Below are 111544 nucleotides of genomic sequence, written 5' to 3'. Positions count from 1 at the left end.
TTTAGAAAGCAGTGGCCTGTTCTAGAGAGTGCTGTTCACTTCCCATGGGAACAGGACCCTGGAGCTGCAGTGCCTTTGAGGCTGTGTTTTTGGGGTACAGATGCTTTGCGGGGAGGCCCAGGGCCATGTGGGATCCCTCTTCTCAGGCCCGCGTCCTGGGCAGGTGGATTCCCTGGCCTTTCTCGCTGGCCTCATGGATGAGTGTGGACTGCAGTGTTGCCCACTCCACCCTTGCTGGGGAGCATGGATGTTACTGGTGCCCACTTTGCCGCCCCCCCCACCGCCCCCCCCCGCACCCCTCCGCCTGGTGCCCTCAGAGCCTGAGCTTCTCACCCACACCTGCCATGTAATTCCGGTCATCCTCTGGCTGTCTCACAGGTGAGGGAAACATTCTGCCCTCTCTCACTGCCCCAATTTAGTTTTAGCCATTAATTTGCTTTAGGTTTTTTTGGTCATTCTTCAGTTGATATTTGCTTGATCAACCAAAAGACCAGCCAGCAGGGCACTCTTGAGTCAGCTCTGAAGAGATCAGCTGGCTAAGATGATTTTTCCAGTGCTCAACATTAACTTGATCATTTTCCCAAAAAAAAAAAAGCTCAACTGCAGAGTGCACTCTACTCTGGGTGACAGAGTGAGGCCCTGTTAAAAAAAAAAAAAAAAATTTGCTCATAGTAGTCCAAAGGTTGTTTAAACAGTACTGAATGACTGAGAGAGCTTGCTGCTATTTTTTTTCCTTCTGGTAGAAAAACAGTTATAGCCCAGCTGATGAGGTAGAAATGCACTGAGCAGGCCTCAGCCCCAGCGGAAACAGAGTAGCCCTCCTCATCCAGGTGCTGTGTTGCTTGGTAAAAGTGTGTCTGCGACTTGCTATGTGAACTCTCTGACCCAGCACCAGCCAGAATCAACATTTGGGGATTCAGACTGCAGCAACAAGTGATTCCCCTCTTGGCCTGCAGTTCTGTAATCCCAAAATTGTTTCTAATTGTGGATATGAGACATCAAAATGAGGGCTGAATCAGATGAAATGATGCTCAATTCAGCCTCAGATTTAAGTGATTTATTGTTTTCTAGTTCTTCAGACCTAACAGAGCTGCTGTGGTGGCTTTGTCAGTGGTTGGCAGTGGCCATCAGCCCTCACCCTGCCATTGGGGGCCTTGCGCGTTGGCATCTGGTTGTTGCTGGCAGCCCTGAGGGGGATGGGGCAGGCCACCGCCACCTCTCACTGGCTGCTGGGCTCAGGACTGGTCTGCTATTAGGGAAGCTGCAAGTCCAGCCAGTTGACTGCACCTATTTAAGAAAAAGCACTACTCTGTTACCTGAGAACTTTTGAGATTCCTATTGTGAAGGAACAATCATATGGAAATGAAAACTTAAGCTTTTAGCTAATAACAGAAAAGTGAACTAGCTTTTGTCAGTTGTTCAAAAGTGTAAAATTGTACTGAAAGAAGACAGCTCAATATTTCAAACATTGGAGCTGTGTTATTTGGTAACCAAGTAGAGACGGCGCCCAGAAGTACTCTGCGGCTGCTCAGTGTGGCCCTTTCACTGAGGCCTTGGTCCGCAGCACCAGCCCCGAGAGGGGTCCCGGCTGCTGAACTTCAGGCTTGCTTTTCTGTTGATAAAGTGAGGGTATTCTCAGAGGGCTTTGAGGAGAAAATAGTGAAGCTTGAAGGATATTGGGGAAGCTGTGAAATATTGAACACTTCCTAATCTTAGATTAGGTTTTCTGCATCTTAGATGAGTCTTGAATAGCTATAACCAAAGGCTCTTGTTTATTTAAACACTTTAATTATAAAGAGCTAAAGGCAGGAGGCACAGTGTTTGGGTGGGTGAGGGGCCTTGCAGAATACAGCTGGTGCTCATCAGCCCCTGCTAGGAATTTAGGACTCACTGGTGTAGTTGCTATAAAAGCTGCCACCTCCAGGAAGACAACTCTGGGTGTTTATGGTGGTGGTGGTGTAGACAGCGACATTTCCAGTGAGCTTTAGGCAGGAATGCAGGGCCTTGGGAGCGAGGCAGCAGGCGGGCAGGTGTGGATGGGTCCATGCTCAGAGCCATATCATAACCTCCAGGCAGCATCCTGAAGCCCGCTGAGAATTTGGGCTGAGTGATGTGCCCCAGAGTGGGAGGCAACTGGCACCACACGTTTCTCCGGTAGCTTCTTGGGCTGTGGAAGTCTCCAGGTTAGGGGCCGATCACCACCAGTTTGTCCATGACCCTTTCTCTCCTGTCTTTAGAGGTCAGCAGAACGGTTCCGTGGAGCCGCCCTCCCTTAAGCCCAGATGCTCACACCGAGCTTCTTGATTGTCCTTCTTGTCATGGCTGTGTTCAAGATGTTCTTTCTGTGGGGCGTCTCTTCCTTGCTGGGCTGACAGCCCTGGGACAGCAGGGACGCCACACCCCGGGGCACACTGCCTAGGGTCCCTTGTGTGGTGAGGGGCCAAGAGCGACTGCTATGGATGGTGTTGACTGGGATTACCAGTACAGGTCCTGACAACTGGAAGGTCACAATTAGTATCCAGCATGCCTGCCTGCTGTGCATCCCTCTGCCCATCCTGAGGTGGTGATGATGCCAGATGTGAGGCCCTGTCCTGGACTCACCACCATGTGGGTGTTTGCAGCTCTGCCTGAGAGACCCTGTTCCTCATGCACAGTAGGAAGCAGCAGGCCTGTCTCTTAGGGCTGCTGTGAATCATTGTGATGGCCCAGGAGCCTGCCACGTTCTGAGGTCGTCAGCACAGCACCCGTTGTTGTTACTGGGAGTTAACATGCGGGGGGGACTCCCTCTAACGGCAGCATGCTGAGTACTGGCAGCCTCACTGACCCAGTCCTGCAGCCTGGGGAGCCGCACAGGCTTCATGGGGTTTTTTTGGTTTTAAGGACTGTGAGGGTTGGCTGAATTATATGCACTCACTTGTCATGTTTCTGGGCTTTCTGTGCCCTTTTCCCTGGTACTGCAGGAAAGGAAAAGACAAAGTACTCTCGAGCAATTGCTGAGCAGATTTGATGGGATGCAGTAGGATGAGACATGATACTGGGATCACCTCTTCCAGGTCACGGCAGGGGTTTATACTGCTCCATGTCTGCAGTGCTTCTGGCTCTGTTGTGGGAACACCTCCCCCCAGTAGCGACGGCCATGAAGGTTTTACTTTTAAATGGCATCAGCAGGTGGGTAAGAGTTGATGATGCTGCTGGCAGGTGAGGGACCGGCTGTGGACTTCCATCCCCGGTTCCACCTGCCCTACTGGGCCAGGGTCTCTGAGATCTTGGATGTGGGTTTTATCTCCTTGTTGTCAATACCTGGTGCTTTTATCTATCATCAGTACACTGTACTTTTACTTCTCTGCTATGTTGACTCCTGAGAACATGAAATCTGACAATGCATTTATTTTAAAAGCCACTTTTTCTTGGCAATCTGTATTTTTTAACACAAGACAATCTGATGTTAGCACACTGGTGTTGGCGGCCTTTGATGAGGCAAACCCACCTTTTGCTGCCGTGTTGCCGCAAGAACACGGGTCATCTGGTGATGCGGACACGTTCCCGTTGGAGCTGGAGTGTGTCCCCCTTGCTGCTGTGAAGAAGCACAGTAAGACATGTGACAAATGATAAATTTTAATAGTTATGTTTAAATGAAGGAATTATGGGGTGAATTTTACCTCTGTTTTTAATCTTTCTGGAATATGTCAAAAAATACTAGAAAAGAGTACTGACTTTTCACAAACACGGCGCGTGTATACCTGTGGTGCTTCCTAGATATGCCATTGCTCTCAGCAGCTCCACCTCGGATCGCGGGGAAGCGAGGCAGCAACTGGAAGCCTGGGGTCCTGCTGGTGTCATCTCTGAAGCGCCTCTGCCCCTCACGCAGGTGTCCTGCTGTCTGGCTGCGTGTGTGTATCATGTACCTCCTCAAGGTGCAGCTTCCATGTGGGCATCATGGGAAGTCAACATTTACCAAACTGTGAAGCAGGCACAGCCTGGGGTGGAGTCAGCTCAGTGCAGTTCAGGCACAGAGGGGACCTCTTGCCAGGCAGGAATGTTGCAGTGTCTGGGGCTTTCTACTTCACTGGGTTGAAAGCCTTAGGAGGTGTCAGGTCTGTCTCTTTCTTCTCAACTTGAGCACGGTGAGCTGAAAATGCACCCCTTGCTGACCTCCCCCTCCCTCCCCAGGTGAAGGCCATTGGCTTCCCAGAATGTCACGCTATTAAATTTAGGCAATGACTTGGCACAGTGAAAGGCTGGGGTGGGAGGGAGGTAAACAAAACAAAATCCTTTACTTCCCCTGAGGAAGTAAACTATTTTTGATTGGATTAACGTATTTCAGTTCCCTGAAGTGGAAAACTCCAGCTCATACAGCCAGCTGTGTTTAAGGATTCAACTAAACTTTCTGCCAAAAAACCTCAGCTCAGAAATAAAACTAGAAGTGAGCACAATGAAAATTTTAAGTACTTATTATTTATTATTATTTAGGTTGTTTATGTACTTGTTATTAGATTATTAAAAAATAACCTAATTTTTAAACAGTGACAAGTGGCAGGGCTGCCTGACCACGTTGCCTGCCTGTTCCTGTGGGCTTTGGAGGAGGCTTGGCTGCCTCTGCTGCTGCAGTCGGCTGGGATGGGCTCAGGCGACATCTATCTGAGCTCCTGTTGCTTTTTAGGGAGGGGACAGGTGGCAGGGCTTAGAGCAGCAACACCAGCCTGTGGCCTTGCCCTACTGGGCCCCAGCAGGTGTTGACACCTGCCTGCGCCACACCCGCCAGACACCTGTGCTTTGCCCTTGCCTCCCTCTGGGGCCTTAGCACAGTCCTGCAAGGCCAGCATTGCTGTGCCCATTTTACAGATGCTGAGTGAGGTCCAGGAGTCCCGCTCTTGAACGCCTGGAATGAGTTTGTTCTGTTGCAGGTGGAATGACACCAGATGATGGGAGACTGCAGGCTGAGGTGGGGAGGAAGGGCAACCTTCATTCAGTTGTGGGTATTTATGCAGCATTTCCCAGGAATGAGGCAAAGTATCACGGCTGCAGAGAAGCTCACACAGACCACCAGGGACAGCCTGCTGAGGATGGGCAGGCTCGAGGCCAAGGCCACGTCCCCAGAGTCTCGGCAGGAAAGGGGCATGCCTGCACCAGGTCTGAGCCACTGCGAGAGCGTCGGGGCTCCCTTCTGGAAGGCGCCATCTGCCACCGTGACCTCTGGCATTTCCCTAGGGAGGTCCCCCTCTGGTGTGGGTTTTGGGGTCAGATGCTGAAGTTGAGATCTTTGCACCAAGGCAGACAGCTGTTTGGCCTTGAGCTTGTTTTGAAGGTGCTGGGCCCTGATGGGGTTTGGTGCTGTGTGGTTCTGCGGCCTGTGTGTCAAGTCTGTGCCTCCCCTGGCTGGATGGGTGGCATCCCTCGTAAGCTGTGTGGTGGCCCGAGTACTGTCTCAGGAGGCCGTGGCCTGTGCCAGCAACACAAGTGCAGCTGGGCGACTCCTACTTTGGGCCTCTACTGATCTGAGCTGTGCCCTGCGGGATCCACTTGTGGGCCTGGCCTGACTGCAGCATGTTCTATTAAGTATTCAAAACACGATCAGCTTGAAGGCGCATCCTCCCCAACCCTTGCCTGCTGCTGAGGTCGGGGTCTGGGGTGCTCTTGGTGGAGGAGATGCAGCTTTCAGGCCTGCCTCCCAGCTCTGCATGCAGTCCCCACCACTTCCCACCCAAGTGCCAGGAAGCCACTTTGTCTCCCTCCATTCTACATGAAAGCACCTTCCCAAAGCTTCTCTCGTGTTTCAGGGTCTTGGCCCAGGGTGGTGCTTCCATTGGGACACGGTCCCTAGGGCCCAGGTTTGGGTCCCGTGCCTGCTGCCTCCCAGCCCCAGATACCATGGCTGCTTCCTGTGCAGCCACCACGTGACAGCACCCTCACAAGACACCCACAGGAGATGCCCACATGGCAGCTGCACTGGCTCCTCCCATGGCTGAGCACTGGGCCCAGGGAGCAGAAAGAAGGCACTGGAAGCAGACGGGAGGCGCCCTGCCCCGGCAGCATGTGCCGGTGGAGTTCTGAAACGCCCTCCCATTTACATGAGAAAAGTCAGGGTGTGTGGTTGGGGCTGGGCCTTCTGAACTTCAGTTCTTGGATTTCTCATTTTTGTAGCACGAGTGCTATCTATGCTATAACATACTTCATACTCTTTAAAATTGATTCACTTTAAGGAATTGCTTGCTGAGGAAGCTGGTGGGTGAGGACAGGGTTGGGGATGGTGGGAGGCCCTGTGAGGAGAGGCGAGGGGCTTCAGGGCTGGAACTGCCAAACAGCCAGTGGAAGGGCCAAACCTGGAGAGCGTGGGGCAACTCGTGTGGGAGGTGTTCTCGGGCAGGCTCACCTGCAGACTCTTTAAGCATGTGCTTTCATAGAATCCTCTTGCAGATCCTGGGGCACCTGTGCCACCAAGGGTACTGCTCACCTGGCTGGCTCCTTGGTGCCCTGACCCATGGCTCCTCTCACCTGTGTGCCACCCCCAAGAGGCTGCTTCTTTCTTCTAAAACAGGCCCTCTTCTGTGAACCACTGTCCATTGTGGTCCCCTCCTGTTCGTTTTGTTCATTTTCTGCTCTTCTCTTTTTTCTCCCTTGAGGCCATAAAGTCCATTTCTGGGTCTAAATCCTGGTTCTCAACCCTTGAGAGGATCAATGTCCCCACATCAACAGGAAGTAGAGCCAGTGGCATCTCTACCTCACCTAGAGTGAGGACCAGGGAGGTTGTGTGAGGTGAAGCACAGTTCTTGCGGGCGGCTAGTGTCATACCCCCAACCCCACCTTCCCTTAAGGCCAAGGCTGGGCCCTGCAGGGCTTTGTCCCATGGCCAGATGTTTTCATCAGAATTAGGTGCTGTTTTCTTCTTTGTGTGGAGTGTGGATTTGATGGAAGAAGGTCATGTAATTGGGGGAGGTGGGAGCCAAGTCTCTGGACAGAGTAGGAAAACTAGTGGGTTATGGAGTTTTGGAGGCATTTCTAGGGCAACAAGGTATCTTTAGGGATTTGGTCCATGGCAGCCTTGGGCAGATGTTTAAAAAGACAGACTCGTACCTGGAATTAGCTTTTAAAGTCTGCCAGCTGCCCAGGGTCATAGGTTCATTTGCCCAGGCTCCTGCTTATTCTTAATTTTATCCACTGGGGCCCAGGACACATGGAGTCTCTGCTCAGTCTCTATCCTTAGAAGGAAGCTTCAAGCCGGGCTGTCAGAGCTGACGGTAAACACACGATCAATGTCCCCGCCGCCCTGAACCGTCTTCCTGAGATTCTGTGTGCCTGCCCACTCTTCCTTGCAGAGTCTGGAAGTGCGTTGCAGCGTGTTCCTCCAGCTCCCAGAATCGGACATCCGTTTCATCTCGGAGGAGCACATCCTGAATAAAGGTTATTCTAATTTTAACAGCAGGAAATGCTAAGCTCAACGGTGAACTAGAAAGCCCATCTCCCAGCAAAGTCTAATGCATCTTAGGAATGTGTGACAATTTATTTTTTGTTTTTATTAAAAAAATTTTTTTTAGAGACAGGGTCTTGCTCTGTCACCCAGACTGGAATGCAGTGGCATGATCAGGGCTCAGTACAGCCTCCAACTCCTGGGCTCAAGTGATCCTCCTGCCTCAGTCTCCTGAACTGCTGGGTTGTAGGCCACTGCACCCAGCCATTGTGACAATTTAGTGATTTTTCCCTCAGTGGCTCTGACACAAGCAGCAGACAGGACAGGATGGGGTGGAGGCTCATGGTCACAGTTTTACTTTTTTCTCCCTTTAAAGTGTTTTCCATTCCTGAGGCCAGTGGGATGAAGGAAGAGAAACAAATCACACTTAATCATCAGATAGTGGTTAATTCTCATAATTAACCAAGTGTATTTCAATTTGGCTTTTTCAAGATGGGGGGGTTGACAAGTATTTCAGTTTTTAAATTTTTTTATGATGAAAAATAAAATCTGTGCAAAAGTATATAGTACAATGGACATCCACAAACTCAGCTACTGAGATTGAATAATGGTTGTATTTGTCATATTTGCTTTGTGTGTCCATACATATATTTAACCATTTAAAAGTAAATTATGGACACCGTATCACCCCCAAGTACTTCAACATGTATTTCTAAAAAAAAAAAAAAATGATGCTGCCTGCATAAGTACAATATGATTGGCACACCTAACAAAATTAATTTCCTGTATCATCTAATACCTATACATATATATATATATATATATATATATATATATATGTTCCTAATTGTCTGGAATGTACCTTTTAGCTGTTTTTTCCCCAAAACCATGATCATGCATCATATATGGTTGTTCTATCTCTGAAATCTTTTGATGTTGGAAACAGGAGCCCCCGTGTCCCTTCCCTCCCAGCTTTTCCTGAACACACTGTTGTTTGAGGTGTTCAACTCACTCCTCCATCCTTAGCACTTCCTACAAACAAGAAGTTGGATCTAAAGGCTCGGTTAATCCAAGCTGCTGCTTTCAGGGCAGCTCCTGGGCCCCTGTGCACAGCAGGGCCACATAGTGTCTGACATCCACCATTAGTGGGAACATTAGGCTCAGGTGGTAACAACTGGATGTTTAACGTGGCTCCCTTTATTCCTTAAGCATCTCTCAGTTGTGCCCTCTCTACGCTTCTCAAGGGCTGTGTCCTGGCACCTCTTCTGCAAGCAGAGAGCCAGGGATGTGGCCCGCCACCTCGGACAGGTACTTGCTGTACTCCCTCTCAGATCCAGAAAAGAGGTCATAGCAATGAAAATGCAGGTGAGACCATTTGATTCCACCCCCCCCCCCACCCCCCTGCAAATGTAAGCAGCTTTGTGGTAGGCACTAGTAAAAAAATTTCCATGGGAATTGGAAACATCCTAACCACCTTGAGATCAGACGACACTGCTGTTTCCACACTACAGGGATCCTGTAAGTGTGACCTATGTCACAGCCCATCACCTTCCCCTCGATAGATCCTGAATTGAGGAGGAAGGAGAGGAGAGCTTGAAATGAAGGCTGCATTAGTGCACATTGCTCACATAACAGCCAAGACGCTACAGAGCCCCTTGCTTTCCTCACTAAGAGGTAGCATGATTGTGTGGCCTTTGGTTATAAAGCTATGTGAAACTGAGTAAGTCAAACTTAATTCAAACTTAAAGCCATTGGAACTTCACTCTGGAGTCTCCAAAAGGGAGGAGGGGAGAAGGAAGGGGACAAGGGTTGAAAAGCTACCTATTGAGCACTACGTTCGCTGTTTGGGTGATGACTTCAAAAGTAACCCAAACCCCACACCATGCAACATATCCATGTAGCAAAGGAGCACATGTGCCCCCTGAAACTAAAATTTAAAAAAGCACTCAAAAAGTTATATTGAGTCTTGTAAGGAATGCAGCTATGCAGCTGGAGCCATGAGGCATACAGCTGCAACCTCTGCCTTTCTTTCTCTATAAATGACCAAATGCACCAGAGACGAGGCCCCTGAGATCACTGCTCTTCACTTTGTGGAGTGCAGCCATCTGTAATGGGTCAGATCGCCATAGCGCACACACTGGTCTGTGGAAAACGGCACGACTCTGCAACATCTCGGCTCCTGCCTGTATGAGTGAAGCCTTAACTTTCCCAGTGTGGAACGCTGACCCTGTTTGTGTAGAGCCCATCCCCCAGGTGGCCATCCTCAAACTGTGTGCTTGAATGCACTCGACACTTCCCCGTATTTTCTGAGCCTCTTCATTTAAGGCTGACAGCTGATAAAGTTGCACCAGCTGTCCATCAGGTAGATCAGAGTCCAGGGCAGTGCCCAACTCTGTATAGACATGGGGGCCCCAGAGAGGTGCCTGTTTGGGTTATGTACAGAAAAGCCGGTTTACTAAATAAGCTGGTGTTTTGAAATGTGACACTTTTAAGTTTTTAGAGGGAAAACGTAGTAATTGGGGAGCGACCACACCTCCGGCTGTCCCCACACATGGCTATCCTTTCAGCCACATGTGTGGCACAGTGTGTGCGCCGTCTGCTGGAAGAGCAGGGTTTGGGGAAGGGTTAACAGATAAGGAACATGAATGGCGCTGAGCCCGTTGGAGGGGCACGGGCAGTCCTGAGTGAATGTTACATAGGAGAGCCAGGGTTGATGTCGCTGCGGCCTCGTCTCCTCTCACACCCGCAGGTGAGTGTTAAAGGCAGGCCTCCTGCTGGTGGGCTTGTTTTCTGGCATGTGTGCCTTGGGAACATGCTGCTTTCCTTTGCGCCTTTCTCTGATTCAAAGACTGGTTTCATCACCACTGAAAGGCATGTCACCTTTATGAGGTATTCCATTCTCTGGGTTTTGGTTACTGTATCTCCAAGACCTGCTGTTTCTTGGCAAATCTCCATCCACCGAGATTCTGATTATGTTTGAAGATTATTATCATCATGCTGGCATCTTTGCCTTTTGGTGACCAACTGTTATCTTACCAGTGAGTGGTTTCATCTTTTTCAAGTGTGTCTGTCAGTAACAGTGACCCCCCCACCCGGTACTATAAGGCTATCAGTTTGGGTGGATACACTTAAATATTTATTTATGTATTTTTTGAGACAGGGTCTCACACTGTTACCCAGTCAGGAGTACAGTGGCACAAACACAGCTCACTGCAGCCTCCATCTCTGCCTCCTGAGTAACTGGGACTACAGGCGTGCCACCATGCCTGGCTTTTTTTTTTTTTTTTTTGTACAGACGAGGTCTTGCTATATTGCCTAGGCTGGTCTTGAACTCCTGGGCTCAAGCAATCTCTGGCCTCGGCCTCCCCAAGTGCTGGGATTACAGGTGTGAGGGACTGCACCTGGCCCCCATTTAAGTATTTAGAAATTAATGTCTCAGCATGGTTTTTCAGAGCTGCAAAGATATTTTCACTTACTGATAAAGGGGTAGAGTTTTAGCTTTCATAAGAAGTGAGGATATTGATCCCTTTGACATTACTTCTGTTTGGAGTTTTAGGAAAATATTTTTAAAAATTTGGATAATTTGTTTTCAAGAAAGCTGAACAAATCTGGATGGTGTGGGGGTGATGGGAAATACCATTTGAGTTTTGAGAAGTGATTTTTTTTATTCTTTGGAAACTAGGGTTTACAGAAATCTCTTGTCCCTGGAGACTTTAAAACGTGCTATTAAGACAGAAGGATATGGTGAGAATTTTTATTCTGTAAGAATCTTCAAAGCTCATCATGAAGATGCACATCTTTCCCTTGGGAATCCAGGCTAGAGAACTGCAAGAAGGCAGTTCCCTCTAGAGTCTCCTTTCCTGGGAGATGCAGCTCCAGACGGGTGGGTTTCTGGGCAGGAGGGGAGAGGAGGGTGCTGTTTATTTAACTGTTTATTTGGGATCATGTTATGCATCTTCAAAAAGTGATATAAGAGAAAATATCAGAAAGATATTTCAAAATAAGAAGAATTACCTTGAAGTAATTCCCATAATTCATGGGTAACATTTTTGTGTGTGTATTTTGGCTTTTTTATTGTAAAAATAATGTATTTTCATTGTAGAAAGTTTTTTTAAAAGTAATAAGTACAAAAAAGTGTGCTATATAACTTTTAATGGAAAATGTCAAATAGATACAAAAGTATAAATCGGGTTGGCAAGCGAAATACAGGCCAAAATTGGGCCCACCACCTGTTTTTGCACAGCCAAAATGTTAAGAATGATTTTTACATTTTTAAATAGTGAAAAGATGTAAAAGGGTAATATCTAATGACATAAGAAAAGTATGTGAAATTCAGATTTTATTGTCCAAAAAGTGTGGAACACAGCCACATGCGCTGGTGCGTGGCCCTCTGGTGGCTGCTTCATGCCACTACTGCAAAGTGGCAAGCGAGCCCCATGGCTGGAAAAGCCAACAATCTTTACCATCTGCTCCGAGCCCTGCTTCACACCCCGGTGTGTACCTATCCTTGCAGCCTCAAATTCCCAGCCAATCTTGTTTCATTTATATCTTGTTTCATTTATAGTTACTCCCAGCCCCACGGATTCAAAGGAAATCCCAGACATCCTATAATTTCATCTTCATGTTGAAATTTAAAAAGTTTGAAAATTCACCAAGATGGAATATATATGCACCAAACATCAGAGCCCAAAATATATGAAACAAACATTGACAGAATCAAAGGAAGAAATGGATTAGTTCTACAGTAAGAGTAGGAGACTGCAATAGCCCACTTTCAGTAATGGATAGGACAACCAGACAGAGGATCAGTCACAAGACAGAACTTGAACAGCATCATACCATAGCTGGACCTAACAGACACAACAGCAGTACACACATTTTTTCTCAAGTGCAAATGGACCTCTCTCTAGGATAGACAGTACGTTAGACGACAAAACAAGTCAACAAATTTCAAAAGACTGAGGAAATAAAATATCTTTTCTGGCCACAGTGTGATGAAACTAGAAATCAGTAACAGACGAAAAACTGAAAAGTACACAATTATGTGAAAATTAAACAACACTCTCAACCAGCAGATTAATGGGGAACTCACAAGGGACATTAGAAAATATCTTGTGGTAAATGAAAATTTAAACGTAACATACAAAAAAACAGGTACAGTGAAAGCAGTGGTAGGAGGGAAATTTATAACTGTAAATACAAATATTAAAAAAATTAAGATCTCAAGTCAACCCTAAATTTACATCTGAAAGAACTAGAAAAAGAAGAGCAATCAATCCAAAGCCAGCAGAATGGAGGAAATGATAAAGATTAGAGCAGAGACAAAATAGAGAACAGAAAGGCAATAGAGAAAAATAAATGAAACCAAGAGTTTGTTGAGAACCAAAACTGACTTTTGGCTAAGAGTGACTAAGAAAAACAACTAAAAACCAGAAGGAGACATTACAACTGATTTTACAGAAATAAAAAGGATTAAGAGTACTATGAGCAATTATATATCAATGAATTGGATAACCTAGATGAACTGGACAAATTCTTAGAAACACACAGCCTATCAAGGTTGAATCATGAAGAAATGGAAAATCTAAACAGACCTATGCTAGTCAAGAGAATGAATTACTAAAGAAAAGCCTCCTAACAAAGTGGCCCAGGGCCATATGGGAATTCTACCAAACATCTGAAGAATTAAATCAATTCTCCTCAAACTCTTCCAAAAAACTGAAGAGGAAAGGACACTTCCAAATGCATTCTATGAGGCCAGCATTATTCTGATATCAAAACCAGACAAAGACACTATAAGAAAAGAACACCACACATCAGTATTCCTGATCAAGATTTTTTTTAAATCAATATTCAACAAAATACTGGCCAACAGGATTCAGTGGGACATTGAAAGGATTACACATCATGGCCAAGTGAGATTTATAGCTGGTATGCAAAGATGTTTCAACATGCTCAAGTCAATAAATGTAATGTGTATTACATTAATAGAATGAAGGAAAAAAATGTGATCTCAATTGATGCAGAAAAAGCATTTGAGACAATGTCATGCCCTTTCATGATAAAAACTAAACAACTGGGAATAGAAGGAAACAACCTCAAACAGAGGCCATATGAAAATCCCACTGTAAACATTATATTCAATAAGACTGAAAGCACTTTAAGATCAAGAACAAGACAGAAATACCCTGTCTCACCACTTCTATTTAACATAATACTGGAGTCTTAGAGCAATTAGGCAAGAAAAAGAAATAAAAGGCATCCAGACTGGAAAGGAAGAAGCAAAATTATCTGTTTGCAGATGACATGATCTTATATGTAGAAAATCCTAGTGTCCATACATATACAAAAAAACAATTTCAGTAACACTGCAGTTTACAAAATCAACACAACAAATCCATGATATTTCTATACAATAACAAGCAATCTCAAAAGGAAATTTAAGAAAATTCCATTATAATAGTAACAAAAAACTGAAATATTTCAGAATAAACTTAAGGAAGTAAAAGACTTGTACTTGAAAACCATAAAACACTGCTGAAAGAAAGTAAGGTCAACACAAATAAATAGAAAGCAATCCCGTGTTTATGGATTGGAAACCTTAAGATGTCCATAGTCCAAAGCAATCTACAGATTTCATGCAATCTCTATCAAAATATCCCAGTGGCTTTTTTTTTTTCCATCCTGAAACTCATATGGAATCTCAAGAGACCTCACACAGCCAAAATCATCTTGAAAGGGAACAAAGTAGGAGGTCTCTCACTTCTTTATTTTGTAACTTATGACAAAGCTACAATAATCAAAATGGTGTTGTATTGAAACAAAGACAGTCATATAGACCAATGGAACAGAATAGCAAATCCCCAAATAAACCCTTGCACATATGGGTCAAATGATTTTTGATGGTGCCAAGACCATTCAAGGGAGAAAGGACAGTCTTTTCAACAAATGCTGCTAGACAAGTGGACATCCACATGAAGCTAGATCTATCTCACACCATATATAAAAATTAAAATGGATCAAAGGCCTAAACTAAGAGCTAAAACTAAAACATTTAGGAGAAACATAAGGGAAAATTTTAACAACATTGGATTTGGCAGTGATTTCTTAGATATGACACCAGAGGCACACACAGGTAACTAAAAGAAAGAAACATCTTCTGTGCATCAAAGAACAAAACAGAGTGAAAGGCAATCCACAGAATGGGACAAAGTATTTTAAAGTGATATATTTGAAAAGGGTGAATACCCAGAGCATATAAAGACTTCTTATGACTTAACAACAAAAACACACACCTGATTGAAAAATGGACAAAGAGCCCAAATAGACATTTCTCCAAAGAGGACATATAAACGGCCAACAAAAAGATAATCAGCATCACTAGTCATTAGGGAACTGCAAATCAAAATCTCAGCAGGATGCCACTTCACACTCATTAGGATGGCAATTATTAAAAACAGGTGTTGGCAAGGATGTGGCAAAACTGGAACCTTCTGTGGGAATGTAAAATGGTGCAGCCACCGTGGAAAACAGTTATGGCAGTTCCCCAAGAAATTAAACATAGAATTGCCATATGATTGAAAGCAGAGACTCAGATACTTGCACACCCATGTTTACGGCAGCAATATTCACAATAGCTAAAAGGTGGAAGCAACTCAAGTGTCCATCAACAGATGAGTACACAAACAAAATGTGGTCTATCCATAGAACAGAGTATCACTCAGCCTTAAAAAGAAATCCTAACAGATGCTACAACTTGGATGAACCTTGAGGACATTATGCTAAGTGAAATAAGCTAGTCACAAAAGGACAAATCCCTTCTCATTCCACTCATACGAGGTCCCTACAAAAGTCAAATTCAAAGAGACAAAGTAGAACAGAGGCTGCCAGGGGCTGGTGGATGGGGAATAGGGAGTTGGTGCTTAATGGGTACAGAGCTTCAGTTTTACAAGATGACAAAAGTTCATCTTGTAAAGTTGAACTTGTGGATACATGGTAGAGAAGGCTGCACAGTATGAATGTATTTAATGCCACTAAATTGCACACTTAAAATAGGTAAGATGGTAAATTTCATGTGTATTTTAACATGTCAAATTCTTTTAAATGACATTAGAATTGACTACATAGGTTAGATAATAAAAACCAACTTGCCTTCATCTGTGCAAGTTTCTCAAATGATTATCAAATAAAAATGAAATTTCCATGCAAAAACGAGACAGTTGAGGTGTCTCTTCTATTTGACACAGACGTCCTCATTTTTTTGCTCTCCCTTACTTAAACAGGAAGAACAAGAGCATTTCAAAGGAACCCCATCCTCAGTGAACGCTGGTTATGGTCCAAGAGCCAGCCCAGGACACCTGTGGCACCAGCAGTGCCTTCCCCCACTTGCCCCTCCAGCTGGTGCTCTGGGCATCTCTGTTCTTTGTCACTCTGTGGATTTGAGCCAATGAGGATTGGAAGGAAGAGGACCAAGTACAAAAAGGACAGCTAGGAGGGTTTAACAGCCTCTCCTAGGTATTCACATGAAAAGCAATGGCAGATCCACATGGCTTGTGTTGGGGCAGGTGCCCTGGGGAGCAACTCCTTCATCTCATGGATGCTGAGGGCGAGAATGGCAGCAGCCATGCACTGCCTGAGTTTAGAGAGGACTGCTGGGGGTGCATGTGCAGGTGCCACGTTACCACCTAGAACACACTGTCTCATGCTGTGAGCCAGGGCTTTTTAGGCACATGATGCAGTTCCTGCTGAAATTCTGAAGGCAGAGGCTACACCTGAGCAGCTCCTACCAGCTCAGTGGCATTTAGCCCATGGGACGCAGGGGGACACTGCTTTCCAAAGTAGAGGGTCTGCCTCCTCTATGCAGAAACAACAGAAAGGGACAAGGAGTGGGGCTTGAGTGAAGACAGAAGCAGCAATTCTGTTGAGATAGACATGGGTGCAGGGTGGATGCTGGTGTCAGCCATAGAGGGCCCCAGTGGCTGGTGCTGGTTAGTCATGTATGCAGGTCCTTCTTTTTCCTCCTACCTGTTGCTAATCCCTTGGCTTTGCCTTTGGGTAGCATTTGATATTGCACTAGATAGGGACTAAAGGGAGGTGAGTGGTGTCCATCACGTGCACACATCATAATGAAGAGAGGGAGATTAAAATGTCAAGTTTCATAAGGCAGGCTTGCTTCTGACTTTTTTCAGAGGGCAGCACCCCTTTTGATAATTCTGAAGATAAGCAGAACAGACTAGGTTTCACAGTCCATTTATCTACTAGGTTAGGCCTTCGCAATGAAAAGAAAAACCATTAAAAGGCATCTCTGGAGAAAATGGTCTTATCCTCTTAAAGGATAATTGAAGCTTCTCAGTGACTTCAAATCTTATGTGGAGTTCTCTCAAACATTTAAAGAAGAATTAACAAGAAACCACCACAAACACTTCCAAAACACAGAAGAGGGAACATTTTCTAAGCTTATCCTATGAGATGGACACCAAAACCCAAGAGATCACAAGGTGGTGGGTGGCAGGTGGGGTGGGGGGTGGGGTCTTGGAACCAATCCCCTGTGGATACAGAGGGCTAGCTGTTCCAGCACACCAAATCTAACAGCTATGTATAAAAGCTATCATAAACCATGACTTGGTGGGCTTTGACCCAAGAATGCAAGGTTGGTTCAAGATATGGCAATCAGTCAATGTAATAACAGCACATGATCTTATGAAGGCCAAAAACCACATTATCTTCTCAAGAGATGCAGAAAAAGCATTTGACAAAATCCACACCCTTTCATGATAAAAACAAACTAGGAATAGAAGGGAACCTTCCCAACCTAATAGAGGGTATCTATGGAAAACCCAGGGTTAACATCATAGTTAATGGTGAGACTGAAAGCTTTCCCCTAAGATGAGGAACAAGACAAGGATGTTCACTCTTACACTGCTATTCAACATTGTACTAGAGATTCTAGCCAGCGAAGCGGGGCAAGAAAGAATAAAGGACATCTAGACTGAGAGGAAGAAGTGAAACTGTCTATTCACAGATGACATGATTTTGTACATAGCTACAGGAATCTACAAAGGTGTTAACAGAGCTGATAAATCTTATATGACAGTTTGGTTCTAAAAGCAGCATTTAAGGCAAAAAATTGTTCACAGATGGTTAAATTTTTTCCATAAAGTAGACACAGTTTGCTGTGTACAGCCCTGTACAGTACGCACATACAGTGCATACAGAGATCCTGTACATCATGCAGTAAACCATGACAGCTACAACTCGGTCTGCTCCTGAGAGGCTACTGCATGGCTTTCCAATTTGTGTGTATTCATAAATTAGGTGAGGAATGTGACTTTTTGACTCAAAATAGGCAAAAGGAAGTTGTAACTGGGTGTCAACAGACACCAGCCCTGAGTGAGCAGCGCAGACTGAGAACAGGTCCGAGAATGACGGGAGATTCTATCATGAGAGTGTCTGGCACTGCCTTTCGCAGGAGCCACGGGCAAGTGAAACTTACTGCCTGGCTTTAGGCTCTTGGTGTCCTGAATTATCTACTTCATTGCAATGAAGGCATCAGAATGTAACTTAATCTCACAGGAGTGGCATCCCTACTTTTGGAAGGCCCCCTGACAGAAACTGTATTCAAAAACACCATTCCAATATGGAGACTTAACGATTTCTCTTCTCGTCTCTGTTTGGTGGTGTCTGATCTTCTGTAAATAACTGATCAGTGCCTCAAAACTGTCTTTATTCTGTCTTTATACCCTCCATTAACCTTTCAATCTCTCCCCAGCAATGTAAGCCATCCCTGCTTACCTGCCCAGCTCCCACAACTTGTCCCTCGAACGCACCTGCAGGAGGCTGTGACCCATGCAGTGGCAATGCGGCTAGCTGTGTCCATGGCCTGTGGAAATATGCCAGCCCAGCAGAACAGCTGGGATCCTACACTATTAATATGGTTATGTTTTCCAAGCAAGTACTGCTCAATTTATACAAGTTAAATGCACGTATCTGTGATTTGATAGCACAGCTGAGAACTGTTATAACATCTAACAATTAAATGACAATAACAGTATATGACAAATTAGGGGAAAGAACCACAACTTCAAAAGGATAGTTTCCTTTTAAGAAGAAACTAATATGAAAAAAGACTAACATCCCCCCCCAAAAAAACAGGCAAATATCACATTAAGTAATTTACCAAAAACAAGAAAAGCAAATGGATAATAAATATATGGAAATCTTCAAGCTCACAATTTCTCATACATCAAATTCTTCACTTATTAAAACAGCACCAACAGAAAAAGAAATACCTGTGCTTCAGGGATAATGGAAACTCAATGTACTTACTCCCTTTCCTAGATTAAAACAATTTATTTTTTCAGCTGGACGCGGTGGCTCACGCCTGTAATCCCAGCACTTTGGGAAGCTGAGGCAGGTGGATTGCTTGAGCTCAGGAGTTTGAGACCAGCCTGGGCAACATGGTGAAACCCTATCTCTACTAAAAATACAAAAAAAACAGCTGAGCATGGTGGTATATGCCTGTGGTCCTGACTACTTGGGAGGCTGAGGTGGGAGGATCACTTGAGCCTGGGGGACAGAGGTTGCAGTGAGCCGAGATCATACCACTGCACTCCAGCCTGGGTGGCAGAGCAAGACCCTGTCTCAAAAACAAACTCCAAAAAAATTTTTTTTCATAAACAATCTAGAAATATATTTAAAAGCCTTAAAATATGTTTGACTCATGATGTTGGCTGTACTAGTGGTTTATTGTAAGGAGACGGCCACATTGTTACGTGTGACGATGCTTATCACAGTTATTGATGCTAACAGTGAGACACTCAGGAACCCCAATATGTTGTGATGATAAAGCCTGTTCCATCTGGGTGATTCTATGGAGCTAATAAAAGCCAAGTTTCCAAATAACATTTAGGATATGGTTCTACGTTTCTAAAAAAGGCAGGGTCGGGGTGGGGGTGGGTTGTGAAATAACGGTGGTATACAGGACATTTATGGCTTTATGAAAAACTAACATATATTCACAGAGGCCCCAGGTATTTGCATCGCCTCAGGAGAAACTATAATTTGACAAATAAATGCATTCTTGGCCATTGTGTCAGTTCACAGAAGTGGGGCTGAAAAATCCAGAATCTTTTTTTAGTCCTATTTATAACGCTATAAAAGTATACTTTTATTATTATGCTTAAAGGAAAAAGTAGAAATGATTTACTTGGGCTCCTTGACCCTATTCAAAAATGGAAATATACAACAATACATTTCTATCCTATGCCTCCTGAGGGGATTTTTCATATTCTTTTCAGCATGCACAATAATCTTTGGGTGGTGGGATTGATTTTCTAATTTTCTAAAATGGACATGCGTTATTTTAAAAACAAAGCAATCTTTTAAGGATTTAAATATCAAAATCACTAAAAACATTTCTCAGGATGCAAAACTGATGAAGTTTAAATCAAGAGATAAACATGATTTATTACTTTGTATTAAAGTAGTTTCAACACAATTAAAGTTTAGACTGCACTGGGCTGTTCCCATCACAGTCCAGGATTATGCACAGACCAGCCCCCACCCCCAGCAGGGGTACCCTGCCAGAACCTGTGCTGGATGCCTAGGAGCACAGAGACCACTGCTCGTTGTTGGGCTGTGTGTGCACAATTCATACCCCGATCCACAATCCCTAAGAATGGCTGTCATTGCCCTGGGTTCACTTTCTATTCAAAGAGGACTCATTTGGGCACAGCCAATGTAGTAGTTAAAATGCATTTTGAGAAAAAATAAATATTCTGTACAATGTATTTACAAGGATCAACTGTTTTGTAACCCACCCCCAATTAGTATAAAATTGAGAAACTATAATTTGATAATTAAGAAGCATATTATTGGCCATTAGTGTCAGGTCAACAAAGAATGTGGAGCTGACCACCTGAAATATTTTTGAACTATATATATATATAGTACGCAAAATTTCACATTTTAATATGCTTAGAAGGAGTTTTTAAAGAAGTAGAAATGATTTCCTTGGCCTCTGACTTTCAGTGATGAAAATGCAACCATGCAGTCCCCTCTGTGCAGAAGGGCAGTTCGTCCCAGGCTTTCTGGAAGCAGGGGCCTCCCAGGAGCCTCCACCCACCTCACAGAACACTCACTATGAGCCCTGCACAGACAGCATGATTCACAATCTCCAACAGGGATGGCAGGGGCAGCCCTTAAAACTTGAAGAGGTCGATGAAGTGCTGTGGAGACACAGGCGTGAAGCAGCTGTCAGGGTCGGCCGCCGTGCAGGGGTGTCCTGAGTCCTGTGGGGAGGTGGGAGATGGTTAGGAGAGGGCCCCACCACCAGCCACACTCTAGTGATGGTGGTTGAGGGGTCGTCAGCTGCTTGTTGATGTGGACCCTGGGCCCCACCTTAGAGGTACATGGGAGATTACTTGGATGAGAATGATCAACACAAGGGCAGCCGCAGCCGATTCTACATAGAGGTTTCCCATGGAACTCCTGCTCAGGTAGGGCAGGAGACAGTGGCCCCAGGTCAGCCCTCCAGTGCCGAATCTGGTACTGAGTCAGAGGAGCCAGCTGCTGACACCACCCTGGACTGCCCCGGAATCTACAAGGCCACAGAAGAAACCACTGGGGACTTTCTGTCCTCTGGTCCCAGCCATTCCTTTGTCCTGTCCTCCTGTTCCTGGCTCACTCTGTTACACAGGGTTCCCTCCACCTGCCATTCATCCCTGAATCAGCTTGGGCTCCCTGCATAGGACAGGAGAGTGGGGACACATGGCCTCAGCCCCCAAGGCTCCTGCTTGCTCCAAGGGAGCTGGCCATGCTCACATACCTAAGGATCCAGAATTATATTTAATATGAGAAGTGACGACAGAAAAATTAATTTTGTGGATGAAGACTGGCAGAATCTTAGGAGGAACGTAGGTAAATGGGACCAGAGGCTCTGGGGTCAGTGCTGGGTCTCTCCATGGCATGCCCTGGCAGTGCTGCCAACCCAGGTGCTGTGTGGTGAAGTGTTTATGGGCACATCTAGCACCCTCCCTCAGCACTCAGGTGTTGTTCTGCAAAATATTTCATGAACACTCTCGTCCTTGCTGAGGTGATCAAAGTGGCCACTCAGCCCTGCTCAGGGTCCTGTGAAAGCTCAAGTCAGCGAGAGCTGGAATCGAGCCGGGCAGTGGCCAGGATGACGTGCATGAGATGCAGCACGATGCAACGTTTTCATCCCGAACACAGGATGTGTGGCAAGATGGGGAAGTACCTTGAATAGTAAAGCAAGATGGTAGTCCTTTGAGATCATGAAGAAAGAATCAGGAAGGAATGCAGTGAAGGGAGGAAAAAAGGAGAAGTTAAGATTAGAAAGAGCCAGACTGCATCTAGGCATTCAGGTTTGATTCATATTATTTACGAAAATAACTAAAAACATCAGGTAACTAAATTTGGATACTACAAGGTTATTAAAAGTAAGCAAACAAGGTCTTATCAGATAACCCAAATTCCCAAACTACTTGAAGACAGTCTTAAGACAACGTATCTCTACCTTTAAGTCTTTCAAATTTGGCAACTAATGAGGCTGCAGTGCTAAATAACCTTTAAAATTATTCACTGAAAAAGAGATGCTGTTTCCATGTGCAGTTTATATTAAAACTTTATAATAGATTTTTTTGGGGAAAGTTCTTTGTTCTTCCTTTAACATCCAAAGGGTCTGCTCTGTGCTCAGTAATCCACATTAAGTCAATTCCACACATGCCCTTAAGCCAGCCTCCACCTCTGACACTTGTTTCTCCAGGCCAGTGGATGCCACTTTCCAACACAGACCCAAGCCTCAGCAGCTGCCCTCCTGTGCTGTTCTCCCGCGCTGGTTCAGGCTGCTACTAGCAAAGCAGTTCCCCCGCAAGACCAGGACCACCAGACCATGGAGACCTCATCTTATATTCTGGCTCCAACTTTGCTCCTGATGTCCACACAGGCCTGTGGGGTGAACGTCAGATGTCCAGCCCTCTATTCTGGCAACTGATACACCAAGAAAAAACAGGACATAAAAATGCCAAATGCTCATCCTGGCTTCCCTGACCCAGCCAACAAGTCTACAGTTTTTAACTGAGGTTTTGTACAGCTGGGAGATAATGCCACCCCCTCTCAGTGGACCCTCGCAGGGCCATTGAAGTCAGTCTTTGGCTCCAGAGCTTAACTCAGCCCAGTTACTTACGGACTGTGCGGAAGGCTGACTAAGGCAGGTAGAAAAGTTAAAAAAGAACTCCAATATAGTAGAGCCAGAACAGGTGGGAAACCAGCTTGGGAGCAGATGAAGCGGCTCCACAGCACTGCTGACTGGAGAGCTCCAAGCTTATGTACTGTGGGAAATGATAAATACCAGATGCAGACCTGAGACAGATGCACCATGGTGTCGGCTCATGACCAAGTCCCAGGGCCAGAATTTAGAGTCACCAACACCCAGTCTCATTTTCTTAATAGCTTTGATATTACTTTAGTTTCTCAGTCAACACAAACTACTAGGATGCTAAACAAACAAACAAAAAACAAGCAGTGACCCTAACCCTAAGTGCCATTTTCTGAGTACCAGCTATGTGCCAGTTTCCAGGCGCAGGACTGCTGAACATTCACAGCTCCTCTGTGTGGTGGGTAATGGCGTCAAACCAAGACCCTAGGAGGGGCAGCAAGCTCAGGAGACCCCGGAGGCAAGTCCAGGTCCGCCTGACTCCAGTCTGGGTTTGGCTCACCAGGCCACTCACCTCTGATTAGCCACATTGGGCAAACCCACGGTGCAGGAGATGGAAGACAGGGCAAGAAGTACCTGACATCTTCAGGGGTTCAATTAGGAGGGATGACTCTTTTTGAATACTTCCATGCATGGATTCAGAACTAAGAACGTGGACTGCCTTCTAGAATGATATTCAGTGGGAGAAGCTGTGATGGGACCTCTCACTGTAGCTGCAGTGAAGTGGACATCACAGCCTCCAGGGGCAAGACATGAACCTCCCAGAACTAAGAGATGGGCAGCTGTCCTTGCTAGGAGAGACTTGTTCTCAATTTCCATGACATGATCAAGTATGATAACAAAGTTCACTAAATACAAGAATGGCGAAGCAAATTCTTTTGGAAGCCTACATCATCTCTCAATTTAAAAAAATCAGAACTTACATGTTTCAGGAAACTAAGGCAGCATATTCTTATATACATGGAGCACCTGTAATCCAAAAATCTGAGATGCTCCAAAATCCAAAACTTTTGAGCACTGACATGATGCCACAGTGGAAAACTACACGTTAAGTACATAACACAAACTTTGTTTCATGCATAAAATTACTAAAACATTGTATGAAATTATCTTCAAGCTCTGTGTAAATGAAACAGATGAAAAAAACCTGAAACCTGAAGCCCTTCAAGTCCCAGGCATTTCAGGTAAGGGAGGCTTGATCTGTGCTGCCCACAATGTGGAAGCAAAGGAGTGGGTGTTTCTTTGTTAGTTGCCCAGCAGACAGGGAGAGCTCCAATATTCATAAATATTGTTCTAAGAAAAATACTACCACATACAAAACTGAAAGCCTTCTGTCCCTTCTATGAATGGTATTTTCCCTATAAAAGTATCATTGCTTTTAATAGTTCTATAGTACAAAACAATCTGCTCAGGAGAAAAAAAGAAACCTAACTCTTAGGAGAAGCACTAACTCAAATTAGAAACTACAGTATTGTGTCCACTCTTACTCTGTGACTGAAGACACAGCCACATGTTTTCAGTGTTGATATTTCAGAGAAGAACAGGTGTCAGTCCTAGAAGGAACTACACAGAAGGCGGGCCCTGTTCCCTCCAGGGTCAGATGTCAAAGCTGGCTGGGAACCTGGACTTACTCAATTGGCCCCTTTCCTTCTGTCCACAAGCATCTGCCTGTGGCTTCTACTGCAGACAACTCACCCCCATACTGTACTTTTTGTGCCCTATAACTGGGGAGAAAAGAATAGAATGAGGGCTCTCTCCTGTATAGCCGTAATCTTACTGATGAACTGATTTGTTGACTTCACCAAATTGAGAATAAACTGGAATCAAGATGTTCCCTGCTCTTGAGGGATAATATTCTACAAGACAGTTGTACTACTGCAAAAACACATAACACAACTTGCATCTTTTTAATTTCAGGAAAGAGAGAAGTCATACCAAAATATAAAACAATAAATTAGAAATAAAATCTCATATTCATGTATGATGCTGTTTACCTTTGTTATACCAAATAAAACTATTAAAATAATACAAGAAAAACACATCTTTACATTCTCTGCTCAACCATGGATTAATTTTTAAAGCCACACTTAGAATAAATGTAATTTGAAATGAAAAAATGAAAAGCAGTTGTCTCTTTCTGACAACCTAGAGCTTGCCTTATGACCTATCTGATAACAAATTTAGATAAATGTAAAGCAAAAGAAGTAATCACAATAGGTTATGGTGTCTATCAGGCAAAAGCCTCATCTCCCTAGACCTAGAGAAGGCAAGAGGCAGAGACAGCCCACTCTTGCAAGAGGCAGGGCCTCATCTAGACCAGGGACAGTCAGGGGGCTCCCTCCGCAGAGCAGCCAGCAGCTCAGCAGGCTCACTCCAGGACCAGCTTACGCCTAGTTTCGACATTTTTTTTTTCCCCATGGTGAAATCTCACAACATCAAACATGCTCAAACGCAAGGCAAACCATGGAAACATGGTTTCCATGGTGAAATAATATTAACATGTTAAGAAAGAAGTGGATAATGGCCGGGTGCCATGGCTCACGCCTGTAACCCCAGCACTTTGGAAAGCTGGGGCAGGTAAATTGCGTGAGCTTGGGAGTTTTGAGACCAGCCATGGGTAACACGGTGAAACCCTGTCTCTACCAAAAACAAACAAACAAAATCAGCTGGGCATGGTGGCTCGCCCCCGTGGTCCCAGTTACTCAGGAGGCTGAGGTGGGAGAATCACTTGAGCCCAGAAGTCGGGGCTGAAGTGAGCCATAACTGCGCCTCTGCACCCATAACTGCCTGGGTGACAGAGCAAGATGCTGTTTCAAAAAAACAAACAAAAAAAAGAAGTGAATTAGCTGGGCGTGGTAGCATCTGCCTGTAGTCCCTAGCTGGACTACAGCTTAAGAGGCAGGAGGTAGAGGCTGCAGTGAGCCATGATGACGCCACTGCACTCCAGCCTGGGTGACAGAGCGAGACCCTATCTCAGAAAAGAAAAAAGAAAAAAAAGAAATAAGCAGTTACCTCTCTGACTGTGAAAAACATTCTATTTAGACACACAGTCTGGATGGTGAGAACAGGAAGTAACTGGATGAAGGGATGAGACTTGCAGATAAGTAACGATAGTCTTGTTAAGTTCTGATCATATGAATGAGAAAAATGCAGATTTTAAAATCTGGGACTTCTCTATGGACCCTTTTTTTCTAACAATGTGGCTTTGAGAAATGAAGCCTAAGCTGGTCCTGGCCCTGCAGAGACAGTGGGAACATAAAGGGCCGAGGGCTAAGTCTGGGGAAACGAGGAAGGTGCACTTGTCCTCAGATGGGCAGAGGGGTTACGCTCTAGCCTTCAACCTCAGGCTGGGGGTCGGCAGGGAACCTGGAGCTGCTGCCAGGAAAGACCACTGGCTGCAATCCGCCTGCAATGCCCTCCTACATGCTAACTTCTGCAAAAAGGAGAAGCATTTTGGTTTTTAGCATTTCTGGTTTAAGCCACACATTGAATGAACATCTGTTCCCCTACCCCAATATTTGGTAAAATATATCTCCTTAACTTACTTATAACAAACAGTATTTTCCACTTTTTAGTCTTATACTTAAAATGTAGGTGATTAGTTTGTTTCACCAAAATTTAATCCTGAAATTCCAAGAGTGTATTTAAATCAGTACCTTCCAAAAGAGAATGCTGCAGTGCCGACAGAAATGCAGCGTGTCTCCGTACTGCTCCTTCGCTGGGTAATGTTTCTGAAGTGCAAAGTACATCAACTTCCATTCAATATGACCTTTTTCTGAAAGGATCAAATGTCTACAAAACTAAACAAACAAAATTCCATTCAGAATCAGCGTAAGAGGACTTTCAAAACATAATATTAGGTGTAAAACTTTTTCATTTTATTTTAGTTTTTAATTTCTTTTTTTAAACTTCAATAGCTTTAGGGGTACAAGTGGGTTTTGGTTACATGGATGAATTGTACAGTGCTGAAGTGTGGGATTTTTGTGCTCCCATCACTGGAGAAGTATGCACTGACCCAACATGTAGTGTTTCATCCCTCACCCTCCTCCTACCCTTCCCTCTTCTGAGTCTCCAATGTGTATTATACCGCTCTGAATGCCTTTGTGTACCCATGGCTTAGCTCCCACTTATAAGTGAGAACATTATAAAAAAGTGGTATTTGGTTTTCCATTCCTAAGTTATTTTACTTAGAATAATGGCCTCCAGTTCTATCTGAAATTATTTTTCAAAGGCAGTGTAGTACATAAAAAATTATTTGAAATTAAACTCACTTGGGTTAAATCAATAAGTGACAAATCAAATAAATTGTGTTACGCCTGTATAATGGAATACCAAGCAGCTGTTAAACAGACTTAAATATTCCAATCCAGAATAATGTCCACAATATATTATTAAATTAAAATAAGCTACACACATCATATGCGATAACGGACTTATATCTAGAATAGATAAAGAACACAACTCAATAATAAAAAGACAACCCAATTTTAAAAATGGGCAAAGGACGTGCAAAGACATTTATCTAAAAAGGTCTCAGAAATGGGCGATAACCTCATGAAAAGATGCTCTAGAATCCAGCCATCAGGGAAATAGAGTGAGTCCCACTTCATGCCCACCAGAATGGCTTTAATCAACAACTGAAATAATGAGAAGCAATGGGGAGGGGTGGAGAATCAAGAGACCTCACACACTGCTGGGGGAATGTGAAATGGTGCAGCCACTTTGCAAAACAGTCTGGCAATTCCTCAAAAAGTTAAACAGAATCCACCATATGACTCAGCCATTCTACTCCTAGGTTTATAACCAAGAGAAATGAAAACATGCATCTACACACAAACTCGAACATGTTCATGGCAGCATTATTTGTAAAAGCCACAAACTTTTATCAAACAAACTAAATGTCAGTCAACTGATGAATGGATAAACAAAAAGTGGATATACATAGAGTGGGATATTATTCAGTCTTGAATGAAGCTCTGATTTATTCTACAACATGGAGCCGTAAGGACATCATGCAAAGGGTAAGAAGCCAGTCACAAGATGACAAATGCCATAGATTCCTCTTATATTACACATCCAGAACAGGGAAACACAGAGACAGAAAGTCGATTAGGGGTTGCTTGGGGCTGGGAATGGCAGCTGAAGGGCATGTTTTGTTTTGTTTTTCCTGAGGTGATACTGATGTTTCAGCTGTGTCCCCTGCCAAATCTTGAATTGTAGTTCCCATAATTCCCATGTGCCGTGGGAGGGACCCGGTGGGAGGTAACTGAATCATGGGGGCAAGTCTTTCCCATGCTGTTCTTGTGATAGTGAATAAGTCTCACAAGATCTGATGGTTTTATAAAGGGCAATTCCCCTGCACATGCTCTCTTGCCTGCTGCCATGTAAGATGGGACTTTGCTCCTCCTTTGCCTTCCACCAGGATTGTGAGGCCTCCCCAGCCACATCAAACTGTGAGTCCATTAAACCTCTTTTTCTTTAAAAATTACCCAGTCTCGGGTATGTCTTTTATTGGCAGCGGATAATGGACTAATACAGATGCCAATATCCTAACATCGACTGTAGTGATGGCTGCATAAAGTGGAGGGTATCTTAATAAAGCTGTTACCAAAAACATCAGTATTACAGAGTGACTTTCAATTACAGTTTTGAAAATGACCAGTGCAGAGCTAGCGAAATTAATGTGTATGTTTGAGTGCATATAAAAGCCTGAAACAAAAAACAAAATGCATGGGCTAAAGGAGTAACAGGGCTGCCTTGGGGTGGGAGCCTTTAACTTGTTTGTACAACACTGTACTAGTCTTTAGGGCTGTTGCTGCAATGAGCATGTTTTACTTTTCAAAACTAAAAACAATCACTTGTATAACATACTCATACTTCAGTCACGGCTTTTGAGGACTCTGGAAATTATCGTGGAATCAGTGAGGAAATCTTGTTTCTAATAAAATTTGAAAAGAAGACTACTTGCAAAATAAAAAGTAGTTATCAGCCTGTTCATATTTAATATTAATTTCTGTGTCCTCCAGGCAGGCACTGTTAAAACATTAGTTCCTAGAGACTAAAAACAACCATTTGTTGTCTCATTCCTACTTCTTACTGACTCTGTGTGACACCAGTGTTCACCGGAGAATCCCCTCCCATGGTTTTCCTCATGAATAACCATCTGTGATTTTTCTGAACTCAAATGCAACATCCCACCAGATGCTCCAGTCAAGAGCATTTAGCTGACTTTTCCTTCCATACTATCTTGAACCAGTCCGGTTTTCTCAGGTATCTAGTTTTTACTTTGAGGATGCTTCCTTATCTATGCTTTCTCATAAAAGCTATTTCTAATATGCTTTTTTTTTTTTTCAGGGCCTTAATGTTAGTTACTGAGGCCTGAAAAACAGATCATTATTTTCTGATGCTGTGTTTTTATGATTCAGTTAAGAAAACGTGTACAAATGAGATGCACCTACAGGTGCTAATTGCAACTTAACTATTCTAGGATATCGGTGCAGAACAGACATTTAACTTATTTAAAGCAACTCTTTCAAGAATGGCAATGACCACAGAAATGGCCAAAAGACATCCTTAAGTATGTTTAGGGTCTAGATGTATAAACACCTGCCAGGCACTCTCATTAACGCCTTTTGGGAACAGCTCGGGGCCTGCACGTGATAGGGAGTGTCCCAGGGCAAACTGGGAGGCAGAGGGCTCATCCAGGTGACCTTCATTTACCTCTTTTCCTAGGATCTAAATCCTCCCCACAAAATTCTATCCACCCCCTCCCCCATGCCCAATGCTGACTTAAAATCCAATCTACTGTTCTATTCAAATTAATACTGGAATTCTTTTGCTTCTCCCGAACAAGTCCACTTGAGACAGTTTTCCCCAAGGCATCCATAACCTCTGCTCGGCTAAATCTCAAAGGCTTTTCTTTGTCCTACTAATCTCTCTGTCCATGGCCTTGAGGGTCCAGCTCCCCCCAGGTTCTGCGGCACCTCATTCTATCACTCAGCATTGGGGTTGGTACCCTCAGGCCCTGCCCAGGCTGATCCTGTTGCCTCCTGTCCTCTCCATATGCATCTGTCTAGGCCCTAGCTCCACATACCTCTCAGACACACTCCATGAGGCCCATGTTTAGGCCAACCCCTTCCTGTGGGAGCCCCCATCCCATCGGGGTCATCTTCTGATGTCTTCCCTGTTGCCCTTGTGCACTTCCTTGCCCATAACTCTTATTTTCCTGAGGCAGGATCCTGATGGATCCTCTTGTATCCACTCCAGCCTAGTCCTCAAACAAGAACAGAGGCTCTTCTGAAAGCTGCAATTCCATGCGCTTTGCTGGCTCCCCTGAGCTCACAGGACACAGACAAGGATTCTTCATGTAGCTCGGCCTCTGCCGTGCTTCCTCACCATCCACCACTCAAACACACAGCACCCGCCCCATGTTAGGGTCCGGCTCTCTCCCTAGGCCCTGTCGACTGCCCTGCATTCCAAGAGTAGACTATGCTCCTCATGAAAGGCACCCAGTCCCATCCTAGGTCTTCAAGGTGCTGACCACAGTTCAAATCCCACCCCGTGAGGAGCACAACATGCCTCCCTCCAGCCACCTGCCTTCTCCGGCTGCGACCAGCTCTGTGCAGAGCAGGTGCCTTGGACATCTGTGGGGTGATGAGGAGAACCCCCAGTTTCTGCAGAGGCCCAGGAACAGGGACCACAGGGTCTCATCGTGGATAAGGAATGAGCAGACCACCCTGGAAAGGCCTCAAGGAGTGACAGGAGAACACACCTTGTGCTGCCCCACATGCACTCCCAAGTGCAGCAGGCAAGCAAGCGGGGAGGCGCTGTGGACACTCAGGAGCGGCATCTACCGAGTGCTGAGAGCACTGAGGCACACAGAGGGCGCCTGACTTTTCAAGGATGTGCAGCTTGGTCAAAAGAACTGGAATCTGATTCATCAAATCAGGAGAAAAGGCAGTGAGCCAGGGACTCTATGCACCTCGTTATCAACAGGAGAGAAAAGAACTCAGTTCTTGCTTTGCTGTTCAGTTTTGGGTTATTTTTAGAATCATGGTTCTCTTTCAATATGAAAAATAAACCTTACATTCTATAGGAGAGAAACCACAGCAATCTCAATAAATTCTGATTGTTCCTGGTTCTTTAAAAGTGGAAAATACTCAGCCATTCTTTCTCTCCAGGTGAGTTTATAGGGTATGGCCCCCAGGCAGAGTCTATAAACTCCCAGCCTGAGGGGAGACTGCTGCATCTCACTCACCTGCTTTTCAGCAAAATGGTACTGACATAGCTTCTTCCACAGCTGTCTGTCTTCACTGAGCATATACAACGTGGGGGTCACCTGGCCTAAGGTGATGATGTCCCATCCGTCTGAGAACCGGTATAGGATGTTGTTCAGCATGTGCAGAGGAAGGTCACTGAGGGTGAGGCCATTGTTCACTTGCTGAAAGGAAAATACAACAGCAACTCACTGAGAAGATGGCCAATGTTTGTTCACACAGTAACTGAAGAGTAGAGCTGGAATGAGTGCTTCAAAACATGGTAACACAAAAAGAGCTCTCCAAGTCATGCGTCGCAAGGCGTCAAGGGGCCTGCATCCACCACCCTGGGGAAGGCTGGAGGAGGAGAGCAAGAGAGGGCTGCACAGCAGGACAGAACCAGGCTGTTCCTGGGTGAGGCCCTACTGCTGCACCTCCCCATGCACTAGGTGTCCGTCAGCATCAGGAGGTCAGTACTCCTCTACTGCATTGAGACGCACCTGGAGAAGGGCAGCGTCTGCAGATGTGGCGCTGCTGCCCAGATTAATCCAATGCACCACGAGGGCAACATGACACCCATCACCAGCAGGGGGCAGGGCCTGCGCCACACCACTGTCTGGGTGGCCTGGACAGCCCTTAGGCCTTGATGGGTCACAACTGGTCACCCCAGTGATGAGAAGGTTGACCACATCATCTGCAAAGCTCCTTCTAGCTTTGTGGAGTTTTTTTCTTTATTGAGGTGTAACTGATAAATGCAATCTGTCTATATTGGCAGCACGTGGTGTTCTGTGCTTGTATGCGTTATGAACCAGTGGCCACAGCCCAGCTCGTTGTCCGTCACCTCAAGTCAATCCTTTTATTTTTGTGGTGAGAATATATAAGATCTACTCTTAGCAAATCTGAAGTAAAGGATGTATAATTATTAACTGCAGTCATCATGCTGTGTAGACAACCTCCACAATGGACTCCTCCTGCACTACAGAAACCTTTCACCCTCCATCCAACATCCCCCCCACCTTCCAGCTTTACATTTCTATGACTTCAAGTTTACAAACCATTTCTCCCTCACACACGCCAGAGTAAATGCAATGCATCTGCCCTCAGAAGATACATGTGTGTGCACGTGCCAGGCTGAGGAAGGGTGGCTGTCCTTGGCCCCGAGAAGTGGGCTGAATCAGTTCAAAAACTAAACTGTGCTCTGAGGTTGACCTGAGACAGCCCTGGCTTGGGTTTGAGCTCAGACTGTTTCAGACTTTTCAGGTCTCAGTTGTATCTAAATGAATCCCTTCATTCTCACTAGAAACACGTCTTCCTGACAGCGGCGTTCTGGCTGTGTGGGCGCGACAGAGCTACCTGGTCCCGCCTCGGCTCCTGACCCCAATCTGGGGTGGCGCTTCTGTCGTGTGCTCACCTGCGAGCTTCTGATGTGTTTTTCTTTTGTTCCCAATAGGTCGATATATGTACTTGGCCACAAGGAGAGCTAGCTTCCTTCTGATGTGTCGTGCCGTTCTACAATCCTACTGCACACAAAGCATAGTGACCATCTATTTTTGGCTAGACTGAGCTAATTCCATGAGTTTGGTTCTCGAAATCACTTGACCTATGTGGACAGTGGAGTGTAGGGAGAGGTGACTGGGGCACCCATGCCTTGACACGCCATTTTCTTCTCCTGCTCCCCTATAATGCCCTCGCTATGGAAGCACCTTCCTAGGACTTCAGAATGGAAACTGCTGCAGGGCCCTTCTCATGCATTCCAGTGGGCAGCACGAGCATGGACCGCCAGTGATGCACTCCAAGCCACCTTCACCTCAAGCACCCTATGCATCTGCCAGACACGAGTGGGGCCTCAACACTGCTTGACAGTTTGTGAAGTGCTCTAACATTCTGGACATAATCATGAAGCTTTCATGGACTGCACTAGTGTGCTGTCCTGCCCTGTCTGCACACACGTTTTTTGCCCCTACAGCTGATGGGACCCATGCATAGGGCAGATGTCAGCCCTGTTGTAGGCTATGGAGCTGCACAGTCCAAGAGACATCACTTCCCCAGCAGCCAGCATGGTCCCCGCAGGCTCTCAGCAAACTTCTTTGCTCATTACTGACGAATCATGTTCGATTCAAGTCTTAGCCCATCCTTCCATCTTTATCATCTAGCATACGGCAGAGAGCACATAGAAAAGAGAATATGGCCAGGCTGGGTGGCTCACGCCTATAATCCCAGCAATCCAGGAGGCTGAGGTGGGAGGATCACCTGAGCCCAGGAGTTAAAGGCTGCAGTGAGCTATGACTGAACCACTGCACTCCAGCCTGGGCAACAGAGCAAGACCCTATCTCAAAAACAAAAACAAAACAAAACAAAAAGATAACGTGCAAGTAAATTAACCCCCAACTAAAAGTCTAACACTCTCACAAGAATTATGTCTTCCAGGTGCTTCATTCTAATTCCTACTGAGAAAAATTTCTGTAGCAGACAGGAGTTTACAAATACTTTGCTGCTAAAATTACAAAGTTTAAAGGTAGTATGAAGTGGTGGTATGAAGGTAGTACGAAGAAAAAAAATCCTGGATTAGTAGAGTTATAGAGTCTGGTGTGACAACTTGGCATTTGGGACTTCTGGCAGAGTCCAGTTTTACAGCCCTGTTAATGGCTATAACAATAGGGTGTAGCAGAAATGCCAGCACTTCTCATCCAAACGAAATCTTGAAATGTGACAAGGCACAAAAGTCTTGCTGAACATGTCAGAAATCCTGCTGCGTTTTTTGCTGCACTTCCTCCACTGATTAGCTACATGCTCTCTGCCATCATGAAATCTCTCACACCTACACTGCACTGGAAGGAAGAAACGATGCTGCTGCTTCTCTTGCTTTAGGGTAGTCTCAGCTATTACATGCGACTGCCAATGATTCCCATTTCTCTGTGGAAGCACTTCTGCTAACAGAAACTTGTGTTGCTATTATCATTCTATTTTACACAGAAAAAAAAAAAAAGAGATACAGATGAGTTGACTGGCTTGCCCAAGATCGGGGTCCAGCCTCGAGCCCAGTCTGCCTGGCCCCAGGGCCACGTTCCCAACTGCTCTGCCCTTCTCCACGGGAGGCCCATCCCCTCAGTATGTGGTGAGTCACTGAAGTCTCCCTCAATTCTTCTTTCCCTAGTACCCACTTCAAAGTCACCAGTCTACTCTTTTGCTAAAGTATCCCCAAGTTCATCCTTCCCATTTCACTGTCATTCCTCATGAATGCACTGAGGGTTTACTTCCCTCCAACCTGGCTGGTCCCTGCCTGGCACCGAAGGGGTACCTCTAAACATGGACCTTCAATGACCCTTGGCGGAGAGCAGCAAAGGCTCTGCAATGCCCACAAAGCCCTGAGTCTGGTCCTAATCCCCTGCACCTTCCTCCAAGCAGTCCACGCATTTGGCATACCACACTCTATTAGCCCCTGGATGCAGAAGTTCCTATACCTTCTCACAGGAGTCAATTCTGCAACTTCCGGGAATTTTGTCAGCCAGTTTACTTTTTGTTGGTGGCTTGAAGTCAGTCACAGTGGGAAACTGACAAATGCTACAAATCAAACCTCTTGCCCCCTGGAGAGCCAGTTGTTAAACAATGACCAACAGGCCACCACCTGGATACTCTCCCCTCATTCTTTGTTTTTTTTTTGAGATGGAGTCTCACTCTGTCACCCAGGCTGGAGTGCAGTGGTGTGATCTCAGTTCACTGCAACCTCTGCTCCCTGGGTTCAAGCAATTCTCCTGCCTCAGCCTCCCAAGTAGCTGGGACCACAGGCATGCGCCACCACGCCTGGCTAATTTTTTGTATTTTTAGTAGAGACGGGATTTCACCGTGTTAGCCAGCATGGTCTCTATCTCTTGACCTTGTGATCCGCCCGCCTCGGCCTCCCAAAGTGTTGGGACTACTGGCGTGAGCCACTACGCCCAGCCCATTCTTTAAGCTCCACCTAAAACATCACATCACTTGTGAACCAATGTAATGTCAACAGCCCTGTGTGCATATCTGTTATAACACCCCACTGAGTTCTGCGACGCACCATGTGCTCATCTCCCTGGGGCCCTCGGAGGCCCCATGCTAAAGCCTACGCCTACTGATCCATGTGTCCCACCTCATGATGGGCCTAGCAAGCACATGGGGGCATCTAGGAAGTGCTGACTGGGTGAGGAAGCATGTGAACACATACCTGTGTGCCTGCTCTGACTGAGTCACAGAGATGTGCACATGAAAGCACTTCCAATTCATCAGCACTGCCATATCTTCAAATGCAGCTTCAACAGCAAAGTATATTTGTTTCACAAGAAAAAAAATTTCTGATGTTCTTAGGAACTTTACAACACGAATATATACTAAATTTCTGCTTACTTTTGGGACTATGAGAATTTAGATTTAAGGGGTGTCGAGGTATTTCTTTTTTGAGAAATATCTTTTAAAAAAAAAAAAAAAAAAAGGAGTTTCACTCTTGTCGCCCACGCTGGAGTGCAATGGCACGATCTCGGCTCACTGCAACCTCCACCTCCTGGGTTCAAGCAATTCCCCTGCCTCAGCCTCTGGAGTAGCTGAGACTACAGGTACCTGCCACCACACCTGGCTAATTTTTGTATTTTTAGTAGAGACAGGGTTTCACCACGTTGGCCAGGCTGATCTCGAACTCCTGACCTCAGGTGATCCACCCGCCTCGGCCTCCCAAAGTTGCTGGGATTACAGGTGTGGGCCACCGCGCCAGGCCAGGGGTGTCAAAGTATTTCTTGTTGGGATAATCTAGAAGACAAAGACAACTGTCAGCTTACTGGACAAAGCTGGCCCTGTATCCTAAGGCTGACATGGCAGAACTTCAGGCGGTATGCTTGGACTTCCACTCTCAGGGATCCGGAAGGCTCTAAGCTGCTCTGTTCTAAACCCATCTGCTTGAGTCACCTCAAAATTCATATGAATAAGTGCGAGGCAGCAATCCAGCATCAGCCAGCGGGTCAGGAGACCAGATCTTTACGTTAAGCAGCCTCAGACCAGTTTGGCTGACTGAGTCCAGCATCCACAAATGCAGCTCAGTTAACTGAGCTGGTAAAGTGCTCTTTCTACTGGTTTCAAGTAACATTCCCAGAAAGGTAAAACTCCTCTGGCCAACTCCTACAAGGGAACCTGACCCTCCTCAAGGCTAGAAGCAGGGCACAGGGTCCAGAAGCCAATATCCTCACAGAGGCACAGGCCAAGCTTGCTGCTCCAGAGAGCACTCAGGGACTAAGGTGAAGAGATGCCAGGCAGCATGCAACCACTAATGAAACAGAAGAAACAAGTTCAAGGTCTTTGATGGTAAGATTTGAGTGGACATGACGAAAACGGGCACCTTTGTGTTATCATCAGTGCTTTCCTATTCCTCAAAGATTAATCATTAATTTCATTTTTGTACCTTATTTTTCCCACTTGATCAAAATGGCACTAAGGTAACACTTATCCTTCTGTGCTGAGGCAGAGAGGTATTGCCATATAAGTGTGCTCTGCCTACCAGGGCTGTGGGAACCATCCCAGGCCAAAAGCAGAGTGTCTTCCTTCACTGGCTATGGGCAGCCCTGAGTGGGGCAAGCTGGGGCCACATGGACTCCTATTATCCCTCAGCCCGTGCCTCTTCCCAGGTAGTATGAATGGAAAGAAGATCCAGAAGGAAGCTCAGTGTACAGCCATGCCTTCCTGCTCTGTCTCGGCTCACCCAGTCAAAGACGCAAGCTTGTCCCTTGCTTTCTCCTTTCTCTCCTCTTGGTGAGGTGTGGCTCAATCCTTGGAGCTTCGTTGTTGTCTCCACTGGTCCACATCTCTCCACTGGCTCCACATCTCTCTCCAAAGAATGCAGAGCCACTATTCTTACCTGGAACTTCCCAGCCAGACCAGAAAGGCTGCTTCCTGGCCTTTTCCAAACACCCCCTTCCTTGGGATCCTGACCATGAAAACCCACCATGGACAAGGACACACCCTATTCTCTCCCCAGAAGGTCACCTGCTGAACATCACTACCATGGATCTGCCTCATCAGGAGAAAGGGGACTTTGGCCATGTGGCCTGGCCACTCATGTCAAGACTTCTACAGCAAGCCCCATGCCATGCGTAAGTGTCTTACAGACGGACTTTTAGCACAACTCACCTATGCATGGGGAATGCAGTAAAAGAGGCAGCGAAGAGCCAGCCTGTGCAAAGCTCTGAACGACTGTAGGGTCACACCAAGACAACAACAGAACAAAGAGTCCAACATTTATAACAAACTTGCTTAACTCTTACTGACGCTGAATGTTACATTATTAATGATAATTTCAGACTCATAACTAGGCAATCATCACTCTTTTTGTAAATCCCATATTTAGATGGCAAATAAACAGCCAAAAGTTAAGGCATTCAAAGGGCACTTGAAAACCATTCCTTTATGTGGAACCTGGGGTGCTGTGATAAAAGGTAACTATGACCCCACCAGTACAATCTGTAGAATCATTTATACCACTAAGGCTACGTAAGTCACACCACTAAGATATATCTTCGGTTTATTCTTTTTCTTATTAGTACTAGAGTTAAATAAAACACTATCTAAATACTTGGGGCAATGGTGTTAATTAACATTTTTCTTGTTGAAACTAGTTACCAGAATAAAGAAAAAATATCAAAAAAACTGATGTGATTTGCACCTTCTTTTGGCCTTGTTCATTGTTGCTAAGAACTATAAACACATCCCCAAAAAAGATAGCAAGGAAGAAGACAAAAAGTTACTAACTTGGGAGAAGCAGCAACTAAATAAATAGAGAATTACTGGCAATACAATTTAGCCTTAATTTACTGAATGTTATTCTAATAACTGAAATATTCAATTTCCCATGAAGGTAAATTTATTTACATCTAATCACCCATAGGATCAGCCTGGTTTGATGATTGCTATTCCCACTGTCTTTCCAATAGCAAGTATAAGCCATTGGGGTCTTTGGTCCTTTTCTATTTTAAAACAATTTAATGAATACTTATGAAAGCATTAGAAAATCTTTCAAAAAGCTATAGCAGTCTTTCATGTATGCTTAGAAAAGATAACAACTTTTGTAATATAAAAACAGAGTGTAATAACTCTTATGCTGAGATATTTATACCTTAGTCATCTGAAGATCCTGTAGCTGTTGCTGCCAGGCGAGAATAGTTTCTAATCGGCAAATCCAAATATTGATGTTTCCCACTAATACAGACTTCCCTACTCCTCTAATAAGAATGCAGAGGGTAGAGCTTAGGTCTTGCAGAAGATCTTTGATTAAGCGAGGATTGTGGTGGTCATCAAGAACTGGAATAAAGAAAAATAAAACTATGGATTGATACAGTTAAGCAACACTTTAAAAAAAGATCTAGTTTCACAACCCAAATGTCCACTGATAGATGAACAAACAACGTGTGATCTATACATGCAATAGAATATTACTCAGCCTTAAAAAGGAGGGAAATTCTGACACATATTCAGCATGGATGAACCCTGAAGACATTATGCAAAGTGAAATAAGCTAGTTACAAAAGGACAAATATATATCTCCACTTACATGAGGCACCCAGAGTAGTCAAACTCATAGAGACAGAAAGTAGAATGATAATTATCAGGGGCTGATGGGGAGGAGGAATGGGGACTCAGTGTTTAAGGTGGTAAGAGTTTCAGTTTGGGACAATGAAGAGGTTCTGGAGATGAATGGTGGTGATGGGTGCACAATAATATACACATACTTAATGCCGCTGAACTGTATGCTTAAAAACTGCTAAAATGGTAAATTTTATGTTATGTGTATTTTACCACAATAAAAACATGTAATTTCACTACAACCCAAAAGTGACGTCATTTTTGAGATATCACAAATATGAGATTTTTTAAAACTTTAAAATTTTATCTGATAAATTTTCAGTTGGGTCTACAATTTTGCCTTTAAAATGGTCAGTTTATACTTTCTTTTGTACTTATCATAAAGAGGCTACTTTAAAATGGCTTAAATATAGAGTCATATATTCCTATGTATGTATAAAGTCATGGTGTGAAATTTAAAGTTCCATTTACTAACAGCCAGTAACTTATCAAGGCAAGCTCATTAAATTAGAAAGAAAATTATTGGCTTACCTGATGCCTAAGTGAGTAAGTCACAATCCTGCTAATTTTGGAAGCACACATCTAAAACGAACTGTGACTAGCTAACCATGAAAAGGTAAAATAGCTTCTTTAAGTTCTGGGATTAGTTATTTTTCCTAATATATCCCTTTGTATGCAAAAGCAACTTTAAAAACGTAAACAGCAGTAACAGAACACTGGGAACTGGAGGGATGACTTGTATTTCTGATGTTATCACATTATTTACACAATTGTTTTTGACAGCATGTGTACTGGGTAAACATAGAAGAAAAATCCCATCTCCTTGCACCAAATTTCTAATTAAGATTTAGAGTATTAAAAATACAGTGATCATCTTACCCTTTTGAACGATTTTATCCAAAATGTTGAAGTAATTCTTTTGTGCCACACCACTCAATGAAGTTAACTGGGATTTTGCAATTAGCTGCAACAGCTTAAAGGAAAGACGAAAAAAAGCTGAGCGATATATAAATCTATTTAATATGGAATTACAAACCACAGCGACATAACACACATGCATGAAGATTTCTAACATGCCATCCTAAATTAAGTCACTGTATCAGTCAGAGTCCGAGTATAGGAAACAGTCACTACTCATGCAAACCTGAAGAGACCTTCATACAAGGGACCTGAGGCAGCCGCAGCCTGCAGCTCTGTCTTCTAGTCTTGCAGGCATTCATTTAGTTAGTGGAAGCATATCTCCTCCCAGAGCCCAGGCTGCAAGAGTCTGAAATGGAGCTTTTAGCTTTCCAGCCTCTGTAGCAAAAGGGCACACCAGAAAGAGGCTAGAATGAATGGCTGGGCACTAACAAATATTCTCACAACCTAAGCCCATACTCGCAGTTGTTTGCTGAACAATCAGAAAATCAAATAGCCCTTCCATGTAGAAATTAAAAAGGAAAAACAACACCAAAACTCATTACTAAATAGCATTTTGTATTTAAAAACTCATTATTAAATAGCAAATAAATCGCATTAAAATAAAAAATTGTAGAATTTGTATTCTGGGAAGCCACAGTAACAAATCCCTGTGACAGAACCCGTGAAGTAGAGGTCTCCTGCGGGAATGATGCCCGAGGCCCTCGCCGCTGCTCCACCTGCCCCTCCAGGGATGCCCTGCTTTTCCAGTTGCCCCTACTCTGATATGCATCATGGCAGGAAAAAGTGGGCTGCTGCTTTCCTTTAATGCTTTTTGTCCCACTTTATTTTTTACTTTTGCCTAGTATATCTTTTCATTCTTTTATTTTCAACTTTTGTAAATCACTGTTTTAGGTGTGCTTCTTACATACAACTTGGAGTTGGGTTTCACTTTTTGATCCAATCTGAAATCTTTTACTTTTACCAGCCTTCAGGTTATGTGTATAAGGTTATGTGTTTACATGTATAGATACAACATGTTTGGTCTTAATTTCATGACATGTTTTTGTAGCTTTTTGAAAAAGTTTTCGTTCTCCCTGTAGTTCTTCTGAAATTTAGAAATGTTTGCACTATTTGTCCTAGGGTTTACTTTTGGAATTTTAACTCCATGTAATTCCCTCTCCTTCGGAATCCTCATACAACACATCTTAGCATTGTTAGTTTCCTGTTCCACATTGTGATAAAACTGCCATTCATCTTGCTCCTTCTTCCTTCCATCCCTCTCCTCTACAACTTGATTTTAGTGAATAACATCTTAGTGCCTCCCTGTGATTACAGGTGAGACAGTCAACAAACCTCTAACCACCGACCTTTTCTCCTCTGCCCTCCACTCACAGTCTGCTCCGTCACCCTCAGCCACACAGCTGATGCTGCAGAGACTCACTGACACCCAGTCCGATGGACACTGTTTCTCCAGCCAAAACTGCTCATGAGAACAGTAAGTATTCCCTGAGTTCTCACATGATCAATACTGTTTGTCTGCAGACTGGATACAAAAGACGGTTTGACTGGACATAAAATTCATGGGCCATCCTTTCTTCCTGGAGGATCCCATAAGTAAGGATTACTCCACTATCTGAAGAAGTTGGAGAAATTTGAAGCCACCCTGATCTTTTCCCTCGGTAAGAGATGACATGTTTGTTTACCCATTGGGAGGTTCTTGCTTCATCTTCAGAGTTTAATAATTCCTGTAGGATATGGCACACTCATAACCTGTTCTCAGTCAACCTTCCCCAGCATAAAATTTGCCTTCTCACAATGTACACTTCCATCTATTTTTACCTGAGCAGAATTTTCCTGAACATTATCTTTAAATATTTGTTCTGTCCTTTTGTTTTGTTTTCCTGTTTGAAGATTCTAATGATAAATATGCTGGAACCCCCCTCCCTGTTCTCTTCAGCTGTAATTTTCTTTCTTGTTCCTTTTAAACTCATGACTATGGTTTCGTTCTTATTAATTTTCTCATTCGTATTATTTCCATCACCTTTTTTGTGTTTCCCAAAACATCTGTTTTCTCCTGGGCCCTTCCAATCCACCTTCACCTCTGTGGTGGTTCTCCCAGCTGCTGCCATCCTTTCTTCTGCCAAGTTGACTTTGTCTCCTGCTGTCTCACTTGGTTGTACAGGTTGAGCATCCCTAATTCCAAAATCCAGAATCCTCCAAACTCTGGAACTTTTTGAGCATGGACATGATGCCACAAGTGGAAAATTCCATACTTGACCTCATGTGATGGGTTGCACAAAATTATTAAAAATACTGTATAAAATTACCTTCAGGTTATATGTATAAGGTGTATGTGAAACATACATGAATTTCATGTTTAGGCTTGTATCCCAGCCCCAAGTTATCTCATTATGTATATGTAAATATTCCAAAATCTGAAAAAATCCAAAATCTGAAACACTTCCAGTTCTAAGCATTTGGGATAAGGGATACTCAACCTCATTAAAATCTCTTTTCTGTTTTGTGGCATTCCTGCACTGGGATCTTCTGCCACAGAACTGCTTCATGAGTTTGTTTTTTTCATTTATGATGAACTGTCTGGTCATGATTCCATCCTGCTTCACAGACACATTTCCCACAATTTCCTTAGAGAATATTCATGCAGTGACGGTCACCTTCTGTAACAGGCATTTCAGAGTGAGGTGGGACTTTCTAGGGCACCTGTTTTGCAGATGCCCTCAGGGTGGGGGGAAGGGTAGCTTTCAGCCTTCCCAGTTCCAGCACTCTCTCCCCCAGCCGCTACCTGCATGTATGTGAATCCCTGGGAGACCCCACAGCCCATGTCTCTGAGTAAAACTGGATCCAGAAAGCCCTTTGCTGTCAGTGGTCCTCCCTGGAACTTCTGCACTCTGCAAGCTGGAGTTGAACATCTGCGACTCAGCCTCTCAGTGCACAGGCTGTGTGGGGCCCGACCTCTATACCTGGCCCTGACGAGTGCTTTTGTTAGCCTGAGCCCTTCTGCTCAGTTCCGCCTATGCTATCGCTGCCCAAGCTTAGCTGCTTTTGGTAAGCCTCATGCACATTTTAGAGTCTGTGAACTGCATCTGCCTCTTATTTCTCTGAAAATGGAGTTTTTCATCCCTTCCTTCCAATTCTCCTTCCAGCCTTTCTTGATTTCCAGAATGAGAAATCACTAAGTCATATACTGAGCCACAAATAACATTATAAATGTGACAATTACACATGATAATCTTTGGGGGAAAAAACATTCTGTGATTTCTAACATATTTACATAAAAATATCTTACACTAAAACACACCAGTTGAGGGCACTGGACAGAGATAAGATCAGGTTAGGCCAAGCAAAGCTGAGAAGACCATTGTTAAAATTTCAATCCTGTTCCTTCATCTTTTCAAATTAACTGAATATTGTTATTAAATTTCTTCCTTGTTTTAATGTTGAATAGCACCCCTTTTCCCTGCCTCACTTTAGAATCAATTTAGAGACAAAGGATTCAGGCCAATTGAGGTTATCAGCATTATCGCTAACAATAGCTGGACTGGCGGATGCGATTCAGATTCACTCAACAATGGATTTCCTAATCTGAATCCTAGACTGAGATGAGGCCAGCCAGCCGTAAGCATTGCTTAATAACCAAAGCCTCCCCAGATAGGCTTCTTGCCCTACAATGCTGAAGACATGAAAGAAACAGACCAAAATGTACAAATATCTTTTATTCCTCAAAGGAAAAAGAAGAGTTACACATGCCTGTTTCTCACCAATAAGAGGGGTCAGGGCAGAGTGAGTCTGGAAGAGAGAGTTCTACCACCATGGTTCCCAAAGCATCGTCTAAGGGCCTGTTAGGGGAGCCCGAGGTCTAAACTATTTCCACAGTTTCACTAGGATATGATTTTCCTTTTCCACCCTCACATTCATTCGTGTGCAGTGAAGTGCTCCAGAGGCCCCAACATGCTACATTATGGAAGACTGAACTCAGGAGCAGAGATGAGGAACAATCCCCTCCATCACACCAGACACCAGGAGGGTGTGCCAAGGTGTGAGACATACAGTCCTTACTCTTTTTTTGTTTTGTTTTGTGAGACGGAGTTTCACTCTTGTCTCCCAGGCTGGAGTGCAATGGTGCGATCTCGGCTCACTGCAACCTCTGCTTCCTGGGTTCAAGCGATTCTCCAGCCTCAGCTTCCCGAGTAGCTGGCATTACAGGTGCATGCCACCACGCCCGGCTAATTTTCTGTATGCCTGGCTAAGTTCTGTATTTTTAGTAGAGACAGGTTTCATCATGTTGGCCAGGCTGGTCTCAAACTCCTGATCTCAGGTGATCCACCCACCTCGACCTCCCAAAGTGCTGGGATTATAGGTGTGAGCCACTGCACCCAGCCCAGTCCTTACTTTTAAATAAATGGAGAAATATTTTTAAAATTGTTTTAATTTTGAATGTGGCAAACATTAATAGATATAACTCACATGACCAAAATCTCTTTGGGGTCCTCAGTAATTTTAAAAAGTGAAAAGGACCCCTGAGACAACATTTGGGTTTGGAACTGCTGCTCCACTAGGGGAAGAAATACCAGAACAGAGAATATGTGTTCCCTGGGAGATAAGCCTTCCCAACTACCTCCCCTCCTATCATCGAAATAAGTTTTCTACATTTCTTTAATATCATGTTTTAAAATTCCTTTTAAAAAGACTGAAATCATCAGCAGAAGGCACAGGATTAGCTTAGCACGGTCAGTTTAGACTAGTTACCCACAGAGGACTACAGAATGGACACCACCAGGCATATATAAGCATAGAGGTGAGAAGGGCCGTGTTCACAGTTGACGAGATTACATTTCAGGTTAAACTGGTAATTAAGATGACAGGGCAAAAGACAATTAACAAAGAAACCATAATCATTCATACGCTTCTAATTAGCCATAAAGCAAAGTCTGTTGGGAATTTAACGAATATTTGTTAAAAACACAAATATTGTAGGAAGCTTTTTATACAGTCATGGGTCGCTTAACAAGGGGGATACAATCTGATCCAAGAAATGCATTGCTAGGTAATTTCCTCAATGTGTGAACATCACAGAGTGTATTACACAGCCGCTACACAGCTAGGCTATAGACCTATACAACATGTTAATGCACTGAACAGCAACTGTAACATAATGGCAAGTATCTGTGTATCTAAATATATCTAAACATAGGAAAGGTACAGTAAAAATAGGAAATAATCTTATGTGGCCACTACACTACACACGGTCGGTCATTGACCAAAACATCATTATGCAGTGCATGACTGCATATCTCCTCAAATCCGACAATTCTAAACAAGTAAAGATGTGGAAGAATTAGATAAACAGAAAGAAAGTACATCCTTCAAATAGAGAATCTGTATTTTTTTCACACATCAATAGAATATTTATAAAAATCAATTATAAAGAAGGCCACAAAGGAAAACTTAATCATTTCAAAGAATTAGAGATCTTAAAGGCCAAACTCTCTGGTGATAATATAATAAAACTAGAATTCAATAAAGTTAAATAAAATCACAGCTATTTGAAATTCGAGGTCCACTCCTGAACACCCTTGGATCCGGGAGCAAATTGGCACTGCATGTGTGCCTGTGCTCCTGAAGGGCCTCACGTCCATAGGGAAGGGCAGAGAAAGAGAAACAACAACATCTTCTACCTCTATTTTTAAAGTCAGCCTTACTACAAAATACAGAAAGTATTCTTCACTGGGCAGACCAAATCAACTTTGCTCAATCTTCGCCTCTGGGTTCCTTTAGATTTATAATGAACTGTAAGCATTTACTGAGTGATTATTATAAAGGCACCATCTGAAGTACCTGATGCCCTTTTAATGCTGTAATGCCCCTGTGAGGTAGGTCTTACTATTATCCCTGCTCTAGAGATGAGAAAACTGAGGCAGGGAGAGATGAAGAAGCTGGCCCCAAGGCCACACCACTGAGGAGGGAGGGGCCAGACCTGGAGAGCAGGGGGATCCCACAATCCATGCTTGTGCCTTCCTGTTCTGCTGCTTCCCAGCTAGTGTGTGTGCTGGACACAGCCCTCAGTGATCTCAACTTTGATTATCTAATTTTAAAAAGACTTCTCGTTTATTGTCTTTTACAAAAAAAAAAAAAAAAAAATCTAGCAAGCCAAAGCAGAACCAAGCAGACTTTGTAGTTTTCATCAATTTTCTGGAAGCTCCAGCCACTTTCCTCAGGTCCTTTAGCAATGTGTGGACTGCCCACCCACCCCTGCCCCGAGGTAAGGAAGCACCCCACCACACTACAGCCTCATGCAGGCTGGATTAAAACATGTCCTCCACTTCAGGCTTAGGAACCAGTGCTCCTCCTACAACTCACAAGTTGCTCAAGCAGTGTTCTGTGAGAAGTGATTCTATTTTTGGGGTTGTCCCTTTTCTCTGCTTTTCTTGGGAACCATTTTGACTCTCTGTCAAATGTTCACTGACTTCTAGCACTGGCAGAAAGAAAGTCTGCTTTTTTATCTGAAACTGAACTGTTACACAACTCATAATTTTATTTTGGTAAAAGCATTCTTAGTTGCTGCGTTTAGTCATACTCCACAAATTATCTTGTTGATAGGATAAATATGGTGAGAATTAAAGAAAAATGAAGATGGTAGTGGATATTTGCAGACTATTATCAATACCGGCATTTCAAACTTCCAATATAATTTGGATATTTGCCTGGAGGACAAACTTTTTTTGGCATGCCATATAATGAGGAGCCTTATATACCCAGTGTGCTCAAACTGCCCTGACACCACCTATCCACCGTCGTCAGCAATTTATGTTCAATTTTTCTTAAAAACATCAGAGCTACAAGGTCAAATTTAATTCAACTGAGGTCAGACTCTCACGGGAGCTGAGGAGCACTCCCTTCAATGGAAATGGCCATTTCTGAGTGGTGACAACACTGTCATTTCTTGGACCTTCTTTAACAAATCTGTTCTCAGGAGCGTTAACATACTTTGCTAATACACTTTAATCCGGCATTTTTAAGGGGGTAATTATAGGAAATGCCTGGAATTAAATAGCCTACAACCAATTCTTGAATCAACAATTAGGAAAATTGAAAAATATATATGTAAATATATCTTTTTCTGTATAAGAAAAGTCCTGCTAACTTAGGAAATTAGAGGATATCTTTGTGTAGAATCTTTTTATAAAGTGGAAATAGGCCGGGCACGGTGGCTAATGCCTGTAATCCCAGCACTTTGGGAGGCCGAGGCTGCCAGATCACCTGAGGTCAGGAGTTCCAGACCAGCCTGACCCATATGGCAAAACCCCCTCTCTACTAAAAATACAAAAATTAGCCGGGCGTGGTGGCAGGTGCCTGAAATCCCAGCTACTCGGGAAGCTGAGGCAGAAGAATCGCTTGAACCCGGGGGGGCGGAGGTTGCAGTAAGCCAAGATTACGCCACTGCACTCCAGCCTGGGCGACAAAGCGACTCTGTCTCAGAAAAATATAAAATAAAAAAATAAAGTGGAAATAACTTCCTCTGCTTCTAACTATGCAGTTTGCTTGAAGAAAAAAGTAACCTGTAGGTGCAGTACAACTATCAGCAAAAATGTAATTATCTTAGAGTATCTTAATAGTTCCTACTTCAAGTAGAATTTATGGAGGAGTTTTACTGTGATTAAAAAAAATAATTGTAGTAACTTAGAAAATATTTATGTATACAATAGTTGGTTTGTATGCTCAGTCACTCATTCATTTTAGGAATAACAAGTGCCTACTACTTGCCCGGTGCTTGGGATATAGCAGGGCCTACTGAATAAATTACTATACAACAGTAAATTAGCACTGGATTGTGTTGCTTAAAACAACACTCACCAGAGCAAACAAAAGCCTGATTAGCAATATGATTTGAAATTTTAAAAACAGCCCTTTTCAACAGTTCCATCTAATTTGCCAGGTCATTATTTTATAATGTCATATGGGATTGCTGGGTCAAATAGTATTTCTGGTTCTAGATCCTTGAGGAATCACCACACTGTCTTCCATAATGGCTGAACTTACACTCCCACCAACAGTGTAAAGGCTTTCCTATTTCTCCACATCCTCTCCAGCACCTGTTGTTTCCTGACTTTTTGATGATCGCCATTCTAACTGGTGTGAGATGGTATCTCATTGTAGTTTTGATTTGCACTTCTCTAATGACCAGAGATGAACTTTTTTCATATGTTTGTTGGCTGCATAAATTTCTTCTTTTGAGAAGTGTCTGTTCATATCCTTTACCCACTTTTTGATGGGGTTGTTTTTTTCTTGTAAATTTGTTTAAGTTCTTTGTAGATTCTGGATATTAGCCCTTTGTCAGATGGATAGATTGCAAAAATTTTCTCCCATTCTGTAGGTTGCCTCTTTGCTCTGATGACAGTTTCTTTTGCTATGCAAAAGCTCTTTAGTTTAATTAGATCCCATTTGTCAATTTCGGCTTTTGTTGCCATTGCTTTTGGTGTTTTAGTCATGAAGTCTTTGCCCATGCCTATGTCCTGAATGGTATTGCCTAGGTTTTCTTGCAGGGTTTTTATGGTTTTAGGTCTTATGTTTAAGTCTTTAATCCATCTTGAGTTAATTTTTGTATAAGGTGTAAGGAAGCGGTCCAGTTTCAGTTTTCTGCATATGGCTAGCCAGTTTTCCCAACACCATTTATTAAATAGGGAATCCTTTCCCCATTGCTTGTTTTTGTCTGGTTTGTGAAAGATCAGATGGTTGTAGACGTGTGGCGCTGTTTCTGAGGCCTCCGTTCTGTTCCATTGGTCTATATATCTGTTTTGGTACCAGTATCATGCTGTTTTGGTTACTGTAGCCTTGTAATATAGTCTGAAGTCAGGTAGCATGATGAGAAGATTATAAATCATTCCACCATAAAGACACACGCACACATATGTTTATTGAGGCACTGTTCACAATAGCAAAGACTTGGAACCAACCCAAATGCCCATCAGTGATAGACTGGATAAAGAAAATGCAGCACATTTACACCATGGAATACTATGCAGTCATAAAAAAGGATGAGTTCATGTCCTTTGCAAGGACATGGATGAAGCTGGAAACCATTATTCTCAGCAAACTAACACAAGAACAGAAAACCAAACACCACATGTTCTTATTCATAAGTGGGAGCTGAACAATGAGAACACATGGGCACAGGGAGGGGAACATCACACACCAGGGCCTATCACAGGGTGGGAGGCTAGGGGAGGGATAGCATTAGGAGAAATACCTAATGTAGATGACGGGTTGATGGGTGCAGCAAACCACCATGGCATGTGTATACCTACGTAACAAAACTGCACATTGTGCACATGTACCCCAGAACTTGAAGTATAATTTAAAAAATTTTAAAAAAAGTCATATGACGCATTTAAGAAGTCAATTAATTTACATCAGAGGAAAATCAAAGTTTATAGACTCAGGAAATAAAGTCTTAATGAAAAAGCTCTTCACGGCTGTCAGGACAGCTACATTTTTGGTCTCTGTCCTTGATTCCATTGTGACCTTCAGCCCATCTCTCTGGGCCCCATTTTCTCGTCTTTACCTCTTGGGTCATAAATGGATCTCCATGCAGCTGTCATCTCTCTGCCTAAATCCTCCTCAAAAGAAAATCAAAATAGTGGCTAACACAGAGTACAGACTGTTCCAAGAGCTTCCTATGATGGAACTAATCTAATTTTTATAACAGTGCTCTGAGGTAGATGCTAAAATCTACCAGATACTATGGATGAGATGATGAAGTCATATGCTTGAGATCCCTGAGTAAATAAATAAGAAAGAGACAGAATTCCAACAGCGGCCGTGTGGCTGCAGAGCCTCTCTCCCTCCCTGCCTCACCCTCGAGTCCACACCTGGGAGGGCTCAGGGTCACTCACTAAGCATCTTTCCCATGCGCTGCTGTGAGGCTGCTGCTATTAAGTTGCTACTATGGAGTAGTCATTAGAGAAATTACGAAAAAAATTGAAAAAAAATCTTCATATAGCCCGAGATTCTAGCCTGAGATGTCTTTCCTTATTTGCTTATTAGCAGGGTCTCCCTATGTTGCCGAGGCTGGCCTCAAACTCCTGGGCTCAAGTTATCCTCCTACCTCGGCCTCCCAAAGTGCTGGGATTGCAGGCATGAGTCACGGCACCTGGCCACCTTTCCACATTTAAGAGATCCCTGGGATACTGCGAAGCAGGAGTCCATCTCCAGACATGAGGAGCTGGTGGGCTAAAGGAAACAGGACTGGGGAGTCTTGCAGGGGCAGAGCAATGCCCAGGGACACAGAAACTTTTGAATAAAGACAAGAGAGACCGACTCTTCGCCTACATCTAAAGCAAATGAAAACATAAAAATAAATGATGGCAAGAAACTAAACTAAAAATACACTACCCCTGAAAGTGTGTGACACTGGACGTACTATCTAATTGGTCCACCATAGGCAGAGAATGAAGTACTTCAGATAAGTTAATTTACCAAATAACTAAAATTAGATATATAAACTTTACGATTCTGAAAACTTTTTTCCTACAGATGTGTGTACTTTCAACATTTTTATAAATTTCAGTTGCACACCGTGCAGCTTTCAGGAAGCTTTCACGCTGTGCACTGCCCTGCATGCACCTCCCAAGCCTGGGGCTGTTCGCGCCTGGCTGTCAGAAGCCACCTCCTGGCTGCCAGACGGGCGAGGGGGCAGGCTGTTCTTCTCAGTGCTATAAGCAAGCCCAGGACTCCAAGGGAATGATAACAAATGTGTAAAAACCACAGTCACATTAACCTATAGGCTCAGGACCCAGTTCTACTTCCTCCAGACAGCTTTTGGGTACTGGTCTCCCTCTCTGTGTTTACAGCCGTCCTAGGTTTGCTGGGCACCTCCAAGTTCATGGAAGTGCAGCTCCTCACTGCAGTTGGGACACACTTACTCCACTTTGACAAAGGGGGTGTTATTTTCAGCAGTGGGTGAACAGCAGTGAACAAACCAAGCCCCTGCTCCTGGGGCTCAACTGGGATGGGGACGCAGACAGCTTAAACATGTGGCCAATGGCACACCTGAGGGCCAGGGAATGTTGCTGACATGATGGGGGCGGTGAGGCCAAGGTCTCAGCCAGGTAGGCTTGAGTTGGTATTGCCACAACCCTGCGATCACTGGCAAACAAGATTTCATGGTGGGAGTGTGACTAGAACTGGATTTCAAAGTTTCTTGAAAGCACTAGTTAGAAAAGACAAGGTACGTTGATCTGCACACAGGAGGTGCTCAGCGATGCCAGCACTGATGGGCTCCTCCCGCCTTGAGTGAAGAGCATCTGACCCTGGAAAGTGAACAAAAGGTGGGGCCATTTTATGCCTCCAACAAGACATCTGGCTCAAACTCAACTTCAAAGATTAGAGTAAAAACGAAACTTCCATTCCAAACTACTTATCTTTATTTTGACAACTGGAACAATCTGTAATTGAACACTAAATTCTATTACTAACTTTTATCCTAAGACTATGTAGTAATTATTGATTAGTCTCGGTTTAAAATTGCTGTTTAGATGGAAAAAATGATTTTACATAAAATGTTAGTTGAAAGATACAGGCTGGGCATGGTGGCTCACACCTTTAATCTCAGCATTTTGGGAGGCCGAGGCAGGTGGATCACTTGAGGTCAGGAGTTCAAGACCAGCCTGGCCAAAATGGCGAAACCCCATCTCTACTAAAAATACAAAAAAGAATTAGCCAGGCATCATGGTGCATGCCTGTAATCCCAGCTACTCAGGAGGCTGAGGCAGGAGAATCACTGGAACCCAGGAAGCAGAGGCTGCAGTGAGCAGAGATCGTGCCACTGCACTCCACCCTGGGCAACAGAGTGAGAGACTCTGTCTAAAAAAAAAAAAAGATACATATTAAGTTTTTCACACAAATTCTTAAGGGCAGATATTACTAAATGCCATTAGAAAAAAAGGAAACCTTTTATCAAGCATTTAAAAAAATGCTTCTACATTTCTTATTTATAGGTATTCTAATAATACTGAGTGACATTATGGACAACTTAGCCTAAATTATGGAAAATCAAATTATTTAGTAGAACTGCAAGACAATCCTCTCAGTTGTTGTAGTAAGTGTTGCTATAAACATTTAAAACAGCAAAAAAATACCAAATACCTGCACTATGTATGAAAAATGCACATGATAAAGTAAAAAAAAAAAAAAAATAGCACACACTGAAAGAAAGCCAACAGAAGAGGGCACTGGGCATGGGCCAGTGAGGGCAAGAATTGGGATGGGGACATGGAGGAGCCCAATCCAAGGCAAGACACAGGCTCAGGCTTTACCACAGTCACAGAGGCTGCTTCTTGTTTTTGTTTTAGCAGAAGGTAAGCATGAGCAAATCACTTTTTAGAGGTAACTTTGCTGGACTTGTGAAGAACAGTGTGCAAGGTCCAGAGCGACTGCAGGAGAGGGAAGGTGGATTCCCACAGAGCAGGAGCACAGATGAGCCAAGCAAGGCCCTGCTTGGAAGGCAGCAATCAACAGAGATGCACAGACCTGTGAGGGTGCCGGGACAGCCATGCAACAATGCAGCCCTTTTGCTTCCTAAGCTCACCAGTTCCCTCGCTCCACCTCTGAGAGGTGGTTTGGAGAAACACAGCCCTTCTCAAGAGGGTTGCAAGGTAAGTTTAGTTGGTACATGAGTGCACAGCACATTTTAATTTTTATAGTTATGCATTTATTTTATATGTATTAGACAAACGACCGACAGAAAATTTACCATTTCACAGGTATTAGTGTTTAGGATGAGGCTAAAGTAGGTATTTCTGTTTAAAAAAGTAAATTTGAAGAAAAGCTACCCGGAAAATTATAGTAGTATGTGGTACACAGACAAAAAAAAAACTATGCAGTCGTTCAAGTGATTGAAACTGATAAAATACTGGTCCTGGTCTATGGATTCCCCCTCTGACAAAGCACAGCATACTCGCACCTTCTCCAGAGTCAGTGACCAAAGATGAGAGAGCAGGGCACCCAGCACAGAAACCACCAGGAGCCAATGACTTCCTCCTGTGCTCCATCCTACTCTCTCACTCACATCAAGAATTAAATCATTTTATGTAGACAGATGGTCAAGAATTGCTACTATAAAGCAACTCACTATGGTCTGAACTATCAGAGAGCTACATGGAGAAATAGTTACTGCTAAACAGACCTCTCTGCTGATGTTTTTCCCGGCTACTTAAGTCCTGAAAATTTCCACAAGGCTGAGTCAAATCTGTGTTTCATCATCTATAAGAAAGGTACCTATCGAGAACACCCTGCTGGCCAGTGTGTAAATATCTAAAGGAGGACTCAGAAAACACCGGGGAAGTCCAGCCTGCATGTGGTGGCTGGGCTTCAGTGAAGCATGGAGCACTACAGGAGTTGTAAGTAGTAGTTACATAAGCAGTCCTGGAAATTCTGCTCAGAACCAAACATAACAAATAACATTATTTAAGGCTTACAATTATTTAACTCCCTAAATTTTTTGTCCTCCCAGTAGCACTTTTAAATGCCTAAAAGCAATTAAAAGAAACATTTTTCCAATGTCTCACAGAACCATTAGAAACACAAAATTAATTGCTTCATAAACTATAGCTTCTATTTTATCCATAATAGAATGAGGTACATAAACCACATAGTAATTAATCTTTGGACAAAAGCAAACAATAAATGGAATATATGGCTAAGATCCTTTCTTTTTGAGTGTGGCCCACGATAAAAATTTCTTCCAAAAGGATATCATTAATGCAATAAGGCTTTTATGGAATTCTATTTTGTATGAAATTCCTGTTTTCTATTAGCTACTTCTTCCTCTGTGACACAAGCCTCATTCTTTGTGAAAAACATGAAGCAGAAAACATTTGTGAAATCATCAGGTAAAGATCCCACGACCGTTCTATCACTGACACGTTATGTAGGTACGTGGTGCAACCCCCAAGGGACCACCTTGTGGCATCCTCAGCAACCACAGAGCCACAGGGCAGATGAATGTTTGCTCCCACTGAGGCTCTGCAGCCTCTGCCACCAATACTGGAAAAATCCTCCAACCTCACCGTTTTCTCCTGAACTTGTTCCCTTCTGTTTTTCGATTAATACGCAGCAAACAGGCACACCTTCAAGCTACCAAAAGCATCTTAAACATTGTACACTTACAATCTTCAAAATATAGTTGTTCAAAAGAGTCATCAAAGTAGTTTTTGAAATAGAACACTTACTTTGACCACATAATTGAACCTTCGGATATCTTGAATTGCACTTGAGAAGTCTAACCGATTAAAGGCTTCTCCCAAGGTGCAATAGCCATGCCTCTGGAAGAGCAACACAGAAGTTAAAATTAGTCAATTAGCCAAAAAGAATTGGCAGTTAATGTCAATTAATTGTGCAATTAAAAAAATTTTTGGCAAAGGACAATCTGTTTTTATTTTGAAGACTGATTTTAGGTTTAGATGAGAGTATAGTAAAATTATAGCATGCTAATAATTTAAACTATTTATGTATACCTGAGACACCGTTAACTGACATTTTTTACAACCTGCTGAAGTCATGACAAAGACAAATATTTATTAAATATCTTGCTGGTTTGTTTTGTTGGGGACAAATTGGGGTGTGGACGATGTTAAAGCTAAGATCATTAAAAAACTGGATTTATTCCAGGCTATGCAACTAAAAATACATAAATCATCTGCTTAGCTGCATTGTAAGGATGTGGGTGTTATAAATATCTAGTTGAAACACAGGATTTCTCTGCAGGGGAGGCATGCACTGCCCGAGTTTGAAGTATAACACGGGATTTCTCTCCAGAGCAGGCATGCACTGCCCAGGTTGGAAGTATGCTCAACCACAAGGATGAGGGCTGGGAGAGGCGCTTCGGTAGCAAGAAGGTGCCTCTGAAAACCAGCATTGGGATGGAGAGGGCTGAAGGCAAGTGCTGGATGTGACCATGGGCAGCTTTCAGGCTGGGAGCATGGATGCCAAGAACCCAAAACAGCAAAAAAACTGGTGATTAGACCCACAGGTCCAAGAACCAAAGGAATAAAATGAAACAATTTATTTTCAGTACTGTAAACACTGCTGCTATTCTCTTAGATGTTTTTCTTCCATGATATACCCTTATCCTATATTGGTTTGTATAGATTAGCACATTAGGTTTCGGAAGTCATTTTAAACTCCATCTTCATCCTCCATATTTGAAATATTTAAAATCTACAGATTTTCATGTCAAAGTTGTAGAGATAAGTAAGCTGGAAAACAATAATAGAAAACATGAGATGATTGGTCTCAAATTCCAAACAGGTGACTTGAGATGTCCTAGAGAAAGCAGCTGGAGTCATAGCACCTTTGTCTCTGACAGCTGATACACTCAGAGGCTCATGTGCTTCTGTGCGTCAACCCCAATTGCCCTAACAGGTGCACAACTCAACGAAATACATTCATTTAAAACATCCAAATATGTTGACTGAGTGCCTGCTATGTGGAAAACATTTTCCTGGGAACTCTGGGGAAAGGAAACGCTCATTTTGATATAGATTATAATCTGAAATCCATCACAGCTGATATTCCACACGATGGTGCAGCAAGCACTTTCCAAGGTCACCACCCATCTCACAACAGAAAATTAAATCTGATTCACAGAGCAGACCACAAAGAGCATGTCTGGACCTAGAACCACAGCATGTAACCTCGGAAGCGGTGAGACACCAGCCAGCATGGACAAGCAGCAGGCACTTGCTCTATACCAGGTGAGGGTGTGGAGACATGACATGGTGCAGGGACACCAGCACCCAGTCCTAGTTCTGGTCCCTCTCAGCCTTGTTAGGTCCTGGTTCCTAGGATTCCAGGGAACATCTCCACAGCCTCACAATAAGATCCTCCTTTCCTGCATATGCTAGCTTGGATGGGATCCTCTGTTCTGTAATCAGTATGGCAACAAAGCAGGTGAAATATTTAATGGTCTTTCATGAGCACTAAATTTTGTTTTTTACAAACTAGGTTAGATTCTGTCAAATAATCTTCTAATGGTGTATTCAAGTGTATATTAAGGATCTGATTCATTCTATACCCACTAACCATAACCAAACAGATTAAGTTTTCTTTCTCAGAGTCTAATCCTTCAGTTTCTTGGAAGCTGGACTAGTTTCAGAGCATCTACAAACACTTCTGGAATATTTAACTTACCCTGAAATAACATATGATAGACAATAATTCCCTAAATTATTTTCCCCAATTGTTACAAAATAAAGCAAATGCAGAGTTTCTAGGACTATAAAAGGAACTCAACTTCCCCGATCCTAGTAAAGAAACAGGAAATAGCTTGAAGCTCTCTGGTTTGTCTTATGGCTCATGGAAAAGCTTTAGCTCAACTTGGTAAAAGAAAGGCAGGGAAAGAGTTCACATGGCTCTGCACAAACCCAACCCAATTACTAATTTCATGTTAGCCACTCTTTATGTGGAATGAGAGGGCTCACAGATGTCCTACCCTCCAAAATACGCCACAGGAAGGACACATTCCTATCAGCATCAGGGGTTCATGCTAACACAGAGAAAATGCGTATGACTGCAGGAGTCCATGCTTGGTTTAAATAGCCCTGCTGTTGACTCAGATATGTACAGGTAGGCAGGAACCACACACTGCACACATATACCACACGCCACCACACACTATACATCCCACACACCGGTGTGTGCACAAATACATGCACAACCATACATACACACCATACATACAACACATACACCATACACACAACACACACCAATGTGTGCACAAATACACAGCCCCATACCACATGCACATGCAAGCACACACAATGGAGAACCACACTGCCTCAAAAGCTCCTCATATGCTATTATCTGTCAGAATGTGAACCACAGACCTGATAATGCAAAAGAAATGTGTTTTATGCAACTTTATTAATACATTTATTTAATGTGACTCCATATTCAACAGAAACAATCCAAGATACTCTCTTACTTATAATAGAATACTTACTTCTTTTGTGCTTTCTTTATGGACATAGATCCATTTTTCACGATAAAAACCTAGAATAAAAATTAACTTTGGTTTTAAAATCTGGCAAGTCATTTCAAAATGAAGATTTTAAAGGAATTTAAATAATTGGACATGTTAACAAAATTATCTGACTTACTATATTGACAAGAAATGCTTTTACTTGGTTGAATGCAAACAGAATTGCTTTGTTTCTTAAATCAGTTTAAGATATGAACAACGATTTCAGACAGTACCAAGTCCTAGTGACTTAGAAGAAAATTAGTATTATTAATGACTGAAGCCATATGAAGGCATAAATGATTATAAAATGCAATTACATTACTAAATTCCTATGTACCCGAATAAAAAGTTCTATTCTTCTATTGCTGTGTATGGTACTCCATAGAAACAAATCTTTCAGTTAAATCTTAAAGTTTCAAGAATCATACTAACTGTATTCAACATATGACCCTATCTTCTTCATAAAGTAGTCCCCCCGTATTCACAGTTTCACCTTCTACAGTTTCAGTTACCCACAGTCAGCTTTGGTTTGAAAACATTAAGTGGAAAATTCCAGAAATAAACCATTCATAAGTTTTAAATTGTGTGCCGTTCTGGGTGGTGTCATGAAATCTCACACCATCCTGCTCTGTCCTGCCTGGGATGCGAATCCTCCCTTTGTCAAGCAAGTCCTACACTACCCGTCCCTTGGTCACTCAGTAGCCATCTTGGTTATCGGATCACCTGTTGAGATATCACAGTGCTTGTGTTTAAAGAACCCTTGCTGTACTTCATAATGGCCCCAAAGTGCAAGAGGAGTGATGGTGGCCATCTTGCTATAACTGTTTCATTTTATTATTATTCTCGTTAATCTCTTACTGCGCCTAATTTATAAATTAAACTTTATTATAAATGTGTATATACAGAAAAAAACCATAGTATCCATAAGGTTTGGTAGTATCCACAGTTTCAGGCATCCACTGGAGGTCTATCCCCTGAGGTAAGGGAGCCTACTATACATTAACATGTGTCTTGGTAACTCACAGATACGCTGCATGATAGAGCCCTACGCCCTCTCACAGATAGGTCCCACCTCCAGCCTTCCCCTGCTGCCATCTAACATCCTAAACTCCAGCTCTGAATGTCTGTCTCCTGCTCTGAATCTTCAGTGACTTCGAAACTCAAGTCAGGACACCTCTCAGTTTGGCCTCACTGCTCAAGATTGAGCTGAATTCATGACCATAATTCAGGCATTCAGATTCATGGGCTGTTTTGTGGGTTTTGCTATCTCTTATTTTGTTTTTGCACATCTTACCCACTGAAATGGTTGAGCTGTAAAAAGTGTGATCACTAAATCTGTGGGCAATGCTGGATATTGGGCTGTTATTTACATATTTGTATCACCTTTTATTTCATAAGACAGCATTGTCAGAGTAATTTAGCATTTCGACATAATCAACAAGTAAAATAAAATTAATGAGAATGATCTTACTTTGAGTATTTGTGTCATTTCTAAAATGGTCCTTTTTCCTTTTTTTGGATGCATATTCATGCTCTTCATTATTGAATATTTCTCCATCTTCACTATTTAAGATACTGAAATAAAGATATATTCTATTAAAATATTTTTTCAGGGAGATCTTCATTTGGCTTTTCTTCTGTAAAAGGATACAAATACTTCAAAGTGACAGATTGTGAGCTTGAAATCACAAGGGTAATGTCTAATACATTTTTGTTTCATTTTGAGAAATAAGATGTATCCTGGTTCTTTGAGAATATTGTACCAGAAAGTGCTGAACATGTTTTAGAATCTCTCAAGGGTCTTGATACGCTTATCCAAGGTAGTTTCAAACATCAAAATGCCTTATTAAAACAGAGATTTTTTAAAAAACAACTATTAAAACTCTAGAAAAAAAGATGGTAAGAATATGATGATACCCAATACTGACCAATGACCTGCTGTATCCCTTACCCCATGCTGAGTAACCACTCAACATTTCTGTTTACTCCCTATATGTTTAAGGGTTTAACTGAAGTTAATTATTACTGCACTGAACATGTTTTTATTAAGCACCAACCAAATACACTGTTAACACATTTAACTGGAACCAGGTGAAGTGACATGTATATTTTTACTATTTAAATACGTTTAATTAAAAGCTTTTCTTCTTCGTGAAACAAGAAAATCAAATCATAAGGCAATAACTAAACAATGTGAACATCTTTTACTTTTTAAAAAAATTTCTTCCTTACAGAAAAAAAAAAAAACCTGTAAATAGTAATCCACATCCTCAAAACTAAAGATGTGTAAAATTTTTATTTTCCACACACTGATAATAGATTTTCAGTGTAAAGTGAGGAAGGAAGCTCTGTGGAGACAAGCTGGTTGGTGGAGACATGCAAGAGTGGTGCTCAAATCCAAGGAACTAAACTTGCTTATTTGACGGTCATTGTTCTTTGACAAGAAAATTGTATACAAGCCCCTTTCCACCCACCAGTATTCACTTTTAGTAAAAAACAGCTGACTTTGCCAAATGAGTCTCTTTCTCACTGTCAGAACAGACTTAAACAGCAGTGCCAACAGTTGTAAATCATCAAGACAAGCAAAGTGCATTTGAAAAACATACAAACAACTGAACTTTTTGTGGCAGACATTATAACAGCAATTTATGGAAATGTGTTGATGTTTGTATTTTATATTTAGTCTTACACCAGTTTGTTATCATTGATTGAAATACTGAATGTAGAAGCTTTAGAATCTAAAAGGGCTTTTCTAACGAAAATTACAAACATATCAAAGGAAAAGCACAAATACAATGTTCTCCAGAAATAGTGCCACAGAAATAAAGACAGAATATGAAAGGAGAGAGGACTGCTGACTAATCTCATACGTACAGGGAGAAGGACACTCCATGCAGCTTAGCTCCAACATGTGAGCGTGGGACAGGAAAGCAAGGTGAACCTAAAGACATCCCATGGACACACTGAGCTGGAACCAACTCTGCCCATAGGTGGCGGGGCCAGGTTCAGATGCTTGCAGTAACTGCATCCTCCTGTGAATCTGGGCCTAGATGGCTGTGGCTCCCTGGGGGCTACCCACACTGTGGATTCCACAGGTGGAGGTGACCTTCTTGGGCACTGCTGGGACACTTCCTGGGCCTGCCTGGGCAGTGGTAGGGCTCAGAGAACTTCAGCGTTAGGGCCTTGGGGAGTCTATGTCAGACTTGAGGACCAAGCCTGGGCTCACAAATGACAACTAGGCTACTATTTTTGCAAAGTATTTTAAACAGGGAAAAAGCCATTATTTTTTGGTTGTGGGTTTTACACTGTCAGGTAAACAAAAATGTACAAGTAGAGAAGAAAGATGAATGCTTCTGAAATTTAAATTTGACACATTAAAATGTTAATAAAGGAGTATTTAATTTATAAATCTTTCCATTCTGCATGTATCAACTACATTACATAGCAATCAACTACATGTCATAGCAAACATGTTCTCTTTTTATAACCTTTGTTTCACAAGCAAGACAAACATCACCTACTCTGACTTAAAAACAAGGGAACCTGCCCAACAACTTGATTAAAAAATGTCAAACAACTTCAACAGACACTTCTCCAAAGAAGAGACACAGCAGCCAACAAGCCCATGAAAAGATGCTCCATATCACGAATTGTTAGGTAAATGCAAATTAACACTACAATGAGATACTACCTCACACTCATTATGAGGCTACTGGCAAATTAAAAAAAAAAAAGTAACAAGTGTGGACATGGATGTGGGGAAACTGGATCCCTCGTGAAATGTTGGTGGAAATGGAGGATGGTATAGCTGCTATAGGAAATAGTATGGAGTTTCTTCAAAAAATTAAACATAGAATTACCATATGATCCAGCAATCCCACTTCTGGGTATATATTCAAAAGAACTGAAAGCAGAGAATGAAAGAGATACTTGTATACCCACATTCATAGCAGTATTACTTGCAACAGCTAAACATGGAAGCAACCCACATGTCCATCAGTGGATGAACAGATAAACAAAATGTAGTGTACACTATACACAATATGGAATATTATTCAGTCTGTAAAAGGAAATGCTGACACATGCTACAACAGGGCTGAAACTTGAGGACATTATGCTGAGATAAGACAGTCATCACAAAAGGACACATAACTATCTGATTTGACTTATATGAGGTACTCAGAAAAGTCAAATCATACAGACAGAAAATAGAAAGCCAGTTACCAGGTCTGGGGGTGCTGGAGAATGAAAAGTTAGCGTTTAATGGGGACAGGGTTTCAGTTTGGGAAGATGTAAAAGTTCTAGAGATGGATGGTGGTAATGGTTGCACAATAATGTGAATGTACTTAACACCACTGAACTGTCCATTTAAAAATGGTTAGGATGGCAATTTTATGTTATGTGTATTTTGTTGTAATTAAAGATAAAGAGACAGTGTGCAAGAGAGGAGAGGAAGTAGCAGCTTGTCTTGTTCATGCTGTCTGAGGTGCATGTCGGAGGGATGGGGTGGGGGCGGGAAGTGTTAAAAACAAAGAATAGGACGTTAAACAACACAAGCGGAAAATACAGGGCACAAACGCACTTGTATGAAACACAGAGTTTCCATAAACTTAAAACATGTCTGAATGATGGAGCTAACAGCCCTTAACTCCCCACACCCAGGCTGCACCATAGCGTACGTCACCCCCTTGCTTGCAAATGTGCCCAAAAGGCAATGACATTCCAAGTTTCCTCTGACAAGCCCAAGGACAGGGCATGACTTTTCCAAGTTCCTTTCCATTCAAGAAAAGGAAGAGAAGAGAATAGAGAAGAATCAACAAAACAACTCCAAATAGAAGTAAACGAGAGCCAAGAACAGAACTATTTCTCATAATTAAACCCCAATTTCTATAAATTATAATCCTCATTCTAGTAATGACCTATAATAAGATTTGCATTTTCCTCTGATGGTATTTTCCTTAAGAGATGGATAACAAGGTCTTAATCTTCATCTCCCAGACCACTCTAGAGTTCTAAGCACAGGCTTTACAGAAATGTGCTGTTATGGGCCATCAACTTCAAATCATTTCCACATAAGTCTAGGAAAGTAAGACAGGCTAAGGTAAGCCTCTGGTTTTTAAAATTGCTAATCAAGGGCATCAGTTCTTAACTATATTGCTGTAAGATATGTCACAAAACTTTTGTTACCAGTAAGAAAAATGACCAACATTTGTGAATGATTTAAGTTTTAATAATTATTAAAGTACTATACTACACATAATAACAAATAATACGTACTCATAAACTCAACTTCCTTGAGTTGCCAGTAGGAAGCAACCCTGCCAAGCCCTTGATTTTGGATTTCTGGCCTCCAGAATTGTAAGGACATACATTTCTGTGGTTTTAAGCCACTGAGTTTGTGGTTATGGAACCCTAGAAAATGAATACAATTATCTATCTTTTTAAGTTACTTCAGTTTGATATTGATTATGAAAGGTATATATATGCTATCAAACAGAAGAGACTTTAGGGAGAAAAAATCTCAGCATAAATTCAACAAGTTGCCATGATTCTAAGTGCCAAGATAATATAACATGCAAAATGTGGTAATTTCACCAAAACCAAAACAAAGTGGACAAATCCTCAAACACAGTTGTTGATAATTCCCACCCTGGCCTCCTCTGACATTTCCTTTGGATCAATTTGGCTGTACCTCTTCTGTCAAGCAAGAGCTGGACTACATTTTGGTCAGCTCCTCCCCGGAAGGGAGCTACAATCTCTGCTCTAACAATCCCCAATTGGCTTAAGTTAGACTGTGTTCATCAACGGCTACCTACTAAACTTAGCTTTTTATCCGTACATTTTCCAATCAGGTCATATTATTTTCTCCTGGTAGGCAAATGTTTACATTTATCCATTTTCCTGATATAAAGCTACTTCGTATCAGTGTATTATTAGTCTCTAATTATAAAAAGATAATCCAGAAGAGAAAGTCCAGTCAATTTTATATAAGTTAAAAAAAAGATGTGAAACCTATTTTTAGGATTAGCATTTCCTTCCTAAATATCTAACACGACACACTTACGGACTCTTAACACACCCTTGTTACATGAAGGGAGCAGCAGAGCAGAGGGCGACAAGAGCACCAAGGCCAGGTGCAGCCACAGCCAATGTGGGCCCATCTCACTCCGCAGGGAGAAGCAACTGCACTGTGCACAGAGTGCAATCCGGCAGAAGGGAAATGCTGTCTTAAAGAGCTTCAGATGCAGCAACCTTGAAGAAGGGCTGTGCCACGAAGTCCACCAGATGAGGCCACTCACCTATCAAAGGGCATCACACTCTGTGCACAGGGTACACAAAACAATGCCTCCCACATTCTGTGACTTCCTGCGTGTGCCACTTGGACCACCACACTCCCTACCTGCACCATCTTACCTGGACAGACTAAATCTCAGCCACCTCATGACTAGCATATTCACATGGCTTCCAGTTCTATAAATTCCTCCCCCTTAAGAATGCATGTCTGTGAAATCAGAAATGATGAAAACTGGACTTGTGAGTGGCTTTGTAGTAGGGATTACAGGTCCAGAATAGAACAGCTTCAGTAACATATTTAAGATATTCAAGGGAAAAAATATAAGCCAAACATTTAACATGTAAATAGTGACCATCAAGGGTAAAAGTCACACATATTTTTTATGAGTACACACAAACACAGGAAGTTCGGTGACCAGGAGCTGAGGGATGATCCACTAAAGAATAACCTCCGGAAACCAAAATGACTAGAGGCAGATGCAAAGGTGGGCTGCAGGGTGGTCTGTATTTATCTGTGGAGCTGCTGGCACATGACGGTGATGGGAGTGCAGCATGCCATGGTTACCAGCTCGGACAACGCAGACAAGGAACAACCACCAGAGAAGTGGCAGGGGTGGGCAGAAGATGTGCAGGGGCTAACTGGGAGTGGGGTGTCCCATCAGCTAACTGCAGTATCAGGTACTGTGGGGAGCCAACCAAAGAAATTAAGTGTTTGCTATAAAGGCATTAGGATAAAACTGGAAAAAAAAAAAAAGGGAGGAAGAAAGCCCTCTTAAATACCAAAAGGGTAAAAGCAAATAAAATACAAGGTGGTTTCCTGTTATCTGTGATGTAAAAAATGGACTTGGCTCACCTGGATTGGCTCACAAAGCAAAATCAAGCACCATACTGCATATAAGATATACAGCTATAAAAGGCTGGGAAAATATATAGAGAATTTATAGGACTCAGAAAAAAAATAACTGTCACAGGAAACTTTATAGCATCAAATACCTATATCAATACAAATTTAAATAATAAAAATAAATTATTTAAACACATAACTGAAAAAGCCAGAAAAAGAATAAGTGAACCAAAAGAAAGGGGGGAATTATTACAAATAAAAGCAGATATTATTAAGTAGAAAAAGAATAGAACTAAGAAGTAAATCCAAAAGCTGGCTCTCAAGAGAAAATGATCAACCAAAACAAACCACTAGGTATCTGATTAGAAAAAAAAAAATTAGAAAGTTACAAGTGCTAACAGAAGAAAATTTAAACATTGTAAAAGATAAGGAAAAGAAAGGGATAGAGAAAAAAACGTGTAGATTAAAAGAGACTTTAAAAACATATCAAATTTTAAGAATAAAACAACACTATAGTGTCTAGGGATATACACTTGGTGATAAAATTATAAAGATTAGGAAAATGATTACCATAAGAGTTTGGGAAGTGGTTATTTTTGGGGAGAGGAGTGGGGGTGGGTTAAAAAAACTACCTACTGGGTACTATGCTAACTAGGTGACAGGATCTGTACTCCAAACCCCAGCCTCATGCAATATTTTCATGTAACAAATCTGTACATGGACTCTCTGTATCTAAAATAAAAGGAGAAGAACCAGTAAGCACAAATAACCAGACAACTCTGAGTAAGAACCACAATAGTGAAGACTCTAGCCCCAGCTGACATGAAAACACAGTATTAAGCCTCTCTATTTGTATCAGTGTGATGACGGAACTCCAGGAAGACAGAAAGAAAACCCCGTAGTCCCAACTGCCCATGGAAATTTAGTATGGGGAAAAGAGATATCTCAACACAGCAGGGAAGGGGCTTTTCAGTTAGTAGTGCTGCTGCAGTAACTGGACAGCTACCGCACAAAGACACAAACAGATTTGTTCCTCACATCATGCTCCAAGATAAATTCCAAATGGAGCGTAGGTTCTCTTCTCTCTCCTGAGGCATAATTCATATACAGCAGAATAGACTTTTAAGTACAGTTCAGGGAGTCCTAACCTGTGTACCTCCTGTAACACATACCCAATCAAGACACCACAGAAAGCTCCATATAGCTATTAAGTCAATCACCAGGGAGGCTCTCCACTCTGCCTCTCCTTGGGAGCTAAGAGGTAAGCCACCATCGCGAGCCCTGTGCTGACGCAGGCCCCAGACACGACTGACAGCACAGTCAGACTACGTGATGTTTCTGGCTTGCCTATTAATTTTCTTAATGATGACTTAAAAAGACTTTTAAAGATGATTTTAGACTTGCACAAGAGTTTCAGAGGCAGGACACACGGTATCCCCAAGTTTCCACCCACCTTCAAACGTTGAGCACACATGGACACAAATATGGGAACAGACACTGGGGACTACTAGAAGGTAGTACACCTTCATACAGCCACAGAACAAGGATCAATATCAGAAGAGGAACTCTGGCATGGTACTCCCAGCTCAACCACAGGCTTTGTTGTTTCGCCAGGCCACCCACCAGGGCCCGTCTGCTGCTGGGCCCAGTCCAGGATCCACACTGTGCTTAGCTGACACACTTCCATGGCCCCCCACGCCAGAAGAGTTTGTAGTCTCCTCTCATCACCTTGAAGAGTACTGGTCAATTATTTTGTAGAATGTCCTTCAAAATGGGTTTGTCTGCTGTTTTCTCCAGATTCAGCTTAGGGAAAACCACCACAGATGATATGCCATTCACACAGCACCACACCACAGGTACCTGCTGCCAATATGATGCCACCTTTGAGCTCCTGGTTGGGGCAGTGTCTGCCAGGTTTCTCCACGGTAAAGTATTGTTCCCTTTGTAATGAATAGCTATTTGGGGGGAGACTTGGCAGATATTCTATTTCTCCTAATTCTTTCACCTGTTAGGTTTCACCTTGCTGCATCTGTCAAGGGACTGTGCTTATAACAATTATCATGGCGATTTTCTATTTCCCTTACTCCTTCCACATTTATTAACTGGAATTCTACACGGAAGAACTGTTCCTTATCCCTCACTTATGCATTCACTTATGTATTGATAGCAGCCTCAATGGATGGCTGTTTCTTTTCTTTTTTAGGTTAGAATCCATTACTCCTGTCGTCTACGCTGTGGCTCGAACTGCTCCAGCTTTGGCCAATGGAGCACCTTCGACGGACATCTACCCCTCTGACATCTGACAGGCTCCCATCACTCACCTTTCATTTGCCCTACCCCAGCCCTGGAACCAACCCCTTCCCTGAGGAGCCCTTAGGATCCACCCTCTCAGGCTGGCTCTGGTCACTGATGCAGGTGTCACTGCTCTAAGGCCCTCTGTCGACAGACTTAGGAAACAGATGTGTTACACTAACTCACACATGCATAAACCCACATTTCTCTCTCTCTGAAAAAACCAACAGTCTGAGTTCATGCTGACACCTCCAACCCCGATCCAGAACCACAGGATAACTCTAGCACCATCCTTCCTTATTTGTCACTTCTTCCTAGAATACGTACAGTTTTGAGATTGCTAACCCATGCCCCTATGAGAAACAAGTGCACTAACTAGAGGTTTTGTCTTTAGCCTTACAGCATCCTGTCAAAACAGTGTTTTCCAAAGTTACTGATACGTCAGCTAATTCCACATCCATTTCACTATGGTTATGGCAGCATTCCCTAACCGTTTTGGCACCAAGGACCAATTTCTTAGAAGACAGTTTTTCCACAGACTGGGGCAGGGAGGGGGGATGGTTTCAGGATGAAACTGCCACCTCAGATCATCAGGCATTAGTTAGAATCTCATAAGGAGTGAGTGAGCAACCTAGATTATTCACATGCACAGTTCACAATAAGGTTCATGCTCCTATGAGAATCTAATGCTGCTGCTGACCTGACAGGAGGCAGAGCTCAGGCAGTAATGCTTGCCTGCCCTCTGCTCACCTCCTGCTCTGTGGCCCAGTTCCTAACAGGCTATGGACTGGTACCAATCCGTGGCCTAGGGGTTGGGGACCCCTGGATTATGGGACAAGTTTGTAATACCATTTGATTCATCTGTCACAGTTTATCATTTGGGCACTCCCCCCAATAACACACATACAAACATCTTTGTTGATTTTAGTGAAATTTTGTGGTGCACAGTTCCATGGGTTTTGACAGGTGCACAGTCAAATCTAACACAGTCCCATCACTCCCCAAACTGCCTCTCACTCTCTTTGTAATCAACTCCTTTTCCCCAGCTCTTAACCCCTGGCAACCACTGATTTGTTCTTCTTCCTTATGGTTGTGCTTTTTCTAGAGCATCCTTTAAATAGAATCATACAGTATGGAGGCCTTTTAGGTTTGGTTTCTTTCACTAAGCAAAACGAATTTAAGATTCATCCATGTTATGCGAATCAACAGTTTGTTCCTTTTGACTTTTGAGTGGTATTCTGCTGTAAAGATGTTACCACAATTTGTTTATTCATTCACCAGTTGAAGGACACCTGATTTTGAGTGTTGGCAATTACTGAATAAAACTCTATTAAGTCACATGCAGGTTTTGTGTGAGCATGAATTTTCACTTACCTTGGGTAAACACCTAGGAGTGAGACTGCCAGGTCCTAAGGCAGTGTAACACAGTAAGAAGCTACCACACTTTTCCAGAGTGGCTGTGCCATTCTGCATTCCCAGTAGCAGGGTTGGAGAGCATATTCCTGCCAGCACTTGGCACTGTCCTTGCCAGCACTGGGATGCTTCGTGATTGTTCTTTCATCTTAGCTACTGACGTAGGCCTGTGCTGGTACCTTATGAGGAAGCTGCACAGCCTTCCAAATCACCTAGGCCCACTGTGGCAGTCTCATTCCCCAGAACATACTGTTATATCTCTAGCTGGTCAGCTGCTTGCCCCAAATGGTACTGTGGCCTCAGGCTAGCTGCAGTGTTTACCTTCCGGATTGCTTGCATTTGATTCCCTAACAATAAATTATGTTGGGCATCACATGCTTATTTTTCTCTGCTTATTTGCATGGGCTTCTCTGCAATCCATGAAAGTTGTTTGGTGAAGTACAGGTTCACCAAAACTATTGCCCAATTTTTTACTGGGTTGTTTTCTTATTGTTGAGTTTTAAGTGTTCTTTATATATTCTGGATACTAACCCTTTGTCAGATATGTGACTTACAAATGTTTTCTGACAGCAGAATTTTAAAATTTTGATAAAATGCAAATTATAGATTTTTTTCTTTTATGGATTGTGCTTTTGGTATCATATCTAAAAACTCTGCCCAAGATCATGCAGACTTTCCTTTGCGTTTCTTCCATAAGTTCTACAGTTTTACATTCTACATTTAGGTATATGATCCATTTTGAGTTCATTTTTGTATAAAATGTGAGCTGTATAGGTTATTTATTTAGTTATTTATTTTTGCATATACACATCTAGTTTTCTAGCACCATTTGTTGACAAGATTACACTTTCTCCATGGAATATATTAAGAGGTGCTTTTACACCACTGTCAAAAATAAACCGACCATATTTGTATGGACTTATCTGGGGTCCTCTGTTCTGTTCCACTGACCTGTGTGTCTATCTTTTTGCCAATACTACATACCACTCTCTTGATTGTGGTGATTTTATATTTTATAGTAAATCTTGTTTTTTTTTTTTTTCTTTTTTTTATTATTATTATTATTATTATTATTACTTTAGGCTCTATGGTACATGTGCACAATGTGCAGGTAAGTTACATATGTATACATGTGCCATGCTGGTGCACTGCACCCACCAACTCGTCATCTAGCATTAGGTATATCTCCCAATGCTATCCCTCCCCCCTCCCCCCACCCCACAACAGTCCCCGAAGTGTGATGTTCCCCTTCCTGTGTCCATGTGTTCTCATTGTTCAATTCCCACCTATGAGTGAGAATATGCGGTGTTTGGTTTTTTGTTCTTGCGATAGTTTACTGAGAATGATGATTTCCAATTTCATCCATGTCCCTACAAAGGACGTGAACTCATCATTTTTTATGGCTGCATAGTACTCCATGGTGTATATGTGCCACATTTTCTTAATCCAGTCTATCATTGTTGGACATTTGGGTTGGTTCCAAGTCTTTGCTATTGTGAATAATGCTGCAATAAACATATGTGTGCATGTGTCTTTATAGCAGCACGATTTATAGTCCTTTGGGTATATACCCAGTAATGGGATGGCTGGGTCAAATGGAATTTCTAGTTCTAGATCCCTGAGGAATCGCCACACTGACTTCCACAAGGGTTGAACTATCTTTTTTCTTTTTGAGATGGAGTTTTGCTCTTGTTGCCCAGGCTGGAGTGCAATGACAGGATCTCCGCTCACTGCAACCTCCGCCTCCCAGGTTCAAGGGATTCTCCTGACTCAGCTTCCTGAGTAGCTGGGATTACAGGCACCTGTCACCGTGCCCAGCTAATTTTTTTTTTTTTTTTTTTTTTGTATTTTTAGTAGAGATGGGGTTTCACCATGTTGGCCAGGCTGGTCTCGAACTCCTGACCTCAGGTGATCTGCCCGCCTTGGCCTCCCAAAGTGTTGGGATTACAGGCCTGAGCCACCACGCCTAGCCGTTGCTCTGCCTTTCTAATGATGACTTTAGATATAAGTTTTTAATATGAAGTTCATCTTTTTTTTTCTTTCACAGTTTGTGGTTTTTGTGTGGTAAGCAATCTGCCTACTTTACATTGTGAAAATACTGTTTTCTTCTTAAAACTTTACAGTTTTAGCTTTTACAGTTCATTCTACAATCCACCTAAAATTAATGCTATGTCCACAGTAAGAGTGAGTAGTAGAGGTTCATTTTTCCTTGCATGTTTATCCAGTTGAAAAATCTTTCCCTTCCCAATTGAACTATGTTGGTTGAAAAAACTTTGCTTTCTCCTGTTGTTGCACTGTGTATCCTAGTGTTTTGTAAATTAACTATTCTTATCTTCTTAGTTTTTTATAAGTGTAAACAGGGGAAATATAATTTCTTTTATAAGAGTTCTCTTACTTAATAAAGAAATAGGCTGGGCATGGTGGCTCACGCATGTAATCCCAGCACTTTGGGAGGCTGAGGCAGGTGCATCACCTGAGGTCAGGAGATCAAGACCATTCTGGTCAACATGGTGAAACCCTGTTTCTACTAAAAATACAAAAATTAGCCAGGTGTGGTGGTGGGCGCCTGTAGTCCCAGCTACTCAGGAGGCTGAGGCAGGAGAATTGCTTGAACCCGGGAGGCAGAGGTTGCAGTGAGCCGAGATCACGCCACTGCACTCCAGCCTGGGTGACAGAGCAAGACTCCATCTCAAATTAAAAAAAAAAAAAAAAGAACAAACGAACGAACAAAACAAAGGAAAGGAAAGGGAAAGGAAAAGAAATAAAATGTCTAATGTTTTTCGCCCACCAAACTAGTTAAAGTAATTACAAAGACAAGGCTGCTGTAAACACCTTGTGCACCGTCCCCAAAACGCAGATGGCATGGGAGCAGACAGCACCTTTAGATGAAGACACACATGCAGCCTACCCAATGCACACAGATGCATTTCAGCCATTATTCCCTCATGATGAAACCCTCCCCTTGTGCAGTGTGTAATCTGCACTGACACACATACATCTTGGGTGAAGTGTGAAGTAATGGGAATCTGTGTACACTACTATTCAGAGTATAAACTGGTACAAAATTACAGAAGGTAATGTGGCAATACTAGAATTTTAAATATATAATTCTATTAGGAACTTAGATTTCATAAATATTCACACAAGTATGCAAACAGATATTCACAGATGACCCATGCTATACCACTAAAAATAATGAAAAGTGGGAAACAGCCAAAATGATGTCAGTGGAAGCTTGGACAAATAAGTTATGGTATAACTAAACAATGAAATGCCATCATCATAATGAATGAGGAACTCAACATGCACTGACATGGAACAACTTCCAGGAAATACAAGTGGAGGAAAAGGATGAACATGCAATGCATGAGGAGAACATGGTGATACCACCTCACTGGAAAGGGAAAGAGGTGCATGACCTGTGACACTGTGGTTCTGTTCCTAGGCACAGACCCAGGGACCCTGTGCAAGATAATGTGGATTTACATGTTATTTCAGTTAATGGAACTCCACCTTCCAGCTGCTCAGGCCAAAGTCTTAGTCTCACCCCTCGACCCTCTTACTGCACCATACACATTCCATGTGTCAGTTCCACCTGCAGAATACACCCAGGATTTGAGCCCCTCCTCATCCACCACCTCCTTTCTCTCCAAGCCATGATCATTTCCCATGGGGGTTAACCCAAGCCTCTTAAGAACTGGTCCACTTGCTTCTGTCCTGCCTCTTGGAAGTCTGTTTTTAACACAGTAGCCAGAATAATCCTGTTAAAGCATAGGCCTGAACAAATCACTCCTCTGCTCAAAACCCTGACTCCCCACTTCACTCAGAAAAGCCCAAGTCCTTACTATGACAACAGGTACTTCACAGCCGGGACCCAGTCACGCTGGGATCTTGTCTCCTACCGGCCCCGCTTCCGGGCTCCCCTTACCCACGCTGGAACCCTGCTGTCCCTGAATATGCCAGACGATGTACTCCTGCCTTGAGGCCTTTGCACTTTTTCTTTCCCTGCCAGGGAGGCCCTGCCCTCAGACATCCATTCATCCTGCTCTCATTGCCTAAGGTTTCCTTCCACAGATGCCTTCTTAGAGGCCACTCTCTGTAGATCTTCCTCTAACACCACCCATCCTTAGCATTTCTTATCTCCCACATACTATTACACTTACTACACTGCGGAACTCATCTTGTCCGCTGCCTATCTGTTTCACCAGAATGCAAGCTCCACCAGACATGGGTTTTCATGTTTCATTTATTGCTGTATCCTGACACCATAGCACATAGTAAATCCTTAATATATTGTGGACTAAACAGGTGTAACAGTATGTGTAATAATAAGACCAGAGACATCTCTAAGTCTGGCTCCTGGGTAGATTTTATCTACCCAACAAAGGAGTAGAGGTAGGAATCTGGCCCACTCCATTTCCAAGGAAACCCTTTCTGGAGGGGTGGGGAAAGCTGTGTCCTTCCCATCAAGAGCAGAGAAAAGCCACCACCACTCATGTAGGAAAAATCCCTATGACTCTACCCCTGGGGGTAATCAACAGGCAAAGGGCAACACACTTACTGTTCCCTGTGAGATAATTAACGAAAATAAGCCTCTGTTCAGAATATCTCAAGTGTTCTGGACAAAAAATAAAGATTCAGGATAAATAAAGATGAAAATTTTAAATCAACTTAAGGTTCTGAGAAAAAGTCTGATGGCTCTGGATTTCCTGGTGACACAAGAGATCTGGTTGTTTTGAAAAGATGGGGAAGGAGGTATGTAGGGAGCCGAACATCAGAGGAGAGTGAAGGAGTTTGAAATATTGATAACACAAAAAGGAGTACAGCAGGCCAACCAAGCAAACACAGTGGGGCTGCGGGCCGCATGGGGGCCCTAAAGGCACATAGCAGGTGACCAAGAAACATCAGTTTACAGAATGAGTAGAAGAATAAATGAGTGAGCAAGTGAAAAGAGCAAATAAATGAGTGGGTGAACAAGGAGGATCAAGCAATGGGAGAATAAATTCAGAAGGAAGCAAGTGAGTGAACTGATGATGTCCCCACTGTGTTCTCTGGTGTGAATCTTCTTTCTTATATTTCTTCGCTGCTCATGTGTTGGTTCATTTAGGGTTGGGAATATGCCATTTGAGTGTGTTTTTTAAAAAAAGACTGGGATGGAGTTTAGGGTATTGGCAAGAGTGTTACTGAAACAATGGATCATGGACTATAAGCTGGACAAAAGGAGACATGATAAAAAGAAGGTTGATAGGATAGAAAAAATAAGGCAACGGTTGAGGTGGTAGTCAGGAAATCTGGAAGGTGCGAAGATTATGCTTAAGGACTGGGATGCCCGAATTCATGGGTTTGGACCATGGGAGTGCGTGGCTGAGACAGAGAAGGGGAGAGGAGAGAAGGAGATCCTAGGAACAAAGAGAACAGTACTAAGGCCAGAAGCTGTGAGTCCTACAGGTGGACACCGAAACCACCAGGCAACAGCAGGGACTGGGGTGGAAAAAATGACCGCGATTCTTTGCAGACTCTGACATCTGGTGAGCACGACTATGCAGGAGGTGACTGTGCAGAAAAGGATCTGAGCTAGACAAGGGGAACTTCACCCTTCACGTTCTATGCTTCAGGACTGCATGAATTTTTTCTTGTTTTTCATTTACAAAGAGCACATGTTGCTTTATAATCGACAAAACCCACAAATTTGGGGAAGAGATAATATTAAAGTCAGAGAAAAGAGTTTACAATCCAGAGAAAATCATTAATTTAAGAGGCACTAACAAATACTGCTTGAAACAGTTAGTGCTGAGTCCAACATTGAAATTAATTTTTTCTTTCCAGTCACTAAAGAAAGGCCATCAGGAAGGCCATCTGGATTTTTGCTGAAACCTTAACAATACTCTAAAGATCCTAAGGGGAAAATTCCAATGTGCTAATGTGTCCGGAATTGGCGGGTTCTTGGTCTCACTGACTTCAAGAATGAAGTCGCAGACCCTCGCGGTGAGTGTTACAGCTCTTAAGGTGGCGCGTCTGGAGTTTGTTCCTTCTGATGTTCGGATGTGTTCGGAGTTTCTTCCTTCGGGTGGGTTCGTAGTCCCGCTGGCTCAGGAGTGAAGCTGCAGACCTTTGCGTTGAGTGTTACAGCTCTTAAGGCAGCGTGTCTGGAGTTGTTCCTTCCTCCCGGTGGGCTCGTGCTCTCACTGGGTTCAGGAGTGAAGCTGCAGATCTTCGCGGTGAGTGTTACAGCTCATAAAAGCAGGGTGGACCCGAAGTGAGCAGTAGCAAGATTTATTGCAAAGAGTGAAAGAACAAAGCTTCCACAGTGTGGAAGGGGACCCGAGCGGGTTGCCAATGCTGGCTCGGGCAGCCTGCTTTTATTCTCTTATCTGGCCCCACCCTCATCCTGCTGATTGGTAGAGCCGAGTGGCCTGTTTTGACAGGGTGCTGATTGGTGCGTTTACAATCCCTGAGCTAGATACAAAGGTTCTCCATGTCCCCATCAGATTAGTTAGATACAGAGTTTCGACATACAGGTTCTCCAAGGCCCCACCAGAGCAGTTAGATAGAGTGTCGATTGGTGCATTCACAAACCTTGAGCTAGACACAGGGTGCTGATTGGTGTGTTTACAAACCTTGAGCTAGATACAGAGTGCCGATTGGTGTGTTTACAATCGCTGAGCTAGACATAAAGGTTCTCCAAGGCCCCACCAGAGCAGCTAGATACAGAGTGTCAACTGGTGCACTCACAAACCCTGAGCTAGACACAGGGTGCTGACTGGTGTGTTTACAAACCTTGAGCTAGATACAGAGTGCTGATTGGTGTGTTTACAATCCCTGAGCTAGACACAAAGGTTCTCCAAGGCCCCACCAGAGCAGCTAGACACAGAGTGTCGACTGGTGCACTCACAAACCTTGAGCTAAACACAGGGTGCTGATTGGTGTGTTTAGCTCAAGGTGTGTCTAACAAGGATTTACTTAAATGGATACAGGATGTCTCCTCTCCAAGGTACAGTGGCTTTCGAGCCCAGTACATACTTCAAGAGCTAGAAGGATCCCCTGAATTCTCTATCCCTCATGGTAACCAGAGACTATGTTCACATTCTCATAAGTGAACCAAAAATGTAGCTTCTTCTATCTTGTTTCCTTGGGGGATACACAATTTAAAAATGCTTTTTATAGAATTCCATTATCTTGGGATATCCTGGGAACTACTAAAGTTGAAGATAATTTTGGTAGAACCTTAAATTATGATGGCCCCCATTGCTAAGCCCACTGAGAACCAAATTACCAAAATAAGCGTTAAGACATTCAAATTTGAATAGAAAATATAATGTTTTATGAGGTATAAAAATAATGCAATAAAAAAGACTTAGAAAATTGAATGCAAAGAACCCAGAAGCATCTCTGCCAAGACTGAGCTGAATGCGTTATGTTTGACTACACACACCCTTGTCAAATGTCAACTTCATAAAAGACAAGGAACAACTTCTTATATATCCTCAACAGTGCCTATAGTTATACTGAAATAACTATAGGCAATTACAGTGCCCATAATAATACTAAAATCTGATGGAAAAAGTTAGAAATTCTTAAAGATATATAGTATTTAGACACTCTTCTTCAATATATTTCCTTTATTCCTTCTCAGGGCCACCCTTTTGGCTAGTCCAATCAATCTGTGACTCACTCTTTTACTGATCCTGACCCTCTGTCCAGCTGTGCAGACATCACCATAGGCAGTCCTCAACATTTCTCACCTGTCTACTGAAACCCTTAACTGGCTGTCCTCTCTTCAATCTGGACCCCAGCCAACCTACCTTCTATTCTGAATCAACAGCCTAATAAAAGGCTTCCTTAGGTCAGGGTTAAGATGAATCCTCTGTCCATCAAATTATGTTTACACCTCAGTAATATCATGAATGTTGCTTAAAAGAGCAGCTTAATCAAGGATTCAGAGTATGAACTGGCTAAACTTTTAAAACTAAAATGAGTTGAAAAGTAAGCAGAAGGATACTAAAGGCCTTCTGTTTTCACACACATTCACAGAAAAGAAAATTAACAAAGTTACGTAGAATCTTGACTACCTAAATTATTTTTACTATAGTTCTTTTCCTAAGTTTAGAAAGCCCACCTTTAATCAAAGAATTGGGAGTACTATGTTTCTCAAAGACATGTGGGGGAAAGAGAAGGCCATTTATATAGTGATTTTAAATGGTGATTACATATGGTCTTATCTTTTTAAAATCAATTTTAGGTTCAAAGTTAAATGGCTTTTCCTTCCAGAGAAAGGATATATTAAACATCTGCTGCAGTTTCAGGTCACCAACAGCCTCTACCCACAGGTTTGGATTTGCATTTTGGTAGGAATGGACAGAAGTCAGAGGAAGATGAACAAAATGGCAGAGTAGGAAGGTGGGGGATCCCAGTACTGAAAAGCAACTAGGTGGGGTAAAAGGTGGTGCTGACTAGTTCTCGCTCACTGTGCCCCACAGAGGGTAGCCAGGGTTGCTGTCATAAAACTTTTTGCGCAGGGATGCTTGTGTTAGCAGCCATTGGTTCAAAGCGGTGGATCTGTAGGTAAGTTTGGGGGAAGGGGAAAGGGAGACAGAGGGGTAGCAAGTTATGCAAAGAAAACATATCTCGACTGTATTTTCTAATTCTATGTGTGCAGCAGAAAAAAAAAAATTCTCAGACATTTAAAATGTGTTTGAGATGATGGGAAAAAGAATACATGAGGGAAAAAGACAAATTCCCACAAATTCCTCACCACAGATGCAGCAGTAACACCGTACTTCAAGCATTACAGCTTTTTTTTAATTGACATTCTGTAATATATCTCCCCATCCTAAAATCCACATTTAATACTGGCTATTGGGAGTAAATGTGAGACAATTAACATTTCTAGATATAGCCAACCATCTTTAAATTTTAAAAAAATTGCCATAAAAATTAAAAGATAGTAAAAATGACCTAGAAAATTCGTAACTGTATAACAGGCAATACCAACAGCATAATTACAAGCTTTAAATAAGTTTTACAGCTATCAACATTAAATACATCTTAGTGTGGCAGAGAACTGCTACAATATAAGTTTAACAAATATTATGAGTTATCCTCACTGTAACTAAAATAGAAAATTAATTTCTGCTTCAAATACTGCAAAAACCAGTCTCTGGTCTAAAGTTACTAAACTTCAGTCACAAAAACATGTGGCCCATCAAGCACACAGTTGATAATTACACAAATGTAAAATAATATACAATAAATGACTAGACTCATGACATTCTAGAGGACGCTATCCTCAAGACCTTCCTAGCCCTCCAAATTCTCCAACACCACTGTGGTAGACACTGTAGTCATCATACGATAGCCACCTACCCTGGTTCTGTGCTCATGCAGTCTCTGGTTTTTATCTGGACACATGGCTGGGCCACAACCCCCAGCCTCCCTTGCACTAGTGCTCTAGCCAACAAGGTGTGGGCAACGCGATGCATGTAACTTTTGGGCTGTGCCACTGAAACACAGGTTGTGTCTCACCAACCCCACCTACCCTTCGGCCTGAGCGCAAACGTGGCAGGTAATACACCGTTTTGGACCACGCAGGTAAGGCTGCACTCTTGGGATGGCAGAGCAACAAGACAGACTGCTTGGCCCCTTGACAATGTTACAAGCAAAGTCATCATGCCAACTCAGGCTTTCAAGGGAGAAAAACTGATTTGTCTTGTGTAAGCCACTATTATTACATCTCTGATATATGCCACCAAAACTGTGTATTTTAATTTCCTCAGGTTCCTCAGCTATAATGTGGGATTAATAATAATACCTCTCTCCCAATTATTGTGAGGATTAAATGTTTTAAATTAAAAAAAAAAAAAAAAGCACCTATGTATGAACATTAGGCAATCTACTAGCCTCATTTTTTAGCTAAATAACTTGTTTCTTCACACCAGCCTTCTGGGTGGGCAAGTCTCAAAAGTTATAGAGCTTTGCAGGGACTTGAAAAATAGGTAAGGCCATACATGCTAAACTGGCAAATGGCATGGTTCTGCTCAGCTGTAACTTACATGCTGTGACTGATGTTACAATGGTTATTCTCTCTTTCAAGTTTTTGACTACAGGATTCACATCTCTTCCAGCCATCTTCTGTCTTAATCCAACTCCATCCAGGAGATCTCCAGTCCTGACCCAAAAATGGCATAGTTCTCCTATGAAAAAGTTAATTTATGTTAAAAAGTATATATAATTCATAAAAGTTTCTTTTCACTTAGAACATTTACTCATATAATTTTAAAGATTAAAGTTCTTAACATTTAAATGTCTGCTCATTAATTAAACGTTGGCTGGACATTGGTGACAGTGACAAGAACACAGTACTTTGATTGTACTAAAGTGATAAAATGGGGTAAGTAAAGGTGGTTTTACTGGCCTAATACTGCATATCCCATGAAAGGTTTACCAGAGGTGACATTATCAAGCTCATACCTGAAAAACAAGCAGGGGTCAGGGAGTGTGGAATAGGGAATATTATCCCAAACAAGTATTCTCTCTTTGCCAGAAGTTAGGGGCAACCGAAAATGAAATGTATTCATGTTCAGCAACTCTAAGTAGTTCAGTTTGGTTGAAGCTTAGAATAGATGAGAGAGAGTGGGCCAGAATTAAGGATGGAGAAGTCATTTAAGGCTGGATCAAGTCAGAGGAGCTGGATGCTATTCTGAGGGCAATGAGGGGCCAAAAAAGGGACGTAAGCAGGTAAGTGATTCAATTAGATTTGTGGTTTACAAAGAACTCAGTATCACACTGGGAGAAGGTATGGGGTGAGGGTCACCTGGAAGAAAGTAGTTGGGACTGGAGGCTTCTGAATGTTGGCCTTTAAAAGGTGAGAGTGTACAGTGGCAAAAGAAACAGAAGAGCAGAGACTGCAGAAACATTTAGGAGACAGAGTCAAACAGTACTTGAAGACTGGCTGGAAACGTGAGGAGGAAATCAAGGAAGTTATCTAGATTTTGTTTTGTAGCCCCTGGTTCTGGGATAAGACATACAGAAGGAACAGCAGGGTTTTATTAGGAAAGGAGAGACAAGGGATATTAATTTCAGCTTTGGACATGCCTGTTCAGTTTGAAATACTAGATTCCAGGTATAAAAATTATGACTTAAAAAATGATGCAACTTCGTGATTAACTTTGTGAAGCTCACAATTTGATAAAAGCGAGACTTCAAATGCTAGTTCTTCCCATTGACTTAATTTCTGCTCCTCTTGATCAGTGGTTTTCAACTACTGCTGTGCATTAACATCACAGGAAGCTTTTTAAACATTCAAGTGCATAGTCCCATCTTAGTTCAGTTAAATATGAATATTTGGGGGTGAAGGCTAAGTTTAAGTAGTTTTTAAAGGTCCACAGGTGATTCTCATACACAGTGAGACTGTGCATGAGGCTAAAAATCACCTCAGATGTTCACACTGCTGATTCAAAATGTCACATCCCAGAAAGGCTCCCTGACTCCCTCTCCAAACAGCACCCTTCTGCTGCCTCAACCCCACCCCTACCAGTCTAAGCCATTATCTAGTGCCTTCATAGTTGTAAGGGCTGTCTGAAATGATTAGCGTGTTTATCATCTGTTTTCCTCCAAGAAAATACCATGTCTTGTTCAGGTCTGTATTCCATTACCTTGAACAATGCCAGGAAAACAACAGGAGCTCAATAAATATTTATTTACTGAATGAATAAATATATAGATCCATGGTTCAGAAGAGAGTTAGACTGGAGAGAAAGAGGAAAATCATGAGCATTTAGATACTAATCAAAACCACACAAATAATATCACAGAATATGTAGAGAGGGAAATCAAGAGAGCCAAGAAAAAAACCCTAAGAAACATCACCACTTAAGAGACCAGCAGATATAAGCCAAGAAGAAAAACTGAAAAGGAAGAGCCAAAAAGGTAGAAGGAGAAGTAGGAAGTCAGGAGAAAAATGTATTTCAAGAAAGAAATGATCGACAGAGACGAAAATGTTATAAAAACGCCAAGCATGGCAAGAGTTGAAAATATATGTTGAATTTAGCTACAGAAAGGTAGCTGAATTACTCAAGCAAAAGTGGTTTCTGTAATGTGTTACTTTAATTTCATGTCCTGAACAGACTTGAGTATTTTATAATGTAGAATATTTATATCATACAGAATAATGTAGAATATTTACATCATGGAAAATAAATGAGAGATAAACATCTCCAAACATCACCTCCCAACTATATTTAGTATAATTAACAAAAAACAAGCTATTAAATGGGCACTTATACAATTCTAGAAGACACAGAAAAAAAAAAAGGAAGGAAAGTACATAGACTTCAACAATATTCCTGGATCAACCACAAATGCTTAATTCTTGACTGGTGTAGCAAATGTATGATGAAGTAATTATTCTCTACATGAAGAAAATCTCAAACCTTGCTAAACTGATTTATAGTCAGAACGTATCTTTTTCCGTCACATAATGATTAATTTAAATTCTTGCTTTAGAAAATACTTTATTCCTTAAATTTCAAAACAATTTTGATAAACTTTGTCTCACAGACCTGCTTCACAACTACTGAACATCCTAAAATGCAAAACTCAATGCCCATGTTCAGTCGATCTAGAGTTATCTAAAACTGTCTCTAATAGCATACAGCTGATTTTATGATTTTCAAGAACATTCCCACCAAAGGCGGCAAAGACCATGAAGTAGCAGATGACTGTTTGAAGTGGCACCTTGAGTCTCATAACACACACACAACAGAAAATGGCTGCTAGGAACATCTCTGATAATTATCAAATTATCTCTCCATATCCACTTGAAACTGTGAATTCAGAAATCTATGTTTAAAAAAAAAATCAAGTGGATAATCCTGAAAAATATTGCTAACAGACCAAATACAAGATTACTTCAACGACAAACATTTGAGCACCAACTACATGTTATTATGCTAGGTGTTCCTGCCCTCAAAAGTGTGCAATTTAGCTAAGGAACTAAAAAAGAACAATAGCAAAACACACACAAATTCCATACAAATGTAATATAATAAAGTGTGTTTACATGTAGATATGTGCGTGTGCATGTATACATACATACATACACATATGTCCACAATCTTGTAACTTGTGGTAAAGAGAGAATAAATTTGAGCAGAAAGCAAATCAGCTGGGAAAGCTCTGACAAGAAACTAGGACTTAATCTTGGCCCTAAAGCATGGTTAGATCTTAAATAAATGGAGAGGCAAGGCAAAAAATATCAATCATGGGAATGGTGGGTGAATAAAGGTCAAAATGTGTGCCACAATTTGAGAAAAATAAGCAGAAAAGACCGGATAAAATGGAGAAAGTTTATCAGAGGACTGGTACATAAGCTGGAAAAGTGACTAGAAGCCAGATCATAGAAGAATATCAAAGAATATCAAAGGCGTTTAGACTTTATTCTGTCAGTAATTAAACGTTTTTCAGCAACAGATCAGTGTAAGCAGTGTTGTTTTGAGAATAATAATTTTCTAGGGCTTGTAGGATAGATCAGATGAAAAACATGGAGACAGAAAAAAACAACTAGGCAAAAAACATCTTGCCAACAGAACCTTATCTGGATGACTGTCCTATGTACATCCCGGTATCCTCAGCTAACAAAATATGTTAAAACTTGATGACACACAAACATTGTACTTACCTATTTAGACACTATGCCCACTCATCATTTAATACACTTATCTTCTAGTTTCACAATCTTTATAACATTTACATAAAGAGCCTGCCTAGTGTTTCCATTAATATAACCAATTATTTACAACTACCTAAACTCTACAGATAGTTCATTTTGGCAAGTCAGTGAGAAATGAATAGTTTGGTCTGAATCTCTCAGCTGCTAAGTTTGATTTTTTAAGGGTTGAAAGGAGTGAAATGCAGCCATGGAAATAAAAAAATAGTCCATGCCCAAAGGCTTATTTTCAACACAGAGGAAAAAATTTGTTTCTCTGAAGATGTCTGTACTTCACAGATTTGTTATGGTACGCTCTTTGGATCACAATGAAGTTTCATCTTAAAGCATAATCTATACAGCTCATGAACTAAAGCACAAACTCTGGATGCAGATTAAAAACAACAACAACAACAAAAAAAAGACAAGTTGCAATTTAAAAGGTCTGGGGTCTGGATCTCAAGTTTTCAAAAATACTCCCAATCTGAGGCATCTGAGTTGGTAAATCAGAAAACAATGTTACTAAAGTTTTATAGAATGATGACGACCCACGGCTTTTAATGGGAATGTATTTGTTCAGCTAAAAAAAGTGAATTGCTAGAGCTTTATACGCTTATTTTAATTAAAATTACCTTTGTTTTGGGAATTTGCAAATACAAAAAAACTAGAAATTACTCCTGAAAATTATTAAATTTTTAAGAGCAAGCACTCAAAGGGTGTAGCTTGTATAATCTGCAAATTTTAAGCACATTTTATGCCAACTTATTTCAGACAGCCAACAATGATTAACTATTTTAAATCTTCCCTTAATTTCTATTTCGTGGTAGGACATGTGGGTGGGTTACTTCAGTAGAAAAGGACTTCATGAAGTTCATTTGCTGGTGGAAACTCTTGGCATGAGAGACTCAGAACAAAAAAAAAGGTCTTTCCTTCAACAAGCATATTTTTTCTTAATAATAATGGCAAACATTTATTAGAGCTTACTATAGGCTACGCATTACTCTAAACAATCTACATATGTTGTCTCATTTAATGCTTACATTGTCCTCCAAGGTAGAAAACATTATTCTTGTTTTACAAGTTTCATTATCTATTTTATAGATGAAGACACTGAGGCAAAGAGTTCAGTGGAGCTGGGATTCAAAATGATGGAGTCTCACTCCAGGATCCATGCTCCTAAGCACTACGTTTAAAATTGCAGTTCCTGAAAACCCTATTAAAACAGATACCATTAAATTATAAGCTTTTTAACTTTTTTTTTTTTTTACCGTCTATTACATATCACTAATATGATTTCAAGTAATGATGAATCTAAATATAAAGGCACTAAAACAAGGAAAACAAGACAGGAAAGAAAACTCCAATCCATTTTAAAAGACCACATGTGTTCCCTTATTTGTTTTGCTTATAAGCGTGGACAAATTTGATCCAGAAAGGACATTAAAAAAAATGGCAAATTGAGCGCTGACAGTCTGAAATAAGATTTACTCTAAGGACTTACAGATAATCACAGATTCCTCATGGGAAAGGTAAACATGTAAAGACGAGGAGAAAACAGAATATGAAAGAGTAAACGTCTTTTCTGATTAGGGCCGGATGGTAAGGATTTGGAGGCAGCAAGAGACAGCTTCATAAGGGAAGAAATGGTTCTCTAGATTCTTTAGTCTTCAAAATGAGTTTGAATAGGCCCAAGGAAAGAGGTGGAATCTAATTGAGAAAAAGGTCAAATTGAGCTTACTGTGAGGGGAAGGATGCAAAATTAGTGTCTGCTGCAAGAAAAATAAGCATGGAAAGAAATTAAGGGAGGAGACAGAGCCAGAGCCACAGACCAGGAGTAGGGAAAAAGAGCAAGTTAAGGTAAGCAGCAGACAGGGCAGAGTGGCCTGGAGGAATGCGGGGTCACACCCAGCAGGTGTCCACCGGCGAAGAGGCAAGGGCTGGGCCCGGAGGACAAACGCGGGCAGGAGGAGTCCCCGAAACACCTTGCCCAGCGAGGCGGACACAAGCTCGGGCCTGCAAGACGGCCCAGGAGGGTGGGGGCGGGAAGGGGTTGCAGAAGGTGGGCAGGGGAAGCGGCTGAGGACACGCGGTGCACCTGTGGGCGGCCCCCGTGCCCACCTGACTCGCCCGCAGCTCCCTGAACCCTCCACACCCGCCGGCCGCCCCCCAGACCCCACCTAACGCGCCCGCGGCCCATCGTCCCTACCTGACGCGCCCGCGGACCCAGACCTCACCAGACGCGCACGCGACAATCCCGTCCCCACCTGACGCGCCCGCGACAACCCCGTCCCCACCTGACGCGCCCGCGGCCCCCGGTCCCCACCTGACCCTCCCACAGGCCCCGTCCCCACCTGACGCGCCCGCCGCCCCCGGTCTTCACCTGACTCGCCCGTGGCCCCCGGTCTTCACCTGACTCGCCCATGGCCCCTCCTCCCCACTTGACGCGCCCGCGAGCCCCAATCTTCACCTGACGCGCCCGCGGCACCCCTGTACCTACCTAGCGCGCCTGCTGCCCCCAGTCTTCACCTGACGCGCCCGCGGCCCCCAGTGCCCAACGGGCGCGCCGGCCACCTGCGCCCGCACCTGACGACGACCAGGCGATTATTGCCGGAAGTGGGCCGCCGCCTCCCGGGCCCTGCAGGAAAGCCCCGCCCCTGGGCATGCTCATTGGCCGGCGCGGATCCGCGTGGCAGTGTTGCTGCCGGGTCCTGGCGCCCGCAGCGTGCGCCTGCGTAGTAGGGTCTTCCCCGCCCTCCGCGCGCGTCCAGAGTGCCGGGCGTGGAGGCGTGGGGGCGTGGGGGCGTGGCTCAGGTGGGCAGGGACTGGCACGGTCGGTACCCGAGATCCCTGCAATCGCCGGGAGATGACGGTGAAGACCTGAGATTTAGGCCTGCGCGGCGGGTGACGACGCCGGTCTGGGTCTTCACGGGAGGACGCTGGCCAGGGCCTTCAGGCGTTCGCGTGGCCTGAGGACGCGCGTCCCCGAGAATGTGCGTGCCCGCGCCGCGCGGGTCCCACAGGAGCCTGGGCAGCCCCGCCGCCGCATTTCCACCCTGCGGCCGTATTTCCACCCCCTGGGCGCCAAGCCCGGGATGCCTGCACTCTAGGGCATCACTGCGCGCTCACACTCAGCATTCAGGCACAAGCACCTTCTCTTTATAAACAGTTTCGAATCTTGTCGGATCTTTCTAGAAGGTTGAAATGCCCTGGAGGAGCAGCGTGAATAGTTTTTTCCAATTAGGAAAAAAGAATGTGGGGCAGCTGGAGGGAGAGAGGCAGGCCGAGAAGGCCAGGTGGGTCCAGGAGCCGCAGCCCTCGTGCCTCAGTTTCCTCCTAGAAACATGGAGGTGGCGGTGCACGCTACAGGATTTCTATAAGAACAAATGAGTTAGCGTGTGCAAAACATTTAAAACAGTGTCTGGTGTGTAGCAAGCAAATATGAGTATTAGTCTTTTCCTTGTTAAAATGTGTGCATCTACATTTGGTGCACATTACAGGAAGTGTATAGTATGGATTTATATTTTGGAAAAGTAATTTTAGAAGTTATTTCTGATGTGCTTATTATAATAGTGTTTCTTGACCACATGCTTTTAAATAATGTGAAGGCAATGAAGTAGGCAATATTGCTTGCACATCCCCAATTTAAACACCTGTTTGTCCCTCCATCTCTCTCTCCTTTCTTTTCTTCCTTTCCCTCTCTCTTTATTCCTTCCTTCATTCCTTTCAAGGTTGCGGATTATTCCATTATATAAATGTATCAATTTATTCAAATAGTTTCTATGATGTCTATGATGGGCTTTAGATTGTTTGCAATAGTTTGCCATTATAAATAATGCCCAGTAGCTCTGTGGTTTGATTTAACTTGTGAAGGTATATTTCCAAATAAATCGCTATGATTGGATTGTTGTGTAAACCAAAAAGTGTCTGAGGCAGATCACAACTGATTTAGAGGTTTATTTTGCCAAAATTGTGGACGTGCCTGGGGAAAAAGAAACACAGGTTACAGTAGGATTTTTGGCCTGTACTTTTTTCCAAATATTTAAAGGGAAAAGCGCCGGTAGGAGGGGAAAGAGGGGAGAGTAGGCCATGAGGCAAGTGGTCACATTTTTGTGAGGCTCTGATTAGAGCCTGTGAAAAGAAAGGTATGGGGGCGGGTTATGCATCTGTCTCATACTCAGTAGATCCACCTTTCACATAAGATAAAGTAAGCTTTTGGGAACAAAAAGAAGGCAGTTTGTGTGTGTGTGTGTGTGTGTGTTGCCAATATTAACTTTTCCCTTTGGCACGGTAAGTTTGGAGGCCTGAGATTTTATTTTTCTTTCACTGATGGGTCAAGGTTAACTGTATATGGAATACTAGTAGAAATTGCCAAGCCAAGACCCCACCACCACAATAGAGGACATAGTAATATTAAATTTAGCCCAATTGGCCAGCATCCACACAATTCCTAGTGAAAGAATTCCTGGCTGGATGGTAAAGAGGTAAACTAACTGCAGAAACTCACAAAGCAACAAAAGAAGTCCACAGAATAAGAGCAGGAATTCAGAGAGTAACCACAGAGAGATCCACAGAGTAACAGCAGGAATTCACAGAGTAACAGCAGAACCCACAGTGTAACATCAGAGCCCACAGAGTAACAGCAGGACCCACAGAGTAATAGCAGGCACCCACAGAGTAACATCAGAACCCATAGTGTAATAGCAGAGCCCACAGAGTAACAGCAGAGCCCACAAAGTAACGTCAGAACCCACAGAGTAACAGCAGAGCCCACAGAGTAATGTCAGAACCCACAGAGTAACAGAAGAGCCCAGAGAGTAACAGTGGGACACACAGAGAAATAGCAGGAACCTACAAAATAACAGCAGAGCCCACAGAGTAATGTCAGAACCCACAGAGTAACAGAAGAGCCCAGAGAGTAACAGCAGGACACACAGAGAAATAGCAGGAACCCACAGAGTAGCAGCAGGACCCACAGAGTAACAGCAGGAATTCACAGAGTAACATCAGAGCCCATAGAGTAATATCAGAACCCACATAGTAACATCAGAGCCCACAGAGTAACATCAGAACCCATAGTGTAATAGCAGAGCCTACAGAGTAACAGCAGAAACCCACAGAGTAACAGCACGATTCCACAGAGTAATAGCAGGAATTCAGAGTAACAGCAGAAACCTACAGAACAGGATCAGAAACCCACGGAGTAACAGCAGGAAGCCATGAAGCAGTTCTGTCCAACTTAGGTCAGCATATTCATGGTCTTGGGTCTTCTTTGTGTGTGCTTTCTCAGGACTGGGCTTAGCTCTGTGCTTGTGAAGAGTAACCCACTCAATGCCCTCTGGAATTTCACCACTGGAGGAGGAGAAAAACCCCAGAGGGGCAGGGAGAAATGCTTTTCAAAACACATGGTGCAGCTGGAGATTGTGGAGCAGTTGCCCAGGCAGAAGGCTCAGCAGGGGGAGGTAGTGACCAGGAGGGAGGTGCCTCCTTAACCATAGAGATTTTTTGGCAATCAACTTATTGAAAAATCATGTTTTAAAATTTTCTTTAAGTCAAACCTTACAGTATCTAAGGAGCTGGGGAAATTTAAGGCCATTGTTACGGCCACTGTCCAGAGTCAGAGCTCCTCCTGGCAGGAAGCTGGGAAAGTGCTGGTCACAGTGCACCAGGTGCCCCCTGCCTCACAGGGGCTTAGGGTGGTGGTGAACACAGGGGCCCCACGCTTCTCCAATGCATACCACACAGTCGTCTCCTCTGACCTTCCCAAATACTGCACAGACAGGTGTATGTAGTCCCTAACTCTCAGGACAATGTAGACTTGGTTACCTTCGGGCACAGGGAATCCCTTCCTTCTTCCTGTTCCTGCCGCTCTGAAGCGTGTGGCTTATGTTTAATGGGGTCTTTACACAACATGGAAAGACCACTTCTGCTTTCTATGCAGTGATAATACTGCAATAAGAAAAAATGAACCAAGCCACCAAAACAAAACACTACCACCTGATGCGGAACTGGGAGGGCAACACAGCAGTGTCTCAGAGCTAATGCAGCAGCCAGGCACCACGACGGTGTCATGGGTACAAGGAGGAGTTGTCTCAGAGCTAATGCTCTGTGCTGACAGCAGCCAGGCACCACTACGGTGCCATGTTTACAAGGAGGAGGTGCCTGGTTTTCAGGAGATTGCCATCTGAACAGACCCAAGGTGGCAAATACACAGTGAGAAAATGGGGCCATGAGTGCTGTAATTACCTACAGAATGTTTAGGGGGACTGGGAGCAAAAACAATCCCCTCTTACAGAAACCAATCCTGGAAGATGCTGGAAGGTTGTACTAGCTGTAAAAGTCAGAGGCCAGTAGTCAGCTCAGGCAAGCTGGTTTGCTTATTTATGTCAAATTCCTCAGTCTTGGGTCTCCTTATCTTTTAAATAAGGAGTTAGAATAGAATTTGGGGGCTGATCACTCGGGCACCCATGGTGGCTGCAGCATAAGGAGTGTGTGGTGTCAGGATGGGAAGGGCAACATGGAGACTGCATGGCCATTGACATTTGAAAATCTCTGGTTGCCAAAAAGAATCTATCTACAACAGCATTCATCCTGACAGCAGCCAGCAGGCAGCCTAGACCTGGCATGCCACAGCTCCTCTAGGCTCTGAACCCCTCTCAGCTGAGCCTGGTAGATGCCAGCTGACCAGCTGCAGCCCCTGAGTAGAGGTTGGCTGTCCTAGCAATAGAGTAGGGCGGGGGTACAGCAGACATGGGACCATCATCTGGATTCCTAGACGTGCAACTTCAAGTGAGTACATAACCTCCTGAGCCCCAGCTCTCACCTGAAAGCTGAGTTAGGTGCACACACAGGAAGGCAGAGATGGGTCCAGGGCTGGGCTTCCGGTTCCTCTACTCAAAGTCTGCTGCTCCCTGCCCCTCTGCCATCCCTGCAAGCTCCTCACTGACCACGCCTGTCTCAAGTGTTCTCTCTTCCTCCTGACCTCCTGGGGACTTCACAAACCCAGTATCTTTAAAAAAAATCTATTATTTTAGGTTCAGGGCTACATGTACAGGTTTGTTATACAGGTAAACTCGTGTCTTGGGGGTTTGTTGTACAGATTATTTCATCACCTAGATCCTAGCCTAGTACCCAATAGATATTCTTTCTGATCCTCTCCCTCCTCCCACCCTCCAGCCTCAAGTAGGCCCCAGTATGTGTTGTTCCCCTCTATGTGTCCATGTGTTCTCATAATTTAGGATATGAGGATAATGGCCTCCAGTCCCATCTATGTTCCTACAGAAGACAGGATCTCATCCTTTTTTTTGGCTGCATAGTATTCCATGGTGTATATGTACCACTTTTTTTTTTTATCCAGTCTATCATTTTTGGGCAATAGATTGATTCCTTGCCTTTGCTATTGTGAACAGAGTAGTGTGGGCTTATAGTCCCAGCTACTCAGTAGGCTGAGGTGGGAGGGTTGCTTGAGCCCATGAGGCGGAGGTTGCAGTGAGCTGTGGATTGCAATGAACAAACACATGCATGCGTCTTTATGGTAGAACAATTTCTATTCCTCTGGGTATGTACCCAGTAATGGGATTGCTGAGTGGAATGGTAATTCTTTTAGCTCTTTGAGGAATCACCATACTGCTTTCCACAATGGTTGAACTCATTTACACTCCTATCATCAGCGTATAAGTGTTCCCTTTTCTCTGCAACCTTGCCAGCATCTGTTATTATTTGACTTTTTAGTCATAGCTATTCCGACTGGTGTGAGATGGTATCTCATGATGGTTTCAATTTGCATTTCTCTAATGATCAGTGATATTGAGCTTTTTAAAATGTGCTTGTTAGCCACATGTATGTCTTCTTTCGAAAAGCGTATGTTCATGTCCTTTGCTCACTATTTAATGGGGTTGTTTGGTTTTTTTCTTGTAAATTTAAGTTCCCTATGGATGCTGGATATTAGACCTTTGTCAGATACATAGTTTGCAAATATTTTCTCCCATTCCATAGATGATCTGTTTTCTCTGCTGATAGTTTCTTTTGCTGTGCAGAAGCTCTTAAGTTTAATCGGATCCCATTTGTCAATTTTTGCTTTTGTTGCTATTGCTTTTGGTGTGTTCGTCATTAAATATTTGCCCTTTCCAGTGTCCAGGATGGTATTGCCAAGGTTGTCTTCCAGGAAACTCAGCACCTTATGACTTGTTTCAGTTATTTAAATCTTAGCCCAGCCTGCTCTCTACTTAAAAAAAAAAAAAAAAAAAAAAAAACTCAGTTCCACATGGAGACTGAAAGCCCTCTGAAGGCTGAGACGAAAGTCTTATACTTTTTGGAGCCTTGAGTGTCTACCTCTAACTGTGGAGAAGGAATGGAAAGAGAGGTGCAACAGACGGGCTGCACATCTAGCTGGAAATGCGCAATCCAAAGGGCACGACTTTTGCTGAAACGCCGGGAGTGGGCCAAGGCCGCAAAGTCAGTCAGATGTGGTATCAGTGTTTGCTCATCATGTTAATGATTATTTCCATGGTGACATGGCTTTTTTGTTTCTCTGTTGCGTTACATGAGATCCAAGCAATGAGATGCACACAGCCGAGGCAAGGATGGTAGAAATCAGACCCGGACCAAACTCCTGGCTGCAATTTGTTCATACAACAGGTGGTGTCTGTCTCTGTTGTCATTTGAGCCTGGAATTCCTACAGCCCTCTCCCTATGTCCACCAAATATGAGGCCTCTGCTGGCCGGGTGTCCAGGCAGCAGGACCTCTCAGCACTGGCAGGGCTGGCCCTCAGACAGCCTCTGACTTCACTCACCCTGATCTCCTGCCCACCGTGACTACAGGGGAGAGGCAGCTCTCTGGGGTCTCCTTCTAAGGGCACTAATCCCGTTTACAAGAGCTCCCCTCCATGACCTCATCACCTCCCAAAGACCCCTCCTCCTAACACCGTCACACAGGGATTAGGGTTTCAGCACAGGAATCTTGCGGGGGAACAAAACATTCATACCCTGGCCATGGCCCAGGTAGCCAAGTGCATCATGTCTGGGGTGAGCTGAAAACCCAGCTCTTCCGAAGAGGGACAGGAGTGTGAGGAAGCCCTTACTTGTAGCATTTGATAATTTCTGTTATGTATAGACTCCAACCATGGCTAATTTCACACTTCCCATGAGACAACACTGAATGAGGAGCCGGGAAGGGGTGCACTTGGTCCACTCCCCCAAGCCGATTCCAGCCACCTCCAGCATCCCACTGGGCCTGTGCCTATTGTAAACTATGAGAGCTGTTGGTGTTTTCTGTTCATTAATGAGTCTTCATTCTAGCACATCTTGAGAAGAATGTTTCCATGTGCCAGATTGTCCAGGAGTGGGAATTTTCCAAATTTCCAGTTAGGGCCACTAGTTGTGCAAATGATGACAACTTGCCACAGATGGTTGGTCACCAGGGTTTCAGCAAAGAAGCTAGTAAACTGAAGATAGTAAATGTGCATGTTAAACAGCATGGGTTTTTCCAAGCAGTTTTGTCAGCAGAAGTTTATTCCTTCTTGATTGAATTTAAAAATATAGAAAAAATAGAAAGGCAATATTTTCTAATAGCAACTCATTATGGTGATATGCTGCATGTTCTGGAAAATTAATTTGAGTTATACAAATAATATGATGAAATGGTTAATGGGCATTCTTCCAATAACTTCTGGGAGCAAAAGAAATTAAAGCCAATTTAACTAGCAGAAATCCTTACTAAGTTAGAAGAGAAAGTGGAGTTGAGTAAGTGAAGATGTCAACACAAATGATTCTTATCTTTTGGAGAAAATGCCTGACGCACACATGGAAAAGGTAAAATCAGAAGGTAGAAATTTAGCTTCTCTACTTAGGTGAGAACCTCTGCTCCACTGGGAGGGCTGAAGATGGCAAGATGGAAAGGGGGATGGATTCATGCCAACTGGGGTCTAAGGGGGATGGATTCATGCCAACTGGGGTCTAAGGGGGATGGATTCATGCCAGCTGGGGTCTGGATCTTCAGAACCAAGTTGGTGAAACAACTTGGCTTGAGGAATAAGTCTGTATAAAGGCCAAGGTTTATTTCGGTGTATCCCAGGACCCAAGCTTGCCTGGACAGCCAAGTTCAGTGTCTCTGGCTAATTGTAAATGAGGGAGGCACTTCCCAGCCTAGTAGCAGCCTCTTCTCTATTTGCTAGCCCACACTTTCCACTTCCCAGGTGTCTTGATCCCCCTCTGTGGATAGGTGAAGCAAAGAATCGCAAAAATACCCACACTTCTGCCTGTTTTCCTAAAAATTCTCTACACTTTTACTCCAACATAATCAGGGCACTGATGGTGCAGTCCACATGTGCATAAGTTTATTGTCTAAACTTCTAGGAGGGAGCCCTGCTGAGCAATTAGAACACAATGTAGGGTCTTCTAAAGATTACCTTAAAGGGGATGAATAACAGTTAAAATACTAATGTCTCCACATGAATCTAAGAGAATTATCAGTGAATTTACACAATAATTTCAAAAGGCAGAGACATTTGGGCACCAAAATTGGGGTTTTTGTCTTCAATTAAATTCCAGATGGGCACTTACTGGTGTCAGGAGTGGGCTCCATTTTCTAGTCCCACCAAAGCACTGGTGGGGATATTTCCTTCTGAGTCACCAGGTTCTTAATCCAATGCCCCTCCCTCTCATATGGGAAGGCGCTTGCACATGTTCTGGGCCATGGTCAATAGAGGGCTCCCTGTGTAGCTACCTAGGTGGGACTTGGCAAGGTCTGGTGTCTTTCTGCTCTCTGATCCATGAGTAATGCATAGGCAGCTACTGATAGAAATTCCAAAGCTCATTGATGGGAGAAGAGCAACTAACGGGGCCACTAGGCATGAGTGACTTGGTCAAGCTGCTCAAGTGGTGTTGCAAAGACTGAAGACATTAGCTTAATTTCTGTGCATTGATTCTGCTTCCTCATGTTGTACTGTTCCTGTTTGGGAAGCAAAAAAAAAAAAAAGGAAAATTTACTTTTTCTTCCACTTTTCATTTCAGCTAAAAAAAAAAAAATCCTACTTCTTTTGAAGGCAATGTGGATGCTGTAATCAACTAGTGAGTGCAAAGTCATGTAGAAGGAAGTAGAGGAAAGAAATGTAAGCATATTATTATTTCGAGATTTTTTTGCCCTACCGGGAGCAAATTACACAAATAGAAAAGATTCTGCTAACATTATGAGCCAGATAGCCTTAGAGGTCCGTGGCAAATGGCAGGTATTTTAAAGAAAGAGCTTGAGAAGAAAATAAATGACATACTTTGTGTAGATGTTTCTCCTTGCACTGAAGGACAACTGTACAGTCTACAATACTTGTTGAGCTATCAAACTTTAAAAGAGCACTTATAAGAAGGAAACACAGATTTACTGTGATTCTTGCTATGATGTGTGAAGTGCCCTTTGGTTTTACCTTTTATTATCCTGGGATGGAAGGAAAATTGCCCAGTAAGACAGTATCTGTGCAGTATCATACAAAAACTGTATCTTTTAAGTTGAAAAGTTGGCATGAGATGAGGCACTTCTCAACCTGAGGACACCTTGACCTGCAGGTGTCTTTTACAGTGTGAGTGGTTCCTCACCTTGTCAAGGCTTTGCTCAAAAGCCACTTCTTATTAGCCCTACCCTTACTATTTCAGTAAGAGCTGCCACTCCACACACTCGGGGACCCCTCACACAGGCTTATTTCTCCACCTTTTAACATACTGTGTCTTCTACCTATTTATTCTCTCTGTCTCTACCCACAGGACATAAGCTTCACCAGGGCAGAAATTTTTGTCTCTTTTGTCCACTGCTGCATCCAAGGTCCAGGCACATAGCAGACACTAAACAAATACTTGGTGAAGAAGTGAATGAATGGACAAATTATAGAACACATTTCTCATGTAAGCAGTCTTATCTATGGATGTTATTGTTCTAGGCCAGAAGAGTCTATTCATTACATGGTGTAACTGAAAGAATACACAAAGAAGGTTGGTAGATGGAGACATCTGCAGATTCTGTTGCTGTTTTACTTACTAAAGTTTGACAGTCTCCTTGCTTGTTTAATACAGCTGTAGAACATTAAGATACTGATTTGCTACCCTTGTAAGTACTTTGTATGAAGCTTTTCCTATATTAACTAGAGATTCAAAGCAGGGAAGATGACGAATAAGAGAAATGTGGTTATGAACAATAAGAGGTTGTAGAAAATAAAGCGATACGGGAAAGGAACCTGAAGAACAGGAAGCCTCACCCCGCACATTTATAAAATAGATGGGTCAACGCAAAGGGAGCAAATAAGTCAGCTTGCTATTGATTAAATAGGCTTTGACAAGCCCCTGGGAAGTGTATATAATGTGATTTCTATGAATGAGGAGGCCGAGAACCAAACTATGGAGGATAAAAATGCCTCTCTAAAATTATTGCTTAGAAAGCAGACAGTTGGGCCGGGCACAGTGGCTCACACCTGTAATCCCAGCACTTTGGGAGGCTGAGACGGGCGGATCACGAGGTCAGGAGATAGAGACCACGGTGAAACCCCGTCTCTACTAAAAATACAAAAACTTAGCCGGGCACGGTGGCAGGCGCCTGTAGTCCCAGCTACTTGGGAGACTAAGGCAGGAGAATGGCATGAACTCGGGAGGCAGAGCTTGCAGTGAGCCAAGATCGCGCCACTGCACTCCAGCCTGGGTGACAGAGCGAGACTCCATCTCAAAAAAAAAAAAAAAAAGAAAAAAAAGAAAACAGACTTCTTAGTTGTCCTCCTATATTAATTAGTATATTATTACATTATTAATCAGTATAATTTTGCTGAAACAATATAGTAGGTGGCATATACTATATGCTTAAGATTTATTGCATCAATAAATGGATAAAGATAGAAAAAAAACCCAGAAAGTTCAAACATAAGGAAGAGACATTTACAAACCACTCATCATTCCACCACTCAGAAATATCCACTGTTCTTTTTAAGTGAAGCCCTATTTTTAAGCCTCAAATGGTTATAAGGGAAACCACCATCTGTGGAGCTGAAGCCATCATTTGCAGAACTCCAGCATGGCACATGTGCCGGCACTGTGCTCCTGTATTTCGGGGTCCTCTGCACCATGCTTCTCCACCTGTGGTCCCCGGCTGCTTGCACTAGAGTCACCTGCAGTATTGTACTGTTTATTTCAAATATGGATGCTCAAGCCGCATTGTGCCTACACAGATTTTCTGGGGTGGGGTCTGGGCATAAACAAGCAGCTTGTTGCCCTAATGCACAGCACCGCCTTCACCCTGGGTCTAGACACACAGCTCCCAAGTCTGCGAGGCTGTGCACCCAGGCTCACCTGCAGAGCTTGCTAAAGCTCTGGAACATACCTCCACCAGGTGTCGTTCATTTTAATGGTGGTAAAACCTGCGCCCTCCATTATCAAACATCTTTCCAGCTGATCCTGGGTAGACATGCTTGGAACCCTGCTACAGATCAGTGCATTCCTACCTGACTTTTAAACCCTCAAACTTTTTGTTCCAGTGACTGACTGGACTTTCAGTTAACATGTAAAGCAAATAAAGTGTTATTGCTCTATTCAAATCAGAGAATCTGGGCAGACTCAGGCTCCCCAAATCTCCACACTAGTCCTGAGGGGCTCTGGGTGAAAGGCCGTCTTGATGGTGGCCTCACGTGGCTGGGCTGAACTGCAGCCTCTCTGAAGACAGCACCAAGTCATTTTCATGTATTTGACCTCCCACAGGCAATGTAACAGAGGGTCTGGGTGTGGTCATTGTGCCATAAACATTCGTGGAACGAACACAGCACAGGAGGAGCAAAGCGTGACATACTCGGATGTCTGCCAACCTCCAGGCATGGCCCAGCTGGATGCCAATATTCAATTCACCCTTTGCTCCTCCTGTGCTGAACGGCCAGCTACTGTGTGGCCCAGGTGGGTGCCAGTAAGAAGGACAAATGAAACACTCCTGGCTCTACCATATAAACCCTGCGTGCCTGGAAAACATTGCTTGATGTCCTATTAAGAATGTTGGGTTCCAAGAGCCAATGAGCATTTTCTGCGGATGCTATAAATAACAGAACGACCACAATTTCTGAGGTAAAACTAAATATTGACTATCTCTGTATGCTTGACCCAATGTCAGTTTCCAAGAGCATTTTTCATGGTGGGTACAGGGAAGTGATGAAAGTATATTAGACAGCATTTTGGTTGAGAAAATAGGGGGTAGGAAGGATTCTTGGCAGAGCTGTGTCCAGAATTCCCTGTGGTCCTGCAGACGCTTGGGTCCTCATTGTGGTTTGCCGTGGCCTCAGCATTCCTCTGCCCTTCTCCCAGGAGGAGGTGAGGGAGAGACCAGTGAAGCTGCAAGTACTTACACCACCCAAATTAAGACAGAGAGCAGCAACCACGTGACATGTGTATCCGCCAAAGGGGATGGAAAGAGGTCTATGTTACATTGTTGATCCTCCTCTCCCTTCTCAGGGGTGTCAGTCAGAGTCCCACTAGAGAAGAAAGAAACATTCAAGTTGGGATCATTTAAGGAGGGTTTAATAAAAGGACTGTGTACAAAATTGTGAGGAGGGTTTAAGAAAACCACAAGGGGTGGTGCAGACACCAGGCTGGTAACAGTGAGGCCTGATCCCCAAGGTGGCACTTGGAGCAGAAATAATGCCAGGGAGACATCACCAGGGCACATACACAAGTGTGCAAGGCAAGACTCCCTGAGAACCCTCAACAGCAGGTTTACAAATATTACGGGACAATGGCTGCTTCTCCTTGAGGAGGAGTAGAGAAACAAGCTTGCTTATTGTTTCTTTTTCTTTTCTTTCTTTCTTTTTTTTTTTTTTGAGACAGGGTTTTACTCCTGCGGCCCACATTGGAGTGGATCGGGGCAATCTCGGCTTACTGCAACCTTCATCTCCCAGGCTCAAGTGATTCTTCTGCCTCAGCCTCCCAAGTAGTCGGGACTACAGGGATGCACCATCACGCCCAGCTAATTTTTGTAGTTTTTGTGTAGGAGGGCTCTCGCCACGTTGCCCAGGCGGGTCTCGAACTCCTAGGCTCAAGCAATCGGCGTGCCTCCGGCCTCACAAAGTGCTGGGATTACAGGCGTTAGCCACGGCGCCGGCCTGTTCACTGTTTCTTTGCATGTGAACGTGCGTTCTTTCTGAACTCTCACAGGATGATGGCTAAATGTGCCACTAAATGATTTAACCCAGGGTTTAGAAGCGAGCCCTCTGACACCTTAACATCAGAAAGGCAGTTCTCCTAGAGTCAGGCCTGAAACGAGCATTCTTCCTGGGAAACACCCATTACTGCAGAGGGGCCTGTAGACAGGGAACTGTGGTGGTTGGAGGTGTGCACACGGCCCTGTGATTTAGGACCAGAGTTTCCAGAGCCTGTGCCCGGTGCCGCCACAACCTCACAAAGTGCTGCTGAGTTTGTATCTCCCCTTCCCCCTTGGGTGGGACAGGAAGGCCAGAGGGGGCTGGAGTTGGGGTTTGCTTTTCCCCAAGTAGGTTAGACTGATGAAAAACTTGGGTCTGTTAGAGTCTGGTGAAATAATTCCCCCTAAAGCAGCCCTCATGGGAACAGGGTGTATTTCAAAATAATCCCTTTCCCCTGGCTGTAAGTAAGAGGGGATATTTCCTCTCTCCCTTTTTTTTTTTTTTTTTTTGAGAAAGGGTCTCCTTCTGTCACCCAGGCTGGAGTGCAGTGGCGCGATCTTGGCTCACTGCAACCTCTGCCTTTGAGTTCAAGCGACTCTCTTGCCTCAGCCTCCTGAGTAGCTGGGACTATAGGCGCACGCCACCACGCCTGGCTAATTTTTTGTATTTTAGTAGAGACGAGGTTTCACCATGTTGCCCCGGGTGGACTCAAACTCCTGAGCTCAGGCAATTGGCCTGCCTCGGCCTCTCAAAGTGCTGGGATTACAGGCGTGAGCCACCGCGCCCGGCCGATTTTTCCTCTCTACTGTGGGAACCTGGTCGAGCTCTCGGAGATAAAATTCACCAAGTGCAGGTCCCCTATGACTGGGTTCCCCTGGAGTTTTTCTCTCACTTGTCCAGGTGGCATCTCCAGAAATTCATGAGGGGCAGCTCAAGTCCCTGGCACTGGCCCCGCAGAGGTTCTGCTCCTGTCAGCTGAGGTTCTCAGAACCCGCTTGTCTGTGTCTCCAGATTTGGGGGCCATGCTTTGCCTGGTGACTCAGTTCTCTGATGGGTGAAGAAGAGTTGTTGATTTTCAGTTTGTTCATCCTTTTCCTTCCATGTGGATGGGAGCTGGACTGGACCCTGGAGCCCGGAGCCGAGAAGTCACGAAGATGATTCCCCGAGTGCTCAGGTGTGTCTGTCGCCTGCACCCATGGTCCCTCCCCGAGAAAGCAGACCCGCGGCCCCTTCGAGCCCTTCCCTCCGCGCTGCCTACCCTGCAGCAGGGCCTTCCTCATTCCCCTTCACCAGTGCTCACCTCAGGTAACAGACGGCCTGGGTGTGGTCGTTGTGCTGGACCCTGGAGCATCTGGGCATTCTCATGCTGATCTGGGCATACACTGCTCCAATGTCCCTGAGAGAAAGAAAATAATCCAATAGAGACAAAATATATGTTTTAAAAAAACAAGAGGATCACCTGAAGGATGTTATCAGCAGCTTCTTAGCAGTGCTCATCCCTCCTGCAGAAGCAGCTCTCTGCGTTTTGATTAATTCATTACTGGCTGTGAGATAAGGCTAGGACAGTCTATAGCCTGCTTAGAGATTTGGAAAAACATTTCTTTTGCTGCAAACTCCTTCCTACTAATCTTCCTTCTGATCTACCGTGGGCAGGGTGCACGAGTGGGAAATGCATGCAGCCATTCCACTCTTGAAAACGAACTAATAGATAGAAATCCAGGCTTCTGAAGAAGGTGCCTCGGGGGCAACAACCCACCTTGCAGCAGGGTTCTTAGTGAATCCCACAACAACATAGAACTGAATTGTGTAGCACAGCTTTACAGGCACAATGAGGGTCAATGACAGGGAAGCGTGTCGCCACCAGCTTAAAAACGATCAGGTGTTTTTGCACAGCAGGACAACACCTGGCTGCTGGGGAGGCTCAGAGTTGGGGTGCTCAAGGGTGTATGGGGCTGTTCTAAATGAGCTCCCATCTTGGAGGCTGCTCTAGAAGCTAAGAACTTGCAGACCTGACTAAGGGCCGTAAACCTCATTTTGGAGCACAGAGTACCAGGCTGTGGTCTTGGGACCCCTGGGAACATGTTGAGTTGTCATAATGGCCCATCTAGCAACTGTGGTCTGAGACTGACATGTCTCCAGGTGTGGTTTTGGGTCCACCAAGGTGCTTAGATGCTTTTGTGATGAATTAAATACAAATTCAGTAAAATGTTACTAAACAAACTGCCTTTTTGTCCTTATGCCCTTTCCCAGTAAATATTCTGAGTACAATAATATCAAGTATGTGTTTGTGAGAAATTTTGAGATAAATGTGTTTCATGCTGGCAGAGTCAGGAGCCACAGCAAAAACAACGCGAAGGCGCATTCCGCCAGCTCCTGGGCGGGGAGGTGGTATGGGACCTGGGCTCTAGCCCACCTGGCTTGGCAGCTGGCCCCCAGCAGCCTGCTCAGCCATCGTGTCCCTCTGGGCACTGCCCCGTCATGGTCCTCAGTGTCTTCCCTTGGGACACTGGTGTCTTAGAGATGCTGGGGCACAAATGGTGTTCACAGCCTCACATTTCAGGAATCAGAATGTATCTTAGTTACATGGCTTGTCATAGTTTAATTGGAAATGTTTTTCCTCTCTTGGTTCCATGAAAGCAATGGTGTGTCTATAGTCTAGAGCATCTTTGTGTGAGTGGAGCACAGTTGATGCTGCTGGAGTCACTGGGGTGCTGGACCTTAAAGGGTGGCCCAGTCTCAAAGGGTGCACCAGACCCTGTCCTAAGTCCAGGGAAAAATGCTCACAGCTCCCTCAGCCACTCCCACATTGCTACGAGAGGAGGACTGCCTTGTCCCTGTTTTACAAAAGAGGAAACTGAGGCACAGGTGGGCGAGGACTGGCCTGCAGGAGAGCCAGGTCTGCTCGCTGCACATCTGCACCATGAGCCATCTCTGCAGAGGGACAGACCGAAGCTGCCCAATTGACCCCGACACACAGTCAGCCGCCGGTCAGCTGCTGCACTGGTGACGTCACTGAGAGGGAGAATCTGCTCCCACGGCTGCATCTCCTGCTGTCACCATCTCCTCTAAGCCTCCACTTCACTCAGCTTCATTTAATGGGGGATGTGTTCGTCTGTTCACAAACTCAACAAATGTCAAGTATTTCCTAAGCGTAGGCCCTGGGTTGAAGCTTCAGTGTGGGAATAAACAGGTTCATGTCCCCATAGAGGTCATGATCTAATGAGAAGAGAGACCAATCACATCACTTGGCTAATAAATAACAGGTTCTGAGATAGCTGCTGAGAGCGACAAGTATGGGGGCTATGAGAGTCTGCAAACCCACTCCGGAGCGACAATTATGGGGGCTATGAGAATTTGCAAACCTGCTCCAGATGGAAAGGCCTGGGCTGTTTGTTCACCTCAAGCGTTGCATGAACTCTGAGGTTGAGAGGCACTTGACAGAAATGGCCGTGCTTACAGGAGCAGGGCAGACAGTGGAGAGAAGCAGAGAATGCGACCATCTTTTCCGTGGGAGCCAGGCAGAAACCAGGGAGCAGAAACGAGATTCACAGCAGGCAGGAAGGCGGGGAACTGCTGCCTTCAGGCAGATGCCCATGGTGACAGCCAGGCAGATGCTGGCACAGGACCCACGCGCCCACGGCGCCCTGCTGGGGCTGGTGGAGCAGCCACCCAGAGATGCACAAACCCTGACCCCCAGAGACTGAGTGTGTTGGATGAGGGAAAGGACACCCAGCTGCAGGTGGACTCAGGCTCCAGGCAGGGCCCTTGGGTGGGAGTTATCCAGGGTTACCCTCGGGGCCCTTGTGTGGGAAGGACGAGGCCATCACTGCTGTGACCATGGAGGGGCCTAGCCAGGACCAAGGGCCTTGGAGCCTCTGGCAGCTGAAAGAGCGAGAAGCAGGTATATCAATTTTATAAGATGCCATTTAATCTTTTTAGAAAGAATATACCTACGTGAAGTAAGGAGAGAAAGGAGAAGGGGAATTCGTGACCAACTCCGTGACCTGGTGGGGCCCAGGCCTCTGGTCCTCTCCAGAACCCGTGGGATGCAGCCGTGGTCGGTACAGCATCCTCTCTTCACAGTGACCATTAGGTAGCAATTTAGGAATTCTTGACCCCAGTGTGAGGTCCACTTCAGTAACAATACCAAATTGTCACGAACACACAAGCTATCACTTTAAGAGGAGCAACGGTAAACTTGCCGAACAAAAGTGAACTTATTAAGTCATTGACCTCTGGAAAAGAATGATCCGGAGAGGGGTGTGTGAGTGGCTGATCTTCCCGGGCTTCGTGGCAGATCATGGGGCCCTTTGAAGGGAGGGGTCAGAAACTTCAGAACAATGTCTCCATTTCATTGGAATGGCATGAAATGATTCCAGTTAGAAAAGAACGCTGAAGGTCAAATATGATACAAGGCACTGGATGTATTTGCTAATTAGCATGTTAAAGAATGAGTCAGCTACGGGAGCAGGAGTGATCGCTAACCTCGTAATAATAATCTGACTCTAATTGGAGAGCTGCCCTTTGGAAGCAGAGCTTAGAGAAGCAATTTGCAGAAAACATCAAAAGAGAGATTTAATCACGTCTTTCTATTTGAAAATGTTAGCCTGTCGCTGTGTTAACATACAATCATTAATCTACCAGGTGAAAGATAGGAAGCTCAGCCCGCCCACTAATTCTTTTCAAAACATATTTTCTCTGATTGCTTGTTTTCTAACCAGGACACTGACTGTGTATGTGGCAGTTATCTTCCTGCTGCTAAACCGTTAATTGTTTAAATGTCCTGAGGTGATAACACGGAAAATCAGACGACTGGGAGCTTCTCAACATAAATGATGCAGACAGATGGAAAACAGAGCCCACATTTTCAGCCTTGAAAGGCAGCTCAGTGCTAGGCGCAGGGCAGAGAGGAGATACGGTGTGATGCAAGCAGGCTCCCTAAGTCCCCAGGGTCACAGGCCACCCCACGTCCAAGCTCTCTGTCCCTGGGGCATCTCATGTCCACAGACTCAGCAACGAGCTGGGCAGGGAAGGGAAAGAGCAGGTGGACAGAAACAGGCCCAGCCAGGGCAGAGTCCTGCCGCCCCATCCCTGCCAGGCCCAACCTTTGTGCGATTCCCAGGAACCCCCAACCAGAGGTGAAGTTTGGGACAAACCCCTGTGTCACTCTGCCTGAATGCCCCACCCCACTGACCTACTCTGTGGAGTACTTGTTGCCCCAAAGCCAGGTTCTGCCCCAGTGTTGGGTGCAGATGGGCACCGCAGCTGAGGGCTGCTGGGAAGGAGGAATGGAGATGCGGGAAGTGAGAACGCGCCTGAGTCCATGAACAGTTTCCATTGTTCGTGATCAGGGTTTCGGTCTGTGACGAGGTGGACAGGAGCGAGAGGCCGCCTCCACCCACTGGTGACCCAGGAAAGCTTAGAAGAGGAGAATGGAGTGAAAGAGGCGGGTAAGAGTGTTGAAGGTGTTCAGGGGAGCAAGCCCAGGTCGATGTGTTCTTTCCGCAGCTCACTCCCTCGCCCTGCCTCCTGCCGGGCCTAGGCATGTAGCTGGTTCAGCAGAGCTGCCTCCTTCCCCAGAGGAACGACACAGCCAGAAACGGCACAGGGCTACGCAGAGACACCAGGAAACTGAGGAACGGCACCAGCCAGAAACAGCACAGGGCTACGCAGAGACACCAGGAAAAATCAAACACTTAGGCAGGAAAAAGACACTAGGCAGATGGAAAGCATACACTGCCCATAAATATCAAGAACACAAAAATGCTGCCAATGATCACTGCTCTTATTCAGCAACACATCGAAATCCCAAGCCATTGCAATACAATTCAAAATTACAAACAAACAAACAAAACCGAATAACTATAAGAATAAAAAAGTAAAGCAAAAGATTGATTTTCTTGCAGATGCTATGATTCTATACATATAGAATTCAAGAGAATCTATGAATAAATTACTGACATCAATACAAGATTTTGGCAAGATTGCAGAGAACAAGAGCCATACTGGGAGTTCTTAGCATTTATTTACTCTGGCAATCACCAGATGGGGAATAGAACCCTAAACGTGGGCCATTCATGGCCACAGTAAAATCTATGACAGTCAGGGTTGAGCAAAATCCAAAAATATGTGCAAGACCTTCCTGGAGAGAACTACAAACATGTTATTGAAAGGCACGAAGGAAGAATTTGAGGAGGAGAAGCACCAGTGTTTCGGACAGGAATATTTGTATAATATTAAATTCTCCAACATCTTAGCATTCAGTGAACATTCCATCAAGATTCATCAAAATATATGGGCACTTTAACAAACTGATTCTAGAGCACATGTGGAAGAATATATGTGAATAAATACCTTCAGAAATGCTCACAGATGACATGGTGTAGTGCCTGTAATTGGTTTTAAAAGAGTCTGGGGGAGGAGGAGAGGCTGATGGGGGAGCAGAGGCAATGAAATTGGGCCTGATTTGGTGATTTTTTGATGCTGAGGACAGACACATAGGAGCTCACTCTTCTATCCCATCTACTTTTGTTTTTTAACATTTTAAAAAATAACATAATGTTTAAAAGGTTTGAGGAGAAAAAAGTTAAAACATTTTTTTCTGGAAAAAAAAAGCCAAATTGGAGGAGAAAGCAAATATATACAAAGGTATGGTAATGAAAACAGTGTGGCGTTAATAGGTCAGCAGAAAAGTGCAGAGCTCAGAGACAGACTCTCATGTGGGAGTCTGTGACTTGATGGAGGCGGCTTCCCAAGTCGGGGAACAAGGCACCCAGCACACAGCCCGGGGACTGGGCTTCCATCTGGGGAACAGGGTTCCTGCCTCATTCCACCCTCAAAAGGATACTTTAGATAAATAGAAGCCTAGGTGTGAACAGCCAAAAACTAGTAGAATGAAATAGACTAAATGGGTTTTGTGATAACCAGCACTGTGAGAAGAGGAAGGAGCAGAGTCATCAATGCAGGGCAGTGCCCGTTATGTCAGTAACATGCTCAAAAGACAGGTTTATGTCACGGATAAATGCAAATATATGGATATGTGAGACTTAAAACACAGTAATATAAAAATACAAACCAAATACCTCAAACTGGCCGTCCTGGGTGGGAGAGGCTGCAACTGTGTTGTTTTAAGGATCCACCTCGCCGGCGTCCTTTCCAAAGGACTGGAAACCAACGTGACAAAATATTTTGTTAATTCTGGTTGTGGGAATATGACTGTTTTATAAAATTATTTGTACTTTTTTTTGTCTTTAAAATGTTTCAAGGCTGGGCACGGTGGCTCATGCCTGTAATCCCAGCACTCTGGGAGGCTGAGGTGCGATCACAAGGTGAGGAGATCAAGACCATCCTGGTTAATATGGTGAAACCCCGTCTCTACTAAAAATACAAAAAATTAGCCGGACGTGGTGGCACGCACCTGTAGCCCCAGCTCAAGAGGCAGAGGCAGGAGAATCGCTTGAACCCGGAAGGCGGAGGTTGCAGTGAGCTGAGATTGCGCCACTACGCTCCAGCCTGGTGACAGACTGAGACTCCATCTCAAAAAACAAACAAACAAACAAAAATCAAAACTGAAAAGGGCAAAGAAGGAAGACATCCAAAGAAACAACAAAATCGCTCCAAAGTAAGAGTCCAGTTAAGCCCTCCTAGGGAAAAGAACCGAAGGGTGTAAGGGCCCAGGGGCAGGTTGTGGAGTGAGGGAAGAATGAGCTATGATGGCTCAGGAAATAAATGCAAGAGGAAAACCTTCCAGATGTAAACAGACATTAGCTGACTGAGAAGCCCGACGCGTGGAACAGATCTGAGGAAGTCACACAGGATGACACGAAAAACAGCAATGTGACTTTAGTGACCTCAGAGAAGATGGTAGCTGTGGAGACGACGGGAAATAGCATGGGAGCAGTTGGTGCTCTTAAAGAGGACTGAAGAAATAAAAAAAATCAAAGATCTGAGAACACAAAGCATCTTTAAAAAAATGAAACATTTGTACCTGTTTATCTTCTATTCCAAGAAAAAAAGTGATAAAGATCGATATCGTCAAATACCTTGACTTGTAACCGGACCTCAAGGACAAAGGCGTCTTTTGATAGCTCGAGGAAAAGAAAATCTATAAAGGCAGGAGAGGTATGGGCCCTGAAAAAGCTTTCTCTTCAGAAAACTCCAACTTAATGTTTCAACTTCATAACATTTACATTCTCTTTATTTATAATGCTCACATTGGTTGAGTCTTAGTTTCTCTGTTGAAGTGATTTTTTTTTTTTTTTTTTTTTGAGACGGAGTTTCGCTCTTGTTGCCCAGGCTGGAGTGCAATGGCTCGATCTCGGCTCACCACAACCTCTGCCTCTCGGGTTCAAGTGATTCTCCTGCCTCAGCCTTCCAAGTAGCTGGGATTACAGGCATGGGCCACCATGCCCGGCTAATTTTGTATTTTTAGTAGAGACAGGGTTTCTCCATGTTGGTCAGGCTGGGCTCAAACTCCCACCCTCAGGTAATCCATCTGTCTCGGCCTCCCAAAGTGCTAGGATTACAAGTGTGAGCCACTGCGCCCAGCCTGTTGAAGTAAATTTTAACTTTGCCACCCTTGTTCTTGGCTTATTTCTTTGGTTGATTTTTGTCATTATGGTTTGGATAGATTTTCCTTGAGTTTTTGATGACTTGAGAAAGATTGTCAGTTGCCTTTTTACTTAAAGGAAAACGTGGCTAGCTAGAAGAGGACCACACCCGCTTCCCTCGGGACCGCACAGAAGTGGATGTCTTGGGCTCCAGGGAGGGAGGCTGAGTCTGAGGCTGGCCCAGCTCTCCTCAACACCCTGGGCTTATTCTTTCTCAAAGGACGTTGATACGTTTGGTTTTCTGCTAAGTTTCATTTTCAGTGTTCTGTTTCAAATGCAAGAATCTGTGTTTATGTTCAGGCGTGCTCTGTGTATCTGGGTCTTCCGATGTCTCTAAACTCAACCACGTAGAAGGGCCTCTGCGTGGACGCGTCCCACACCAGAGCTTGGGTAGGATCCGGCAGACGCAGCAGAAAAGGCTCACAGTTTCCTGTGTTTTCCAAACACGGCTTTTCCTCCCAGCCTCCTGAGTTGTCGTTTTGTTCTTTTAATTTACTTCGGGTGACTTTTCCTTTTCTTTTTTTTCGGATCTTCTTTGTTCAAGAAGTATCATAATGAAACCAAACATATTTTTTCTTTTCTTTTTTTTTTTCTTGAGATGGAGTCTCACTCTGTCGCCCAGGCTGGAGTGCAATGGTGCAATCTTGGCTCACTGCAACCTCTGCCTCCCAGGTTCAAGCGATTCCCCTGCCTCAGCCTCCCGAGTAGCCGGGACTACAGGCACCCGCCACCATGCCTGGCTAATTTTTTTGTATTTTTAGTAGAGACGGGGTTTCACCGTATTAGCCAGGATGGTCTCGATCTGCTGACCTCGTGATCTGCCCGCCTCAGCCTCCCAAAGTGCTGGGATTACGGGCGTGAGCCACTGTGCCTGGCCCAAACATATTTTTTCCTAGGAATTACAGCTGAACATGTTCTTTCCTCCTCTTCTTTTTTATTTTGACTGCTAACAAAGAAAACTGTGGTCAGGTGCAGTTGCTCACTCCTGCAACCCCAGAACTTTGGGAGGTCTAGGTGGGGGGATTGCTTGAGCCCAGAGGTTAGAGACCAGCCTTGGCAACACGACGAGACCCCATCTCTACAAAATTTAAAAAATAGCCAGGTGCGGTGGTGCATGCTTGTGGTCCCGGTTACTTAGGAGGCTGAGGTGGGAGAATTGCTTGAGCCTGGGAGGTGAAGGGTGCAGTGAGCCATGATCACCAATGAATGCACTCCGGCCTGGGCAACAGAATGAGATCCTCTCTCTAAATAAATGAATAGGAAGAATAAGAAATAAATCCAAATAATTAGTAAACACGTGTTTGACCTCCACTTTCTGGCCTCCACATAGACTGTGCTCTGTGTATGTAGTGTCCTCAGGCCAGAGGCTGGGCGGGGACCAAGCCTGGGTGCAGGAAAAGGAGTAAGGCCTGCACTTGTGCCCAAGAACGAAGGGTCTGAGGCACCTGGACCCTGGGCAGAGGTTCAAGGGCAGGTCTGAAGCGAGAGCTGCGACATGGACGTGGTAGGAGAAAGTCCTCTTTGAGGCCAGCACCAGGGAGGCAGCCTGGGGGCTAGAGAGCGGTCTCCGGCCCCTGGGGGCAGCCCAGGCTGCTTCCCAACCAGGCGGAATCTGCTTCTGAGCAGCTTCACTCAGCCCTGCACGCAGTCCTGTGGGTCACACCCGGCATCTCAGTGCCGGAGGCACCCTGGGCTGCTCTGCCTCATCTTTCATTAAGGACAGGCCTGGACCTGAACCGGCCGCCTTACTGATGGCCCCAGTGCCGCTTAGCAGCCAGAGAGAGAGCCAGACTCGATGCAGCCCTGTTGGGACTGTGTCTACTCTGTGTGGAAAGATCAAACATTTGATTTATTTCAGAAACTTTGTTCGTATTTATCATATATTATAGTATAATATATGCTACATTTTACATGTGTCCCATACCTGTGTGTGTCACATAATGCATGTGCCCCAGGATCCAGGTGTTATGTGTGCATGTCACAGACATGTGTCATATATGTAATACGCATGCATGTGTTGTGTACATGTCACATGTGTGTCATGCATGTGTCGTCGATGTGCGTGTGTCACGTATCTATTTGGGACCATCCTTTGTGCCCTCGTTGCTGGGCTGGTCTCCAAGGACCTTTCTCTCACCTCTTTTCTCTCCTCGACGCCACGTCCCGGAGTTGAGGATCTTCCAGCGTGACCCCAAGGAGGCTTTTCGAGCTCTGTGTCCCGGGCTCCAGTGTCTTCGAGGAAACAACACTGGGTTTGTGTTTTCTCATCTATGGCCTTTCTTGTATGCAGTATTGCAGTAACGCTCTCCTTTATCTCTTTCCAGCATCTGGTGTGTTTTCCATTAGTCGGCATGAATCCTGCCATATCCCGGGGTGTGGTGTTTGCCGGGAAACTTGTCCTGTGGCACAGCTCATGGAGAGGACATTGGCTGCACATAGCTGCAGACCAAAAGCAAGCATCACTTTTCTCTTGTACATTCAGGGATGTGCTTCATTGGTTTAGAAAACGTCCTCTATAAATAAACTCCGTGAGGCTGGGGTGTAAATGCAGGAAGCAGCTGGCAGCTGAAACTACCTATTGGACTATCATCTGCTTAAACACGCAAGAAGGATCTTGTGAAGTCTAAAGCAAACACAACGGCTTATTTGAGCCGTATATACAAGAGACTTAAACAAACCTCGTGTAATCCTCTTAAATGTTGCATCTCCCCCCACGGAAACAGAACCTGCCAATTAGCTGACCGTCCTGACAAAACCTCCCAGGGCTGCACTGTAGGGGAGAAAGGTGTTTATTTAATAAGGTCTTTCAGAGGGAAGCCAGCTGCGTGTCTGAACATCTCCTCGGGAGCGACAAATGAAGACAGTACAGTCTAAAGGGAGGACAGTGCCAGCAAGAGCCCCAGGAGCTCTGCAGACAAAGACAGGAAAAGCTGGAAGTGGAAAAGCTGAACGTTCACATGTAAGGAAACCCACTGGTCCCTTAGTACAATCACAACCGCCTGTTTTGCTCAGTTCCTGAGTACAGTTGGTCTTAGCTGTGAAAGATCAGCCTCAACTGGCAAGTGCTGGTGCTGGATTTGAGTCCAGGTGGTTAGAACTCTGCTGCCAGGTTTGTATTCCATGGAATCCCACAGGTGTCCGTTCTATGGAAGGTTCTCAACACCAGTGGGTCTCATGCATGATCAAAGTTAAAATCAGCTGGGCACGGTGGCATGCACCCATAGTCCCAGTGGAGGTGGGAGGACTGTGTCAACTCAAGAGTTCCAAACCAGCCTGGACAACATAGTGACACCCTATCTCAAAGACATTTTGTTTAATTAAAAATTTTTTGAAAAATTTAAAGTTAGTCCAAACACTAAGAGAAGAGAGTTAGGGTGTGAGGATGCGATAGTTGTGTTATTAAATCCAACTACTTGGTTTCCATCGGGGAAGGGCCCGCCTCCCCAATGTGTCCCTTGCGGGGACCATCACGTTCTGCCCCTGTGATGGTCAGCTGGCCACAGACTTGCTCTCACCATATGACATGCACAGACACGTATGTGCCAAAGCTCAGCAAACCAGTTAAAATCCATTTCGTGACTGACTCTTGCTCGCTCTGTGCAAGAATGGCGCCTTCTGGATGGGAGCCGCTCCTGGAGCCCAGGCCCTGGCATGAGAAGACGTGTGGTGACTGTAGTCATCAGTGTGCTATGTGGGCAACAGATACGGCCTTGCTTTGCTCAGCCACTGAGATATTGGAGTTCAAGAGACCATGGCCAACTGGATTAATCCAGGAGATCTGTGCTCTATAAACCACCTTTGGATGGATCTGGGTTCAATTTTGCAAAGTAAACCTGGTGATTTCCTTGGAACTTGGTGACTTTCTGGGTGTAAAGTCCCAGTCCCATGTGGGGTCCCAGCATCGGTGGTCTGGTTGCTGGTGAAGATCAGACTCCAAGTCTAAATTTTCTGGAGACCTACACCTCCCAAAGGAGGCTGGTGAGTCCTGGGGTGGCCGTTGGATAGCTTCTGTGCAGTAGCAGCTGCTGGAAGACCACAAAGATCCCACAGGCTTCTGATTAGAAGAGCACCGACTTGGTTGTCAGGGACCCTGGATGTGCCCTCCTGCCTGCCCTCACTGGGGCCTCCGTGGCTGCTGGGGAAAGCTGCTTCCTATCGTCACTCAGTGACTGGACAGCGCACTGGGCTCAGGAGAATGTTACCTCAATTTAAGGTATTGGTGATATTAAGATAGGAAAATAATCTTTACTTTTTATTCAGAAAATGTGGCAAATATGGAACATACATAATAGTATATGGAAGCTTTGAAATTTACTGATGAAATAAGGCCCTGTGGAGAGGCCGTTCCTCTTAATCTATGGAACCCCCCCCGCCCCCACCGGCCTCTGAAGCTGCTGCGGCTCCTCCTGGCCCTGCGTTCCTGCTTCCCTGGGAGATGTGGCCACTCTCCGGCATTAAAAAAAGTAGTCCTTCATTTAAAAAATAGTTTCCATATCTGTACAATACTTTAGCATTTCTGAGATTCCACCATGCTGCTGTGTTTAGTTCAACCAGTGCTGATAGGGACATGTTTGCACTTGTCTCTCAGTGAACATTCGCAAGAGATTTTCTAGCGTAAATATCTAGGAATGGGAATTTCTGAGTCATAAGGTGTGTGCAAGCCTGAACACTTATGCTTTCCTCTGTATTCACTAGCAGATTCGTCTTCTAGTTGGTAAACGCAGCCGCCCCTCAGGCTCTCTGTGTCCCTCTGATCTTCCATATGCACCAGTGGGTGGTGTGAGCTCAAAGCTCGCTGTCCCCTCTATCTCTCTCTGCCTCTCTTTCGGTCTCTCTCTGTCCCTGTCTCTGCCTCCCCCTCTCTCTCTGTTCTTGTCTCTGTCCCCATCTCTGTCTCTCCCTCTGTCCCTGTCTCTGTCTCTATGTCCTCATCTCTCTCCTCCCTCTCTCTGTCCCTGCCTGTCTCTGTCTCTCTCTCCATCCCTGTCTCTGCCTCCCTCTCTCTCTGTCTCTACCTCTCTGGGTCTCTCTCCCTCCGCACTGTGGGTTCCTCAGGGAGCAGGGCCAGGGCCCCCCAGAAGACCTGCAGGAGAGATAGTGGTGAGTGGCTCCCACTTAAAAGAGGAAAGAACAGCGTCCCATCTTGGGCATCAAGAGGTGCTTGCGGCTCGCGTCTGTCTCTTTCTCACTGTCTGAAGCTGCCTGCCTCCTTCTCCCGCTTCGTGTTGAGAAAGTAGGGCAGAAAAGGCAGCCCTGTGGGGAGTCAGGAAGAAGGGACTGCGATGGTGTCCAGAGGATGGGGAGGTGACTGTGGTCTCGGGGGATTCCACATTCTCTGGGAAACTGAGGCAGGAGAGCAGAGCTGGGGCAGAGTGAGGAGGAAGTAAAATGGGCAAATCTGAAATTTGAGGTGAAGATGGCTCCCGATGTGCATACGTTGCTCATAGAGGTAGAAATGCTGAGCCGACAATGGGAATGCCTGTGTTTCAGTCTCCCGGGAGCTGCAGTGCTGGGTCTTAGTGGTGATTCTCCTATCAGAGCAGCGGGAGAGCTGCGGAGGAGACGAGGCCCTGCAGAGATTTAGGGCTGAGGGAAGAGCCTTCCCTGCTGGCCTCTCAGGGGGCAGGTACAAGTCCAGAGCCTTTTGAGGGAGTTTCTCCAGCTGTAACAAGCTAAAAGGTAATGGGAGAAGATGTCCTTTTCCCAGGCGAGAGTCACCTCTGGAGGAGTTTCAGGGAAGTGGGAGCCTGGGTGACAGAAGGGCCCCCACGTTTCAGGAAGCCCTTGGGACTGGAAAAACAGAGCGAAGGCCTGCTTTGGAAAGTGCAAAATCGTGACCTAATTTGAACTGGTCAAGTCGCTGTTCCCGGTGTTCAGGGCAGCCTCATGCCAGCCCCGGTGCCTGGCCACGGGCGTGGTGGTCTCTCACTGGAGTGAGGAGGACACGTCCTTCTCCATGGGGAAGGTCTGGAGACAGGGTCCACCTGAGTGTGCAGGATTTACAGATGTGGAAGTGGTGGGGAGTGGGGTCTGCAGCAGTTAGGGCTGTGGGAAAGGTCTCTCTAAAGAAATGAACATTTTTTTCAGCTGTGAAAGTATAGCTCTCAGTGTTCTCTTATTTAATGATTTTTTTGCTAACAGGAACCTCAGAATTGAAGTTTGTGCTCCTATCGGAAAATCCACTCAGCCCAGGCTCCTGATGGGCCCTTCCTTGCACCCCGCACCCCTACTCGGCATTGATTGTTCTTTGGGTCATATTATCATCCGTGTCTTTGGCCCTAAGTTGTTAGTCTAAATAACGTTCTAGAATATGGCAACAGCGACGCAAGAGAAGGCCTTGAATCTGAGAACTGGGCTTGAGATTAAGAAGTCAGGGCTGGATTTTAGGACGTGGGGATGGAATGACCGACTGGCCTCTGTGCTCCCGTCTGCAGCCTCCAGGCAGAAGCCGCTGCTGACGGGGAGAGTCTGGTGAGGTCCCAGGTGGATGATTTGCTCCAAATTATGCAGCATGTGGTGCAATTAATTTCCTGATTATGTAACCTTGTGAACACACCACCAGCAGCATCCTGGAAAGTTACTTATAGGAATATTTGGGCCCTAATATTTCGTTCATGAATGTCATCAGTGGAGTGACATCATGTCATTTACTGACATGGTGTTTGATTAAGTTTAATCATACTAAGTTATTGCCACAATTAGGCCATACGAAGTCACCAATAAGGGCTTTGCTGAATTAATTAGCCGATGTGAGAAGTCACTGGGGAACACTGAATCTCATAGTGCTCTCAGCAAACCAGCAAATACAGTGACAGAGAAACACT

The 111544-nt window shown here is 43.9% G+C and overlaps 1 protein-coding gene and 2 long non-coding RNA genes across 9 annotated transcripts in view; 2 read left to right on the top strand and 1 right to left on the bottom strand.

The window, feature by feature from the left end:
* Nucleotides 1-19839: 19839 nt before the first annotated feature.
* On the bottom strand, nucleotides 19840-83936 carry FBXO25 (F-box protein 25). Of its 7 annotated transcripts, XM_063668492.1 has the most exons (12): nucleotides 82707-83163; nucleotides 82009-82181; nucleotides 77316-77456; nucleotides 57895-57998; nucleotides 56403-56452; nucleotides 53629-53721; nucleotides 39362-39455; nucleotides 38016-38200; nucleotides 30895-31077; nucleotides 26294-26437; nucleotides 21660-21686; nucleotides 19840-20694 (listed from the first exon to the last, which is right to left on the bottom strand). In XM_063668492.1, coding segments are annotated over exons 2-12 (1113 nt in total). In that variant the 5' UTR covers nucleotides 82011-82181; nucleotides 82707-83163; the 3' UTR covers nucleotides 19840-20604. The 7 variants fall into 7 exon arrangements, with proteins under 7 accessions (XP_063524562.1, XP_054353978.1, XP_054353988.1 ...); XM_054498003.2 differs by lacking the exons at nucleotides 82009-82181; nucleotides 82707-83163 and adding an exon at nucleotides 83466-83723; XM_054498013.2 differs by lacking the exons at nucleotides 21660-21686; nucleotides 82707-83163 and adding an exon at nucleotides 83349-83426.
* LOC134739977 (uncharacterized) lies at nucleotides 27584-37549 on the top strand. The gene is made up of 2 exons (XR_010127138.1): nucleotides 27584-28090; nucleotides 32343-37549. It is a non-coding gene; the product is annotated as an uncharacterized LOC134739977 (long non-coding RNA).
* Nucleotides 83937-109509: 25573 nt separating the features above from the next.
* LOC129042609 (uncharacterized) overlaps nucleotides 109510-111544 on the top strand; it is a 3817-nt gene continuing 1782 nt past the window's right edge. Inside the window, exon 1 of the long non-coding RNA XR_008504161.2 lies at nucleotides 109510-109820. This is a non-coding gene — a long non-coding RNA (uncharacterized LOC129042609). The remainder of the gene's footprint in view (nucleotides 109821-111544) is intronic.

The sequence above is a fragment of the Pongo pygmaeus genome, chromosome 7 (assembly GCF_028885625.2).
Source record: "Pongo pygmaeus isolate AG05252 chromosome 7, NHGRI_mPonPyg2-v2.0_pri, whole genome shotgun sequence".
Classification (NCBI taxonomy): Eukaryota; Metazoa; Chordata; class Mammalia; order Primates; family Hominidae; genus Pongo; species Pongo pygmaeus.
The sequence above is the reverse complement of the archived record's forward strand: the minus strand, read 5'-3'. Positions and strand labels throughout refer to the sequence as shown.

What these genes read in the sequence shown, in the direction of transcription:
- FBXO25 (XM_063668492.1), bottom strand. An exon ending in AGGATCTTCAGATGACTAAG is followed by an intron (nt 31,078 to 38,015) that starts GTATAAATATCT and finishes TTTTCCTTTCAG; the next exon opens with CAAGTGAACAATGGCCTCAC. An exon ending in ACCATTTTGCTGAAAAGCAG is followed by an intron (nt 26,438 to 30,894) that starts GTGAGTGAGATG and finishes TTGTTTGTTTAG; the next exon opens with TTTTGTAGACATTTGATCCT.